Source organism: Geotrypetes seraphini, chromosome 2 (genome assembly GCF_902459505.1).
Source record: "Geotrypetes seraphini chromosome 2, aGeoSer1.1, whole genome shotgun sequence".
In the NCBI taxonomy this organism is placed as follows: domain Eukaryota; kingdom Metazoa; phylum Chordata; class Amphibia; order Gymnophiona; family Dermophiidae; genus Geotrypetes; species Geotrypetes seraphini.
Window position 1 is genome coordinate 248,692,525 of NC_047085.1, and position 104,844 is coordinate 248,797,368.

Sequence of the window (104,844 nt, forward strand, 5' to 3'; positions counted from 1 at the left end):
CCTGCCCCTAAGTAGACTGTTTCACTCTGGTGTCAAATCATTGATAGCAACAGAAACTCTACTACCAGCCATTGTGTGACATAAGACAAAATCTTGCAAATAGTCATTCAAAAGCATAACATACCATGCCAGCACCAATGCTAAAGAAAGCCATGCCTCTTTCACACATGCAGAACACAGATCCTCACCCAGTATAGAATAAGTAACTACAAACTAAAATAGAAATAAAAATTAAACTAAACCCTAAGAAGCCAGACTTTGCATACAGTACAACATTAGAGAAAGTGAAAATGTAATGCATGTCCTATGTACTTTGCAAAATATAAAGATAGCAGATGTAAATTCCAAAAACTGACATAATCCAATCACTACATTATAAATACAACTAAAACAAAAATGGAAAACATGATACAATTTTATTGGACTAAATATATTTTTCAATTAGCTTTCAAAGGCCAAAGTTCCCTTCCTCAGGTCAGGACAATTTACTGCTGTTATGGTATCCTGTTCCGACCTGAAAAAGGTGAAGTTAATCAAAAAGATATTAAAATTAGTCCAATAAGAATAACACCTTATTTCCATTTTCTATTTTTATATAACACAGTTACCACACTACTTTTATCTTAAACAGAAAATAAAATTATTTTTTGCTCCTTTGCTTTTTTTCTAATTGTGGTCCCAGTCTCTGGTTTCTGTTTTCCTTGTTTTCTCTTAACTCAGGGGTGTCCAATGTCGGTCCTCGAGGGCCGCAGTCCAGTCGGGTTTTCAGGATTTCCCCAATGAATATGCATTGAAAGCAGTGCATGCACATAGATCTCATGCATATTCATTGGGGAAATCCTGAAAACCCGACTGGACTGCGGCCCTCGAGGACCGACATTGGACACCCCTGTCTTAACTCTTACCAGGATTTCCTGTTATTTTTCTCTTGTCCTTTCACTGTGCAGCAGTGTTGAGCAGCTACATGGCCTGCTACCAAAAGATGTGCAGCAATGTAGCTTAGAGGGAACATTATTATTCCTTTTTACTTTTTATCTAATCAACTTTCTATCTCCTCTCATCATCTAGCTTTCATATTTCCCATCCTCTTATTCCCTTTTAGCTGTTTCCCATTACATTTCTACCCTTTCTACTCATTATTCTGCTCTCATGCATCTCTTTGACAACTCTCCCACATGGATTCACCATTTCTAGCGTCTCCCCTCCTTGCTGCTTTCTCCACCCTTGTAACCCAGTATTTCCTTAATTTCTTTCTCTATCCCTCCCACAAGTCCAACATCTCTCCTTCCTGCCTTTCTACTCCCTCCTCCTAAGTCTGACATCTCTCTTCCTCTCTGCTTCTGGCCCTGAGTCCATCCCCCCTCCACCTTTTGCTGTCCTTCCTCTGCTCTCCCTGAGTTGTCCATCTTTCCCTCCCCCTTCTGCCCCCTCCCTTAAATCTTTCCCTTTTCTCATTTTGCCCTCTCCAAGTCCATCTCTCCCCTCTGCCATCTCTCCCTGACCCCTTTCGATCTCCTCTGTCTTCCATGTCCATCTCTTCCTCTCCTGCTTCCTCTATCCTCCTCCAAGTCCATCTCTCCCTGTCCTCTTTCTAACTTCTCTGGCCTCCACCAAATCCATCTCACCCTTTCAAATCTGAAATCCCTCTTTCCCTTACCTCATTGCCCCCAAGTCTCACATCTCTCCCTCCTTCCCTCACTGAGTCCAACATCTCTCCCTTCTCCTACTCCCTCCCCCTAGTCCGATATCTCTCTCTCTCTGCTTTCTATCCCTCCAACATGTCAAAGAAGGGACATTATTTCTAGGCAGCACTCGAGACCGGCATCTTGCTGTTGGCAGCCATTTCCCGTCCCTGGCATCTACTCCTTTTATTCCCCCCCCCCTTTACTACATGTATCTACCTTAAATTTGTTGTATAAGTTGCCAGGCAGCAGCAGCGACTCACAGTGCTGGCTTGCCACCAGCCCTGGTGGCTTCTCTCCACTGCAGCCCACCCTCTCAGACAACTTCCTGTTTCCACTGTGGAGAGAAGGTGCTGAGACAGGCAGCAGGACAGTACTGAGTCGCTGCCACCACCCAGCAAATTTTACATATTTAAGGTAGACACACGCCGGGGGGGGGGGGGGTGGAGAAATAAAAGGAGTAGATGCTGGGGAAGGGATATGGCAGAGAGAGCTGACCAGTAGCAGCAAGATGCCGTTCCCAAAAGTCTCATGCAATTATATATGAACAAACTTGCATGTTGTATGTTCAGTTGAACAAACTATATTTGCATTCATCAATTAGGTTGCCACCTGAGGCTGCCGCTGCCTCAGTTAGCCTCATTATGGGGGCCAGACATCGGGACCCCTGAAGCTGTGGGGCCCAAGGCAGCTGCCCTGTTTGCCGTTCCCTAACGCCAGCCCTGAACCTAGACGCCTAAATTCACAAAGTAGGCGTCTAGGTTATAAAACACATACCTTCACACATACTTCAGCCATGTACATCTATGCTATACCCAGACAAGCATAAATACACATAGCTGCATTTTAGCCAGGATTCTGACAGGTTTTGTGGTGATATTTTATAAAGACACATAGGGGCCAATTTGTCTTTTTATAGCCACAGTACAATTACCTATTTGGCTCCCATCCTAAGCTACCTGTTATAATATCAGCCTGCACCCATGTACCCCAGACAATTTTATATGAGCCTACTTGAACATATAAAGAACCATAGGAACCTAAGAATCGCCGCTGCTGGGTCAGACCAGTGGTCCATCGTGCCCAGCAGTCCGCACATGCGGTGGACCTTGGTTTAAAGACCAGTGCCCTAACCGAGCCTAGCTTTACCTGGGTACTTTCTGGTTCAGCAGGAACTTGTCTAACTTTATCTTGAATTCTTGGAGGGTGTTTTCTCCTATAACAGCCTCCAAAAGAGCATTCCATTTTTCCACCACTCTCTGGGTGAAGAAGAACTTCCTTATGTTTGTACGGAATCTATCCCCTCTCATTCTCTCTTCCTTAGAGAGGGTGAACAACCTGTCTCTATCAACTATTCCCTTCATTATCTTGAATGTTTCGATCATGTCCCCTCTTAGTCTCCGCTTTTCAAGGGAGAAGAAGCCCAGTTTCTCTAATCTCTCACTGTATGGCAGCTCCTCCAGCCCTTTAACCATTTTAGTCGCTCTTCTCTGGACCCTTTCGAGTAGTACCATGTTCTTCTTCATGTACGGCGACCACTGCTGGATGCAGTATTCCAGGTGGGGGCGTACCATGGCCAGATTCAGTAAAGGTGCTCAAATTTAGGAGCTAGGAAAAACCCATGCGAGGAGAGTGTGATGTAGTGGTTAGAGCTACAGCCTCAGCACCCTGAGGTTGTGGGTTCAAACTCCACATTGCTCCTTGTGACCCTGGGCAAGTCACTTAATCCTCCACTGCCAGGACAGATATGGAAAATGCTTGAGAACCTGATTTGTAACCTGTTCTGAGCTCCTTTGAGAGGACGGGCTAAAAAATATCAAATAAATAATTAAATGTACTATTTTATAAAGGCATTCTGGGCTGAGCATTCTTTATAAACTAGCATTTAGCGCAGATTCCCTAGCATTTAGCGCAGAGGCCTAACTTTGGGCCTGCTGAAGCCTGGTGTAAATCCTGGCGTGCAAACTGTGTATATAACCCTGCTATTCTACTACTGATACTTATAATTTCTATATCGCTGTCAGACATATGCAATACTGTACATTAAACATGTATGTAAGAGACAATCCTTGCTCAATAGAGCTTACAATCTAGTCAAAATAGAAAAACAGAACAAATAGGGGTTAGGGGATTTCTCACAGAGGGGAATGATAAAACAGACATAGTGAATATTCTATAATGTTGTGCCTAAATTTTGGAAACACCCCTGACCTACCTTGGCCCCTCCCATGGCCAAGCCCCTTTTGGGCAGTATTACAGAATAAAGTGCTGTTAGATGTGTGCGCAAATCCATTTTAGTGCCAATTAATATCAATAATTTATTCTTTTGGAGACCTTTATAGAATATGGGGGAAAATATTGCTTTATGTGCCCTAGTCCCTTCAAAATACCGCCTATGTTGCACTATGGAACAACTATCCAAAAACTTGATATTCAAAATGATATTCTATCTATAAATGCAAAAATACTGTCTTAACATTTGTCTTTTCCTTTTTACATCAAATTATGTATAAACACTGGTAAAAAAATAAAAAGGAAGTGCTGAGCAGTGTGCTAATGAATGTAATTTTGTTGTTTGTATGACTGTACATGTTTCAAGTTTAATAAAAATTTGATTTGATCACAAAATCTTAGTTAAATGCGATTTACAAGTACTAGTAAAGTTGGGGTTAAAAAGAAAAAACATATTGCTCAAACCAGACACTTAAGACTACTGTGGACCAGACAAACACAAGAAGGAAAAAATTAAAAAAGGATTAAATACAATTTATAAATCAAATCAAAAAAGGGCAAGGTATGAAACAAAAGGATGGGGGAAAGGTTACCCACTCAATTTTTGCTTAACCTCCTACTATTACTCGAACGAGCATCCTGAAAATATAAAGTATGCATAACTCAGTTAAAAGCATTTTTAAAAATTTTGATGGCAATGAGAAATTAAAGCTTTCAACACATGCATATAGAATTTTCCACAAACATTGCCAAAATACAGAGATTAGATACATTTCTATTAATTTGCATTTAAGAAATATATATCCCTCCACCTCTTTGAATAAAATATAGAGAACAGCGAGCTACTTCACAGATGCTTCCAAGAGCATCTTAAATTTCTCTAGGTCACACCCATTTATGACAAAGGCTTTGGTCTGCTTTTTCAAGTAATCAATTGTGTCTAGCACCATCATCCCTCGGGTAAACTTTCCATCAGTTTCCACTGTCACTGGACATTCGATATATGATGTGATTGAACTCTCATCTATGGCAGCTGCCACTGCAAAGGAGTCACAGGGCACATATCCAGGTTCACCAATCAGCTCTTTCACCTCTTTATTATATCGGGAGAACTGCAAACTATAAGCAGAAGTTTTCTTTACGAAGTCAGCTTTCTCTGTGCCCTTGTTAACCCACTGGTCGTACCACTCCTGCGGGTACAAAATAAAAGAATATTAAAACAGGAACTAATTAGATTTCTTATTTTTAAAAATTTTTCGTGGTCCATGTGTTTGCAATCTCCATGGTCATAGGAATTTTATAGATTTTTTTTAAATGTAGAGGATAATTTTAGCCATACCAAAAGAGAAAAATTTTCCAGTGTAATAATACTAATATACTCCACATTCATAAGGAGAAATGAGATACGCGATCCTCAGAGGGTCAAATTGCCCATAGATTCAAATGGGTGAAAACCCATAGAATCCGATCTTCATGGGATCCAAATGTATCGTGTTTAATATATTTTTTCTTTTTCTTTTTCTTTACTTAGCTTATATTTAGCCTATAACAGGGAGGCGCTCCCTGTTATAGGCTAAATATAAGCTAAGTAAAGAGTATTTATTCATGATTCATTATTGGATAAAAGAAAAAGAAAAAATATATTAAACACGATACATTTGGATCCCATGAAGATCGGATTCTATGGGTTTTCACCCATTTGAATCTATGGGCAATTTGACCCTCTGAGGATCGCATATCTCATTTCTCCTTATGAATGTGGAGTATATTAGTATTATTACACTGGAAAATTTTTCTCTTTTGGTATGGTTAATATATTAATTCCAGTTTTTGTATAGCCATTTATTTGAGGATAATTTTAGAACAGGGAACCTATTTTATGCAGACTATCAGCACAGAAGTAATCAGTAATATTAACCATATTTCATTCCTCTACTATGTATATCAGACTTTCAGATGTGCCATGCAAACATCAAACTTTCTGTATTGCACTAAATGCACTCAGGTCTTCATCGGTCCAAAATATTTTTTAGTTTTTCAGGTTTCTAATTTCTATAAATATATAAATCTTTTAAATCTTCTTTCAATTTGACTTAAGCAGTAATTATAAGATTCATCATTCAGGAAGCATCAAAGGGAACCATTATCCAACATAAACTTATTTTTCACCCACAGGCTGCATCAAAGAGGAGTTCCCTAAATTGTAAATAAAGGATACATAATAAAAGATGGTTTTAAATTATAGCCGCAATACAAAACAAATATAGAAAACACCACCATACAGCTATAGAGAAAGAATAGCCACTCCAGATATCAAAAGTTCTCAAAAAAGTAGAGAAAAAGACCTCTGAACACTTACCCCCTCTTCTACAAAGCTATGTGGTAACGGCCCCAAAGCTCCTAGAGATTTAAAGGGCTTCGGGGCTGTTGCTGCTTAATCCAACAGTCCTGTTTAGGGGATATAGCATAATCACAGGTCTCAGAAAAAAACTCCACTTATAAAACATATATTCTTATCAGAGTAGCAATAGACTTATCTTCATAGCTGTATCCTGGGAACTCTTGAAATAATCCAATCTAGACCGGTTTCAAAATGGCATTTCCTGACCTAGTTCCAAATATTCTAGTCCAAGAGAACTTAGTAAAATATAATAAATATACTGTATATGTGCTCAGTGACGTGAACAAATCTGAAAGCCACTGGAAGGCTAGTAGAAGTTCAACTCATGACATCATTGCACATGCCCTCCCTACCTCCATCAAAAAGATGTATCTTGATCAAAGTGTATAAAAAAATAAAAGTCTACGATGTTAAACAAATTACTTATCTCAATCTTTGCTTATATTTTCTCTTTTATATTTACTTTTTGGATAGTTTTAAATATAACAGGTAAGAAAAGTCCCAAGCCTGATCGCGGTCCTGTTTCGCAGAAGCTATTTCAAGGGCAAGGCACAATCCTTCATCCAGTCAAAAACAAGTAATAGGATCTTATGTGTGATGTGATATGGAAAGCCAGTGTGCTGATTTAAGCAAGGGGATGACATTGTCATATTTGCGGTGGACAGTGATTAGTTTTATGGCAGTGTTTTGAATGATCTGAAGTAGACAGTTGCATGGAGACAGAAATCAAACCCATCCCTGCTGGAATCAAATCTATCCCCACCCATCCCCATAAGTAATTTCTTCCATCCCCATCTATTTCAAAAGTAGTTATGATTTCATTTAATTATGCTACTGGTAGAGACCAATTAAAAATAAGCAAACACACATTAGTAATTTGAAAATATTAAATGGGAAGAATACATACTTTGTAAATAGGTCTCTGACAAGAGCCTCTAATGTAAGTACAAAATATAAATTAGCTGATGAGGACCCTCAGGTTATGTCAGCTGAAGACTTCCTCTGAAGGTGGCCCCAAATCCCTTTTACCAAGCTTGGCAGGCAGCAGCACCGTTCCTAAGCCACAGATGCTGGCACTTCAGTGGCTCAAGGATGCTACCAGCGACTGCTACATTTGATAGAAGGGAATTCCGGCCACCTGTGGAAGAGGTCCTCAGTTGGAGGTTCTTGGGGATCCCCAGCAGCTACAGTAAATACAGGAGAAATAAAAACAGAAATGCATTTCCTTTTCTGCTATATACATTGCCTAAAGCTACCGTATTTCAGTCAATAAATTCCTTTTTTTTTTTTACCTTTGTTGTCTGGAGATTTATTTTTCCATCAAGTTAGTTCCAGTTTCTCTTTTTTCTTCTTTCTTGTCTTCTGCAAATTCTTCTTCAAGCAGTTGCTGTCCCCATTGGTTCCTCCTACTGTGGTCCAGTATTTCTCCCTAATTTCCTTCCCTTCCACTATACAGCATCCTCATTCTCTTCTGCCCCACTCCTACACAGCATTACTTCCTCTCTCCTCCACCACTATGTGCAATGTCTCCCTCTCTCTCTCACTGTCCACCATCTGTCTCCCTCTCATTCCCTCCCTTGCAAAGGGAATGGGAAAAGAGAGAGAGAGAGAGGGAGCGGGATCCAGGGTGCATCTCTCTCACCCCCTCCACAGTCACATCCCTCACTCTCATCCCCTGGCCCTTGGGCAGTATCTTTGCCCCTTCCCACCAGCTCCATGCCCAACATTTCTCCTTCTATCACCCCTCTCCAGCTCCATGCTGCGCTTCTCCCTCCATTCCCTCTACCACCATTCCTCCTTTTTGTATCCTATCTTTTCTTTCTATTCAAACTACAGTACTTTATTTTGAGGACTATTTCTTTAATGTTCTTTAATGTTTTTATAGACTGTGTACTGTACAGGATCCAAGTTACAAACAAATTCAACTTAAGAATGGTCGAACGCCGAACCCAACGAGATCCGGTGAGAGCCTCGGCGCAAGGTGGGGGCGTTTCGGAAAGCCCTTCCACCTATTTTGAAGCGGTCAGCTTCTCTCCGGAGGAACGAGACACGCCGGCGCAGCCACTCCCTCAACTGTGTTTGCAGGGTGAGGAGAGTGAAGAGAGCGTGGCGGTAACTTCCGGGAGCTGTGAGGAGGAGGAAAATGAAGAACTGGCAGCCCAGAGAATGTCTACAGCATTTCCAACGCAGGAGGTCTTGGGGAAAATGGAGAAACGGCAAGAATCACCATTACCTTCTCAAACAGGTACTGAGCAACTTAAAGATTTGGATATTAAATGTTTCCTAGCTCCTCTAGAAAAGCCTTCAGTGGTGGATTTAAACTCAATTTGGGAGGCAATCTCAACATTACAGATTTCCCTGGGAAATCAATTGCAAACTCTGTCTACTCATTCTGCAGGGATACTTTCTGAGGCTTTAAAATTGCAAAAAAAAGTGGGCAAATTGGAGGAAAAATCATTAGAACATGAAAGAAAATTGGAAGTTATGGTGAACATTGAGAAAAAATCACTTGAGCAGGAAAAAAAGTTGGAAATATTGGGAGCACAAAATCAGCTCCTTATGAGGGATAATGATAATATCAATTTCAAGAAGGAGGTTCTTGAAAATGTAGTACGGAGACAAAATTTGAGACTGATTAATTTTCCAAAGTTAATATCCACTACAGCTCTTGATATGTTTAAACGGTATCTTTCGGAGATTCTAAAAGTCCCACAGAGTTCCTTTCCACCAATTTCAAAAATATACTATATTCCCTTGGGAAAGAAGAAGACTCCGGAGGACAAGCAAGAACCAGTAATAGATGTATTGGACTTAACAAACTTATTAGAGAAGTCAGAATCAGAGGAATTAATGGTTGCCACACTTTTTGTACAATTAGCATTAGATTCAGATAGAGAATGGCTTTTGAAGTTGTTTTTTAAATATAAAGATGTTTTGTTTTTGAATCAAAAAATAAGAATGTATCCAGATGTTTCTAGGATAACTCAAAAAGGAAACAGTTTTTGCTCTTGAGACCACAGGTGTTAAAAATTGGAGCTACATTTATTTTGAGATACCCCTGTAAATGCTTAGTTAATTATAGGGGAGCTAAATATATCTTTTTTGAATCTGCACAGTTATCGAGGTTTATATTAGATAAGGAGGTGATGTGTGCAAGTACCCTTATTTGTAACCAAGAAAATGTTCCAAGTTAGTTAATTGGGTCCACTTCAGTCAGCCTAAATTTCTTATGATTTGCTGGATTAATTAATTAGTCTCCGATTTGTGATACTTCTCCCTCATTATTTGTGGACTAATTAACAGTAGAAAGAATGTTAAAATTTTCCTTATATTCTTTTATGTTATGTACTGTAAGGTGGATACTGTTTTATTCATCATAATTTAATACTCAATAAAGATAAAATTTAAACTCAATAAAGATAAAATTAAAAAAAATAAATAAATAAAAAACAGTCTTAACCCGGGAACTGCCTGTACACCACATCTAGCGCACTCCCTCTATCCAATTCTCTGTTCACACAGTCAGTGGCATAGTAAGGAGAGGGTGGGCAGTCCACTCTGGGCGCCGTCTTAGTGGGGGCACCAGCACCCATCCTTCTTTCTGCCCTGCCCCCACTACCATACCCCTTCCCTTGTACCTCTTTAATGTTTGCAGCATGAACGGCAACCCAAACCTTCTGCTTGTGCCAGTGTAGGCTCTTCCTCTGACATCACTTTCTGGACCCACGCCTAGAAAGTGACATCAGAGGAAGAGCCGACGCTGGCGTGAGCAGCAGGTTTGGGTTGCTGCTCGCACCGGGAACATTAAAGAGGTATGGGGGAAGGGGCGTGCTTGGCAGGAGGGGGTGGTGAAGGAGTGGGGGGAGAGATGCCACCACCCGGGCATCTCTCACCCTCACTATGCAACCGCACCCAGTCAAAGAAATTATAGACACTAATGGACTTGCTGCTCAATTATTATATGCCACACTCAAATTGGGTGTTGCCCAAATTTGCATTCGCAATTTTATGCCATTTATAGAATTTCTTTGTAAATGTATAGCATAAATATTCATAGCTAAATGTCAGCAGATAAAATCCTGCAAGGTCCGTCCAGTATGCTATACAATGTAGTCACTATACAGTATATATAGCTAAATAATTTAGGATGGCCTTTTTGCTGACCCTTGACTTGCATTTTGTGTCCATACAGAACATCCTTCATTTGTCAAGGACCATGCTAATGATCATGACATGGAGATTGAAGATAAGACAGTGAGACGATTATGAATAAGAGCTATTCTAGGGCTGAACCTCCAGCTACTGTCTGAGTGAGGAGGAGAATATTTTTTGGTAATTTTGTCTTGATATGAAAATGGGATCAAGACTCTTTTGCTGAAGTAAGATATTAGACTGGGTTTGCAGCCACTAAAATCTGGGGGAGGAGGTAGGTATGTAGTATGCTTATATTTTTAACCCCATATATGCCTGTAGAAGACAGATATTCTACTGGAAAGTATGAGGTTAAATAAGATATATTGTAGGTTGTGAGCCAGTGTTCCCGCTAAGCTGCGCTGGCCTGCGCTCGCGCACAAAATATTACATCGCAGCGCACAAGTTTCTCTTCACAGCGCACACACGCGTCGCAAAGGTAAGGGGAGGTAAGGTAAGGGGACGCATTGGGGGGATTGCACTTCCCCACAATTGCCATGCTTCGGTTCCTCTTCTTCCTTCCTTCCTCCCCCCCCGCGGGACCCTGCGGCACCATCAACTCTTACTCCCTCTAATGTCGGCCCTGCAGCTCCAGACTTCCTCGCACCTTCTCCCCTCCCCCTTTGGATCGCTATTATTTTAAATGTTATAGCCGCGGAGCTGTATCCATCAGTGGAGATGTCTAACCTCGGCCTGCCCCGGAACTCTTACTGCAACAGTGACTTCCTGTTCCTGCCTAGACGGGCGGCTGCTGCAGTAAGAGTTCCGGGGCAGGCCGAGGTTAGACATCTCCACTGATGGATACAGCTCCGCGGCTATAACAGCTCCTGCAGCTCTGCACTTCCCCACAATTGCCATGCTTCGGTTCCTCTTCTTCCTTCCTTCCTCCCCCCCCCCCCCCGCGGGACCCTGCGGCACCATCAACTCTTATTCCCTCTAATGTCGGCCCTGCAGCTCCAGACTTCCTCGCACCTTCTCCCCTTCCCCCTTTGGATCGCTATTATTTTAAATGTTATAGCCGCGGAGCTGTATCCATCAGTGGAGATGTCTAACCTCGGCCTGCCCCGGAACTCTTACTGCAGCAGCCGCCCGTCTAGGCAGGAACAGGAAGTCACTGTTGCAGTAAGAGTTCCGGGGCAGGCCGAGGTTAGACATCTCCACTGATGGATACAGCTCCGCGGCTATAACATTTAAAATAATAGCGATCCAAAGGGGGAGGGGAGAAGGTGCGAGGAAGTCTGGAGCTGCAGGGCCGACATGAGAGGGAGGAAGAGTTGATGGTGCCGCAGGGTCCCGCGGGGGGGGGGGGGGGGGGGGGAAGGAAGGAAGAAGAGGAACCGAAGCATGGCAATTGTGGGGAAGTGCAGAGCTGCAGGGAAGAGTGTTGCGGTACCCAGCTGGAGGGAGAAGGAAGATGAGGGAGGGAATTAAAGGAGATGCCAGGGCTTGGAGCGTAGGAGGAAGGTATGCCAGTCTAAGGGAAAAGGAAGGGGGAGATGTGAGAGCATGGAGGGGGAGCGAAAGATGGAAGAAAAGGAAAGGAGAGAGATGCCAGAGAATCAGGGAAGGGGAGATACCAGACTATGAGGAGAGGTGTGGGAGAGGGAAGGCGAGGAGAGAGATGCCAGACCAATGGGGTGAAAGGAGAGATGGAAGGGGGAGGCATACAGTTTCTGGAAGGGGCATAGAAGGAGAGAAGATGCCATATAGGGGAAGAGAGACGGCAGACAGTGGATGGAAGGAAGAGAGTTACAAGAAGATGAGGAAAGGAGAAACCACAGAAGACAAAGGTAGAAAAAAATTTCTATTTATTTATTGCTTTAGGAGACATGTGTCACTGTTTCTGTGAAGCATTGTATGCAGAGTCCAGCTTCTTGCTGGTTCAATTTAACCTTTGTCTATGTATTTTTATTTTATCCCCCCTTTTACAAAACTGTGAAGCGTTTTTAGCACCAGCCTTGGTGGTAGCAGCTCTGATGCTCAGAATTTTATGAGCATCAGAGCTGTTACCTCCGTAGCTAAAATCCACACTACAGTTTTGTAAAAGAGGGAGGGGTTAGTTTGTGATTACATATTCCTTACTAGGCGAAGGTGTTTTCTGTGTTCTGTGTGTTTTCTGTTAGGATTGACGGTGTAGGATTGATCTGTGCTGGTCTGGCTTGTTTAGTTTTACAATGGGTGTATTGATGTACTGCTCACTGCAATATGTAAGATGCTGCCTTTTCCTAGGTACTCATGTGTGACGTGTGGTTTGTTACTAAAAATCATGTTTTTCTTACAGATGGGGGGGGTGCCAAAAAATGATGGGCCCCGGATGTTACATATGCTAGGTACGCCACTGTATGTAAAGATACCAGAAAGCTGGCGTAGCAAAAACTTCTAAGTTTTGAGAATTTAACCCTCCCACAATCTCACGGGCACTCGTTTCAAGTTTATTGAGATTTTGATTTAAACGCAATATCAAATATTTTCAATGCGTATAACAAAAATAAATTTGGGGAAATAAATAAAACCATTTGAACCAGTGTTCCCGCTAAGCTGCGCTGGCGCACAAAATATTACATCGCAGCGCACACGTTTCTCGTCACAGCGCACAATCGGAAGAGGCGTACGGCAGATGGCAGGGCGGCGAGAGGAGAATCGGGCGAGTTGGCTCATAACTTGCTGGCGCCCGATATTTTTGGCTCACGGTGAAAAAAGTTTGCTCACAACACCCGCCCGCTTAGAGGGAACACTGGTTGTGACTCTTTCATTTGGGCAACCACACAAAATTACACATAAATACCATCTCAGAAGTAGCAGATACAGGGAAGGTAGGATATGCTGTAAAGTATTAGAAGAGAGGATCTACAGATAATGTACAATCCGATCTGTGAATAATCTGTTTTGGTTGGTCCAATAAAAGATAAATCAGTCTCCTATGCATGCAGTCCTTCATGGAATTATAACAACAAATATTTATTTTCTCGTTTATAAAATCATGTGCATTATTTTAAAGGTGGTAAGTTAAACTTACCCAGGGCAACTTAAATAGGCATGTATATTCCCAGGTAGCAATGTAAGTGGGACACTGAAAGCTGTTCAGAACAATGTACGCGCCTTCTGGATCAGCTACAAAGTTGAACTCTCCACAAGCTGTCGTGTTTCCTCTTGCTGGAGAAATGGAAAATATTTTTAACATGATCATAAATGGAAATAAACATACTGTAATGTATCGGCTGCTAATTACAAGCATTTGGTTTAAAAATGCTGCACTGAACACCACATACATTTTAACCAGGTAATTCAATGTCTGGTCAAAATTTATCCATCTAAGAGGAGGAGGGGGCAGGAACATCTGGAGAACAGAGCCAGAATTTATCCAGACAATGAAGATATGCAGTGGCTATCTGGATAACTTTATCCATTTACTGAGATTGCACAAATCACAGTTCTTCCTTGAATGGATAATTTGTCCATTTAAGTTTTGCATTCCACATTCAGTGATTCTACCTAAATAAATACAGCTACTGAATACCTGGCATAAAGAAAAGCACATAAGTCATCCACTTTATGTGGAAGTCAGGCAGCTGAATACTGCATCCAGTGTGAATAAAACAAGTCAAAAGTAAATTGATGGGGTGGTTTTATAAATTACAGAGGCATTAAAAGTGTTTATGATATGGACATTAGGTATGTGATTTTTATAGCCATATTATTCATACTGTACCTGAATGTACACTGCTTTGAAAGCTTTCAGGCTTGCAGGTGGTATTTAAGAAAATTAAAACAAAAAAAAAAAGGCAAATTAACCTTTTAAGTGCCAAAATGTTTGGCACCAATAGGACCAAAGGAATGTTGTAGATTTCTTGTAATAATATTTTTCACACCACAGTTTTCCATTAGTCCTCTTTACTCAGGCAAATCATGCTTCATGGTTTGTTTGGTTTTTCTTGTACATCCTTGGTTTTCATTGTTGCAAAACTCTTGTGGCTACCATCTAATGTTTAGCCAATAGCTCTCCTTACTTGGTGACTAGGGGGGTAATTCTATTAGGACCCAACAAGTGTTGAGCAACAAGGTGGCATGTTAATGTCATTTGTGTGTGTAAGTGCAGAAAACAGGGATCATGCTTTGTTGGTGGATACTTTGGGCTAGATTCACTAACCTTCCTGATTCACTCCGATCCGAGGCAGGCCGATTGATTCACAATGGGTCTATATTCAAATGGGGGTGATCAGAGAAACGCCCCCCACCGACCACACAGATCGCTTGAGAGCGATCCTGATGCATGCGTAGTCCATCTTCTTTGCCTGTAGACGGTCTGCGCATGCATTTGCTGTCCGTGCTTGCTTTTTTATTTTTTGTACTTTCAAATGGCTCTTTAAAACTTTGGTAGACGTTATGCTGGAAGATAAAGCTCTTCTGAGGGATTTTTTTTTATTTTTTACTCACCAGCCCATGGTTTTAACCCGCAGGTTAAAAAGCAGGTTAAAACCACGGGCTCGTGATGCAGGGAAGGGCGGCAGTGCAGGAGAGTTGGGGCTGGAAAGCAGGAGAGTCGGGCCAGCCAAAAAATCAGTTAGCAAAATCACTCGCGAAAATCAGCATAAGCACAAATGACAGCATTTTTGAGAGGCTTTTTTCAGCAGGGCGGCAAGCAGGAGAGCCGGGCCAGAGAGTCGGGGCTGGAAAGCAGGAGAGTTGGGGCAGAGAGTCGGGGCTGGAAAGCAGGAGAGTTGGGGCAGAGAGCAGGGTTTTTCCACAAGCGACTGGTCCTCAGCAGTCGCTTGTCTTTGGATCGGCCAGCCCATTCGGTGTGCCTGAAAATGTTTAGTGAATCGCTGCCATTTTCCTCATTTGCATGCGCAAATCAGAAACGGATTGGGAGGAAGGTTAGTGAATCGGGTTGGGGGTCGCTAAGTGGTCCGGACTTGATCGACGGGCTTAGTGAATCTAGCCCTTTGCCAGTAAGCATGCGCATGGGCTGAGTTTGAGTGGAGCATACATGTACACCTGTAAATTATACAATCTGGTAGAAACCAATACAAAAGAATGCAGAAAAATACTGTAATCTGGGCCATATTCTATGTATGACACCTAAAAAGTTGGCTTTCAAAAGGATGGCACTTAGCACGATTCTATAAAATGCCTCCAAAGTTAGGCAGAGTTTATAGAATTACACGTAGTAGCTGTGCACAACCATTTATACCAATTAAAACCAGGTCTAAATAACTGCACCTAAGTGAGGACTGGACCTGGTAAGTTTGCTGGAGAGGATTTGAGTGCCTTTTTGCAGGGTTCTGTTATTTTTCAAAGCGTCTGGCCTGTCTGAAAAATAAAAATGCTGAGAACTAATGGGGTTTCCACTTCTGGTAGAGCAGTGCTGGGCATCCCCTGCCAGCCACGTTTTTGGGTTGTCCACAATGAATATGCATAAGAGAGATCTTTATACAATACCTCTGCATACCATCTCGTGCATCCTGGAAACCTGACTCGCTGGATGTGCCCCAAAGCACTGGGTTGAGAAGCACTGCAGTATTATCATCACACACAAAATATATCTGCTTTAAACAAAGTATCCGACAGTTGAAGCAGTGTGTGTTGTTTCTGAGTTGATCATAATTTTAATATGTTTGGCCAGTTGTAAGGGGGTAGCTTCATTGTTGGGTAATATGGAGTTTGATACAGAACTGGAGCTTCAAGGTTTACATTGAGATTGTGTTGTGACTAATCCTGTAGAGATTCCAAACTTCACATCCACATAGAAGAATTTGTTGAATCCGTTATAATGATTGTTTTATTGGGTGGTTTAAACGGGCTGGAGGGGGAAGGGTTTTATGTATAGAAGAATTCTAATTTAAAAGTGGAGATAGGAAAAGGTTATACAGTGGAACCTTGGTTTACGAGCATAATTCGTTCCAGAAGCATGCTCGTAAACCAATTTACTCATATATCAAAGCGAGTTTCCCCATAGGAAGTAAGGGAAACTCGCTTGATTCAGTCTACCTCCCATCCCCCTCCCCCCCGGCCACCGGCGCTGATCCACCCCACCATATCCCCAAAAGACCCCCCCCCCCAAGGCCACTGGTGCACTACCACATCTCCCACACACACACAAATCGGCATGGCCCCCCCTGCCCGCAAACGCTGCCCCCCGCGTGAACTGGCATCCCCCGCACGACTAAACTGAAAGCTTACCCCCCCCCCCCCAATTTGGCACCGGCACGCAGCACCAACCCACAGGAGGTGCCGGTGCCCAAAGATCCCTGGAGAGAACGAGAGCCAGAAGGCCTTGAGCATGCACAGGTGCTCAAGGCCCAGTCGGAGGAGAGGCACGATCTTCAGGCACTGGCACCTCCTGTGGGTTGGTGCTGCGTGCCGGTGCCACATTGGGGGGTAAGCTTTCAGTTTGGGCAGGGGATGACAATTCACACGGGGGGGGGGGGGCATTCACAAGGGGGGGTGATGCCGGTTCGCGGATGGGGGACTCGCAAATCGAGTCAATACTCGGTTTGCGAGTCACAATTTGTGAGAATGTTTTGCTCGTCTTGCAAAACACTCACATACCGTAAACACTCGTAAACCGAGGTTTGACTGTATATGGAATGTCACTTTGATGTACCCCCTCTGTTGCGACACCAAATATTTCTATCTAGCGATGCCACTGGCCCCCACCCATGGATATTTAGATTCTACAAGAAAGGGATGAAGAAAAGGACGCAGAGGTGAGGCTTAGAGGGCCATTTTCAATAGGACGTCTATGTCCGACTTTGGACATCTCCCGCTAGATGTCCAAAAGTCGAGGAGGATAAATATCCATTTTCAAAATCGCTATACATCTTTTTTTTTTTTTTTTTTTTTTTTAATAAACCTACTTAGACATCTTGGCCATCAGGACATCCAACTTTAGGATGTCTAACTCAAACCCATGCCTTTTGGATGTAGGAGGGGGCCACCATTTATACTACACTGGCCACACAGACATGCCAATAGAGCAATGGGACATCTTAGAGGGCACTGCTGTGAACTTCACATAAAGGGTGTCAGATACACATTTCACCATAACCCCCTAATGTGTGGTGAGCCCTCCAAAACTTTCCCAAAACCCACGTCTAACACCCCAATAATCCTTATAGCTCCAGGTGGCACCTATATGGCAGTATAGTAGGATTTTGGTAGGCTCACACTTCAGATAAGAGCGACCATAAAATTGGAAACTATCACCTTTTGGTGGAGACGCTCTAGATCTGAGGCTATTTCCCCACCTAGTGAAAAATAAAGATAAAAAGATATTTGGGAGGGTCTTATGAGAATTTTTCAATGGAAATAATAAATAGTTTATAGTGTTTAATCCATTGTGAACGAAAGTAGTGTCACTACACCACCCACTTAAGACACCTGGTTGCCGCTCTACTAAGCTTTCCCATACTAGGTGCTGCTGTTCTAGAGACAAGTATGTACTGTTTTATTCAGATCTTTCTGATGTGGAAGGGAGTCAGTGACCAATGGCAGAAAGTGTGTGTGTGTGTGGGGGGGGGGGCATTACTTAATCTCTATGGTGATCATTTGGTCATTTTGGATTCCTTTTGGCACTTAGATGCCTTTAAAACAGATCTAGCTCTGGACATCTAAATTCCAATCTGAACATCTTAGAAAATGTTCAGTTATCTCTACAAGATGTCCAAGTGGTAAGTGTGCCCAAAGTCAACCCATAACACGCCTCCAAACATGCTCCCTTGAAGTTTGGATGCACGGTAGCTAAGAAGACTAGCAAGATATCTAGAAAGTCGGTTTTGAAAATTTGGCACTTGGATGTCTTGGTGATTGGATGTCTTTCTTCTTTGAAAATGAACCCCTTAGCCTGTGGTTAGATCCCCTCTAAGCCCTCGCCTCAGCCTATGCCCATTTACTCCCCTCCCAAATACAGATTATTATTTTATGAGAAAAGTAGTAACAAAACCACAGGTCTAAAGTCCAAATAACGATACAACAATGAAATGAGAATTTGTAATGTTTTGTGATTAATGTCTCCATGTCATTAGGGATAAGACCAGCCCCAGTGCATAGGTGCACCTAAGGGTCTAATCTCTGTAAGAAAGGCAGCTTGGGAGAACCAGAACTGGCTTATCCTAAGCGAGAGGATGTGGAGCCCTTAATCAGGATTTGTAACATTATAGAATATTTGGACCTTTAGAGCTCTGGTTTTGTTATTGTTCTTATGACGTCACAATCTGTAGTGAAGCCCTTTTTTATCTCAGCAGACAGAAGCTTCTAAAGTGGCAAAAAGGAAGCCTCACTATAAAACCAGCTACTAGGAAGGGGACAGGGGAGGCCCAAAGTCAGGCTTCTGACTGTAGCATAGTATCTGATGGTAGATAAAGACCAGCATGGCCTATCTAGTCTTCTCAGTAAGGTAGCTAGAAATGTACTTGTGTCTTTCTTTGGAGATTGCCTCCCCTCCACTACCTCATCTTTACTTACGGTTTAACTGTTGCACCATGCAGGTTAACCTCCTTTTTTGTTTGAAAGACATTGAAGTTTTTCTTTTTTGCAGAAAAGCTTTATAAGATTTCCACCAGTAGTATAGCCAAAAAGGCATGGGGGAGGGAGGAGGCAACAATACCTCAAATGGCAAGGATCCCCAATGCCTGCCGACTGAAGGAATGCAGAGCCTATCTGCTTCCCTCTCTCAGAAATAGATAGTAGTCAGCAATAGCTTGGCATTGGCACCACAAGAATGAGTAGCTCTGATGCAAGAACTGAGCATGCTCATGGTGCTGCATTGGCAGCCCAAGTTGGGGCCACTAACTGGCATGCCTCAGAAAAACAAGGAGGACCTTATTTCTTTTATGTTTTTGTTGTATTTCTATATATTACCTTGAAAAAAGGACCAACACAACTATCACACCATTTCACTCTATGTGTGGAATGCTTTGATGAGGAATTAGGTGTAATCTAATATTTCATGGAAAGAACAGCCATTCATTCGTGAAATTCTCATGTTTCCTATTCCTGGGAACAAGTGATGTGTTGGAGGAGTTGCTTCTGTTGGTTCTCATGAAACTAGTTAAATCAAGTTTCAAGTTTATTAGGTATTTATATATCGCTTATCAAGGTTTATCTAAGCGGTTTTTACAATCAGGTACTCAAGTATTTTCCTTATCTGTCCTGGTGGGCTCACAATCTATCTAGCGTATTTCGGGCTACGGAGGACTGAGTGACTTGCCCAAGGTCAAAAGGAGCAGCGTGGGGTTTGAACCCACAACCCCAGGGTGCCGAGGCTGTAGATCCAACCACTGTGCCACACACTCCTCCAATCATTGTATAAAACAGCATCTTGACTCCTGGCTACAATTTGCTATTTTATCTCAAAGATTTAGAACCTCATATCTACAGTACATTATGGTTAGTTTCTCAACCATAAAAATATATGTATATTAACAATAGTTATGTGGATATCTGATTAACTAACCCTTCTATTACATGGTCACATTGATAGAGCCTGGAGAGGTTTCATTTGTAATCATGTGCATACGTTTGCTCTGTAATTGTTCACAGCCATCATTCTGCCTCATGTGTTCATTCATTTAGTATCTTTTTGTTAATGTTCCTACATATTATTGGACCTGGTTGTAGACTGAATAAACACATATTTTAAGAAAGTGTCTCATCAAATGCAGCAGAGCTGACCTAGGATAAAATGATGGCAGCACGTCAGTGACTAGAAAGTAATGTCTTTGCACTGTTTTTGAATGATTATGAGGGAGGAGTAGCTCAACAGTGCAGTGGGCCGAGATCCTGGGAAACTAGGTTCAATTTCCACTGCAGCTCCCCATGACCCCAGACAAATCGCCTGGCCCTCTATTGCTCCAGGTATAAGAACATAGATTATGAGTTCACTAGGGACAGAAAAAATACCAAAATACTGTGTACATCTAGTAGTGCTATAGAAATGATTAGTAGCAATAATAAATCAGTATCTGTGAGATATTATACACTCCAGATGTTCTGATAACAAAACCAGGCAGATGCAAATTCTACGTCAGCTAGAGAAGGACATCTATATTTGACATCCCACTTTGAGTCAACAGTAGGGCATATGAATAGGAAAGAGTTCTCTTCACCCCTACAGGTTGTTTAAAAAAGTATTGTTTCACACAATGATGAACAGCACTAAAGTACCGTATTTTCACGCATATAACGCGCGCGTTATACGCGTTTTTACCTACCGCGCATACCCCTCGCGCGTTATACAAAAATTTTTTTACATAGTTCCCACCCCGCCCGACGCCCGATTCACCCCCCCAGCAGGACCGCTCGCACCCCCACCCCGAACGACCGCTCGCACGCGCTCCCACCCACACCCGCATCCACGATCGGAGCAAGAGGGAGCCCAAGCCCTCTTGCCCGGCCGACTCCCAAACTCCCCGACAATATCGGGCCAGGAGGGAGCCCAAACCCTCCTGGCCACGGCGACCCCCTACCCCCACCCCGCACTACATTACGGGCAGGAGGGATCCCAGGCCCTCCTGCCCTCGACGCAAACCCCCCTCCCTCCAACGACCGCCCCCCCCAAGAACCTCCGACCGCCCCCCCAGCCGACCCGCGACCCCCCTGGCCGACCCCCACGACACCCCCACCCCCCTTCCCCGTACCTTTGGTAGTTGGCCGGACAGACGGGAGCCAAACCCGCCTGTCCGGCAGGCAGCCAACGACGGAATGAGGCCGGATTGGCCCATCCGTCCCAAAGCTCCGCCTACTGGTGGGGCCTACGGCGCGTGGGCCAATCAGAATAGGCCCTGGAGCCTTAGGTCCCACCTGGGGGCGCGGCCTGAGGCACATGGTCGGGTTGGGCAAATTCACTGGGCAAATTACAAGGCCAGATAGAGGGGGGCCACAGCCACGTGGTGAAAAGCACACCACCAGAAAAACAGCCTTGGTGAAAACTAAGTGGCAAGCATGCTCAGACCATTGCGCATGCTTACAGAGCTTGGAGCAGGGCAGGGCGGGCGAAAGGAGAGTCAGGACAGCGCACGGAGAGGCGGGGCAGTGCACGGAAAGTCAGGGCGGGTGAACGGAGAGTCGGGACAGCGCACGGAGAGTCGGGGCAGTGCACGGAAAGTCAGGGCGGGTGAACGGAGAGTCGGGACAGCGCACAGGGAGGCGGGGCAGTGCACGGAAAGTCAGGGAGGGTGAACGGAGAGTCGGGACAGCGCACGGAGAGTCAGGGCAGTGCACGGAAAGTCAGGGAGGGTGAACGGAGAGTCGGGACAGCGCATGGAGAGGCGGGGCAGTGCACGGAAAGTCAGGGAGGGTGAACGGATAGTCGGGACAGCGCACGGAGAGTCGGGGAGGGCGAAAGGAGAGTCGGGGTGGCCAGAGGAGAGTCGGGGCGGGCGAAAGGACAGTCGGGCAGCATGCGCGGTATACCCGTGAGCGCGGTATACAAAAGTTTTTGTACATAAAATCGTGGTTTCTGCGCGCTATACCCGTGTGCGCGTTTTACACGGGTGCGCGTTATCTGCGTGAAAATACGGTACTGTGTTAAGTAGATAACCTCATTCTAAGAAAAGGGTCTCGATGATTTTCCTGTGAGTTCAACTGTATTTCATGTCATGATTCCACATTAAAGATCTTTGATAATAAATTATTATCCACTCATTTGGTACTTACATTCCATGTTTCCTCCCATAATATACAAACTCTTCAGTTTATTGGGGAAGGTTGGATCCATTCTCACAGCCATTGCCAGGTTAGACAGAGGACCTATAGCTACCAAAGATATCTGGAGAGGAACAACCGTGTTAATTGTGCGCACAGACTCCTAGCAGCTGGAAGCCCCAGCCAGAAGAGTATATGTTACCACACTGTAACAGCAGACATAAGGCAATGAAGAAAACATGTTCCGTTTATGGTAAACTGCAAACTCAGAATACATAGGAAATGCTACCTTCACAGACCGTGAAAGCAGAAAAAACAACTAAGATGACTAAATAGTGTTCATTCTCATTTATTGAATAAAAAGACTCAACATGATTGTGTTTCGGCCCTTTACGGGCCTGCCTCAGGAGTCTACCTTATTGTTTTGCTTATACTATCTATCGCACTTATCCACAAATAATTGTCACACGTTGACAAATGGATTACCATTTGTCCTTATTCCTTTTCGCTACTATCATTTATATGTCTGTATGTTTTTATAGCTTGTTATGACATTTACGATATCTTTTATGTCACATATTTCATATTAATTTGCATGTCATCAACTATTTTAATTATTTCCATTGTTTTTAACTTGTTTAACTGGATGTATTAAAGTAGTTTTATATTTGTGTTTTTTATTTATTTGCCTATTAATATTATTTTGTAGACTCCTGCGGCAGACCTGTCAAGGGCCGAAACAGGATTGTGTCGAGTCTTTTTATTCAATAAACAAGACTGAACACCATTCAGTCACCTTTGTTGTTTTTTCTGCAAACTCTGCATGAAAAGCAATCATGTTGCAGTGTATGCAGAAATTAACTTAGGCCTCCTTTTACTAAGGTGTGCTAGTGTTTTTAGCGCACGCAGGAAATTACCGTGTGTTACGCTTCTAGAACTAACGCCAGCTCAAAGCTGGCGTTAAGGTCTAGCGCGCGGGGCAACGTAGTGTGCGCTATTCCGCGCGTTAAAGCCCTAGCGCACCTTAGTAGAAGGAGCCCCTAATGTACGCCCGCTGGTATTTGACAATGTTGACAGAGAAAGCCTTCTAGTCATAAGAAGTACCGTATATACTCAAATATAAGCTGAGATTTTGGGGCAAAAAAAATGGCCTGAAAATGGGGGTCTCGGCATATATTTCGGCCATCACCTACCCACCCCCATCCTGGACCTATTGCAGGCTTCCACAGGGCCTGCCGCAAGAACCGGTGATCCAGCAGTGGACTGGGACAGGAGAAATCCCCCTGTCTCCTATCCTGGCTGAATCCAAAAAACCCCTCCGCCCCCCGACTTCTTGGCGGCCTTGCTATGGACGGGACAGGAGGAATCCCTTCTGCCTCCTGTGTCTGCCAAAATTGACAACCACACCTTCCTCCCACCTGCCCCACGTACTTTTTGGGTCCCTGGTAGCCAGCTGGTGCACAGAGCAAAAGTGATCTTCCAGCCCTCCTGCTCCATTCAAGGTCACTGGCCAATTGGCTGCTGCAAAGTTGACTGGGATGGGATACAGGGGATCCCTCATATCTCGACACACTGCTGGACCACTGGGTCCCACGGCAGGCCTGGTTTAGGCCTGCAAGGCATTGGGAGGGAGGGAGATGGTACAGGACGGTGAGGGAGGAAGGGGGGCTGTGTGCAGAGCCGGGCAAGGAGGGAAGGGGGCTGGGTGCAGAGCCTGGCAGGGGAGGGAGGAAAGGGGCACTGGGTGCAGAGCCTGGCAGGGCACTTGAATATTAAGCCCCCGTCATATTCAAGTCAATTATTTTTCCTCCTTTTTGGGGGGAAAAATGGGGATCTCGACTTATATTCAAGTATATAAGGTAAAAGCAGAAATCTGGAAAGGTTGTATACATGCTTATCTATGTTTGACAACACAGAACTACAAACAACAGGGATAATCTCAATCAATTCAATGAATTCAAAAGACAGAGCTATAAAGTAAATTTCTACATCATGAGATGATACTGACAGACCCTGTTAGGAGCAGGCATGCCGGCAATTCCAGATATTTTCAGTAGATACCGATCATGTGTTCACCCTCATGCTGCTGAAACAAACACTAAGGGCCTGATATTCAGCTGGTGGTGAACAGCGCAGGAATACCCACTCTCTACCTCCTTGACGCATCAGAACCATATCAACACTACACTGGGCCCTAACAAACATAAATTTGTGGGCACCCTACTAGGATTTCCCCTTCTCCCTCTCTCTAATTAACTTCTTTTCCCACCCTCGCCCCCACCTTAACATTTCACTTCTCTAAAAGTATCTGTGGGCATCGTAGCACTAATACTTTGTGGGAGAGAAGGACCCTGCAAGCACATGCCTCAAATAGAGAGGCTTATGGCTAGTACTGGAGAGCTGCTGAGTTACCCAGTTTCAAGAGGGAGATTATGACCTAATCCTAGATTTATGCATCCCTCTCCTACGAGATTTACGAGGAATTGCAAAACATTTCTGCACTTTCATGTTTTAAAACACTATTTATTAAATATCTAAAAAGCCAATGACATCGCTTTTTCACAGGTGAGCCGGCTTGCCAAATTGACTAGTCACATGACATTCTACCATCTGCCCTCTTACCGTTTCTCCCACCCCAATCATTTCCCGCAAAAAAATATGAAAGTGCTGAAACTTTTTAAAGAACCCTCATAACTCGGTACTATCAGGGACTACAAATAGCACATTGAGTTGGGATATAAGTTCAACCACTAGATTGTCCAAAAAGTCTCCCTCCTGGAACTGGGTAACTTGGCAACTCTGCAGAAGTGAGCCGAGAACCAAAGAAGTTGTGCAAGTCATTTTCACCCTCCACTGCCTCTGGCACAACTAGAGGTACCAAGGGACAACGTAATTGTGGTATATATTTACAAATTTTTACATGTAAGGAGAGCTTCACAAATGAAAGCAGCAAAAAAAAAAAAAAAATTCCTTTTCTTTGGTGTTTATGAAAGGATACAGAGAGAAGACAGTATTAGGACAGTGTTCAAAGGAATTTATTGAGGAAACAATAGTTAGCTAGCTATGCAAATTCCCCAGACTGAAACTTCCCTTCATTTAGTATGAACACATGTATTGTATATTCCTAGCAGTGGACTTTCAAGAGGAAGCTCTGGTTAAATGACACAAACATACACAAATGCATGCAATCTCTCAGGCAGTGTTCCCACCTCCACACCATCATTTGCTGTCAATTTTTTTCCCACGGTCTGCAACAGACCCTACACACATGGCCATAGTAAGGGGGAGCGACATTTTAACATACAAAAGACAGTCCCTGATCAGAAGAGCTTACAATCTAATTTAGACAGGACATTTCAGGGTTGGGGAGGTTATAGTGGGTCTAGGTATCTGACAGCAGTGAGGGGGAGTTAAGAGTTGAAAGCAATTTCAAAAAAGTGGGCCTTTAGCTGGGATTTGAACACTGCCAGGGACGGAGCACGACATATTGATTCTGGCAGCCTATTCCAGGCATACGGCGCCGCAAAAAAGAATGGACGGAGTCTGGAGTTGGCAGTGGAAGAGAAGGGTACAGATAAGAGGGGCTTGCCTGATGAGCGGAGATTGGGGGGGGGCATGGGGGAGATGAGTGCGTGAGGAGAGATATCAGGGGGCTTCAGAGCGAATGCTTTTGACTGCTAGTTTTATTTAAAAGCTAAGATATACTTTTTAATTCCAGTCTTGATATAAAGTTTTCATCTTTTTACCCCTTCCTATTGTTATACCCCTTATCCTTCTCATTTACCATCATTCATTGTATTTCCTCTCCTGTTTCCCTTTTTGTCTTGTCTATGTTAAGTGTTTTGTCTATGTTTTTTTTATATTGAATCCTTGTATTTGTAGCTGTATTATATTTTTTAGATTTGTTCATCGCTTTGTATTATGATTAAACAATTCATCAAATTTTACATAAAACTTGAAAGAGGAGTTGAAACTGTATTCGGAAACGGACGGGGAGCCAATGAAACGATTTGAGGAGAGGGGTAATGTGAGAATAGCAGCTCTCATGGAATATGAGTCGCGTAGCAGCATTTTGAACAGATTGAAGAGGCGAGAGACAGGTGCGCGGGAGGCCCGAGAGCAATATGTTGCAGTAGTCTAAGCGCGAGGTGATGAGAGCGTGGACAAGGGTTTTGGTCGTGTGTTCAGAGAGAAGAAGACGGATTTTGGTAATGTTATAGAGGAGGAAGTGACAGGATTTGGCGGTCTGTTGGATCTGAGCCCCGTCTTGGTGGGGGCACCAGCATCTGTCCTCTCTGCCTCCCTGCTCATTTCCCCCTTCCACCCCACACACACACACTACCACTTCACCACTTCCCTTCCCCTGCCCTGTTTAACATTCGCAGCTCGAGCAGCAACCCATACCTGCTGCTCGCACCAGCATCGGTTCTTCCTCTGGCATTTCCTGGACCCGCACCTAGGAAGTGACATCAGAGAAAGAGCCAACACTGATGCGAGCAGCAGGTTGGGATTGCCGCTCGTGCCAGGAACGGTAAAGAGGTACGGTAGAAGGGAAGGGCTGCGCGGAAGGAAGTGGTGGGGAAAGAGCAGATGGGGTTGAGGGGTGAGAAAGGGGCACGACCACCCTGGGCACCTCTCACACTTGCTACGTCACAGTCTACACATTCTTCTTAAATTCCTATTCCTTTGCAACAATCCCATTCCCCCAGAAAGCACAGTTACTTACCGTAACAGGTGTTATCCAGGGACAGCAGGCAGATATTCTTGACTGATGGGTGACGGCACCGACGGAGCCCCGGTACGGACAATTTTAGAGTGATTGCACTCTAAGAACTTTAGAAAGTTCTAGCTAGGCCGCACCGCGCGTGCGCGAGTGCCTTCCCGCCCGACAGAGGCGCGCGGTCCCCAGTTAGGATAAGCCAGCTAAGAAGCCAACCCGGGGAGGTGGGAGGGACGCAAGAATATCTGCCTGCTGTCCCTGGATAACACCTGTTACGGTAAGTAACTGTGCTTTATCCCAGGACAAGCAGGCAGCATATTCTTGACTGATGGGTGACCTCCAAGCTAACAAAAAGAGGGATGGAGGGAAGGTTGGCCATTAGGAAAACAAATTTTGCAAAACAGATTGGCCGAAGTGTCCATCCCGTCTGGAGAATGCATCCAGACAATAATGAGATGTAAAAGTATGAACTGAGGACCAAGTAGCAGCCTTGCAGATTTCCTCAATAGGAGTGGAACGGAGGAAAGCTACAGACGCTGCCATAGCTCTAATTTTGTGGCCTGTGACAGAACCTTCCAGTGTCAGGCCTGACTGAGCATAACAAAAAGAAACGCAAGCAGCAAGCCAATTGGATAGAGTGCGTTTAGAGACAGGATGACCCAACTTGTTAGGATCAAATGACAAGAATAGTTGAGGAGATGATCTGTGAGGTTTGGTGCGATCAAGATAGTAAGCCAGAGCACGTTTACAATCTAAGGTATGCAAAGCCTGTTCACCTGGAGTAGAATGAGGCTTTGGGAAAAAAACAGGTAGAACTATGGATTGGTTAAGATGAAATTCAGACACAACCTTAGGAAGGAATTTGGGATGTGTGCGGAGGACGACCTTATCATGGTGAAAAACCGTGAAAGGTGGATCCGCCACCAGCGCATGAAGCTCACTGACCCTCCTGGCAGAAGTGAGAGCTATTAGAAAGACCACTTTCCAAGTGAGAAATTTAAAATGCGTTGAGGCCAACGGCTCGAAAGGAGGCTTCATCAACGCAGAAAGAACCACATTGAGATCCCAAACAACAGGAGGGGCTTTAAGAGGTGGTTTCACATTGAAGAGGCCCTTCATGAACCTTGAAACTAAGGGATGAGCTGAGAGGGGTTTCCCATGAATCGGCTCATGAAAAGCTGCAATGGCACTAAGGTGGACCCTTATCGAAGAGGATTTCAGACCAGAGTCAGATAAGGACAATAAATAGTCCAACACCAGTCCCACTGCTGTAGATATGGGATTGTGTTGATGTAACCGGCACCAGGAAGAGAAGCGAGACCACTTTTGTTGGTAACATTGAAGAGTGGACGGTTTCCTGGAGGCATCAATAATAGAACGAACAGGCTGAGACAGGAGAGCATGAGCTGGAGTCAGCCCGAGAGATACCAAGCTGTCAGGTGCAGAGACTGTAAGTTGGGATGAAGCAGTGTTTGCTGATGCTGTGTAAGCAGTGAAGGAAACAGAGGAAGAGGTATGGGTTCCCTGGAACTGAGCTGAAGTAGAAGGGAAAACCAATGCTGTCTGGGCCACCGTGGAGCGATGAGAATCATGGTGGCTTGTTCCCTCTTGAGCTTGAATAAGGTGCGCAGCATGAGCGGAAGAGGAGGGAATGCATAAAGGAAGAGATTGGTCCAATCTAGGAGAAATGCATCGGGTTCCAGACGGTGAGGAGAGTAAAGTCTGGAGCAAAACAGGGGCAGTTGATGGTTGTGGGGAGCTGCAAAAAGATCCACTTGAGGTGTGCCCCATTGAGAGAAAATGGACTGGAGAGTCGAAGGGTCGAGAGTCCATTCGTGAGGTTGAAGAATTCTGCTGAGATTGTCTGCTAAGCAATTCTGTTCCCCTTGAATGTAGACTGCCTTCAGGAATAAGTGACGAGCAGTCGCCCAGGTCCAAATCCTTTGAGCTTCCTGACATAAGGGACGGGATCCCGTCCCTCCCTGTTTGTTGATGTAATACATTGCAACTTGGTTGTCTGTGCAAATGAGAAGAACCTGAGGAAAAAGGAGATGTTGGAAAGCTTTGAGAGCGTAAAATATCGCTCTGAGTTCCAGGAAATTGATGTGGTGTTTCTTTTCCTGGGTGGTCCAAAACCCCTGAGTTTGAAACTCGTTCAAGTGAGCTCCCCATGCATAGGGGGAGGAATCCGTGGTGATGACCAGTTGATGAGGAGGTAGATGGAATAGTAGACCTCTGGATAGATTTGATGATTTCAACCACCAAAGAAGCGACTGTCGAAGAGACGAGGTCACAGATATGTGTTGTGAACAAGGATCCGTCGCTTGTGACCACTGAGTCGCTAGGGTCCATTGAGGAGTACGCAGGTGGAGACGTGCGAAGGGAGTGACATGTACTGTGGAGGCCATGTGTCCCAAGAGCACCATCATGTGATTCGCAGAGATGGAAGGTTGCTGGAACACCTGCTGACAGAGATGAAGGATGGTGTGAAGGCGGTTTAGAGGAAGAAAAGCCCTCATCTGAACAGTATCCAGAATGGCTCCAATGAATTGAAGCCGCTGAGTCGGAATGAGGTGCGACTTGGGTAGATTGATTTCGAACCCCAACAGTCGAAGAAAGTAAATGGTCTGATCCGTGGCTTTGTGAACGGACTGAGGAGAAGGAGCCTTGATGAGCCAGTCGTCCAGGTAAGGGAAGACTTGAAAGTTGTGGGAGCGGAGATAAGCTGCGACCACAATCAGACATTTGGTGAATACCCTGGGCGAGGAGGCTAGGCCGAAGGGTAGCACCTTGTATTGGTAATGATGTTGATTGACAAGAAAGCGCAGATATTGTCTGGACATCAGATGAATTGGAATGTGAGTATACGCCTCCTTGAGATCGAGGGAACATAGCCAGTCTTCCTGAGAAAGAAGAGGATATAGGGTGGCAAGAGATAACATCTTGAACTTCTCCTTGACCAGACATTTGTTGAGATCTCTGAGATCTAATATTGGTCTGAGATCTCCGGTCTTTTTGGGTACCAGAAAGTACCGGGAGTAAAATCCCAGGCCTTGCTGGTCCAGAGGAACTGGTTCGATGGCATTGAGAAGAAGGAGGGAGTGAACCTCCTGAGCGAGGAGGAGGGATTGAGCCTTGTTGGAAGCAGACTCTTTTGGCAGACTTAGAGGTGGAGGAGTCTGAAAATTTAGGGAGTAGCCGTGGGCGATGATAGCAAGTACCCACTGGTCGGAGGTGATTGCTTCCCAGCGAGATAGAAAAACTTGTAGTCGACCTCCTATGGGTTGAGGTAGAGGACACGAGGGAGGAAGACTGGCAATGTCCTGGAGAAAGGAGTCAAAAGGGCTGTGTCGACTTAGGTTGAATAGCTGGTTTGACAGCAGGCTGCTGTTGTTGACGAGTCTGTTGTTGCTGCTGACGCTGCCTGCGAGGTTGAGGAGGATGGGACTGCGCCGGTCGAGCAGAAAACCTCCTTTGATATGAAGGTTGTTGCCTGAATGGACGAGGAGGAGGAGGTTTCTTCTTGTTTTTCAACAAGGTGTCCCACCTAGTTTCATGGGCGGAGAGCTTTTGTGTGGTGGTATCCATGGACTCCCCAAACAGCTCATCCCCTAGGCAAGGAGCATTGGCAAGCCGGTCCTGATGGTTTACGTCCAGTTCTGAGGTCCGTAGCCATGCCAATCTTCTCATTGCTACAGAGATAGCAGTAGCACGAGACGTCAGTTCAAAAGTATCATAAATAGAACGGACCATAAACTTCCTGAGTTGCAGAAGACTAGAGGTACATTGCTGAAAAGCAGGAAGTTTACGGTCCGGAATATACTTTTGAAAAGAGGTTACCTGTTGAATGAGGTGCTTCAGGTAAAACGAGAAGTGGAAAGCGTAATTACTTGAACGGTTGGCCAGCATTGCATTTTGGTAAAGACGCTTTCCAAATTTGTCCATGGCCTTTCCTTCCCTACCAGGAGGGACAGAGGCATACATACTGGCTCCTGTAGTCTTCTTTAGAGTTGACTCTACCAACAGGGATTCATGAGGAAGTTGGGGTTTGTCAAATCCAGGTATTGGAATCACTTTATATAGAGATTCTAGTTTTCTTGGGGCTCCTGGGATTGTCAAAGGAGTTTCCAGATTCTTATAAAAAGTTTCCCTCAAGATGTCATGGAGGGGTAACTTTAAAAACTCTTTAGGAGGTTGGTCAAAATCCAAGGCATCCAAAAATGCCTTGGATTTTTTAGAGTCAGACTCTAAAGGAATAGACAGGGTGTCTGACATCTCCTTTAAAAATTTTGTGAAGGAGGAGTGCTCTGGCTTAGCAGTAGTATCCTGCACCGATGGTTCCTCCTCATCAGATGTGTAATCCTCCTCGGTACCGAGGGGATCATCTGAATCGTCCCACAAGTCAGGGTCCCGTACCGATTGTAAACGGCCCTGGGAAAGTGGAGTCGATGTATCAGTATGTTTAGTCTTGTGTACCGATTTACCAGACCGAGTGGAGACGGTACCTGGGGAATGTAGTACGGTACGGGGTTCAGAGACCAGTACCGGTTCCGACACCGTAGGAGTAGCACGCCGTTTTGGTTCTGCTGATAGAACAGGCATGGACAAAGATTTTTGCGGTGCCGAAACAGTCGATGCCGATAACAGAGGCTGTTCGACAGACGGCACCGAAGGCTCAGTCGGTACCGACACTGGAAGGTTCGGAGACAATAGAGCCGGGAGCAACTGTTGTAGTTGCTGCTTAAGCTGGACCTGGAGGATAGAGGCAATGCGCTCATCCAACGTTGGTCCCGATGGCACCGGTACCGGTTTTTTCTTGCTCGGTACCTTCGGTGCCGCTCGACGCTCGGGTGAAGTCGATGCCGATGACGATGCAGAGACTTCAATGGGAGCGGAGCGTTTACGGGGCCAGCGCTCAGTCTGCAGGACTTGGCTCACTGCATGCTCGACTGGCGGGCCTAGAACAGTAGGGGAAGGCTTCTTAGCCGGCTTACCTACAGGAGTTGACACCGACGATGGATCTGGCGGTGCCGAGGTAGTCGGAGTCGACTTGGAGGAAGTCGTCGACGTCGATACCGGTGCAACTTCCATAGCGGTACCGAAAAGGATCCGCTGCTGAATTTGTCGATTTTTTAAAGTTCTTTTTTGTAAAGAACTACAGCGGGTGCAGGTTTCAGCCCTATGGTCCGGACCCAGACACTGGAGGCACCACTTGTGTGGGTCGGAAAGGGAGATAGGGCGCGCACACCGCTGACACTTTTTGAAACCCGGTGACGGGGGCATGAAGGGAAATACTGCTGTAGCAAAATCGAAGCCCGAGGCTTCGATGGTGCCAACAGGCCCCGCCGGGTCAGATTCGATAAAAAAATGAAAAATAATAATTTTTTTTTTTTTTTTTTACACAAAGGGTAAAAAAGAAAGAAAGAAATAAAATATGAAGAGAAAAATACGCGCGAGCGGGAAGGCAAGTGAAATAGAAAAAAACTTCCAACAGCCGTTGGAAACACGCGTCTTCTTAGCTCCGCGGAATTAAGAAAACTGGGGACCGCGCGCCTCTGTCGGGCGGGAAGGCACTCGCGCACGCGCGGTGCGGCCTAGCTAGAACTTTCTAAAGTTCTTAGAGTGCAATCACTCTAAAATTGTCCGTACCGGGGCTCCGTCGGTGCCGTCACCCATCAGTCAAGAATATGCTGCCTGCTTGTCCTGGGATAATACTTACTACTTCCACACCTCTCCCAAAACCCCATAGAGGGCTCAGCCTCCACCTACTCTCCAGTCCCTGCAGTACAGCCCCTCCTTCCTGTGACTAGAAGCCTCCCAATTGGCTGCATCATAGGAACCAACTTTTACAAATTATTGGGGGTGCTAAACCCAATGGAACTGACTGCCCTCTGGACACGGTCAATACTGGGGGTGCTCAAGTACCCACAGAACCCAAAGAGCTGGCACCTAAGGGCTGGATACTACCATTGTCTGGAAGGGGGGAAGAATCAGAGAGCCATGGAGGGCTAACTTGTGAAAAATATCCATATATATGTTAGCTATCATTCTGACTTTGAGCCTGGTAATTTACAAATTTGTAGAATTCATTAACAAAAAAAAATTCAGACATAAGAACATAAGCAGTGCCTCTGCTGGGTCAGACCAGAGGTCCATCATGCCCAGCAGTCCGCTCACACAGCGGCCCATCAGGTCCAGGACCTGTATAGTAACCCTCTATCTATACCCTTCTATACCCTTTTCCTTCAGGAAATTGTCTAATCCCTTCTTGAACCCCAATATCGTACTATGTCCTATCACACCCTCTGGAAGTGCATTCCAGGTGTCCACCACCCTCTGGGTAAAGAAGAAGTTCCTAGCATTGGTTCTGAATCTGTCCCCTCTTAACTTTTCCGAATGCCCTCTCATTTTTGTAGTTTTCGAAAATTTGAAGAATCTGTCCCTCTCCACTTTTTCTATGCCCTTCATGATCTTGTAAGTCTCTATCATGTCCCCTCTAAGTCTCCGCTTTTCTAGGGAAAAGAGCCCTAGTTTCTCTAATCTTTCAACATATAAAAGGTTTTCCATACCCTTTATCAATCGTGTTGCTTTTTTCTGAACCCTCTCGAGTATCGCCATACCCTTCTTAAGATACGGCGACCAATATTGGATGCAGTACTCCAGATGCGGACGCACCATCGCCCGATATAACGGCAGGAAAACTTCTTTCGTTCTGATTGTAATACCTTTCTTGATAGTTATTATCTATCCCCTCTTTAAAAATTATTGGCATAAGAAGAAACGAAATATTCTCCGTTATGGCACCCACGTTATGGAACTCATTACCGAACTACATAAGAATAGAAAAAGATTTACATACATTTAAAAGATTTTTAAAAACTTTCTTATTTCAAGATGCATTTGAACACATATTATAACACGCATAATTTTTAAACTTCTTAATATAAATATTGCACTTTCTAATTCCCCTTGTTCCCATTGTGTTTTCCCTTTATGTAAATTTCAATATATAAAAATGATGTAACTTCCCCTTCTTCCCTGCCTACTTATATCATTCCTTAACCCCAAATGTATTGTAATGGTCGTTCTCTAAAAACTGTTTTAAATTGTCTGTATTATGTCTAACCTGTCAAAAATATATGTGCAACCACTATCTGTGGCTTTTAAGTGTACATCGCCTAGATATTTCGATAGGCGATTCAAAAAATGCTAATAAACTTGAAACTTAACTTGAAACTTGAAACTACCTAGCATTCTATTCGCCTTCTTAGAGGCCGCTGCACACTGTGCCGACGGCTTCATTGTCTTATCCACTATTACCTCCAAGTCCTTTTCTTGGGTACTTTCATACATTATCAGCCCTCCTGTCGTATAGCTGTAACTCGGGTTTCTGTGTCCTACACACAAGACTTTACATTTATCTACATTGAACTTCATCTGCCATCTCGTCGCCCACTCTCCTAGTTTGTTCAGGTCCCTTTGTAAATCTTCGCAGTCCTCTTTAGTCCTAACTCCATTAAATAGTTTGGTGTCTGCAAATTTTATTACTTCGTACTTCGTCCCTGTTTCTAGATCATTTATAAATACATTGAACAGCAGCGGTCCGAGTACCGACCCCTACGGAACACCACTCGTGACCCTCCTCCAGTCCGAGTAGTGGCCCTTCACTGCTACCCTTTGCTTTCTACCCGCCAACCAATTTTTGATCCATCTGTGTATGTCTCCTTCCACCCCATGGTTCTTCAGTTTCCGTAGTAGTCGTTCATGGGGTACCTTGTCAAAGGCTTTTTGGAAATCTAAGTATACAATGTCTATGGGGGTCCCCTTTGTCCATCCATTTGTTTATTCCTTCGAAGAAGTGCAATAAATTAGCTTGTTTTCATCAGTTTATTCCTTTCTAGATGCTCATCGATGCTGTCTTTTATCAGCGCTTCCGCCGTTTTCCCCGGAACTGAAGTCAAACTTACCGGTCTGTAGTTCCCCTGGCAATCCAAGGCTCCTGAGTCTTCAGCACATCTGATAGGATACCCCCTAAACTTTTGGGTCTGAAGCATGTGCCTAGTTTGCCTATGCCATAATCCAGCTCTGGACACATTCTCTCAAAAATTTTTTTTTTTTAAGTGCGCAGTTAATGTGTTCACATTTGGCAAATCACAAAACGCCTGAGCACATTTCATGGTATGCCATTTTAAGCTTGTTAAGCACATGTTAACACCTAATGCAGCTTAGTAAAAGAGTCTCTTGTGTAAAGAGGATTGCAGCAATTAAAATGACAATTTGTTTCTTCTATAATTGTTTTTACACATAAATTATCAATTTCTCTCACGCCTTTGTTGTTTAGACAATTACAGAGACTCAGCCATGCCGTTCTTCAGAATAAGAAGAAACCTAAAGCACACCATTAGATACTGTCTAGGAAAGAGTGAAGGGGGTTGGAAATTCCCAATTTCATAAGAACATAAGAACTGCCTTCTCCGGATCAGACCCATGGTCCATCGAGACCGGCGATCCGCACACACGGAGGCCCAGTCAGGTATACACCTGATGTAGTTTTAGTCACCCATATCCCTCTATGCCTCTCGTAAGGAGATGTGCATCTAATTTGCCTTTGAATCCTAGCACAGTGGATTCCTTAATAACCTCCTTTGGGAGAGCATTCCAGGCGTCTACCACTCGCTGCGTGAAGCAGAACTTCCGGACATTTGTCCTAGACTTGTCCCCCCTTAGCTTCAAACCATGTCCTCTTGTCCTTGTCACGTTGGACAATGTAAATAATTTATTTTCCTGCTCTTTTTTATCGATGCCTTTCAGTATTTTGAACGTCTTGATCATGTCCCCTCGCAGCCTCCTCTTCTCAAGGGAGAACAGTCCCAGTTTCTTGAGTCGTTCCTCATATTCCAAGTTCTCCATACCTCTTATTAGCTTCGTTGCTCGTCTCTGCTCAGATTGTATTACTGGCGATTCTATTAAGAGCATCTTCTATTAGTATATAAACAACAAATAGGACTTAATTCTCATTTAAAAACCCTTACCACAGAAAAATTGTGCACCCCAAATAGAAGGTGTACATGTACCATGTCTTCACTAAGGACCTGATATTCAGCCGGTGGTGATCAGCACGGAAACGCTCACTCTCTACCTTCCTGACACGCCAAGACCATATTAACACTATATTGGGCCCTAGCAAACATATATTTGTGGGCTCCCTATCAGGATTTCCCCTTCCCCCTCTCTCTGATTTACTTCTAATTTATGCAGAGCCTGTTGAAAATTAACAAAAAGATTTATTGCACATGCTGTTTGCTAAGACCAATGATGAAAACACCACCCCAGTAAGGGCACGAATAGAATTAGAAGTGGTACCTTGGGTGTTTCAGGTCTAGCAAGAAATCCACTTATTGTAGACTTGTCCTCACTATCTGATATTTATATCAATTGGACATTTCTTTAAGTTTCCTTATTTAGTTGATGTTAACAGTAACATAACACATCATAACATTAACCCACTTTGATAATTTCCCTCCTTACTCCGTTACATTTGTGGAAAGAGGACCTACAAACAAGAAGAGGAGAGTGAGTAATGGCACCTGGTTGGGGTGAAGAAGCAGTTGTGGAATCAGACAGGAGCAGGAGGAAAGCAAATGGTGGCAAAAGGTTGGGGCAAACCATCAAGGTGGACAGAGGAGTGAGAATAGAGGTACCAGGAGTGAGGAGGAGAGTGCATGGAGCAGGGAAGAAAAGGAAAAAGATAAAGTAACAGTTGTGAGTGGGTGAAGAACTGGATGGATAGATAGAGCAACAGCACTACATGAAGAGAGCAGGGGTGAGAGCAAATGCAGAAGGGGTAGAACGTGAAGGTCCAGAAGAAGCAGGGAGTGTGGAGTTGCAGTATTGAAAGGTATGGCGGATGGTGGTATTAGGGGCAGTGTGGCATGGCAGCACTGTTTGAAGGAACAGAGATAATGAGGGGTACAATGTGTCAGAGTAGTAGTGAGGGAAATACTGTATGTACAGGGCCAGCAACTACAATGCCAGAGTATACCAAAAGGACATATCAAGCTTATTGTAAATATTCCAAGCTTTGACTTTGGGATCCTAAAAAAAGCACCAAGAATCAGAGGTACACTGTATTTTCTCCATAAGTATAATATTTTAAAACCCAGGAAAGAATAAATTATTTTATAGGGGTATGCACAGAAAATCTTTGGTTCATTTTCAGACCATTTCTGGACTTAGTGGCTAAATTTTCAGACTTTTTTGGTTCGTTTCAGAAATTAAGGATTGTAAAATTTGATTAACGCACATAAAAATTTTTAACCACATATATATCAATTTGACACACATCCAGTTAGAGGTTTTCCCCCTAATTATTTAAAAAGTGCTGAAAATTGCAGCTGCAAATTTGCGTGCGCATCCAATTTGCACATGCAATTTAACTGAATAACAAGCTAATTAGCATTAATAATTGGCATTTCAACATACTATTATTGGCACTAATTAGGTTTGGGTTCTGCACCTAACTTTTACTTGAGTCAAAAAAGGGAGTGTGGAAATAGGCGGATCGGGACATTCCTTTAAGTTACATGCATAGTTATAGAATAAGGCCATAACTTTAGGCATAGACATGCGCACCATATTTCGTTGGAGCAAATGGCCACACTTACAATTAGACATGGTTCCCAGACCTGAGCACTATTCTATAATCTGTACCTTACTAATAGTGCTTTTTTAACACCAGTTTTTAAGGCACCATATATACCTATATATGGGTTTTGCAAGCCTGCCCAATGGGTGTGGCTTGCATAACTGGATGGCCTATACTGTATTTTAAAGTCATCCCCCCTCCCCTTACTTCCCTCGCTGGACGGTGGATGGCTGCCTCCTCAAATCTCGCCGTCAGCGGTGCAGGGCAGGAGCGATCTTTTCGATCTCCAGCCCAACCCTGCACTGCTTCCTTCATGGCTTTACCATCAGTTCTCACAGGGCTGGGCTAGAGAAAAGATCGCTCCTGTCCTGCACCGTTGGCAGTGAGATTCAAGGAGGCAGCCATCCGCCGCCCAGCGAGGGAGGTAAGGGGGGGATGCTTTTTTAAAAAAAAACAGCATAGGCCGCCCCAGTTACTGGTAGATAAGCCGTGGCTAATACAATGGGGCGGCTTATCTACCAGTTTAAAAACTTGCATAGGCATTTTCTGCAGCCTATACAAGGGGGCGGCCTAAATGCGGGGAAATATGGTAGAAGTTCTTTCTGTGCATAATTGTTTCCCAACTGAAATCTGAAGTCTATTGGCAAGTGACTTTTTTTTTAGTACTTTTACTTTGTAATCCACCTTACTTTGGCTTTAAAACTGCTACATCAAATAAACAAAGGCACAACACTAATATTTTGCTTTAGAAGTGTCTCACCTGATTATTATACTTGGTGGCTAATTTTATCATGGCATGTACTGCATGCTCATTCTTCAGAAGGTCCAGTCCTGGAGCATCTGGATCGGGAACATTACCCAGGCCATCTTCCCCATGGTACTGGGAAGCATGTAAGTGTTCTCCAAGAACTGAAGATTGAAGTCCTCGATATACAGGAATCTAAAACAACACATTATTAAGAGAAACATCTGCATCTATTTTATATGCTTTCTGAAATAAGAAAGCTGCCTACATTGTCCACTAGCAGGTCTGTAACTTTAGATTCACTTCTCCCTCCGTATTCGCTGTGATAGGGGATTAACAGAACCGCAAATACAGAAAAACCGTGAATAACTTTTTCATATGTTATTCGTTGTTTTCTATTAAAAGCCATCGTGAATAACATAGTGGGAAACCTGGTCTCTTCCTGAAGGAGAGGCAAAACACGTTGAAGAAAGTGCTGGGAATCAGCGATTTCTCTATGCAAGCTGATGTAATTTGGGGGGAGGAGCCAGCAAGCTAAAAACCGTGAATAATCAAAACCGCAAATGCTGAAACCGCGAATACGGAGGGAGAAGTGTTCTTTTAAGGGAACACAGGCCCCCCTCCCCTCCAAATTCATTCTTATGAGAAAGTTGGCAATAAGTATAGTGTACTTCCATTTCAAGCGATAAAGCAGACCTGCAAAATCCTGGTTGATTGGTTGGTTTATTTACATACATACCACTTTTAAGGTCAAAAAAGGCTTAGCAAAGCTGTTAACATTGAGCTGTGGAGGTTCTGGAATATAGAAGAAACTGACTGGAGGAAGGGGACTTCTGAAGATTAGCAACAGTTCAGATTGCAGCTAAGTACTTTCTAGAGATTTTTTAATTTTCTCACTACGTTGTCTAGTTTTGAACTTTGTGCAAGATGGACGCTAAAGAAGCCTGATGTATGAATAGTGACTATTAAATATGAGAACATTTGTTTGCAATCAGAGACTGTTGATAGAAGACATTTTGATCTATGTATCAGGCAGGGCCAGATTAAAGGGTAGGCCCAGTAGGCAAGGGCCTAGGGCCCGAAATGGTCAGGGGGGCCCACCAGTATGGTGCTTTAGGGCCATTTGGGTCCTGGCATTTCTCCCCCTAACTAGCCCATCTCTCTCACTCTCACTGGTTTATCCGGCCGCACCAGCGTCGTCACCCTGGGCCCCCCTGGTACAGCCGAGCCCCCTCTCTCTCCCTCCCATGCAAACCCTGCCGAGCCTCCCACCAAGAGATGACTGACAAACCTCCCTCCAGCAGCATCAGCAGCCGCAGCACTCTAAACAGGTTGCTTCAGGGCTTTCTCCTGCCGGTGATTCCCTCTGTCGCATCACTGATGACGTCAACAGTGACGCGGCAGAGGGAATCACTGGTGTGAGAAGGCCCCGAAGCAGCCTGTTTAGAGTGCTGCGTCTACTGATGCTGCTGGAGAGAGGTTTGTCAGTCTTCTCTTGGTGGGAAGCTCGGCAGGGTTTGCATGGGAGGGAGAGATAGGGGTTTTGGCAGCACCGGGGGGGGGGGGGGGGGAGAGACGTGGTCTGCCCTGGGTGCTCCAAGGCCTGGCATCATTAACTTCTTCAGCCAGCAACAGCGTTTACAATTCGCTGCTGTTGCCGGCTTCAGGCCTTCCTTTCTGCTGGGTCTTATCTATTTCCTGTGTCCATGAAGGCAGGACCGGATAGAGAAGAAGGCCCAAAGCCGGCAACAGCAGTGAATTGTGAATGTTGCTGCTACCCAAAAAAGCTCATGATGCCAGGCCTTGGGTGACAGAAGGAGGAAAGGGAGCAGAGGGGGAGAGAATTGCTGCACTCAACTGAAGAGAGAAAGAGAGGGAGAAGGAAGATGAGGGAGGGAATGAAAGGAAATGCCAGGGCTTGGAGGGAAGGGAGGAAGAGATGCCAGGGCATGGAGGGAAGGAGGAAGGTATGCCAGACCAAGGGAAAAGGGGGCAAGGAAGGAGGAGATGTCAGAACAAGGAGGGGGGAGGAAGAGATGGAAGAAAAGGAAAGGAGAGAGATGCCAGGGAATGAGGGAAGGGAAGGGAAGGAGACAGAGATGCAAGACCTTGGGGTGGGTAGAAAAGAAAGAAGAAGAGAGAGTTGCCCGAGCATAAGGGAGGGGCTGGTGACAGAGAGAAAAATGGAGAGGTGGCAGAGCTGAAATGAATCATGTACAAAGGAGAGAAGGGGCACAGGACAATTAGTTTATGGAAGGAGCATAGAAAGAGGGAAGATGCCATATGGGGAACAGGGAGAGGGTGAACAGTGGATGGAAGGGGCAGAGAGAGGGGGCTGAGTGGATAGAAGGGGCTGATGCTGCATGGAAGACAGAGAGAGGACAGATGCTGGCTAGAAAGAAGAGAGTGAATACAAGATGATTAAAGCAGAAACGACAAAAGGTAGAAAAAATATTTTTTTGTTGCTTTAGAATAAAATAGTATTGTTGTATTGATAAAAACTTTTATAAAGAGAAAATAAAGTAATCTTTTTATTGGACTAATTTTAATATATTTTTTACTAACTTTTAGAAACCAAAACCCCCTTTCTCAGGTCAGGACAGTATAATGTAACAGCGCTATATTATATTGATCTGAAGGAGGCTATGGCCTCTGAAAGTTAATTGAAAAATGGATTAATCCAATAAAATGGGGCCCAGTGTACTTATGAGCCTAGGGGCCCTCGAAAAATTAATCCTGCCCTGATAACTGAGTCTTTTTATGACCTATGAAGCTGAACTGAGGTATTTTTCTCCCCTTTATTAATTTTTTGCAAGGTGGATTAATGGCTGGTTAGTTATTTATTTTAAAAAGAGTATGTATTTCTTTGTTGTGAATACATGGAAACATGCTCTTCTCTGTATTAATAATTGAAGTTGCCCAATTTGTCAACTTTTCTGGTTTCTGTAAACATTTCTTCATCTGTCTGTTCATTCTATCCTGGACAGTAGTACAGCTTTATCTTTATATTCCTTCCCTTCACACATGGAATTTCTATCCATAAAGATTCTAAGCTACTAGCTTTCATGTAGAATGTTTATTGTTTGACTCAATTCCTTCTTTTAATATATAGCGCAATCCCCCTCCAATTTGCTCTACTCTATCATTGCAATATAATTTGTACCTGATAACACAATGTCCCACTGATTGTATCCTTCCATCAGGCCTCCGAGATAATAATAATAATAATAACTTTATTTCTTCTATACCGCCATAATTTTATGACTTCTAGGCGGTTCACAGTGAAGAGAGCTGGACAGTCAGCGAATTACAGAATACAAATGGCGAGGATGATACAGTACAGTCAGTGAATTACAGATTACAATTAGTAAAATACAATACGATGCAATACAGTTAGTACAATACACGTATTTCTCAAGTTATCAGCATGGAGTTAATCGTTTAGATCTGGTAATTATCTCCCATCTTATTTTTCAGGCTTCTAGCATTTGTATACAGACACTTCAAATTGTGTTTTTTCCCTGCATCTACAGTCTGCTTTGATGCTGATGGGGATAATTTGCATTCTTTACTCTGTTCTCCCCTTAAACATTCATGGCTTCCTTTCACCATTGATGAAACCTCTCTGGGAGTCCCTAAATATCCTTTTTCAGTAGTTTCCTTCAAAGATACTGGCGTACCAAACCATGCGCTCCAGGGTGACTGTCTGCTTTTCCCCTCATTTTAGTTTAAATGCTGCTCTGTTTCCTTTTTAAATGTTAGTGCCAGCAGGCTGGTTCCATCCCAGTTAAGATAGAGTTATCCTTTCAGAATAGGCTCCCCCTTTTCCAGAATGTTGCCTAGCTCCTAACAAATCTAAATGCTTTATCTCTGCACCACGTCTCAGCCATGCATTGAAACTTCAGAGCTCTGCCTGCCTCTTGGGTCCTGCACACGGAACGGGGAGCAGTTCTGAAAATGCTACCTCGAAAGTTCTAAATTTTATCTTTCTACCTAAGAGCCTAAATTTGACTTCCAGAACCTCCCTCCCACATTTTCCTATGCCATTGGTACCAAGACTGCAGGCTATTCCCCAGCACTATCTAAAATCCTATCAAGATGATGTGTGAGATCCGCCATCTTCGCACCAGGTAGGTAAGTGACCAGGAGATCTTCAGCTATCTACATGCCTAATGATCAAATCACCAACTACAACAGCTGTCAACCCTTTCTTCCTGGGCAGAAGCCCCTCGAGACACATTCTTGGTGAGAGAGGATATTGCGTCCCCTGATGGGCAGGTCCTGGCTACAGGATTACGTCTTACTTCACCAGAAGAAAGAAAGTAGATAAGTGTGATTGCAGAATCTATGTTCAGCTTTATCAAGGTCAAAGAAATCTCACTGCAGTTTTATGTTTTGGCAAAAAAAAAAAAAAAAAAAAATTTTAGCAAGAATGAATTCCGTTCAAAATTTTTAAAAAAACCTCTGCTTTCTTCAGCAAAATCTAACAGCCAATACTGTTGCAATTTAGAAGAAGGCATAGCCATAGGGGGTGGGGGTGGGGTGAAGAAAAAGTGACCATTACAAAAAGTTAACATATTAAAGCTCTAAAGTGTAACTTTTAATGTAACCAGTCTATCAATAATTGATCTCAGAAATCTGGTAGCAAATGTGTGTAATATTATCTGGTCTTGATGAGCCAGAGACAAAGTACACACATGCCTTTAACTCCATTAGAATTCAGCCCTTTAATATGTACAATAGTGAAAAGAAAATTATTTTCTAATAACACCAGTGTTAGAATAAAGCAATTAATGACACAATCATAAGTGTCACCTATCGCTTCTTCTGGAAATGCCAATATAGATTTCAAACAAAGATTTGAGAACACAGTAATAAGAAAACCAAAAGGTACATGCACACAGCACTAAGGAATGCAGGAGTTAATATTTTACCTTCACGTTCCATTGCCAGGTGTGTTTCAGGGAATAGAAATGCAACTTTCACCCATAAGATTAAGAGTGAAAATGTTATCTAATATGACTGTCGCAGCATAATAAATTAAGGACTGATCATCCTTTCATCAGCTCAGCTGTGACAGGAAACTCTACTAAAGGGAGAATCCATTACAAAGTGAATTCAAAGAGGCAAGTGCCTTGCTCAGTGCTAGAGATTCCCAACATTACCTCGTGTTTCCTAAACCCTTATATATATTAGGGTGGCAAGTCAAATGCGTGCAAGACATATCCACGCGGACAATTTTGCGCAGACAACTGAGCGCTACGACATTTCAGCGCAAGGCAATTGAGTGCAATGACAAATGAGCGCAAAGACAATTGAGCGCAAAGACAATTGAGCGCAGCACAAAATGGCAGAGCGCGCCAGATGTCCTACGCTCACTTGTCTTTGCGCTTAGACGTCTTGCGCTCACTTGTCTACGCATCTGACTATGAACCATATATTTGTATACAGGGATACATTATCTTAGGGCTCCTTTGGCGAAGGTGCGCACCGGATTATCGCGCGCTAGCTGAAAAACTACCGCTTGCTCAAGAGGAGGCAGTAGCGGCTAGCGCGCGGGGCATTTTAGCGCACGCTATTCCGCGCATTAGGGCCCTAATGCGCCTTCGTAAAAGGAGCCCTTAGCTTCAGATAGCAATGTTATAAAACTCACTACTGTAGAATTTAATAGCCAGCACCTAACTGGTCTTAGTTGTAAAGTATGCTAAGAAATCTGAATTCAATTCCCCAGCGATGCAGGTCCTGGTAAGCATTAAACAGAGCTACCAAGATTTTTCTGACCTTGAGAGAAAAAAAACAACAACTTTTAATGCGTTCAACCTCTAATGCACTTACCTTATGAGACATCTTCATTTCTGCTTTGGTTATCAGATGGGATCCCCCTTCCTTTTGTATTTCCCCTATATGGCTCTCTTTCCTATTTTATAATGTACTTCTTTACCTTAATCCTTTCGTTCCAGTAGGTCCTGTATGTTTTCATGTAAGTTACTCTATTTTACTATTTTTATTATATACATAAGAACATAAGAAGTTGCCTCCACTGGGTCAGACCAGAGGTCCATCATGCCCAGCGGTCCACTCCCGCGGCGGCCCATCAGGTCCATGACCTGTGAAGTGGTTCCTGACCATTTTTATAACCTACCTCTGGTTCTATCTGTACCCCTCAATCCCCTTATCTTTTAGGAACCTATCCAAACCTTCCTTGAACCCCTGTACTGTGCTCTGGCCTATCAAACTTCTGGAAGAGCATTCCATGCGTCTACCACCCTCTGGGTAAAAAAGTACTTCCTAGCATTTGTTCTAAATCTGTCCCCTTTCAATTTCTCCGAGTGACCCCCTAGTGCTTGTGGTTCCCCACAGTTTGAAGAATCTGTCCTTATCCACTTTCTCAATGCCCTTCAGGATTTTGAAGGTTTCTATCATGTCCCCTCTAAGTCTCCTCTTCGAGGGGACATGATACAAACCGTTTAGAAGACTGATAAGTGGTATATCAAATTTTAATTAAACCTGAAGCTTTTGTTGTGCTTATAATGTGGCTATAAGCACATCCTGCTACAGATGCTACATCCACTTGAAACCAGCAATAAAACTAAAATCATAAGACAAATGGTCTAGCAGCCATGTTACTCCACTCAAAGATAATGGGCTCCTTTTATCAAGCCGTGCTAGCAAGGTTAACACGCACGACGTTTCATCAAGCGCTAACCTCCGCGCTGGCCAAAAAACTACCGCCTGCTCAAGGGAGGCGGCAGCAGCTAGCGCGGCCAGCGGTTTAACGCACGCTATTACGCGCGTTAAACCGCTAGCGCGGCTTGATAAAAGGAGCCCAATATGTAGAAATAAAAAGAAATAAAACAAAAAGAATCCAAGTGATACCTTTTTATTGGACTAACAAGAGCATGGGTAGATTAAGCTTTCAAAGGTAATCCTTCTGCTTCACATCTCTGATCTGAAGAAGGATTACCTTCAAAAATTAATCTAACCATGCTCCGATAAAAAAAAGGTATCACTAAAATCAATCAGGGACTCTTCAAAATCACCTAATCGCTAGAAAACAACAGTTTACAACTTAATCCTGATAAATCTAGAGCAGGGGTGCCCAACATGTCGATCGCGATCGACAGGTCGCTCGCTCAGGCGATCCCAGTCGATCGCAGAGTGGGTTCCCTTCTTCCCTTCTCTTTTTTCCCCTCCTGACTGGCCTGCTCCTGAATTCTGCTGCTGCTTCCGCTGCTCAACATTTAAAAAAAAAAAAAAAAAAACCGGCTTGGAGAATTTATGCTCCGGGGGCTAACGTGTGCTTGTACCGCTTCCCTTCTCTTCCCTCTGAAACCGGAAGTTATGTCCGGGGGGAGGTGGAGGGGAGAGAAGGGAAGCCGGCACGCACATGTTAGAGCCCCATTCGCGGGCTAAAGCGGGAGACAGGTCAGTGAAGCTTGCGATTTGCTCTTCTTGCTGCCAGGTCCTGCCTACTTTCTGTTTCCTCAAAGGCAGGACCCTGCAGCATTTCTCCCAATAGGTCGATCTTGGGCCGATCAGCCTTCCTCTCCCCAACGTCAATTCTGCCGTCGGAGAGGAAGTTCTGGCCAGCGGAACTTCCTCTCCGACGGCAAAATTGACATCGGGGAGAGGAATGCTGGTGGGCCCGAAGCAAGGAGAGGTTGGCCGGCGGCGGGCGGCTTTGGGGGCCTGTTATCCGATGGCAGCAGCAGTGGCAGTGGCTTGGGGGAGGGCAGGGAGGGAGAAAGAGGGCAGGCAGGGAGACAGAAGGAAAGAAGAGAATCAGAAAAAAAGAAAGGGGGCATGAAGAGAGAAAGAAAGAGAGGGCAGGGAGAGAAGAAGAAAACGTTGGAGGGGGGGAAATGCGGTCAGGAGGAGAGGAAGCATACAGGCTAAAAGAAGGGAAGAAAGATTGGATGCACAGTCAGAAGAAGAAAGTGCAACCAGAGACTCGTGAAATCACCAGACAAGGTAGGAAAAATTATTTTATTTTAAATTTAGTGATCAAAATGTGTCTGAATTTATATCTGCTCTCTATATTTTACAATATGGTCCCCTTTAACTAAACCGCAATAGAGGTTTTTAGCGCAGGGAGCCTATGAACGTCGAGAGCAGCGCTGGGCATTCAGCGCAGCTCCCTGCGCTAAAAACTGCTATCGTGGTTTAGTAAAAAGGGAGGGGGGTGGGTATTTGTCTATTTTTGTATGGTTGTTACTGAGGTGACAGTGCATAGAGTCATCTGCTTTGACCTCTTTGAAAAAACCCCGGAATAGGAATGATAATTAACAATTCTATGCGTACAGTGTGCGCTGTGTTTTTTTTAAATTTTATTGTTGGTAGATCATTTTGACTTGGTCATTTTAAACGTAGCTCGCAAGCCCAAAAAGTGTGGGCACCCCTGATCTAGAGCACTTCTTCTATTAATGGTTCTCAAGACATCACTTTGCCGATAATCCTCTCAAATAAGTTTCTTCAGTTCTCACCAACTTTAAAATTATTAGCATAATTTTTGACAGCAAACTCATTTACCAAACACAAATCTCCTCCATTGTTCAATGTACATTCTATAAATTAGCAAGCGGTGAGGAGTGTGTAGCCACTGTGCTTAGTGCTCATGCTCCACTGTGCGGGTTTTTCCTGCTTCCACATCTCAGCACTACTGCAAGAATCATTTTGAATATCACGTTTTCAGATAAATGATGATATTTTGATTTAGTACAAAGGACTGTGATAATTAGTAGTGTATTTCCATTATCTTGGAGTTTTTGACCAAGGATGTGTCTGCCGGTCTCAAAGTTGGTATTTGGAGATTGGCTTGACTATATGGGAAGTTTTTTTGGTTACCCCTATTAGACACAGGTCTTTTCTCCATTTTGATGTATTGATGTATGAATGTTTGTAGTGCTGGATATAATTGGATGTTGTTTGGTGATATACATTCTATAAATTATACATGATTCATTCCATCTCACATCTTCTACACTTGTCATCACTCAACATTCTAATTCATTCCTTAGTAGTCTCACACATTGACTACTGTAACCTGTCTAGCAAGGTATACAGCAGAAAGATCGCCAACATTTACAGATAATTCAAAATACAGTGATTAAATTAATTTCAGGGAAGAAAATATTTGATCACTAGTGTTTAAGCCCGTTACATTAACAGGTACTAGAATATATATATATGTCTGTCTGTCTTTCTGTCTCTCTCCTTGCCCCTGTCTCTTTCTTGCTTTTTTTCTGTCTCTCTCCCTCCCACTGTCTATCTTTCTTTCTTTCTATCTCTCTCCCTCCCGATGTCTGTCTGTCTTTCTGTCTGTCTCTCTCCCTGGCTCCCTGTCTGTCTTTCTTCTGTCTGTCTCTCTCCCTGGCTCCCTGTCTGTCTGTCTCTCCCTGCCCCCTGTCTGTCTTTCTTTCTGTCTCTCTCTCTCCCTGGCCCTCTGGTCTGTCTGTCTTTCTGTCTTTCTCCCTGCCCGCTGTCTTTCTGTGTGTCTGTCTTTTGTTCTCGTGCGCTGAGATGCTTCAGCTCCAGCCCCCTCTCCCACCTACCCTTAAATCACTCCTTTTTCTTCCTTCCCAGCCTGAACAACCACCAACCACAGTCCGGATGCTGAGCGTTGGTATGCCTGCTTCCATTATTTTTGTGCTCTCCTTGGTCCTGTTAGATGGAGTGAGGGCAGGAGGGGGGAGTCACCGCCATGGTCACAGCCTCCGTGCTTAAAGTGCCTCCACATGCGCAGTAGAAGAAGCCAACATCGCCGAGGGAGGGCGATGGGGAAACTGCAACTGGCTCCTTCTACTGTGCATGTGTGGCATGGAAGCATGGACCACAGACACAGGGATCACAAAGATTGAAGTGTGCATGCGCGCTAAGGGTTTTATTACAGCGGATGTCACTCCACTCTTAAAATCGGCCCACTGGTTACCAGTTAAACATCAGTTAACTTTCAAAAAATTCTGCTACTGGTATTTAAAACCTGTCAGTCAAGATCACCACTCTACTTGGATCATGTATTATAACACTATTACTGAAGCTCATGCAAACTGCTCTGAATTAACACCCCATTCATTAGTAGTGGGATAGAAGCTTCCAATAAACAATCTACTGACTCCATATCTGCCAGGCAGAAATCTTCATTCTCAAAATCAAAACCTACTTATCATGCCAATCTTCAGACATATTACTTATGAAGGGATTCGCAACAGCATCTTCTCTTGTTGCAGGTTTCCGGGTCTCGCTGCATCTTTGTCAGGTAGAAACAAGACGTTTCAGCCACCATGCTGTGGCTTTCTTCAGGGTATGCTCTGAAGTCTGCAGTGTGACTTTGTAAATAGTGAGTTCACTGACCTGATTGGGTACAGGGCAGTCCACCAATTTGAATTTTGACAGGAAAGTCAGTTGATCAGAAATTTGAATTTTGTTGTGAAAGTCCATAGTGGAAAAGTCTCTGGAAGGTTTAAAGATGTTCTCCCCGTGGAGCTGGGTTAGATGTTCTCTCAGGGTTTCTGCAGCTGGCATTGTGCATATTGCAGGTTTCCAAGTCTCGTTACATCATTGTCAGGTAGAAACCGATGCACCAGGGAGGGGCCTAAGGCCCTGATTGGCCTGGATACCTTAAGCCCCTCCTATGGTGGTCAAAAAATGTTAGAATATTTTGTGCTAGCTGGATGATGGCCAGCACTGAATATCCAGATAAGGCAGACAGTGCCAGAAACTCAACAGATTAGGGCAATATTCAGTTTACAATCCAGATAACTAAAGACAACTTTTTATCTGTCCTAAATTACCTGGTAGTAAACCGAATACTATTAATATCCGGATAAATTCCAGGACTTTCAGACCATGGCTCTACCCATGCTCCTTCCCAACACTTTCTACATAGTACCAAGGTGATCCGTAAGTGTATTCAGTGGCAGATAATGTTATCTAGATAAACATTAAGGGGCTTATTTTCAAAAGAGAAAAATGTCCAAAAAGTGGAATAAGATGGCAGACGGACATTTTTCTCACCAAACCATCCAAATCACTATTTTATAAGCTGTTTTCTAGATGGATTTCTATGTTGTTCATCTGCAGTTTGTCTAAATCTCAAGGGAGCATGTTAGAAGCATGGCATTGACTGCACCAGGGCGGACTTACGACTTAGAGATTTTTCTGCAATAATCTAACATTTTAGAAAACGCCCAGGGCACAGTTTGGATGTATGGGGCTAGAGCAGGGGTGGGCAACTCCGATCCTCGAAGGCCGGCATCCAGTTGGGTTTTCAGGATTTCCCCAGTGAATATGAATAAAATCTATTTGAATGCACTGCTTTCAATGCATATTCATTGGAGAAATCCTGAAAACCTGACTGGATTCTGGCCCTCGAGGACTGGAGTTGCCCACCCCTGGGCTAGACCTTCATAGTTTATTAAAATTTGATTACACGCTACTCATAAAATTCAAAGCATTGTACATTAAAATAGCACATGAGTAAAAAAGGGTAAGTTACACCAAATAACAGACAAGACCTAACGGTCTCCAAACAAATTCGACAAAGGGTAGGATAGCAAAACAAGAGGAAAGAGGGGGGAACTACAGTTTTGTAAAGAAAAGTGAATAAGTGAATAAGCCAACCACATAAGTGTGTGTAGGGGAGGGGTTGTTTTGTTTAATAAAGCTTCCACTAGATAGTCTTACAAATGTAACTTTAAGTGGATAAGCATCTGTTTAAAGTTAGATGTGAATTTCACTGAAAATACACCTAACTTTAAACAGATAAGTTACCTCCCCCTTTTAGTAAGCTGCGGTAGAGGTTTCTACCAAGGCCCAGGGTGCTAAATGTTCAGACGCTCATAGGAGTGGCATCGGAGCATTTAGCGCTCCAGCCCACAGTAGAAATTTCTACCATGGCTTAGTAAAGGGGGGGGGGGGTATTTTTTTTAAGTTGGATGGCAACGATTGACCCTCCTTATGTTTTGAGTAAAAATGAATCCTTGAATGTAAGTGAAGGCGAGCTGGCACATCTGCGCTAGAAGGAATAATAGTTATGGACTCATATTGGCACAGAAGCATCAAAATTATCCAGCGGAAACAATATCATCCTCAGTCTATAAAACATCATTTTTCCCAAAAAAACTAGTCTAGATTCTAGCTGACTACCCTTGTCTGTTAATGCCTGTCATATCTTATGAAATGGTTAATAAAAAATAAAGGAAAATCTGTCTGAGAGAAGACAGAGCTGCTGAGGGAGAAGCAATACTCACAGAATTTAGAAAAGTTCAGCTCCCAATAGGGTCTAAACTTTTCACCAACGTTTATATTTCTGCCTCTGTAAATACTTAAACTTTGCTAGAAAGGCAGCCTCCATAGGAAAACTGAAAATCAGGCCCTTCCTCACTACTTCCCTTGGCCTTGTTATTCTGAATTCCTTAGGATGTGGCTAGAAACACCAAAGGGCAGGGGAAAGGGCTGAGGGCGGGACTCCCACAATATGCTTACATCTATTATTTACCGTATTTTATTACACCTGTTGAGGAGGAAAAACCAAGAAAAAAAATTTGGTTCAGAATTTTTTTCTTCTTGGTTTTTCCTCCTCTACACATGGATGTGTTTGGTGCTGGGAAGCCCATAGCCCAAAGCCCGAAACAACCCGAAGAAGCAGCCTGCAGCCCAAAGCCGCCCGAAGAAGCAGCCTACAGCCTGAAGCCGCCCGAAGCCCCCACCTCCCAAGTACCTTTTTTAAGTAGCGGTGGTCCAACATGGTCTCCTGCTGGATAGCTGCCTTTCTCTGCAGAGTGATGCATAACGCAGGAGCGCGACCTTTGCGCTTCCTGCCTGTTCTCGTGCCACTCTGTGATTGGCTGCAGCCAGTAACTGACTGCAGCCAATCATAGAGCGGCGCGGGACCAGGCAGGAAGTGCAAAGGTTGCTCTCCTGCATTGTGCGTCACTCTGCAAAGAGGTAGCCGTCCAGCAGGAGACCGCACTGGACCACTGCCACTTAAAAAGGTACCGGGGGGCACGCGGTGTATTCAGTCCATATGATGCACCCCCTTTTCCACCCCCTTTTTAGGGGTGGAAAAAGTGCATCTCATGGTCTGAAAAATATGGTATATTATATCCTCAGCAAGATACTATACTATCAGGCCTCATCACAGTAAATCAACATTTCCTTCTCCTCTACAAGAGTTTAATGAAACATATTGTCTCATAATCCACAATGTCTGTATAGTTCAGAGCAAGAAATATAGGCTGTGGAATCGGGTCATGGCCTGTCCAATATATTATCAGCCATCAGAGAGCTTAAGGAGCAGGGCAAAAGATTGGTTTGTTTGGCCCCTCCAACCAAAAAGGTATTCTTATAACCTTTGCAGGAAAGCTTCAGATAATTCAGAAGTACTCACGTCTAATCTTTTGCAGACTTTGAGAACACGAAGTACGTTCTTGCATACATTATCCAAGGATGTATTTCCTTCGACACAGGTAATACCCAGGACTTCTACATTGGGAGCAGCCAAAGCCATCATAATTGCCTGAGCATCATCCGTTCCACAGTCACAATCAATTAAAAGCAGCTTTTTCTCAAGGGAGGCCATTTCTGACAAAAAAAAAAAGAAGAAAAAAATGTATTTACAAATATCTCAGAATGATTAAAGATTGGATTGGATTTATATTTATTTCTCATATTTTGACATACCACACATCGGCACAGTCATCTGAGTGGTTTACGATTGGTTCACAATCCAAAAAGGTATTCTAAGTATTATTCCTATTGTTCTGGTGGGCTCACAATCTAGCTATGGGATTTTGGGCAATGGAGGGTTAAGTAACTTGCCTAGGTCACAAGGAGCAGCACTGGGCTCAAACCTACAACGTCAGGGTGCTGAGGTAGCAGCTCTAACCACTAGGCCACTCCTACCTACAGTATTTCCATAAGTATTAAGCAGTGTACAGTGAAAACTAAGGTGCGCTAATCGCTAACGCGCGATTCAGAATGGTCATAAAGCACAGTTACTTACCGTAACAGGTGTTATCCAGGGACAGCAGGCAGATATTCTTAACGTATGGGTGACGTCACTGACGGAGCCCCGGTACGGACCTTTTTAAATAGAAAGTTCTAGTTGGCCGCACCGCGCATGCGCGGGTGCCTTCCCGCCCGACGGAGGAGTGCGTGGTCTCCAGTTAAGATAAGCCAGCTAAGAAGCCAACCCGGGGAGGTGGGTGGGTCGTAAGAATATCTGCCTGCTGTCCCTGGATAACACCTGTTACGGTAAGTAACTGTGCTTTATCCCAGGACAAGCAGGCAGCATATTCTTAACGTATGGGTGACCTCCAAGCTAACAGAGAGGGAGGGGGGATGGTTGGCCATTAGGAAAATAAATTTTGTAACACAGATTGGCCGAAGTGTCCATCCCGTCTGGAGAAGGTATCCAGACAGTAGTGAGTAGTGAACGTGTGAACTGAAGACCAAGTGGCCGCCTTGCAGATTTCCTCAATAGGTGTGGAACGGAGGAAAGCCACAGAAGCAGCCATAGCTCTGACCCTATGGGCCGTGACAGGTCCTTCCAGGGACAGGCCGGCCCGAGCATAACAGAACGCAATACAGGCAGCAAGCCAATTGGACAGCGTTCGTTTAGAGACAGGACGACCCAGACGGTTGGGATCGAAGGTCAGAAAAAGTTGAGGAGAGGAACGGTGAGCCCTGGTACGGTCAAGGTAGTAAGCAAGGGCACGTTTACAATCCAGTGTGTGTAACGCCTGTTCTCCAGGATGAGAATGGGGTTTTGGGAAGAAGACAGGCAATACAATAGATTGGTTGAGGTGAAAAGCTGAAACCACCTTGGGAAGGAATTTAGGATGGGTACGCAGAACCACCTTGTCATGGTGAAAAACTGTGAATGGTGGATCGGCGACCAGTGCATGCAGTTCACTGACCCTCCTGGCAGAGGTGATGGCAATGAGGAAAAGCACCTTCCATGTGAGAAGTTTGAGCGAAGTAGTAGCAAGAGGCTCAAAGGGAGGTTTCATGAGGGCTGACAAAACCACATTTAGGTCCCAGACGACAGGAGGAGGCTGTAGAGGTGGTTTGATGTTGAAGAGGCCTCTCATGAACCGGGAAACCAGAGGGTGAGCCGTGAGAGGTTTTCCGAGGATAGGCTCATGAAAAGCAGTGATGGCACTGAGGTGGACTCTGATTGAGGTAGACTTGAGACCAGCATCGGACAGAGAGAGCAGATAGTCCAGAATGGTCTCTACCGCCAATGAGGTGGGATTGTGATGATGCAGGAGGCACCAAGAGGAAAACCGGGTCCACTTCTGATGGTAACATTGGAGCGTGGAGGGTTTCCTGGAGGCATCCAAAATGCGACGGACAGGCTGAGACAGGGTATCTGGAGAGGTCAGCCCGAGAGAAACCAAGCAGTCAGGTGGAGGGAAGACAGATTGGGGTGCAGTAGAGACTGATGCTGCTGTGTAAGCAGAGTAGGAAACACAGGAAGAGGAATGGGCTCCCTGGAGCTGAGCTGGAGCAGGAGGGAGAACCAGTGCTGTCGGGGCCACCGGGGGGCGATGAGAATCATGGTGGCCCTGTCCTTGCGGAGCTTGAACAAGGTCCGCAACATCAGAGGGAGTGGAGGAAAGGCATAGAGGAACCGATCCGTCCAGTCGAGTAGGAATGCATCTGGGGCCAGACGATGTGGAGAGAAGAGTCTGGAACAGAACTGGGGCAGCTGATGGTTGTGAGGAGCTGCAAATAGGTCCACTTGCGGGGTGCCCCAGCGAGCAAAGATGGAGTGGAGAGTAGGAGGGTCCAGGGTCCACTCGTGAGGTTGCAGGATGCGGCTGAGCTGGTCGGCCAGGGAGTTCTGTTCGCCCTGGATATAGACAGCCTTGAGGGAAAGATTGTGGGCTGTGGCCCAGGTCCAGATTCGGAGGGCCTCCTGACAAAGGGGACGAGATCCGGTGCCGCCTTGCTTGTTGATGTAGTACATGGCGACTTGGTTGTCCGTGCACAGGAGAAGAACCTGAGGGTAGAGGAGATGCTGGAAAGCCTTGAGAGCATAAAACATGGCTCTGAGCTCCAGGAAGTTGATGTGATGTTGACGCTCCTGAGGGGTCCAAAGTCCCTGGGTGCGGAGATCGCCCAAGTGGGCCCCCCATGCATAGGGGGAAGCATCCGTGGTTATGACCATGGAATGAGGGGGTGGATGGAAGAGAAGTCCCCTGGAGAGATTTGAGGAGTTCAACCACCATTGAAGAGATTGCTGAAGAGACGATGTCACAGAGATGGGATGAGAAAGAAGATTCGTGGTCTGTGACCATTGGTTGGCAAGGGTCCATTGAGGTATCCTGAGGTGGAGTCGTGCCAGAGGAGTCACATGGACTGTCGAGGCCATGTGGCCTAGAAGGACCATCATCTGGCGAGCAGGGATGGATGGATGAAGGAGCACCTGCCGACAAAGGTGAAGTAGAGTCCGGTGCCGGTCGGCAGGAAGGAACGCCCTCATCTGATTGGTATCGAGAACTGCTCCGATGAACTGCAGGCGCTGCGTAGGAAGCAGATGCGACTTGGGATAATTGATCTCGAACCCCAAGAGATGGAGGAAAGAGATGGTTTGATGAGTGGCTTGCAGCACAAGCGGAGATGTAGTCGCTTTCACCAACCAATCGTCCAAGTATGGGAACACTTGTAGGTTGTGGGACCTGAGAAAAGCCGCTACCACAATCAGGCACTTGGTGAACACCCTGGGTGATGATGCGAGACCAAAGGGCAGCACCTTGTACTGATAGTGGTGATTTTGTATCTGGAATCGGAGGTAGCGACGCGAAGCCTGATGGATTGGAATGTGAGTGTAGGCCTCCTTGAGGTCCAGGGAACATAGCCAGTCGTGTTGAGAAAGAAGAGGATAAAGCGTGGCCAGGGAGAGCATTCTGAACTTTTCCTTGACCAAACACTTGTTGAGGTTCCTGAGGTCTAAGATGGGACGAAGATCTCCCGTTTTCTTGGGTACCAGGAAGTAGCGGGAGTAAAATCCCTGACCCCTTTGGTCTGGAGGAACTTCTTCGATGGCATTGAGGAGGAGGAGGGATTGGACCTCCCTGAGGAGGAGTGGAGTTTGGGAGGAGTGAGAAGCAGACTCTACGGGAGGATGGTCTAGAGGGAGAGTCTGGAACCTTAGTGAGTATCCGTGACGGATGATGTTGAGAACCCACAGGTCTGATGTGATGGCCTCCCAGCGTTGGAGAAAAATGGTGAGGCGGCCTCCGATCGGTTGAGGAAGAGGCAACGATGGTTGGAGACTGGCTATGCCCTGGAGAAAGGAGTCAAAAGGGCTGAGGAGGTTTTGTCTGAGGCGGAGGCTTGGTCGCCTGGTGAGACTGAGAACGAGCCTGAGTGTGTTGTTGTTGTTGACGAGGCCGGCGGGATTGCTGGTGAGGAGGATTCAGCGGCCTGGCAGAGAATCGACGTTGATAAGAGGACTGAGGCCTGTATGGTCGTGCAGGTGGAGTTTTCTTTTTAGGCTTAATGAGGGTGTCCCATCTGGTCTCATGAGCCGAAAGTTTTTGTGTTGTGGTATCAAGAGACTCCCCAAAAAGTTCGTCACCAAGACAGGGCGCGTTGGCGAGACGGTCCTGGTGGTTCACATCAAGGTCAGACACCCTCAGCCAGGCTAGGCGTCGCATGGCCACAGCCAGTGCGGAGGCTCGTGAAGTAAGCTCGAAGGAATCGTAAATCGAGCGCACCATAAATTTTCTGAGCTGAAGGAGGTTGGAAATCTGCTGTTGGAAGAGCGGGACCTTACGCTCAGGTACATATTTTTCTAGAGCAGAAAGTTGTTGGACCAGGTGTTTCATATAAAATGAAAAATGAAAGGTGTAATTGTTGGCTCTGTTAGCCAGCATGGCATTCTGGTACAGGCGCTTTCCAAATTTGTCCATTGTCTTTCCCTCTCTGCCAGGAGGGGTGGAGGCATAAACGCTGGTGCCCTGAGATTTTTTGAGAGTGGACTCTACAAGGAGGCTCTCATGGGGCAATTGGGGTTTGTCAAATCCCGGAATAGGGATGACCCGGTATAAACTGTCCAGTTTTTTAGGGGCACCTGGAACAGTAAGTGGAGTCTCCAAATTTTTATAAAATGTTTCCCGTAGGATATCATGTACAGGAAGTTTAAGAAACTCCTTGGGAGGTTGGTCGAAGTCCAAAGCTTCTAAAAAGGCCTGGGACTTCTTAGAGTCGGACTCAAGGGGGATGGAGAGAGCCGCGGACATCTCCCGAAGGAACTTCGTGAAGGAGGATTGCTCGGGCTTAGAAGTGGTTTCAGCCATGGAGGGTTCCTCATCTGTAGAAGAGGCATCCTCCTCGGTACCGAGTGGGGATTGCTCCCATAGGTCTGGGTCCCTGATAGCCGGCTCAGTATGGCGGGTTTTAGAAAGGGACTTGCCAGATCGCATGGATACGGTGCCGGGGGATGAAGACCGGCGTCGATCCCTGTCCCTGGAGGAATGGTGCCGATCCCGATCCCGAGACGACTGGCGTCGATCTGGGGCCTGGGAAGGGTCCTCTGCCGAGCAAGTCTGAAGTGCAGGCTGAGCAGATAAGACCGGCATGGATGTGTCCAACGGTACTGAGGGGGTGGATACCGGTGGAGCGGTGCGAGGCTCGGGCTGGACCGGTACCGGAAGGAGCGGTGCCAGTAAGGTTGGAAGGAGCTGTTGGAGTTGCTTCTGTAGCTGCTCCTGAAGCTTGTCCTGGAGGATGGCCGAGATTCGGTCTTCCAATGGGGGCACCGGTACCGCTTTAGATTTCTTCGGTACCATAGGTGCTGCTCGACGCTCCGGCGATGAGGAGGCCGATGACGAGGCACTCACCGTGATCGGAGCGGAGCGTTTACGGGATCGGCGGGACGTCGGAAGGACCGGGGTCACCGCTGTAACTGGAGGTCGCTCAAGGGAAGTGGAAGGCTTCTTAGCCGGCTTACCTGGCGCTATCGACCCCGAAGGAGGATCAGGCGGTGTCGATGTGGTCGGTGCCGATTTAGGCGGTGCCGTCGACGTCGGGGCCTGATCCATGGTAGAACCGGTACCGAAAAGAATATTTTGTTGTATTTGCCGGTTCTTAAGAGTGCGTTTCTTGAGAGTAGCACAGCGGGTGCAGGTGTCAGCCCGATGCTCTGGACCCAAACACTGAAGGCACCAGTTGTGTGGGTCAGTTAGAGAGATCGGGCGTGCACACCGCTGGCACTTCTTGAAGCCCGGTTGAGGGGGCATGAAGGGAAACACGGCCTCCGCGAAATCAAACCCGGAGGCTTGGATGATTACAACAGGCCCCGCCGGGGCCGGCTGCAAAAATAAAGAAAAAGACACGAAAAAGAATTTTTTTTTTTTTTTTTTTAGAAGAATGAAGTCGAAAGACAAAAATAGAACCAAAAGTGGATCAAAAATCGCGAGCGGGAAGGCAAAATGAGAGTTTTCAATGGCCGTTGAAAAGCACATGCGTCTTCTTCGCTCCGCGGAAACGAAGAAACTGGAGACCACGCACTCCTCCGTCGGGCGGGAAGGCACCCGCGCATGCGCGGTGCGGCCAACTAGAACTTTCTAGTTAAAAAGGTCCGTACCGGGGCTCCGTCGGTGACGTCACCCATACGTTAAGAATATGCTGCCTGCTTGTCCTGGGATAAAAGGATCATTATGTTCCTCTAAGCTGAGCGTGTGAGCAATCGCTCATACATTCTAGGAGTGTTGCTCACAGATTTTACTTGGTTGCTCACAAAAATACTTGCATATCTGGAAAATTGTTGGTTTTTAGAACTTGTTGCTCACATGAAAAAAAAAATGTGCACACACCCAGCCAATCCTTAGAGCAGGGGTGTCAAAGTCCCTCCTCGAGGGCCGCAATCCAGTCAGGTTTTCAGGATTTCCCCAATGAATATGAATGAGATCTATTAGCATACATTGAAAGCAGTGCATGCAAATAGATCTCTTGCATATTCATTGGGGAAATTCTGAAAACCCGACTGGATTGTGGCCCTTGAGGAGGGACTTTGACATCCCTGCCTTAGAGGGAGCATTAATCATTATGATTACAAAATACAAATGTACTTTATAATAGAAAGCTTATATTAAATAGCTAAATTATTCACAGTCAAATCAATTAATTGATCCATAATATTGCTGAAACAAAATTGTCTTAGTTAATATCTGAAAGAATGGATAGGAAAGGTCATTCTGAAAACTGTCAGAAAATTTCAAAGTGCAGGTCCAACAAAAGAAAAAAAACTCTGCTTCTGGTTGACAAAAGTTTAACTTCTTTACAGCCTGGTATCTGAAGCAGTTGGGTTTTTTTTTTTGTGGGGTGTTTTTTTGGGGGGAGGGTTTTTTTTTGTTTGTTATTTTTTAAGAGCGCAACAATCTAGAAGGAATCTATTTAGATAGTTTCTTGAACAAATATTCTGGTTGTCCCAAGTCCTAAATATTAGACATAATACTTTGAATTCTATATATTTAGAGACAGGTAGCTGTTGCAATCCATATAAAACTGGAGTAATATGCTCAGTGTTCTTAGCTCCCATTAAAAGCCTAGCAGTAGTATTCTGGTCCATTGAGCCTACCCATTCACATAATCCACTATCTCCTCCTCGCCCATGCTTTCTTGAATTCAGACACAGCCTGTGTCCACCACCTCTACTGGGAGACTATTCCAAGCATCTATCACCCTTTCTGTAAAAAAGTATTTCCTTAGATTATTACACGCATCTACCATCCTTTCTGTAAAAAAAGTATTTCCCTGAGCCTATCACCTCTTAATTTCATCCCATGCCCTTTCATTCCGGAGTTTCCTTTCAAATGAAAGAGACTTGCCTCATGCACCTTTATGTCACATAGGTATTTAAAAGTCTCTCTCATATCTCCCCTATCTCACCTTTCCTCCAAAATGTGAGGTTATTAATTTTGCGGATGACACCAAACTCTACAGCAGGGTTGAAACCACGGAAGACTGAAGATCTGCAAAGGGACCTAACAACACTAGAAGAATGGGCCAAAAAGTGGCAAATGAGCTTTAACGTAGGGAAATGCAAGGTCATGCATGTAGGGAAAAAGAACCCGATGTTCAGCTACAAAATGGGGGGATCACTGCTAGGGGTAAGTAACCTTGAAAGAGACCTGGGAGTGATGGTAGACACAACTTTGAAGGCGTCGGCACAGTGCGCCACAGCCTCAAGAAAAGCAAACAAAATGTTGGGTAACATTAAGAAGGGTATCACGACCAGGACGAAGGAAGTCATCCTGCCACTGTATCGTGCAATGGTGCGCCCACATCTGGAATACTGTGTCCAGTACTGGTCGCCGTACCTCAAGAAGGACATGGCGGTACTTGAGGGAGTCCAGAGAAGAGCAACTAAACTGATAAAGGGTATGGAAAACCTCTCATAAACTGACAGACTGAAAAAGCTGGGGCTGTTCTCCCTGGAAAAGCGGAGACTTAGAGGAGACATGTTAGAAACCTTCAAGATCCTGAAGGGTATAGAAAAGGTAGACAGGGACAGATTTTTCAGATTATGGGGAACCACAAGTACAAGGGGGCACTCGGAGAAATTAAAAGGGGACAGGTTTAGAACAAACGCCAGGAAGTTCTTTTTCAGCCAGAGGGTGGTGGATACATGGAACACGCTTCCGGAGGCTGTGATAGGCCGGAGCACGTTACAAGGCTTCAAAGAAGGTTTGGATAGGTTCCTAGAGGATAAAGGAATTGAGGGGTACAGATAGGAGTAGAGGTAGGTCATAGGGATAGTCAGGGACCACTGCTCAGGAAATGGGCCTGATGGGCCGCCGCAGGAGCGGACCGCTGGGCGAGATGGACCTCTGGTCTGCCTCAGCGGAGGCAACTTCTTATGTTCTTACCTCTGCTTGGTCTGAAGGCAGATGAAAAGAGTTCCATTAATACACGCTCTTGTGGTAGGAGATGAATATAGAATCCGGACTTTTTTGATGAATTGTTCAGAAAATCCGTACCAATGTAGAATTTTAAACAAGAATGGCCATTCTATTCTGTCAAAGGCCGCATCCAGTCCCATCGCTAGAAGTTCTTGATTCAATCGTTCAGATTGGGCAATGATGTTGGAAAAGGTTCTTGTATTGTCATTAGTGTACTGTCCAGATATGAAGCCACATTGTTCAGGAGCAGTTTGGTTATTACAGTTTGTAACCTACTCACCAGGAGTTTAGCAAATATTTTTGCATCAACATTTATTAGGGACAAAGGTCTATAATTAGATATAAAACGCGAGTCTTTGCCTGGTTTTGGTATGACAATTATTGTGGCCTCAGTAAAGGAACCCGATACATTACCAGATGTTATAAGGTGTTCTATAAATTGTAAGTAATAAGGGGCCAGAACATCTTGGAACTCTTTATAAAATTCGACCATCTGGACCTGGAGATTTCCTTATTGCCATGGAGTCTATGGTTTGAAACAATTCAAGCAAGGATAAAGGTAAATCCAATGTGGCAATATCCTTCTCGTCTACACTGGGATGAGGTAAACCGTCCAAAAAATCGGGAGTTAGTTGCGTCGGTCCCAAGTCAGAAGAATATAGGGTCTGATAGAAGTCTTTAAAAGCTTGAGAAATGTCAGATGTATCAGTAATCGTTACTCCATTTTCAAGCTGTATGTTAGAAATTGTGTTCCTTTCTTCCCTCTTCTTAAGATAATTAGCCAGCAGGTGGCCACATTTGTTATTTTCGGCGAAGTAAGATGCAGATTGCTGAAATATCGCATGTGAGGCTCGCTTACTTAGCAGATTGTTATACTGGAATCTAATTTTATTAAGTTGAATTAGAAGTTGAACGTCAGTTGGTGTTTGTTGATGTAAGTTCTCCAAATGCTTAATTTCGATTTCAAAGTTGTTAATTTCCTCTTTCAATTGTTTGTGTTTATTGGCTGTAAAATTGATGGTGATGCCACTTATAAATGCTTTAAAAGCATCCCAAAATCTTAATAGTGCACAAATATAACAATACTGAGATATCAATTAACATCAAGTGGCCACCTGAATTGTGAAATTCAACACACAAGTTCCTCAGAATGCCACACCATATACTCGTGTGGTAGCCGTCCTCATAGGAACATTATAGTGTGTATTTATATTGTTTTATAACGTTTCATAATACTTTATAAAGTGCAAGTGTTTAAACAAGTTATAATTTTCATTATTAAAGAATTGCTGCAATGGAAGTTACTTAGCTTGTGAAACTGGGTCTGCCTCAATCCCCACCGACGCGTTTCATGATTTCATCAGGGTCGGGGGTGGAGACAGCAGAGCAGTTCAAAGTCTTAGCTAAGACCCTGATGAAATCATGAAACGCGTCGGTGGGGATTGAGGCAGACCCAGTTTCACAAGCTAAGTAACTGCCATTGCAGCAATTCTTTAATAATGAAAATTATAACTTGTTTAAGCACTTGCACTTTATAAAATATTATGAAACGTTATAAAACAATATAAATACACACTATAATGTTCCTATGAGGACGGCTACCACACGAGTATATGGTGTGGCATTCTGAGGAACTTGTGTGTTGAATTTCACAATTCAGGTGGCCACTTGATGTTCATTAAAAGCATCCCAGCAACACATCCATGATGTATGTTTTGATTTATTGAATAGGAAGTATTCTCCTATTTCTTTCCTGATTAAATCCTTAAATTGCGTATCTTGGGGGAGATCAGCATTAAAATGCCATTGTTTCTGACGTATTAGAGGTTCAGCGATGATCTGAAGTGTGATGGCTGCGTGGTCAGATATGGAAATAGGTAATATGGAGGATTCCATAGTGGATGAACATAAGGAGTTGCTGATTAGGAAGAAATCAATACGAGAATAGGAAAGATGAGGAGGTGAGAAGAAGGTGTATTCTGTTACCAAAGGATAAGAGTGTCTCCAAATATCTATGAGTCTGGTATCTTTGATCAAATTCTGAAGTGCAACCCATGATTTAGGTTTTTTGTATGTGTGAGTGTGTCTTTCACAGTTTGGCTTCAAAACCAGGTTGAAATCACCCCCTAGGATGAAGTGGGAGTTTGTTTCTTCCAGTAGAGATTCATTTAAAGCATGAAAGAAGTCTGGAGAGTCTGTATTGGATCCATAGATGTTAAGTAAGCATAATTGCTGACCAGCACAGTTAAGTGTAACTTTGACCCATCTACCATTTAAATCATTAGAGGCAGTTATTACCGTAACATCAGTTCTTTTCTTGATTAAAGTAAGGACCCCCTCCTTTCTTAGCAATTGCAGCGGAGTAGTATGGTGGTAGTGCCCAATTAAGACTGATTTTACCAGATGCCTCTGTATCTAGATGTGATTCCTGAATCATGATGATGTCTGGGTTTTGTTATTCAAGGTACTTCATAGTTTTCCTCAGTTTAATCTTATTGTTCAAGCCCTTTGCGTTCATAGAAATTATTTTAAGAGACATTGAAACAGAAAAATTTCATATGCAAAACATGGTACAAGATCTCACAAAACAATATAATTGTATTAGAATAACTCATAAATGCTGACTGTAAGAGCCAGTTCCAAGTTAGTGTAAATGCATTTTCAGCAGGGATCTCAAAATTCCTCCTCGAGGGCCGCAATCCAGTCGGGTTTTCAGGATTTCCCCAATGAATATGCATTAAAAGCAGTGCATGCACATAGATCTCATGCATATTCACTGGGGAAATCCTGAAAACCCGACTGGACTGCGGCCCTCAAGGAGGGACTTTGAGACCCCTGATTTACAGAGTAGTGCAAGAAAGAACCCATATCACACTATGAAAATAGAAGTGCTTGGAAAAATGCACGCCAGCAACAATGCAAGTGCAGCTAAGAAGGCTAGAATAGCAAATAAACACAAAGAGCATCTATGAGAGAACAGCACAATGCAGAGAATAGAAAACCACTCTTCAAAGCTAACGGCTATATAAGCTAACAACACAAATCCATGCAGTATGTTTTGCTGAAATAAACAATAAACAAAGTCTTAAGAAGATGCAGCCAGGAATGACACAGCATTTGTCTAATCTACATGTTAATCAAACCTGATTGATGGGGGTAGGTGATCTTTGCTCAATGAAGGTAGCCAGCTCATTTGTATCAATAAAATCTTTAGTTTGATTATTTAAAGTCACTTTCGTCATGGCCGGATAAATCAATCCGAACTTGGCGTTGAGTTGTTTAAGCTGGGGTCTGTAGGACAATAGTTGCTTGTGGCGATGAGCTGTAGTCTTGCTGAGGTCTGGAACAAACAAGATGGTGGCGCCCTCGTGCTTGATCGGAGCTCTGAGTTTAGCACGTTGCATTATTTCCAGAACGTGTTGTTGGTATCTCAGCAATTTGAAGACGACGGGTCTGGGATACCGATCATTAGCATTCCGAAAGGAAGGCACACGATGAGCCCGTTTGATCTCAAACTTCCTGTGAAAAGTGAGAACTAGCAATTTTGGGATCAGCGCTTCGAGGTGTTTAACAAGATCTCGCTCTGGAGTGCATTCCGGTAATCCCAATAATCTAATATTGCATCTATGGGACTTATTGTTGCTTTCCTTCAGATCTTTTTCCAATAAAGATATGCGAGTGATCTGCTTCCGCAGCTCCCCTACATTAGCCGTAGTGGCGTCCATCTTGCCCTCTAGCGTGGTGATCCTCGTCTGTAAAAGTGTGAATTCCCCAGTCAAGGCAGTTAATTTTTCATTAATCTCATCAGTGCCAGCTTTCATATCCGACACCTGTTCTTTTACTTCTCGGAGTTCTGCTAGGATCTCGCGATTGCTATCACCTTCTGCGGAGGATAGCGGCACCTTCAAGGGCGAGGCCAGTTCGGGTTTATGCCTCTTACTCACTTTTTTGTCTGCCATCATCGCCAATATTGAGATGTATTGGATCTATATAACTTTAGTAAAGTTTACAAAGTTTGCCGCACGTAATCCAATCACGATTTGCGGATAGTGGTTTTTATTATTTACGTAAGGTGCAGGAGCTTAGCGGTCAGGCTGCCATTTCCCGCAGGCTCAGCAGCGCCCCCAAATCCCATAATAATTAAGCATTACCTATTAAAACCAGATTCAAAGAAGTGTGCCAAAAGACCTACAGGATCAGTGCAGGGGGTGGGGGCAGATTTAATGTTGTTTTAACTCGAGGTCTGAGAAGGAGTAAAAGTTTAGCTTGTTCATCTGTGGTCAGCTTTAGTAAGGATCTCATGTCAGCTTCTCTTTATGGTAAGCAAGAAGCACTCACAACTTTTCCTGAGCTTCATCAAAGGTGTTGGGTCAAAAGATCAAAACAGGAGGGGATGAGCAGTTGAGGGGGAGGTGTGCCAGAACAAACAGTAAAGTGCTAAACCACTAGCATTATAACACAATAAAATAATATTTCTGTGCAGAATAATATTGATGTTTATGTGCCAATTAGCATCCCAGCACAAGCGCATGATGTATGTATGTGCATTAAAACTCTGTGCCCATCTAGTAACATAGTAAATGACGGCAGATAAAGATCTAAATGGTCCATTCAGTCTGTCCATTAGTTATGCCCATTAAAAATATATGATTAAATTAACTTGTCTCTTCTGTGATATTTCTGGGTCACAGACTAAAGTCTACCTGGTATTTTGCCATAGGTTCCACATACTGAAGTTATCGTCCAAGCTCACTCCAGCCTATCCAACCATCCTGTTTGCAGGATATCTACCTTAAAGTCTGGCCAGCAACATCCTCATGATGCAAGTTAGTGAAGTTCCCATTGATGCCCTCCCCAGTTCATCCTACACCAACTCACCACATACAGGACACAGACCATGCAAGTCTGTCCAGTACTGCCCTTAGTTCTTTAATTTACATTGTTTGTTTTCTATTTAAACAACTAATAATACAGAAAAAGCATTGGTTACCTGTATACCACAGAATTATATATAAAATAGCATTACTTACACACAAAACTTTAATAAATAAAGCTCCTGCATTCTTAGAAAGGCTTTTAATCCCTTATATCCCTACAAGATCTGAAGAAAAATCTTTCCTTTTAGTTCCTTCTATAAGACTCATTTATTCAAGGAGAGATACGATTTTCTCTGTCACGGCCCCTCAAATCTGGAATTCGCTCTCAATTAATATACGGGAAGAAAAATTACTTAGTAAGTTTAAAAGTCTCCTGAAAATATGGCTTTTTAAGGATGCGTTTAATCGAGTCATTTAAAATTTATAAATTCAGAGTACTTTCTAGCGGACTAATAATGCTGTTAAGTGAAAATTGAGCGGGTAACCTTTCCCCATCCTATCGTTTCATTACCTATGCCCTTTTTATTTGTTTATAAATTGTATTTAATCCTTTTTTTTCTTTCTTTCTTTTCACCTGTGTTTGGTTGGTCAGAAGTTGTATTAACTGTCTGGTTTGATTCATGTCTTTTTCTTTTTTTACCCAATTTTATCGGTATTTGTAAATCGCATTGGATGATGATTTTGTGAGCAAATTAAATTTTTAAATAAACTTGAAAACTTAGGGGGAAAAAAAACCTTAAAAAATAAGTATATTCACTAATATTGATGTCCAGACTAGCAGTCAAGTGCCAAAACATTTTTTAATGCAAACTATTGCTGCTTCTGTCCTAGACCTGGGTATGTGTGCTTCCAGTATGTTCTCTCTTGTTCCTACATATTTTTCTCCTGCAGCATATCTGCATACTATTTAGTTACTGCATGAGACAGCAAACTGTTTTCTTTATGCTTGGGTTAGGAAAACACAAGTTGAAAACTTTAGCGCCTGATTCTCACCCGAGGTTACTACATTACCTCCAGAGTCGTTACTCCTTTTTGACAGGGAAGATCCTTGTTAGTCAAAAATCACACACTGGTCTCTCGTTCATCATGCAAGCGTCAGTGTGCCACAATAGCAACATGGAATATAGAACCACAGATCTAAATGTCTATTTTACTGAGGAAGCAAGGCTAACCAGATACCACAGTAATATGTGCATGCAACATACAGGAAAAAAAAAAAATGCGTACTGAAAACATTATCTTTAAATAAGTTATAGCTATTTAATTTGAAGCATTTTTATAAACATGATCTTTTCATAGAAACCTATTTTCAAATTAACATTTCCATAGCTTAAAAGGATGTTTGGTTCTAAAATCAAATCAAAAAAGGAAGAATATTGTCCTAACATACCATACCTTACAAGCAGCAACAGTTCAGAACACTACTGGAGAAAGAATTAGATCCATGGTGTTATATCCTAAAGCCAGCGTCATAGGACTAGAGACACACCCCCACCACTCTCACAATATGTAATTTATTTTTTCTCTCTCTCTCTCAAATCCAGACTTTCTGAAAAGGAAAGTGTATGGATTCTGCAAAAAGAATATATGCTACTACTACTATTAAAGATTGATTACTCCTGTGCACAAAATTTACAAATTCTGCAAGTTTATTAGACAACATTTAAACAATATTTTTTGCTAATTATCATACAGAATTTCAGTACAATTCAATATTTCCATTAATTTATTCTAGAGAAAACAAAGAACCTTCAAAATTTTCCTTCTTAATGACTTTCTTCTAGCATAAGTTCTCAAATTTAACAATGAAAAACCTCTCTGCATCATTCATGGAGCACAATCTCTCTCACCCTTGTGCCCTCCCCCCAGGCAACATCTCTCTCACTCCTGTCCCCCCTAGCCAACATTTTTCTCATCCCTGTCCCCTCCCCAGTCAGCATCTTTCACTCTCTCCCCATTGTCCCCATTCCAGCATTTTACCTCTTCGACACCAATGCCAGGTAATCGTAACCTGCTGCCAGCTCTGCAGGCTTCCCTCTACCGCGCAGTCCCGCCAAAGAAAGAGGAGACAACATCACTGAGGGTGGGACCGCGGTAGAGGGAAGCCTGCACAGCCCACACAGGCTGCACGAAGATGTTTGCAGCAGCGATTTGGGCCACAACGAGGGAGTGCCGGAACAGACTACAAACTCTGCGCGTACTGGAGGTAATTCTGTGGCCCTGGGGAATTCTGAATTGTGCAGTAGCGCAGAATTCTGCCAGGAGTAATTGATGTAGAGTTACCAAAAAATGCACAACACTTTGCAGATATACCGTACATTAAAAACAGTCCCTGCTCCATAACAATGGACAGATGGATACACAAGAGAAATAAGTACAGTAATTGGAGAGAATCAGAGATAAGGGGCAGGATTCTATAAAGGGTGCTCATTTTCTTGATCCTGAGATGCATGTGCAAATAAATTGGGCAATGAGCCAATCAGTGTCAATAAATGGATGCAATCAATTCGTGATATTAATCGGCACCCACTTGGATTTGCATGCATGCTATGCACTATTCTATAACACTGTACCCCCAAACTCCACGGTGCACAACTTAAAAGGGGTGTGGACATGAGAGGGGGCATGAACAGATCAGGGGCATTCAGAAATTTGCACACTGTGTTATAGAACAGTGGTTCCCAACCCTGTCCTGGAGAACCACCAGGCCAATCGGATTTTCAGGATAGCCCTAATGAATATGCATGGAGGAGATTTGCATGCCTGTCACTTCCATTATATGCAAATCTCTCTCATGCATATTCATTAGGGCTATCCTGAAAACCCAATTGGCCTGGTAGTTCTCCAGGACAGGGTTGGGAACCACTGTTATAGAATACCACAGAGGTGTGCCCAAATTGGAAGCCAGTAATTACACCTTTCAACAGGTGTAAATTTGGGCATGGGAATCGGTACTATGAACTGTTCAATAAAGAGCGCTTGACCTGGAGCAGGGATGTCAAAGTCCCTCCTCGAGGGCCACAATCCAGTCAGGTTTTCAGGATTTCCCCAATGAATATGCATGAGATCTATTAGCATACAATGAAAGCAGTGCATGCAAATAGATCTCATGAATATTCATAGGGGAAATCCTGAAAACCTGACTGGCCCTCGAAGAGGGACTTTGACACCCCTGACCTGGAGTATACTTTATAAAAACTGGTGGATGCCAGTTTTTTTCCAGTGCCCAAATCTGGGTGGCATTTACTGGATCTGTGGAGGATAATTTGAGAAAGACTGTCCACATCTACAACTGTGGAATGTGTTCTTCTGTAGTTGCTGGATTTTAGCCAGAACATGTGCAAATTACAGGATACTATAATTTATGTGCATATCTGCATGTTCCATCCATGTTCTGCCCAATCTCCATCCTTGCAAACGCCTACTGCAAAAGTATACACTATCAAAATACGGTGCATACTTTTCTGGTAGTTGGTATTTTCCTCATGGGCCGTTTCTCCAAATGGGTTAACTTTGTGCATACCTTGATGTAAGAGGTGAATTATGTGCATTCCTGCCATCTAAAACTCGATGACTCCTTTTGGATGACTCCAAACTATACAATACCAAACTGAAGGAAAAACGAAAAAACTTCTACTCTAAACTCATTGGCACTGAAAAACCAGACACTAAAAAACTTTTTGAAATCGTAAGAAACCTCACCGACACCAAACTATTTCTCGCCACCCAAGGAAACCAAACTCCCACAGCCACCCAATTAGCGGACTATTTCAAACACAAAATTATCACAACCAGATCCACATTCAACAATTCACGAATCAACTTAGAAGAAATACTAATCAATCCCACAATAGATGAAGCAATCCCAGCAGACAGGATCTGGACAACCTTCCCAAAGATACAATGGTCAGACGTGGACAGGCTTTACAAAAAATACAGCAAATCCTCATGTGACCTGAACAACTGTCCCCCATACTTACTAACTACAGCCTCCACCAAATTTAAAGCCAACCTCACACTATGGCTTCAAACTACACTAAGGGAAGGTCATTTCCCACCGGAACTAGGAGAAATCATAATTACTCCTATCCTAAAAGATCCCAAAGGTCCTATAGACAATCCTACAAACTACAGACCAATCGCCTCAATCCCACTATATATCAAACTAACAGAAGGCCTAGTCGCACAATATCTCTCCAACTTCCTTGAAGACCATCACATACTGCATCCATCCCAATCTGGTTTCAGATCTAACCATAGCACAGAAACGCTACTGATATCACTATTAGACACAGCCCGACAACACCTTAGCAAAGGAAACAAACTACTTCTCATTCAACTCGATCTCTCTGCTGCATTTGACCTAGTTGACCACCCCACACTACTCCAGACACTAGATGCAATAGGAATCTCTGGCAATGTTCACAACTGGTTCCAAGGCTTCCTTAAAACTCGAACATACAGAGTCAAGTCAAAAGAGCATCTATCCGACCCATGGTCAAACCCATGTGGAGTACCACAAGGATCGCCATTATCTCCTATATTATTCAACCTCTTCATAGCATCCCTCGGCATTACCCTAGACGCCCTAAACACAATATCATTCAGCTATGCGGATGATATAACAATCCTCACCCCCTTCAACATACAAGACCCCTTATCAACAAACCACCTGAAAATAATAATGGAAACGGTAGAAAAATGGATGTCAATACATAAACTGAAACTGAACTCGGAAAAAACTAAATTCCTACTACTAGAGAAGGAAAAAAAACCATCATGCACAGAACTGGAATTAAACACAATCAAGTACCCAATGCAAAGCACACTCAAGATCCTAGGAATTCAACTAGACAGAAATTGCACAATGCAGACCCAAATCCACAAAATCATCCAAAGAGCATTCTTCACAATGCGTAACCTAAGAAAAATAAGAAAATTCTTCATCAAGGATCAATACAAGATAGTAGTACAATCCCTAGTTCTAAGCATGGTAGATTACTGCAACAGCCTATACCTATCATGCCCAAACTACATGATAAAACAATTACAGACCGTTCAGAACACGGCCCTCAGACTCATCTATTCCCTCAGCAAATTTGACCACATCACCAATGCTTACCTTGACTCACACTGGCTACCAATAAAAGCAAGATCCCAGTTCAAATTCTACTGTCTACTATACAAAGTAACACACGGAACAGCACCCAGCTACCTAAACAAAAGACTACACCGTAATCTCTCACACAGATTAAGGAGAACTCAAAACCTATTCGCCTACCCTCCTCTCAAAGGTACACGACGCATGAAACTATACGACAGCCTTTTAGCTACACAGGCAGCAAAAATTGACACTACCATTTCCAATCTACTGATCAAATCAATAGACATAAAAGAATTCCGAAAAGAAATCAAAACTCATCTCTTCAAAAAATACTTTCCATCATCTTAACCTCAACATAGCACTAGAAAATACACACACGATCACCCCACCATAACTATACCTAAACATTGTACAACTCTCTTCATCAACCTACTATTCATCTACTATGAGCTCTAAATTTCTCCTGGAAACTTCCAGACTAACAATTGTAACTTGATACATTCCTGATTCTATGTACTGTAATATTCCTGAAATTGTCTAGTCTCTTAATTTGTAATCCGCTTAGAACCGCAAGGCACAAGCGGAATAGAAATCTGTAATGTAATGGAATGGAATGTGTGCCAAGTTGAGCACCCCCCAATCGTTTTGAAACGTTTGCTCCTATGAGTTAGGTTACTCCCTATAATTACCGTATTTTCGCGGATATAATGCGCGCGTTATACGCGTTTTTACGTACCGCGCATACCCTTCGCGCGTTATATGCCTGAGCGCGGTATACAAATTTTTTTTTACATATTTCACACCCCGCCCGACGCCCGATTCATCATCCGGAAGGACGCTCGCACCCCCACCGCTCGCACCCCCACCCCGAAGGACCGCCGACTCCCCGACAATATCGGGCCAGGAGGGAGCCCAAACCCTCCTGGCCACGGCGACCCCCTACCCCCACCTCGCACTACATTACGGGCAGGAGGGATCCTAGGCCCTCCTGCCCTCGACGCAAACCCCCCTCCCCCCAACGACCGCCCCCCCCCAAGAACCTCCGACCGCCCCCCCAGCCGACCCGCGATCCCCCTAGCGACCCCCACGACCCCCCCACCCCCCTTTCCCGTACCTTTGGTAGTTGGCCGGACAGACGGGAGCCAAACCCGCCTGTCCGGCAGGCAGCCAACGAAGGAATGAGGCCGGATTGGCCCATCCATCCTAAAGCTCCGCCTACTGGTGGGGCCTAAGGCGCGTGGGCCAATCAGAATAGGCCCTGGAGCCTTAGGTCCCACCTGGGGGCGCGGCCTGAGGCACATGGGCCCAACCCGACCATGTGCCTCAGGCCACGCCCCCAGGTGGGACCTAAGGCTCCAGGGCCTATTCTGATTGGCCCACGCGCCTTAGGCCCCACCAGTAGGCGGAGCTTTAGGATGGATGGGCCAATCCGGCCTCATTCCTTCGTTGGCTGCCTGCCGGACAGGTGGGTTTGGCTCCCGTCTGTCCGGCCAACTACCAAAGGTACGGGGAAGGGGGGTGGGGGGGTCGTGGGGGTCGCCAGGGGGATCGCGGGTCGGCTGGGGGGGCGGTCGTTGGGGGGGAGGGGGGTTTGCGTCGAGGGCAGGAGGGCCTGGGATCCCTCCTGCCCGTAATGTAGTGCGGGGTGGGGTTAGGGGGTCGCCGTGGCCAGGAGGATTTGGGCTCCCTCCTGGCCCGATATTGTCGGGGAGTCGGCGGTCCTTCGGGGTGGGGGTGCGAGTGGTCCTGCCGAGGGGGGAGAAGAATCGGACGTCGAGGGGGGGCATCAGGCTTTCAGGATGGGGACAGACCTTCAAGGGGGGACAGGACTTCAAGGGGGGATAGGCAGACCTTCAAGGGGGACAGGCAGACCTTCAAGGGGGGACAGGACTTCAAGGGGGACAGGCAGACCTTTAAGGGGGACAGGCAGACCTTCAAGGGGGGACAGGACTTCAAGGGGGACAGGCAGACCGAAGGGAGTGAAAAAGCTATAAAATAAACCCACTAGCGTGTCAATGTGTTGAGAGGAAGAGGTGGTCTGGGAAATTCTGCTGAGAAAACTCCGGGTCGGGACAGCGCACGGAGAGGCGGGGCAGTGCACGGAAAGTCATGGCAGGTGAACGGAGAGTCGGGGCAACCAGAGGAGAGTCGGGGAGGGCGAAAGGAGAGTCGGGGTGGCCAGAGGAGAGTCGGGGAGAGCGAAAGGAGAGTCGGGGAGAGCGAAAGGAGAGTCGGGCAGCATGCGCGGTATACCCATGAGCGCTGTATACAAAAGTTTCCGTACATACAAGTGTGGTTTCTGCGCGCTATACCCGTGTGCGCGTTTTACACGGGTGCGCGTTATATCCGCGAAAATACGGTAAGTCTAAAAAAAGTGGAGATGATATCTAGCCTGGAAATTGATGTGAGGCGGCCTGGGAAAGAATGGATCAAGATTAATAAGAGGAGAGAAACTACAGGGCATAAATTCTGCTTTAATTATGGATAATATTCTTCTGGAATCTAAATTGGAAAGGGTTGAAAACACTGATGGCTAATAATTTGAGATTTCTGAATTTTCCTCATCATACATTGATTTCTTCAAAAACGTTAAAACAGTATTATCTATAAGCATTACATTTTGTTTGTATGTCTCTCTCCCTGTGAATGTTATAAATTTTTTTATATCTCAGGTTTGATTAACATATTGGGAGGTAATTCTTTGGACTTAATTATAGGGAGTAACCTAGAACCATTTTTCTATGTTTCTAGGTTACTCTCATAATTAAAGCAGAATTTTTTTGCAGTATAGTATGTGCAGACTATTTTGACCCCAATGTGATTTTGGTACTTCGTATCACAGTGCCCAGAAAGGGTTTGTTTTGGAGGGTTTTTTGCATGATTAATTGGTAGATTCTAACAAAGTTTACAAGTTGTGTGGTTTTCAGGAAGACCAGGCATATCTTTGTAACACATTTGTGACTCTTCATGCAGACTGAGAAGTCGAAACACAGTCGTCAAATCTCAGGGCTCCTTTTATCAAGCCACGTTAGCGGTTTAACGCACGTAATAGCGCGCTAAACCACGGGACGTGCTAGCCGCTACCGCCTCCTCTTGAGCAGGTGGTAGTTTTTGGCCAGCGCGGGGGTTAACGCGTGATGAAAAGTCACGCTCGTTAACCCCGCTAGCGCGGCTTGATAAAAGGAGCCCTTAGAGTTCCATTGGAAGTATTGAAGTTATTACAAGAACTGTTTTGCACCTTGTGGTCATCTACTGTATTTTATATGGTTGGCTGGCTGAAATCTAGACATGAACATTTATACCAGCTATAGGGATGCTGTGATTGCACATTACATGTAGGCATATTTCCTGCCACTTGTGCTAGTATTCTTTATAGAATAGGCTTTAATTAGGCATCAGCTTATTCTCTTATGTTAGGCATATAGAATTTTCCTCAAGATTTAGGGGGATATGAGAGATTCATGGTCACTGGCATAGAAAAGGTGGGCGGTGGCACCCTCCTAGCCCTCTTCTCCACCCACTCCTTCCCCGCCCCCCGCCACATGCACCCATTCCCTTCCCCTCTATCTGTTTAGCTTCCCCAGTGCGAGCAGCATCTCCAACTTGCTGCCCGCGCTGGCATCGACTCTCCTTCTGACATCACTTCCTAGTCGCAGGACCCGGAAGTAACATCAGAGGGGAGCGCTGAGGCCAGCACGAGCAGCAGGTTGGAGCTGCTGCTGGTGAATAGCTAGAGTTATGGTGGGGGGAATGAAGGTACGCGTGTGGTGGAGGAGGAGTGGGGGGACGGAGAAATGCTGGTGCCCCCACCAAGAAGGCACACAGGGTACACTTAAAATGTCCTGGATTTATGGCTTGCTCATGTTTTGGAGCCACTGACATTTCACCCAAATTCCTGTTCCTGGTGTAAGCAAATTTTGGAAATGTCTGTAATGCGGGGTGTACTCCTAAAACGTGTCAACATTTTTAAATTATACTTTCTATCTTATAAGCTTGGGAGGAGAACACAAACCAGAGGATTAGATGTCTTTACTCGATTTCCTTTAGATTCACTTTGAACCAATTCTCTGTGTGTGTATAAAGCCCTCTTGTAGGCTTTCTTAATAATCTTTTGAGGATAACCTCTCTGATGGAACCGGGATTCCAAGCCATTGCCTTGATATTTGAAATCCTTCACAGAGGAACATATTTTCCTCACCCGCAAGAACTGTCCTGTAGGGATATTGTCTCGTAGAATCTTAGGATGATAACGTCTGTAAAGAAGCAGATACACACTGTTTAGTGTGCAAGACACAAGTCCAGGACATTTTAAGTGTGACCAATGCAGATTTGTAGTATTACTTAAAGTACACAATAATTCAGGAGGGAACATATCCCTCCGCAGAGTTTTATGCGGTATATAAATTTTTAAATAAATAAATGTGCTCATCTATAAGAAACAAAGACTAATCTATGAATGGAATACTATGGCCCCCCCCTATGGGCTAAACCAGTGTTCTTCAGCCTTTTTACACCCATGGACCGGCGGAAATAAAATAATTATTTTGTGGACCGGCACTGGTTTGCCGACCGGCAGTTGAAGAACACCGAGCTAAGTCGTGGGCCAGACCCTGCCCATCTCCGCCCAATCTTCGTCCCAGACCCCGCCCCATAATAGTACTAATTGTAACACTATTTTTTCCATTCAAATTTCATACATACACACAATATAATCTTATTAAAAAAACATAATGGTTAACCACAAAATTAAACTACACAAAGTACACTGTATGCTTTTCAACATTCATTCCTACCAGAACACAGATAACCCCCTATGCAAATATGGGACCAAACACTAAAAGTACTAATATATAGAAACAAATCCTACGATGCAAGACTCTACATGCAGACTGGATGCACCATTCAGGTCTTTATTTGCTGTCATTTACTATGTAAATTTCAAATAGCACTAATTTAAGTTCCTTGTACCTCTAAAAGGAAAGGGGCTGCCCCTATGAAGCGCACAAAACTAATCTTGACCCACCAGAATACAAGGAAACAGCCTCAGGATCAAACACAAAAAGGTAGCACTATAAGCCTTATTTTCTATCTCAGGGTCCAATTTTGGTTACTTAAGGGGGAAAAGAGATTAAACTTAAGACCCTGATCTGAATGGAAACACATTTTTGCTTATTACTAAATGAAGAAAATATATTACTAAAAAAAACCAAACAACACTTATTCTAGCATTATTTGGGGCTACCTGAGAAGCTTTCAGGAGCTAAACAGTTCCCCAACCTCACCCAAACATACAACATATATAATACACCAAACCGAATTTTACAGAAGGCAAAAAGGGCATTACCCTACTTTTGATAGGGTCAGAATTAAGATGTTGGCACCTATAGACAAGGCTGGGCAACGAAGATCATACATAAAGCACTGTCCTGACCTAAACCAACAAAATAGACTCCATTCACCCCATTCGTGCCTTTTTAAATGCTGTTGCCTACAGTTTTTTAAAGCAGAAATTAGTAAGGAGCAGAAAACAGCAACTGTACCACACTAAAGTGTTAACTTTTTTAAAAAGTTGTACATCTACCGCTAAAAAAGAGAAAAATAATAGCCAAGTACTCACTCCACTTACTTGCTAACCGCCCCACAAAGACTCCATCATGGAAACTAGACTCCATCTCCTCCCAGTGCATCAAAACCATCACAACTCTCCCACTCCCATCTTCTCATTGGCTGATCCACGGTCCCACAACTAATCCGCAACTCAGAGATGCTGATCCGCAGTCCCACAACTCAGAGAGGACCGTTCTTCCATTACCTTGTTTCTCTCCCTCGCCCCAACCCCCCCAGGAGAAAAGGAAAGTTTTTATATCGCGGACTGGCAGGAAATTTTTACAGACCAGCGGTTGAAGAACACTGGGCTAAACCAGGAAATAGAATGGCCCTCTAGTTAAAAAAGGAAGGGAGATGTCAGCAGTAGTGCTGCCCGATTCACGATTCAAATCGAATTACCAATTCACTTTGGGTGAATCGATTTTAAATAAATAAATAAATCGGCCTCCCAATTCAGTGACTGACCCTCCTCCCTTGCCCACTAAAGCAGGAGCGGCAGCGCTGCCTCTTTCTGCTGCTCCTGTTTTAGAGGGCGAGGGGGTAGGGTCAGTCGGGAAGTGCTGCGGTGTCTGGCTTCCCCCTGGCCTCCTGCGCATCTATTTACCTCATTTCAGCAGCCTGCAGAGAGGATCGCTTGTGCTAGCGATCTCTGCAAGCTACTATAGGCCTTCAGAGCTGTTTCCTCTGCCGCAATCCTGCCTCTGATGTCAGAGGAGGGGCGGGACTGCGGCAGAGGGAATACAGCTCCCAAGACCTATAGCAGCTTGCAGAGATCGCTAGCACAAGTGATCCTCTCTGCAGGCTGCTGAAATGAGGTAAATGAATGTGCGGGAGGTCAGGGGGAACACGTAGGCCTTCAGGAGGGACAGGCAGGCCTTCAAGGGTGAGGTGCAGGCCTTCAGGGGGGAAAGATGCCAGACCTCCGGGGAAGGGAAGAGAAATGGAAAGGGAGGACAGAGATAGAAGATGGATGGTTAGCATGGAGAAAGAAGAAAGGAGATCCTGGCAAGCAAGTTATCAGAAGACAACCAGAGCCTGGGACCAACAATATTTGAATAATGACCAGACAATAAAAGGTAGAAAAAATAATTTTATTTTCTGTTTTGTGATTACAATATGTCAGATTTGAAACGTGTATCTTGCCAGAGCTGGTGTTAGACCGCAAACGTGAGCTAGGATTTAACAGAGAGAGGAAAAGTCTTTTTTGTTTACACCACAGCACCAGTGTGGTTAGGAGAAGGCAAAGGGGATGAAGAGGCTATAAAAGGGGTGAAGAGGCTATAAAATAAACCCACCAGGATGTTTGAAAAAAACACCTAATTGGGCAGGAAAATCGAATTGAAAAATCAATTCAATAGGCTGAATTAAATCAAAAAAATTTTTCCTGAATCGGGCAGCACTAGTCAGCAGGATTAAGATATGGACAGCAATGCATCAAGGGGGATAACCTCAGTCTTTCTTTTTAAAGGCTGGTGGCTTTTTTGTCAGTTACAACTCCTGGTGAATGAGAAGTCAGGATCAGGTAAGTGGAAACCTGAGTGGTGTGCTGCCTAAATTTTATATTCTCGTATTATTAACAATGATGATAGTAGTTTGATTTCTTATGATGTGAATATAATTATTAGGAATTTGGGTTTTTGGAATGAATATTGATTGAGTTTTATGAAATTTGCAGCTACTATGAAATTCCTCTTGAAGAAGCAGTCTCAGCGAAACTCAGCCAGAGTTGGGGAATTTAAATAAGAAAGGGGGAGTTTATTGAAGATTTATTTGCACATGAACTAGTTTTTTCACAATTTTTGTATGAGCATATGGAGTAATTGGAGCATACATTGTGGAGACCAGTCTTAAGGAACCAACACTCTTCAACACTTTTTTTAATACCTAAACTTATGAACATTTAAAAAGTTACAAAGATAGAGACACAGATGAGGTACGTTTCAGATAAGTAAGTAGTAGTTTTTTATGCTCATCAGGATCAGAATGTAAATTGATTTTTGTTGTTGAGGTATTGGTAATGCCATTTTATCCAGCTTTAGTATTAAAATATGAATAACTGCAGGAATGTATAGCTCTCCCTCCATATTCGCGGGGGTTAGGTGCAAGCCGGCCCGTGAATTACAAAAAATCGCAAATACGTTTTTTGGCCGGCTCTGTCCCGTCCCCACCTCCCTCCTGCTTCCCCGGATCTTATCTGGTGGTCTAGCGGTGACAAGGGGCAGGCGCGATCTTCCTATGCTCCTGCCCCGTGCAGAGCCGTCATCAAAATGGCTGCCGTGAGTTCCTGTTGTAGTCTGGAGACTAGAACGGGAACTCACGGCAGCCATTTTGATGACAGCTCTGCACGGGGCAGGAGCATAGGAAGATCGCTCCTGCCCTGCGTCACCGCTAGACCACCAGGTTAGATCCGGGGAGGCTTGGACAGCCTAAAAATAGAGGAAAACTTAGAGAAAAAAAATCACAAATAACCGAATCCGCGGATACTGAGGGAGAAGTGTGATGCAGTGATTGTTCCTGAATCTACTGACCTTTACTATATGACCTTTAAGCTGGAACACTGAGCACACATGATATTAAAAAATATATTTTTCATATACATTGAGTGATATTGGCTTAGGGGTTAAAGTCCCAGCCTCTGGTGCACAAGTTTAGGGTTCAAATCTTAGGCCATCATTAGAGAGCAAAAACTTTTTTCTTTACTCCTAAAACCAACTTTATTTAGGTTTTCATTTTCATTACTTTGTGGTTTAAGTATGGCCTTTTATTGAACAGACGCTAGTTTTGAGCATTCAGATTTAAGGGTGTCTGATTAAAAATTGGGAATGAATTTGTATAAATAAATTTTACTATCCACATTAATCAAAGAAATAGGCCAATAAATATCCACAAGAGACAGGTCCTTCCCTAGTTTTGGAACCACTATTATTCTAGCTTCTGCAAAAGTATCATAGCCAGTACCTTCAATATAGAACTGTTGATAAGCCTGACACAAAAGCGGTATCAGCTCTTATTTTAAAGCCTGGTAGGAAGAAGTCTACACTAAAACCATCTGGCCCAGGAGACTTATTCAAAGGCAACGCACTTAATGCATCCTGCATTTCCTCCATTGTAATCTCTGCTTCTAGAAGATAATTTTGTATCTCTGATAAAACGGTGCTGCAAACTATTTTATAAGGAACTCAGCTGCTGCTTTGTTGGTTGTTCACCTAAAGCACATAAGGAATGATAAAAGTTTATAAACTGTGCCAAAATTTCCTTATCCACACTACCTGGCACCCCCCTTCCTGCTGTTACCAAATGAGATACCAGCACCCCATTCCTTTTACTCCTGAAGTACAAAAGCCTTCCTTACTTATTATACTCTGCATACTACTACACTCCATAAAAAGCCAGCTGGTCCTGTGCATGTTTACTACTCGCAAATATATGTGAACAAACTGATTGCAGCTAATGTTTGTATCAAGACCTCAAACACCCAAGGCACTACTTAATTCGTTTCATGTCCTTACTGGGGTGACGTGTTCATCATCGGTCTTGTTTAATCTTTAATGCAGGCTATACCCTAATGCATCTATGTGGTGCTATAAAAGATTTTAAGAAGAGCACTTAACTTCTAGCCCGATGGCTACCCAGCCGTTTCACTGGCATGTTTCCTCAGGGGCTGTTACTCTTCACTCTCGTATTGTTTATTTGCAATACTACAGAGGCTCGCCCCACACTATTTGTGTTGTATGACTAGTTGAACAAACTATTTTTCCATATATCAATTTGGACATGTTTACTACTCAACATATTATACAGATACCTTAGCTTCTACAAATCTAAAGAAAGTACCCCATTGCCAGCTTGCAAAAAACTACATTCCAAATCCCTCATTTCCTTCTCTAGTCTTCCTAACTCTTCACTCTGTGGCTTCCATGCCACTGAATAGCTTATTATGGAACCTCGAATTGTGGTTTTAAGTGCATCCCACCAGGAACGTATAGCAGTTTTTCCTACCCTATTAAACACACAATAATCAGTTATAGCTTGTCTATCATAGTCCACAAAACCAGGCCCATGCAGCAAAGATTTGTTAAGCCTCCAAAATGACTATGCTGCATTTGGCATATCACAATCTAATTCTAGCTGTACTGCTGCATGGTCAGATATTGTTGTGGCAAACTTAACATCTATGGGACAAGATTGTTCGGTACTAAAAAGTAATTTATGCGTGAATGATTATTATGCGGAAGTGAAAAAAACAACAACGTATAGTTCAACTCAGTTGGATGCTACAACCACCATCATTCAGCCCTAATCCTTTAATCATACTTTGGAAGACAATCCTGCTATTAGACTTATTAACTGAGCAAATGAACTTTCTGTCTATGATATGACTAATTGCCAAATTAAAGTCTCTACCAATAATCAGGGATTTAACTTTACCAATATATTAGATAAATTTGTAAAGAAAGATGGGCAGTCCACAGAGGAAATGAGAGCCGGCGTGGTTAAAAGGTGAAGTGAAAGAGACTATTAGAGCCATAAAAGCATCCTTTAAAGAATGGAAAATGGATCCAAATGAAGAAAATAAGAAGAAACACAAGCACTGGCAAGTTAGATGCAAAACATTGATAAAGACAGCTAAGAAAGAATATGAAGAGAAACTTGCAAAAGAGGCAAAAACTCATAGCAATACTTTTAGGTACAACAGAAGCAGAAACCTGTGAGGGAATCTGTGGGACCGTTGGATGATCAAGGAGCATAAACCAACAACAAATAGCTCCGATTCCCCAACATTAAGCGCAATAGAAGATAGCAGCCATCCAAAGACTTATTGAGGACCTAAACGCCAAGCAGCGAAGACTTATGGACCAACACCGCGATGCCCCCGTGACACCCCGTCGAGGAGGCAAAATAAACCACACCCACAAGCGACGCAGCTTGATGTGCTCAGCATCCGTTAAATGGGTCTCTTGTAAACAGGCTATATCTGATCGATAACACTGTAGAGCAGCCAAGATTTTGGAGTAGCTGTTATTTATCATACCTCCATTCCCCTCCAACCTAATACCTCCAATTTATCTGCCACCGCCCTTGCTGAAACTCTTCCATTTTCCATTAAACTCTCCCACACTTTCAATTTTCTTCTTATCTACCTTCCTCCTCCAGTAAACAAAACTTCACTCTCAACTCTTATTTCTACTATATCAGAATTCAATATTAATTATCCAGACTCCATTATCCTCGGAGACTTCAATATTCACTTTAACTTACCCAACCATCACAATACTTCTGAACTCCTAACTCTGATCTCTGACCTTTCATTAACTCCTCTCTTCTCCTCGCCCACCCACACGGCTGGCAATACAATAGACATGATTTTTTGCCCTATATCTACTTCCTATCTATTCCAAAATTTCCAATTCCACCCTATACCCTGGTCTGACCACTTCCTTATTAACTGGCAACTAGACTCCTCTTCATCCTTAGGAATTGTCCAAAAACAAAATAAAAAAGATACTTACACAATCCGTAATACTAACAAAATCACTCTTACAGCTATCTAGAACCACTTCAATCTAAACCTCACAGATTTTTCTTCTCTTCCTCTAGACGAACAAACTTCCCTCTGGTATACTTCCACTAAAACTCTATTAGATTCTTTGACACCCCAACAAGAAAAAAAGAAAATTACTCCAAACCTGACCCATAAAAAACAACCCTGGTATAACGAAAATCTTACTCTTCTGCGCAGACAACTTCGCTCCATAGAGCATAAATGGCGAAAAACCAACCTTCATAATTTCCTAGTTCTATACCGAGAAAAATCCTCTTGCTATAAAAAAGCCATTCAACAAGCCAAAAAGGAATATTTCGCCAAACTTATTATCTCCACCCGCAATTCTTCAACACTTTTCAATCTTGCTCAATCCCTTTCAAAATATTCTACAAAAAAACTACCCCTAACTACCTCTCCCTCTGCAACCGAACTAATAAATTTCTTTGACAACAAAATCAAGAATATCAGAACACACTTCGGACCCCCCTCTTCCGCTCCTTCTTCCCATATTCCCAATGATTCCTCTACTCTATCATTCAGCACCTTTTCTACATTTAAAATGCCCTCATTAACTAATTTGCTTCCCATATTGCAATCTCTCAATACTTCTAACACTCCCTTGGAAAGTATTCCTCCTTTTCTCCTTAAAAAATTCTTCTCTTTCTTTGGTCCATATCTCTGGGAAATGATATCCAAGTCACTTTCCAACTCTTCAGTTCCTTCGGTATGGAAAACAGCACTTGTCTTTCCAAAAATTAAACATCACAATTTAGACCCTTCCCTTCCAGCAAACTACCACCCAATTGCCAATCTTCCTCTAATATCCAAACTAACAGAAAAAATCATTCACACTCAACTGTCAGAATTCATTGAGAAAACCTTTGCTTTACATCCCTGCCAAACTGGCTTTCGTTCTTCGCATTCAACGGAATTATCTCTGCTAGGCCTTATTTCAACCATACACTACTATCATGATCACCAAAAATCTGTCCTTCTTATCTCACTCGACCTTTCTGCAGCCTTTGACACCATTGACCATTCTCTTCTCATAAACAGACTCAAGGAGTGCGGTGTCACAGGATCTGCACTGTCATGGTTCTCATCTTATTTTCAAGAGCGCAGTTTCAAAGTCCATGCTAGGAACGAAACCTCTCCCTCTATATCACTAACGTACGGTGTCCCGCAAGGTTCCATTCTCTCCCCATTACTATTTAATATATTCCTATCTCCTCTCTTAATCTTAGCTCAATCTATTGGATTCACGATCTTTGCCTATGCAGACATACAACTTCTTCATCCAATCAATACTTCTAATATTTCTGATATAAAAGATATAAACAACAAACTGGACACCATAAACGATTGGCTTTATTCTAATAAACTTTCTCTTAATATAGATAAATCTCGTGGTCTCCTATTTTCAACTAAAAATCCAGAATTTCTCCCAGAAAAATTTCCATTAAATCCATCCCAATTCAAATGGAGACAAAAATAAAACTCTTAGGAGTTACCATTGATAAAGATCTATCATTTCATGACCATATCAGTTCGATTGTAAAAACATGTTTTTATAAACTCCGCATAATTCGCTCATTGACTTCAATTTTGGAAACCGAATCTATCAAAATTCTTGTCCATTCTTTGATTATTTCCCACTTAGATTACTGTAATTCCCTTCTCAATGGCCTCCCTCAAAAAGAAATTCGACGCCTTCAACTAATACAAAACACCGCAATAAAACTCATCTACAACCTAGGCAAATATGATCACGTTACGCCAGCTCTGAAAGATGCACACTGGCTTCCCGTGATGCATCATATCACTTACAAAATCATCCTGACATTCAAAATAAAATCTTCTCACCTGCCGTTATACCTTCACAAACTCCTCATTCCTCAATGCTCTACTCGAACTCTGAGATCTACAAATCAAAATCTCTTAGTGATTCCGTCCATAAAAGAGTTCTATTACACACGAAAAATAAATTTTGCGGTTTCTGCCCCGACATTGTGGAATTCTCTTCCACAACTACTTCGTGACGAACAACATCTCGACAAATTTAAGAAAAGCCTGAAGACTTTTTTATTTCGTGATGCATTCAATACTATTTAGACTCTTCTCTAGTATCAAATTTCTTTCATACTGCTTTATTTCTTATAAAAAAAAAAAAAAAAAAAATTTTCCCCACCCAATATGTTTTACTCCTAACTCCTCTTTCTCCTTTTTCTTTCTACAATGTAACTTTACCCTCCCACTCCCTTTTATCCTCACTGTCAAGTTAGTCTTGTTAATGTCTTTAATGTTCACTATATACTTTGCAAATTATTTAATATTTCTTCATTGTTTCTATTCTTTTTTGTTTTTTAAATCTAATGTAAACCGGCCAGATATTTGCTTGATGGTCGGTATATTAAAATCTAATAAACTTGAAACTTAATCGGTGAAGCAATGTCCCCTACATTCCATGAAGTAAGCTTAAAAGGGGTACTCAGCTACTAGGTAGGTAGAAAGAAAGAAGCCATTGTATAGGAGAAAGACACTGAAAGCCTTCTCCAGGGTAACAAATACCATAATGAAAACACAGCTTGAAAGGTACAAAGGAATGGTACCAGTAGCCCAGTAAACCAGACACAATAGCGACTGAAGAAGGACTGCCCCCCCCCCCAACCTCAACCCATCCCATCCCAAAACTTACTACTCACCCTCCCAAGATAGCCCCCACCCTCAACAAACCCAAACCTACAGAGCTTGTCTGCCCCACCTAGGCAGACCAGAACAACGGAGTCACTCTCTGATATGAGCAGTGCCAAACACACCCGAGAGAAGTGCCGATGGCATTCTTGTAAGGCTGGAGAATAGTCTTGGTAAAGCCGGATCAGGCCCCCATCATAGCATAGGGTATTCTTTTTTAGCTTGTATTGCCGCATCAATTCGGCCTTATGTACATAATTGTGGATCTTAAAGATGACCACCCAGGCATGTGTACGATCTTCTGCTCTCCTGCCCAGGCGGTGCACTCATTCAAGTCTCAAAGGCCCCTTGCCGGCTGGCAACTGAAGTTCCATCTGGAGCCAGGACTCTATGGTGGACAGGAGACGAGAGTCGGAGACAGCCTCAGGCAGGCCCACCAGCCAGAGGTTATCCCTCTGGGAACGGCTCTCAAGATCGTCGAGTTTTTCGGCTTGATGCTGTAATTGCTCCCGGAGGGAAAGCAGATCTGCCGCGGACAAGGTGTGCGCATCCTTGACCAGTGCCACCAGTCTCCAACTCACTGGTACACCTGGTCGTCTCGGTAAGAAGGGTTTCCAGGGAGGTAAGCTGCCCCAATAGGTGCTCAAATCTGGAGTCCAGGGCATGCAACACCAATGCTGATAGTGCCTCAATATGTGCTTCAGAAAGAAGAAACGCGGAGCCCGATTCCGCCACCGCCATCTTCGGGTCTGGTTTCTGAGACCTCATGTCTTTTTCTTTTCGTGTTGCCTTCCCACTCATAGCTGGGCTTAAATGGTGGACAAACCTGTGCATACACCACGCCAATCACAATTCCGATGATTCAGGCACTAGATGAGGCTAGATGAGGAGGGAAAGGACCCGGGGCTCCAGAGCTCGAGCAAGACACATCCCGTTCCACTCAGCACATCACGTGACTGATAGAAACAATTATAAAAAATAAAATTATGCAACACGTAGACAAACATGATTTAATGAGATGGAGTCAGAATGGGTTCAACCGAGGGAGATCTTGCCTCACAAATTTGCTTGATTTCTTTGAAGGTGTGAATAAACATGTGGATGAAGGTGAGCCATTTGATATAGTATATCTAGATTTTCAGAAAGTTTTTGATAAAGTTCTTCATGAGAGGTTCCTGAGAAAATTAAAGTACCATGGGTTATTTGGCAAAGTTCAGTTGTGGATTAGGAATTGGTTATCGGATAGAAAACAGAGGGTAGGGTTAAATGGTCATTTTTCTCAATGGAGAGTAAATGGTGGAGTGCCACAGGGGTCTGTACTGGGACTGATGCTATTTAACTTATTTATAAATGATCTGGAAATTGGAATGGCAAGTGAGGTGATTAAATTTGCAGATGACACTAAACTGTTCAAAGTTGTTAAAACGCATGCGGATTGTGAAAAATTGCAGGCGGACCTTAGGAAACTGGAAGACTGGGCATCCAAATGGCAGATGAAATTTAATGTGGACAAATGCAAAGTGATGCACATTAGGAAGGATAACCTGAATCACAGTTACCGGATGCTAGGGTCTACCTTGGGGATTGGCGCCCAAGAAAAGGATCTGGGTATCATCGTAGACAATACGATGAAACCTTCCGCCCAATGTGCAGCGGTGGCCAAAAAAGCAAACAAGATGTTAAAAATTATTAAAAAAGGGATGGTTAACATTAAAACTAAGAATGTTATACTACCCCTGTATCGCTCCATGTTGCAATACTCATCTGGAGTATTGCGTTCAATTCTGGTCTCCTTATCTCAATAAATAAAAGAAAGATATAGCAGCACTAGAAAAGGCTCAGCAACCAAGATGGTAAAGAGGATGGAACTCCTCTCATATGAGGAAAGACTAAAATGGTTAGGGCTCTTCAACTTGGAAAAGAGAAGGCTGAGGGGAGATATGATTGAAGTCTACAAAATCCTGAGTGAAGTAGAACAGGTATAAGTGGATCGATTTTTTTTTTTCACTCTGTCAAAAATTACAATGACTAGGGAACACTCGATGAAGTTACAGGGAACTACTTTTAAAATCAATAGGAGGAAATTTTTTTCACTCAGAGAATAGTTAAGCTCTGGAAAGCATTTCCAGAGGATATTGTAAGAGCGAATAGCGTAGCTGGTTTTAAGAAAGGTTGGGACAAGTTCCTGGAGGAAAAGTCCATAGTCTGTTATTGAGAAAGACATGGGGGAAGTGTCTGCTTGCCCTGTATCGGTAGCATGGAATATTGCTACTCCTTGGGTTTTGGCCAGGTATTAATGACCTGGATTGGCCACCGTGAGAATGGGCTACTAGGCTTGATGGACCATTGGTCTGACCCAGTAAGGCTATTAAGTTCTTATGTTCTTATTATGAGCATATATAGTACAAATTGTTAAATTCTTCTCTCCACACCTGAGTTGCAGAATGAGCCAATAGCCTTCATTATCAGATTGCTGAAATATAAAGGCCATACCGTTTTTTGCCTAGTGCTGAAGAGGCTGCCCCAAAATTATAATCCTTACGATGCAGCAGTTTCATTGATAGAAAGTCCAGATGCATTTCCTGTAGTAAATAAACATCAGGCAAATGCTGCACATATAACCAAACTTTCTGTGGCTTATAAGGATTCCTTATGTCTTTTACATTTATGGAAAATATTGTAAGCAAATGTGCCATATAAATGCAAGCTCGCAAACCAGTTAAGCAGGAGAGTGAATTTATTAAACTAATCAAGAGTTAAGGAATAATCATACTGAATTTGAGAATTTAAAAAGACTACATTAGGAGTTTCAAACAACAAAAAAGTCAATAACAGTGTTTTTTAGATTTTTCAATAATAGTAAGTTTAGTAGGCATAAATTCATGATAGCATGGGAATCTGATATGGGGCCTCAGTTTACCAAATCTGAATGGAAAAGAATATTTATAGAGGTATCTAAATCCTCTAGATGTGTTCTAATTAAGGAAAATGCATATAAAGTTCTCACACGTTGGTATTGTACTCTTGATCAAATTTGTGCAATGTATCCCCAGATTGCTACTGATGTTTGCTGGAGATGATTGGCTGCTAAGGTACATTTTTTCATATTTGGTGGTCCTGTAATCTTATACAATATTTTTGATCTTCTGTCATTAAGTATATGTCTAGGGGGTTGGGTTTTTCTGTACACTTAGATCCAAAAGCATGTTTATTAGGTCTTTATAATAGCAAGGGATATCAATGGCAAAGACGACTTAAATGTTTATGCTATGCTGCAGCTAATGTATGATTGCCTTAAAATGGAAAGTCAATAGGCCCTAACATACAAGATTGGTGTATGAAACTGATTGCATTAAAAGCATTGGAACAGTTAACAGATAAACATCAAGGTCATTATGACCCTGCCAATGATCTATGGATACGATTGGACTTGATATTACAGTTTTCTAGCCAGGATTGTTAAAGATTATTATTTAAAATGTAATGATACGAGGATGTTAAATTTCAAAAGCTGTGTCAATGATCTGGATATACTAGTGAGATGATCTAGTGCAGTGTTATTTAACTGCCAGTCCATGGACCGGTGCTGGTCCGCAGAAATTTTCTTCCGGTCCACGCAGGGCCAGCGAGATCAGGGGAACTCTGATGTTTTGCCTGCAACAGCACTAGTAACATCAGCACAGCGATTTGCTTAGGCAGCCTTGGGTCGTTTGATGGGACGCGCTGCCTCCGAGGAAAGAGGAAGTTGCATCATCAGGGGCTGCGACTCAGCAAAAGCCCCAAGGCTGCCTAAGTGAATCACTGCAATGACGCTACTGACACTGCTGCAGGCAAGTACTGGGCTGGGAAGCTGCTGGATAAAGGGAGAGCTGCTACTGGACCTGGAGGGAAGGAGAAGGAAAGTTGCTGCTGGGAGGGGAGGAGGGAAAGGGAAGGGGAGAAAGTTACTACTGGACAGAGGAGGAAAAAGGAAGGAGACACCTGGCAGGGAGATTAGAGGGAAAGGGGTCAGGGTGGAATGGAGAGATCAGATGATGGAAAGGGGAGAGAGAGGAATGAGAAAGTAGAGAGAGATTGATGCTGGGAAGGGGGTCAGCAGATAAATAAGGAGACGGGGAGAAAGATGCTAGATCTGGTTTAGGAGAGATAAAAATGGAGAGCAGAATGAATCATGTAAAAAGGAGAGAGGGGGCGCAAGCTGGATAAAAAGGGGAGAGGGGCATAGAAAGAAGGCAGATACCATGGTAGGGGTGAAGGCAGACAGTGAATGGAAGGAGCAGATGCTGGATTGAAGAGACAGAGAGGGAAGACGCTGGAAGGAAAAGAGTGAAAAGAAGATGAAAGCAGAAACCAGAGACAACAAAAGGTAGAAAAAAATAATTTTATTTCTATTTTGTGATTAGAATATATCAGATTTGAAATATATATCCTGCTAGAGCTGGTGTTAGACATAACTGGGCCTGCAAAGCCCAGTCAGTGTTTCTTTAGCTTCCAGCTGGCTTAAGATTCTCTCTGACCAGGGGGCAGTTGCCCTAGTGGCACTCCTCTAACACTAGTCCTGTCATGTGTGACTGCGGTATTCTGTTAGCATGATATTTCTGTGTAACATTCTGTAATAATTTGGCTTATTCAGCTTTCTTGATAGTAAAGGGGATATATGTGAAGGGGAGGGGAGACAGGGGTTTTGTTGATCCTTGCTCTGTATTATTTGTATTTATAAAATGACAATTGTACAGAATATTGTTTCTTTTTATACTTTAATAAAATACGTTCAATATAAAATCATAACTATTTGAGGCTTGTGTGGATGGGATCAGATGGTTTGCAGGGACCAAGCTCGCAGGACAGGTTTTTATTTCAGTCTTAGTAGTCTGCCGGTCCACAAAATAATTATTTTATTTCTGCCGGTCCATAGGTGTAAAAAGGTTGAAGAACACCTGATTATATGAATAGGGGGAATGGAATTAGGGATGGGGGATTGAGGAGAAATTATGTGTTTGTAGATTTTGTTGTATTTTGATGGTTCAAATAACCCAATAAGGGCTTAGAATTTATTTTAATATTGGAATTTTTGAATTTTAAAGAAAAATTTCAATAAAAATATATTTTAAACAAAAAAAAACTAATCAAGAGAGAATTAGTAACAATAAACACAACATTAAAATATAGCACCCATCAAAGCAGCTAGCAACATTGTCAGTGCCAACTTGAACACCAAGACAAGGACTTATCCCTACCTCCCAATTCCATAGTACAACTTTATGGATTGTGTCACTTCCCCCTTTTAAAACACCCCTATGTAACTAAAGCATATACAAACTGAGCAAAACATATTTTATATCAGATGTGCCCTAGCAAGCAAACCACATTTACCCCCTCCCAGACCATACATTCTCCACAAAAACAAAGCTGTAAGCATTAGCAATGCAGCATTCCAAGGTGGGAGAGGGTAAAATGTGGACCTCCCAGATGCTACTGTACATCTTTAAAAATCTGCTTATCTTGGGGGATCCATGAGGTCAACGGGACCCCACACCATGGTTGTTTTCTTTTTAAAGCCGTTTACTTTAGTTCTGTGGGATCCCTGTGGAGCCCCCAGGTAGAAGGCAAGCTGGACACAACAAAAGGGAGAAAGCAGGAAATTCATGTAATATTCAGCACCAGTAATCCCAACCACAAACGGAAAAGAAACCAGCAAGTGCAGAAATTAGTTTCCATGTTTTACCCCGCTGCTGCCATCAAGCACCCCCCCCCCCCCATAGCGTGAGGGATACTTTATGGTGGTGGAGGGAGTGAGGTGGGTTGCTTGACAGCAGCGGAGGGAGGGAGTGGAAATCCCTCATTCCAGGTCTGTCAGAGCGAGGGGGCAAACTTTTCTGGCAGATCCGAGCTGTCAAAAGCCATGTTAAAGTTTTGAGAATCTTCCCCTTAGTTTTGTGGAGTCCATGTTTTACCTTCTACCTTTCCAAGCTTACTTGTCCCTGTACTCCAGTGGTCTCAAACACGCGGCCCGCCAGGTACTATTTTGAGGCCCTCGGTCTGTTTATCATAATCACAAAAGTAAAATATAACAGTTTCTTGATCATATGTCTCTTTAGCTAGAAATGACAATATTATTATTAAGACTTAGTCAAAAGGAAAGATTTATAAACTAAAAAGAGTTTTACCTCATGCAAAATTGTCATTTCTTTAATAAGACATTAACTCTTTTTTTTCTGCGGCCCTCCAAGTACCTACAGATCCAAAATGTGGCCCCGCAAAGGGTTTGAGTTTGAGACCACTGCTGTACTCCCATTTTATCGACCTGACCCCTGCTAGTCCAAGTACAACTGAGTTATGCTCTCAGAACTATAAATTCCTTCCGCCCATTCACAGAACGTTCGTATAAATCGGGAAAAATAAAGATTGGGCGTTTCCCTCTTGCACACTGGTTCCTTTCAACGTGCAGCCTGCAAAATAGCTGTAGCATGCTGAAACTTTAGAGCAGCAGCCACTATGAGCCGAAGGATTGTTGTTGTTTTTTTTCACTGCCTGCCTCTTTAAGAGACGGGTAGCCTGTGGACCCTTTACAGCTCCAGAAGCGAGTAAAAGTGCAATGGAAGCACCTCCGGCAGAAACCGGTTAAAAAAAAACAACAACAACAACAACAAAACTTTGTAATTTTAACTCCCTCTGACTATTCGGGAAGTCCAACAGTGTAAAAATGATTTCGACATAACCGATTGCTTAAATTCTCCAATTCATCTTCTAAAGCTTGCAAACACACTCACTCACCAAACCCCCTGTTCCAGCAGCTGCTGATTGTGAGCCGTCATGTGTTGTTTAACTAGAAGCATTTCACTTTTTAGCTCCTCCAGAGAATCGGGCTCTTGCATAAAATCCTGAAGAGACATTTTCTCAGACACTGAGACAGGGTCCATCTTATTTCTTTTAGATCTCTGCCTACTGCACTAAAACTGTGAATCCGGTTTTCTAGACTTGCTTGCCATACTTAGCACCCCTAATTAAAAGCTGTGTACATCTAATGGTGCATTACTATTGCTGAGAAACCGTTAGACACAAAAGGGAGCCACAGCTCTAAACTTCCATTTTGATCAGCCACTGTTAAAATGGAATCCCATTTGGGGAGAGTGTGAAGATTGTATGCTCCACCTGAAGATTCTGCTAAATCTCCCTACTAGATTCGGAGAAAATGCGTGAGAAAATAGAAAGATCTCAGAGAAAGGGATTTTATGATCTTTTAAAAAAAAAAAAAAAAAAAAAAAATTTATTGCCCCTACCTCATTGGCCTCTTAACTGGTAAATCGCCTTGAGTCTGTACAGGATAAGTGCCATACAGAAATTCAGATTAGATTAGATTACTTTAGTTACATTTTTCAGTATTAAGAAATCCAGTAGGCAGGAATTTAGGAGTCAACTTTTCTGAATGATTGGGGGGTGCTAAATTCATCACAAATTACACTTGCACAAAATGAAAGCATTTGCTCAATATTGGGGGGGGGGGTGCTCAAGGACCCAGAGGTGGCACCTATGGACAGGAACACAAGCTGTTGCACACATTAACAGAGGATAGACCCTTTTCTTTATTTACATTTAAAGCGGAAGACTGAATTTAGTACAGCCAGAGAAGGAGGTGGAGTCACTATTGGTTCAATTGCACCACCCACAATGTAGCAAACGGGTTGCCTAATAGACAACACAGATTTTCCATTAGAACTACAATCCCGAAATTTAGGAACAATTCCACAAACTACTGATTATGTTCCTTTTCCAGCATAGCATCGAGAGAGGAAGAATATACCTCCCTGCTCTGCTGACTTTTGCTGTTGGTTTCTCTGATTTCAAGTTCACTACCTGTATGATCAGCAATGATGCCCTTGCTCCTGATGATTTCCAAGTGAAATAGAGATGCTCCGTTGAGCATTTATTAACATCTTTACTTTGGGCTCCTTTTACAAAGGTGTGTTAGAGCCTTAATGTGCGGAATAGCTAGTGTGACCATATGGCTCCAGAAAAAAGGGGACAGATTGAGACATCCGGGTTTTACTTCCATTGAAAGCAATGGAAGTAAGGAGAACAGATTGAGACATCTTAGTTGCTTTCAATGGAAGTAAAACCCGGATGTCTCAATCCGTTCCCTTTTTTCTGGAGCCATATGGTCACACTAGCGCATGCTAAATTGCCCCGCGCGCTAGCTGCTACCACCTCCTCTTGAGCAGGTAGTAGTTTTTTGGGTAGTGCATACTATAGCGCATGCTAATCCAGTGCGTGCGCTAAAAACGCTAGCGCACCTTTGTAAAAGGAGCCCTATATCTGGGTGGCACGTTGGATTGTTTTCATCTGGTTCATTTGTTGGATTGAGTATTCTCTACATCTTGCAGCTAAATTAACTTCTACTGTTTGGGGAACATAATCAATTTTTTATGGAATTGTTCCTGTAAGAAGGACATTTAAAATATTACTATAGAAAAGAAAATTTTTTTAAAAAAAAGTTATTTAAAAATATATATTTAGAAATAAGTTTAAGGGGAGTTTTCAATTTGAATATGGGTGAGGTTTTTCTGACCAATGACGGCTCCAATTATGTGATCAGTAAATTAATGCTATTTGGCTTCGCAGTTCTGTTTCACTGAGCTCTTGAGGTCTTTTCCTCTTCCAAAGACAATTGTTACTCTCTGACTTCTTTTTTCTGATTATGATATTGGAGCTCACACTTTGCTATATTGATTTTTGGTTTGTGGTTTTTCCATTTAGTTTTGAGGGGTTTTGTTTTGAACTATGTAACTACAACCTAATTATATTAATAGTTGTACTGATCTATCTATACTAGCAAACATATTGAATGTCCATGTCAAATTGTCCATTGTAATTTCCTAGGTAACTTGACTCAACCTCTTGTAATGTAATCTGACCAAATTCCCCTAACCCGCTGACAAAGTGCCTGCCCATTGAGTCTCTAATGCTATGTGCTTTGTCTCATGCCAGACCATACCATGTTTTCTCTCTCAATGTTCTTCCACACCTTGTCATACTGTTCACCATCTTTGTCCTAATACACTAGACCAATGTTTTTCAACCTTTTTACACCTGTGGACCGGCAGAAATAAAAGAATTATTTTGTGGACCGGCATACTACTAGGACTAAAATTTAAAAACCCCGTTTCTGCCCCATCTCCGCGAGCTCGGTCACCTCAGTAACTATAGAAAAATAGACAAATATAGTGCAAAATATAGACAGCAGATATAAATTCTCAAAACTGACACGTTTTGATCACTAAATTGAAAATAAAATTATTTTTCCTACCTTTGCTGTCTGGTGATTTCATGAGTCTCTGGTTGCGTTTCTTTCTGTCTGTGTATCCTTTCATTTCTTTCTTACTGCACTCAGGCCCAACAATTGTCCCTTTCTATTCCCTCCCTCTTTCCTTCCCATGTCTTTAGTGCCCCCAGTGCTTCCTTCCCAAGTCCTCCTATGTCTTTAGTGCCCCCAGTGCCTCCTTCCCATGTCCTTAGTGCCCCCAGTGCCTCATTCTCATGTCCTTAGTGCCCCCAGTGCTTCATTCCCATGTCCTTAGTGCCCCCGTGCCTCCTTCCCATGTCCTTAGTGCCCCTTCCTATGTCTTTAGTGCCCCCAGTGCCTCCTTCCCATGTCTTTAGTGTCCCCAGTGCCCCATCTTCAATTCAACTTATCCGTTATATTTCAACTTATAAATATTAACTCAAAGTAATTTAGTGAATTGGTCTGTTCAGAATGGAGTGAGAGGCATGAGATAAGGGAGTGATAACCCTGAAGAAACCGTTGGTTACGCATGGGTGAAACATGTCAGTTATCTCCCCCCTTCTTTTTGTGAACTGAGACCAGAAGTCCGATTAACTAAAGCTAAGTAAATTGCTTTGAGTTAATATTTATAAGTTGAAATATAACGGATAAGTTGAATTGAAGACGGAGAGAAAAATTATATATATAAAAAAAACATAAAACCAAAAAAAGATTAGAATGATCCTGTGATGATTGAGGCATAAAGCCGCCCACTTTGAGTGAACATTGAGTGGGCTGGTGGCTTTGCTGAGGATCGGGTGAAAATATGTTTAAAATGAAGATTTGAATGAGGTGTGAATATATATAGATTATATACTATATATATTTGAGTATATGTTATATTAGTGCCTCTTTCTTTACTTATTAAATTTTCAATGCGTATTTTCAATGCGTATAACAATAATAATTTTGGGGGGGACAAATAAAACCATTTAAAACAATAAACATACAATCATATCCATAGTGAATTGGCGATAGATAAGGAAGGCAGGGATAAATTACAATTGTTTAAAAAAAAACAACAAACATTGAGGGAAGAACAGCATCAGGAAGGGTATCGAAAAAAATTTTTTTTAGGTAAGATTTGATTTAAAAGTATTTGTTTATAACTAGGACTTGGTCTAAAAGTGAATAGAAAGATCAATGACCTATTTACAGATCTGGTTAGATTTAAGTATTTTGTCCTAAGATTGTTGATAGAGGGAGAAGAAAAAAAGGAAAAAAATTATCCAACCTAAGATTCATATGCATCTTTGTATAGGTAACTTTTTAGTCTGCTTTTAAATTTATCTAAAGAAGTTTCAGCACGTAAATAGATTGGTAACTTGTTCCAAAGCTGGGGTCCCAAGATCGAAAAGATTGTAGTTCTTCTAGTGCCTATTACTTTCAATGACGGAATGGTCAGCAAATGCTGATCTGTTGATCTTAAAGATCTAGCTGGGGAATATGGTATTAAATATCGATGTAAAAAAGTTGGAGTATTAGTTTGCTTAATTTTGAATGTAAGCAATGCAATTTTATATGTTATTCTATATGAAATAGGTAGCCAGTGTACTTCTTTCAAAAGAGGAGTAACATGATCACCTACAAGACAGGTTGTCCAAGTGCCAAAAATCAAACCGAATTTCTGGATGTATCTAGGGACTTTTTAGGCCTCTGAATGCCGCTTTGCACCCAGAGCTGAAAGGGGCATATCTGGATGAATGGTTAGGGTAGGATGTGGGCCGATCTAGACTTAGTCGTCCTACAGGGATAATCAAAGGTTTCATGAGACTTCCTGGATTAAACTTATACGTTGTGATTTAGACGATGTAAAAGCAGGTATAAGTGGCAAAAAGATATCCAGAGTGACCAGATAATCACTGCAGAGATAATGTAAAGACCCCCATACACTCCCCCAGTGATTACTGACCTCCTCACATTGTCACAAATATCAGAATAAAAAAAATACCTGTCTCCAGAACATCAGCCCCAGGTACGTTAGCTAGATTGTGAGCCCCCCGGGACAGAGAGGGAAAATGCTTGAGTACCTGATTGTAAAAACCGCTTAGATAACCTTGATAGGCGGTATATAAAATCCTAATAAACTTGAAACTATAGGAAAGCTTAATAGAGCTGCACAGAGGTATCTTAAGTAGCCTGGGGGTGGGCTAGTGAACCAGAGGAGGACCCAGGCCCATAAGCCAATCTATCCATTACATTCATGGTGGAAAATGTGAGCTCACCAAAACCCTACTGTACTACCAAATAGATGCCACCTGCAGCCATAAGGGCTATTGGGATTGTAAACATGTAGGTATAGTGGGTTTTGGGTGGCTCACCATAAGGGAGTTCTGATGAGATGTTTATATGACATCCTTTTTGTGAAGTTCACAGTAGTGCCTTGTAAGACTGTTGCCATGTCTGGATGGCCAGTCCATCACAATGCTGGCCCCTCCCATGCCCAAATGGTCTTGTTTTGGGCATTTGGGGCTTAGACAAATTTTTGGTTAAAAATGTGGTAAAAAGATAGATGTACTGGTGGTGGTCTGGACAATTAATGGCCTGGATGTCCAGATAGACAATTTTCAAAATAAAAAGAATATTCTAGATGTATTTTTTTGAGAATGGACATTTTACCACTGCTGACTTTGGGCGTCTAGTGCCATACGTCCAAATTGGATTATGCCCCTCTAAGTGTTTACATTTGTTCATCCATCTCCACGTGCTTTATGGCAAATGCCCTTTGGCAGTTATTCTTTTCAAGGTATGGTCTCCAAAACTGCACACAGTACTCCAAATAAGATCTCAACAGAAACTTATACAGAGGCAACATTGTTTCCTTTTTCATGCTATTTCACTCCTGTATTTTAATGTAATTTTATTTTTTTAAATTGCTTGATTATGTACATTACTTTATCTGCCTTGGGTTCAAGAGCAGAGTGCAAATAAATAAACCACAATGCCCCATGGCTTATTGTCTTTTACTTTCATCTTATTTACCTGTTTGGCTACCTCAAGATCATCAGATACAATGAGCCACAGGTCTTGCTGTTCTTTTGTGCACAGAACAGAAGTAATTCACTCTCTGTACCAAGCCATTCTCTTGGGTTTTTGAATCCATATGCATGACTGGATTTTTTAGCATTAACTTTTAACTACTAAAGGTCTAGAACAGTGTTTCTCAACATGTGGTACACGTACTCCTAGGCATGTCCCCCTCCGCCAAAGAGCCTTCACATCCACGCGCTCAGGAAGGTCTTGTCAGCTCCACCCACTTTGACACATTTGTATCAGAGGGGTGGTACCAACAGGGCCTCACAAGCGAAAGACTCAAAGGCTCTGCATCAGTTAAGTTAGCGCCAGTAACTTATCTGCCTTTTAGAGAATCCGGACTCCCCGACAGGCAGCGGGAGGTAGCAGAAGACGGAGGGCTCTTCATCACTGGTGTTAGTTTGGTGTTGCCCAAACTATGGGGGCCACCCTGCTGACCTGGAAGGCTCCCCTCCACCTTCCAAATCAGCTAGGGTGGACCCACAATTTGCGCAACACTAAGCTAACTCCAGTGATGAAGAAGAGCCCTCTGTCTTCTGCCACCTTCCCGCTGCTTGTCAGGGAGTCCAGAGTCTATACAAGGCCTGATGCATGTTGTTGTCACACCCCTCCTCAAGAAACCCTCACTGGACCCCATGTGTCCCTCCAACTATCGCCCCCTTCTCCTTCCTCCCCTTCTTATCCAAGTTACTTGAACGTGCTGTTCACTGCCATTGCCTGAACTTCCCCTCATCCCATGCTATTCTGGATCCACTTCAGTCAGGCTTTCGTCCACTGCATTCCATAAGAAACTGCCCTTACTAAAGTTTCCAATTACCTGTTCCCAGATCCAAAGGCTTCTATTCTATCCTCATCCTTTTTGATCTATCTGCCACCTTTGATACTATTAATCATCAGCTACTCCTTAATACGCTGTCCTTATTGGGATTTCAGGGTTCTGCCCTCTCCTGGTTTTCTTCCTATCTTTCTCATTGCACCTTCAGTGTTTGCAATGGTGGTTCCTCCTCCACAGCCTTCCTGTTATTGATTGGTGTACCTCAAGGCTGTGTCCTGGAACTGCTCCTTTTCTCAATCTCCACTTGCTCACTTGGAGTGCTGATCTCTTCCCACAGCTTCAAGTATCACCTCTATGCTGACGACTCCCAGATCTACCTCTCTGCGCCAAATATCTCTACTGAAACCCAGATCAGTCTCATCCTGCCTGTCCGATATTGCTGCCTGGATGTCTTGCCACCATCTAAAATTGAACATGGCTAAAACAGTTGCTCATCTTCCCGCCTAAACCCACCTCTCCGCTTCCCTTGTGCTCAGTCTCTGTGGACAACACTCTCATCCTTCCTGTTTTGTCTGCTCGTAATCTTGGGGTCATTTTTGACTCCTCTCTCTCCTTCACCACCCAGATACAACATATCGCTAAAACCTGCCGCTTTTTCCTCTATAATATTACCAAAATCCGACCCTAAACCTACCAGATGCTAGGGTCCACTTGGTGGTTAGCGCCCACGAAAAGGAACTGGGTATCATTGTAGACAATATGATGAAACCTCCCGCCCAATGTGTGGCGGCAGCCAAAAAAGCAAACAGGATGCTGGGAATTATTAAAAAAGGGATGGTTAACAAGACTTAGAATGTCATAATGCCCCTGTATCGCTCCATGGTGCGACCTCATCTGGAGTACTGCATTCAATTCTGGTCTCCTTATCTCAAGAAAGATATAGTGGCGCTAGAAAAGATTCAAAGAAGAGCGACCAAGATGGTAAAGGGGATGGAACTCATCTCGTATGAGGAAAGACTAAAACGGTTAGGGCTCTTCAGCTTGGAAAAGAGACGGCTGAGAGGAGATATGATTGAAGTGTACAAAATCCTGAGAACGGGTACAAGTGGATCGATTTTTCACTCTGTCAAAAATTACAAAGACTAGGGGGACATTCGAAGAAGTTACAAGGAAATACTTTTAAAACCAATAGGAGGAAATTTTTTTCACTCAGAGAAAAGTTAAGCTCTGGAACGCGTTGCCAGAGGATGTGGTAAGAGCGGATAGTGTAGCTGGTTTTAAGAAAGGTTTGGACAAGTTCCTGAAGGAAAAGTCCATAGTCTGTTATTGAGAAAGACATGGGGGAAGCCACTGCTTGCCCTATATTGGTAGAATGGAATATTGGTACACCTTGGGTTTTGGCCAGGTACTGGTGACCTGGATTGGCCACCGTGAGAATGGGCTACTGGGCTTGATGGACCATTGGTCTGATCCAGTAAGGCTATTCTTATGTTCTTATGCCAACTCTACATAGTAACATAGTAACATAGTAGATGACGGCAGATAAAGACCCGAATGGTCCATCCAGTCTGCCCAACCTGATTAAATTTAAATTTTTTTTTTTTTTTTTTCCTTCTTAGCTATTTCTGGGCAAGAATCCAAAGCTTTACCCGGTACTATGCTTGGGTTCCAACTGCCGAAATCTCTGTTAAGACTTACTCCAGCCCATCTACACCCTCCCAGCCATTGAAGCCCTCCCCTGCCCATCCTCCACCAAATGGCCATACACAGACACAGACCGTGCAAGTCTGCCCAGTAACTGGCCTTAGTTCAATATTTAATATTATTTTCTGATTCTAAATCTTCTGTGTTCATCCCACGCTTCTTTGAACTCAGTCACAGTTTTACTCTCCACCACCTCTCTCGGGAGCGCATTCCAGGCATCCACCACCCTCTCCGTAAAATAGAATTTCCTAACATTGCCCCTGAATCTACCACCCCTCAACCTCAAATTATGTCCTCTGGTTTTACCATTTTCCTTTCTCTGGAAAAGATTTTGTTCTACGTTAATACCCTTTAAGTATTTGAACGTCTGAATCATATCTCCCCTGTCTCTCCTTTCCTCTAGGGTATACATATTCAGGGCTTCCAGTCTCTCCTCATACGTCTTCTGGCGCAAGCCTCCTATCATTTTCGTCGCCCTCCTCTGGACCGCCTCAAGTCTTCTTACGTCTTTCGCCAGATAAGGTCTCCAAAACTGAACACAATACTCCAAGTGGGGCCTCACCAATGACCTGTACAGGGGCATCAACACCTTCTTCCTTCTACTGACTACGCCTCTCTTTATACAGCCCAGAATCCTTCTGGCAGCAGCCACTGCCTTGTCACACTGTTTTTTCGCCTTTAGATCTTCGGACACTATCACCCCAAGGTCCCTCTCCCCGTCCGTGCATATCAGCTTCTCTCCTCCCAGCATATACGGTTCCTTCCTATTATTAATCCCCAAATGCATTACTCTGCATTTCTTTGCATTGAATTTTAGTTGCCAGGCATTAGACCATTCCTCTAACTTTTGCAGATCCTTTTTCATATTCTCCACTCCCTCTTCGGTGTCTACTCTGTTACAAATCTTGGTATCATCTGCAAAAAGGCACACTTTTCCTTCTAACCCTTCAGCAATGTCACTTACATACAAATTGAACAGGATTGGCCCCAGCACCGAACCCTGAGGAACTCCACTAGTCACCTTTCCTTCCTTCGAGCGACTTCCATTAATCACCACCCTCTGGCGTCTGTCCGACAGCCAGTTTCTGACCCAGTTCACCACTTTGGGTCCTAACTTCAGCCCTTCAAGTTTGTTCAACAGCCTCCTATGAGGAACTGTATCAAAGGCTTTGCTGAAATCCAAGTAAATTACATCTAGCATATGTCCTCGATCCAGCTCTCTGGTTACCCAATCAAAAAATTCAATCAGGTTCGTTTGGCACGATTTACCTTTTGTAAAGCCATGTTGCCTCGGATCCTGTAACCCATTAGAGTCAAGGAAATACACTATCCTTTCTTTCAGCAACACTTCCATTATTTTTCCAACAACTGAAGTGAGGCTCACCGGCCTGTAGTTTCCTGCTTCATTCCTGTGACCACTTTTATGAATAGGGACAACATCTGCTCTCCTCCAATCCCCAGGAATCAATCCCGTCTCCAGAGATTTGTTGAACAAGTCTTTAATAGGACTCGCCAGAACCTTTCTGAGCTCCCTTAGTATCCTGGGATGGATCCTGTCTGGTCCCATCGCTTTGTCCACCTTCAGTTTTTCAAGTTGCTCATAAACACCCTCCTCCATGAACGGCGCAGAATCTACTCCATTTTCTCGTGTAACTTTGCCAGACAATCTCGGTCCTTCTCCAGGATTTTCTTCTGTGAACACAGAACAGAAGTATTTGTTTAGCACATTTGCTTTCTCCTCATCACTCTCCACATATTTGTTCCCAGCATCTTTTAGCCTAGCAATTCCATTTTTTATCTTCCTCCTTTCACTAATATATCTGAAAAAATTTTTATCTCCCTTTTTTACATTTTTACCCATTTGTTCTTCCGCCTGTGCCTTCGCCAAACGTATCTCTCTCTTGGCTTCTTTCAGTTTCACCCTGTAGTCCTTTCTGCTCTCCTCTTCTTGGGTTTTTTTATATTTCATGAACGCCAACTCTTTCGCCTTTATTTTCTCAGCCACTAGGTTGGAGAACCATATCGGCTTCCTTTTTCTCTTGTTTTTATTGATTTTCTTCACATAAAGGTCCGTAGCCATTTTTATCGCTCCTTTCAGCTTAGACCACTGTCTTTCCACTTCTCTTATGTCCTCCCATCCTAACAGCTCTTTCTTCAGGTACTTTCCCATTGCATTAAAGTCCGTACGTTTGAAATCTAGGACTTTAAGTATCATGCGACCGCTCTCCACTTTAGCCGTTATATCAAATCAAACCGTTTGATGATCGCTACTACCCAGGTGAGCACCCACTCGAACATTAGAGATACTCTCTCCATTTGTGAGGACCAGATCCAATATCGCTTTTTCCCTTGTGGGTTCCGTCACCATTTGTCTGAGCAGAGCCTCTTGAAAGGCATCCACAATCTCCCTACTTCTTTCCGATTCCGCAGACGGAACATTCCAGTCCGCATCCGGCAGGTTGAAATCTCCCAACAGCAGAACCTCCTCTTTCCTTCCAAACTTTTGGATATCCACAATCAGATCCTTATCAATTTGCTGCGATTGAGTCGGAGGTCTGTAGACTACACCCATGTAGATAGAAGTTCCATCTTCTCTTTTCAGAGCAATCCATATCGCTTCTTCCTCTCCCCAGGTCCCTTGCATTTCGGTCGCTTGGATATTGATCTTTACATAGAGAGCTACTCCTCCACCTTTATGACCATCTCTGTCCTTCCTAAAAAGATTATATCCCGGTATGTTTGCATCCCATCCATGTGATTCACTGAACCATGTCTCTGTGATAGCAACAATATCTAGATCTGCCTCTAATATCAGGGCTTGCAGATCATGAACTTTGTTGCTTAGACTGCGAGCATTTGTGGTCATCGCTTTCCAGCTATTTTTCAGCGATAATCTCCTTTTTTGTATGGATTTTTGTGTCGTTTCACTTTCCGTTGCAATACTAAGAAATGAGTTGCTGATATTGCTTATGTTGCAGCCTTTTCTACTATCACATCTTTTCTTTTGCCGGGGGTGGTCTCTATAATTGTCCTTCGTACATACACCACCCCCACCTTCTAGTTTAAATGCCTAGAAAAATATTGTCTAAATTTCTCTGCAAGGTTTCTTTTTCCTGCTGTAGTAATATGTAGCCCATCAGTGCAATATAGCTTCTTGTCCTTCCCCATCCTCCTATGTACCTGAAGCCTTCTTGATGACACCAGGCTCTGAGCCATCTATTAAAGTCCTCTGTGTTTTTCACTCTTTGCTCTCCTTTTCCATATGCAGGCAGTATTTCAGAAAAAGCTAAAGTCTTTACAAAAGGTTTCACGCCCTCACCAAGCTCCCGAAAAGCTTTCTGTGCTGCAAGTGTGGAGTTGTTGGCCAGGTCATTTGTTCCCAGATGGATAACAACATCAGTGTTAAAATCCTTAGTTTCTTCCTTAATTATAGTCAGTATTTGCCTGGAACTCCTGGTAGCTGAGGATCCTGGAAGACATTTCACTATTTTGGTCTCCTCGCCCTGTGTTCCAAGGTTAATGCCTCTGATGATGGAATCCCCCAACAGTAATAGTTTTCTGTTTTTGGCTTTTTTATTTGTACTTAGGGTGCGCTTGTTCTCTTGAGTTACCTTCATTGGTTCCAGTCCCACCTCCCTTCTGTTTTCCTGAGTATCGCAGTGCACTAGTGGAGCGAAGGAATTCTGTAGAGGTAATATTAGACTCCATCCTTTCTGCCTTGCTGCGCCGTATGCTTGGAACAAGCTGTCCAAATCCCTATTGCGGGCTCCATCTCTGGCAGTGTTCAAGAACAAGTTAAAAGTTCACCTCTTTTGTGAGTACTTTCAAATCCTAACTCCTTTCACCTTCAGTTCTGCAACCTCAACCCTATATGTTGTATCTGTCTTTGCAAGTTAGATTGTAAGCTCTTCTAAGCAGGGATTGTCTACAAATGGCAAGATGTACAGCACTGCGTATGCCTTTCAGTGCTATATAAGTGATAAGCAGTATTAGTAGTACATTCCTGAGTCTATATAAAGCCTGGCACTGGCACTAGCTTAACTGACACAGAGCCTTCAAGTCTATCCGCTCATGAGGCCGTGTTGGTACTGCCCCTCTGATGCAAATGTGTCAAAGTTGGTAGAGCCAACAGGGCCTTCCCGAGCATGTGGACATGAAGGCTCTTTGTTGATGTTAGTGCCGGTGTGGGCCCTATGTGGAATCCAGATTCTGAATCAGGCAGTGATAGGGCAACAGCAGGAGGAAGGTTAGATGAGAAACGCTTAACTTGCTGGGGGGGGGGGAGAGAGGGAACAATGTTGGACTGTGGGATGTGGGAAATGGAGAGAGTTGGTAAGGTTGGCTGGGTGTGGAGAAAAGCTGGACTTGGATGGAAGAGAAGGGATATGCTTCTTATGGGATGGAGAGGAAGGGAAGAAAGAGGAGGAAATGCACATAAATGGAGGAGAGGGAAGGGGAACTGAAGGGAAAGGGAAAATATGCACAAGGATGAAGAGGAAAAGAAGATAAGAAGGTGCACATGGATAAAATGGAATGGAAGGAAATCGAGAGAGGAGATGCACATGCCCAGAGGTGAAAAGATGCATATGGATGGAGGAAGAGAGGGGTACGAACTTGGGACACAGAAGGGAGGGAATAGAAAGGGAGAATTGTTGGGCATGAGTGTGTGAGTGAGGGGGAAAGAGATGGTGCACATGGGGAAAGGAAGAAAGAGGAAAATGTTAAGAAATAGGGAGAGAAGAGTGAGGTATAGATGCAAGGGGAAGAAAAGGATGAGAGGGAGAAATGTTGGATATGATTGTGGAGGGAACAGTGGGACAGATTGAAAGGGATGCAAAGGGGAGGAATGTTGGATATAGAGGTCAAGGGAATGGAGGGAGAGATGTGGCATGTGCTGGAGAGGGGTGATAGAAGATGAAATGTTGGGCATGGGGCTGGTGAGCAGTGGTGAAAGATGCTGCACAAGATCCGGGGGATGAGAGAGGGAGAAATGTTGGATGTGGCAGTAGAGGGGGTGGGAGAGATGCACCATGGATCTCTCTCTTTCTCTTTCCCCACTCCCTTTGCAGCAAGGGAGGGAATGAGAGAAAGGCAGATGGACAGTGAGAGAGAGAGGAAGCCATGTTGCTAATGAGGGTGGAGAGAGGAAGAAAAGTTGGACTCCTGGAGGGACAGAGAGATGTTAGTTGGGGAAGGGATTGAGGTCCAGAGGAGAGGAAGTGTGGTGGAGGCTGAAAGAAAGAAATATTGGATGCACACTCAGAAGGAAGTGCAACTAGAGACTAATAAAATCACCAGACAACAAAAATAGGGAAAATGATTTTATTTTCAATTTAGTGGTAGAAATGCATAAGTTTTGAGAATTTATATCTACTGTCAATATTTTGCACTATATTTTTCTTTTTTTTTTTGTAGCTGATCCTGAGGTGACATTGCATATTTTAAAAGTATCAACAACCCAAATATATGAGATATAAATATCAGACAGAACCACACTCTCAAAATGTATCACAGCTTAAACACATTCATGAAGAGCAATACTGGGTTTTACCAGAAAAAAGAGTAATAGTAGTGGTGATGTTCAGAACCCAGATGTCTGGCACTTAAAATAGCTTTCCCATCAAAGTCTCCGAGGTAGGAAAAAGCCTCAGAACCCCTCCTCCACCAACTGGTGGAGAGCTGTTTGGGGTAAAGTTACTTCACTGGCATAAAAAACCTCCTCAAGTGGACATTTAAGTAAAAAAAAGCCTTGTTTTAATGCAGAGCTTCTGTTGAGTAAAGCCACCACAGCATACTATAATGTTGGAGAAGTATTTATCTGGGGTTGAATCCACCGCACACTGACGATGGCCAGCGTTTCGCAAAAATTCCAGCTGTCTCAGAATGTGAAGATGCTAATTCTTTCCTGGAAAACATAAATAAGTATATTCTTCTCACTCCTCTCCAGTTAAATTCCATAACAGAGGACAGCATAATGTATTTTTTAATGCTATTATGCACTTCTCAGAAAAATTCC

General features: G+C 43.6%; 1 protein-coding gene across 6 annotated transcripts; it reads right to left on the reverse strand.

Moving 5' to 3' along the window:
• Positions 1-3,167: 3,167 nt before the first annotated feature.
• LOC117353588 (pyrimidine-specific ribonucleoside hydrolase RihA-like) lies at positions 3,168-91,929 on the reverse strand. Of its 6 annotated transcripts, none has more exons than XM_033929710.1 (7): positions 90,772-91,190; positions 74,353-74,407; positions 51,647-51,840; positions 38,275-38,454; positions 22,162-22,273; positions 13,523-13,659; positions 4,757-5,104 (listed from the first exon to the last, which is right to left on the reverse strand). In XM_033929710.1, the coding sequence occupies exons 3-7, from the start codon at positions 51,836-51,838 to the stop codon at positions 4,757-4,759; spliced, it is 969 nt and encodes a 322-aa protein (XP_033785601.1). In that variant the 5' UTR covers positions 51,839-51,840; positions 74,353-74,407; positions 90,772-91,190. The 6 variants fall into 6 exon arrangements, with proteins under 6 accessions (XP_033785600.1, XP_033785601.1, XP_033785603.1 ...); XM_033929712.1 differs by lacking the exon at positions 90,772-91,190 and adding an exon at positions 90,165-90,512; XM_033929709.1 differs by lacking the exons at positions 74,353-74,407; positions 90,772-91,190 and adding an exon at positions 91,852-91,929 and having other exon boundaries at positions 3,168-5,104.
• Positions 91,930-104,844: the final 12,915 nt, after the last annotated feature.

Coding starts and splice junctions, on each gene's coding strand:
- LOC117353588 (XM_033929709.1), bottom strand. CDS start 91,921: ATGCTCAACGGAGCATCTCTATTTCACTTGGAAATCATCAGGAGCAAG. Junction 51,841..91,851: donor CATCATTGCTGATCATACAG/GTAGTGAACTTG, acceptor TTTTTTTGTCAG/AAATGGCCTCCCTTGAGAAA. Junction 38,455..51,646: donor AAGTCTGCAAAAGATTAGAC/GTGAGTACTTCT, acceptor GTGTTGTTTTAG/ATTCCTGTATATCGAGGACT.